This window comes from Empidonax traillii, unplaced genomic scaffold (assembly GCF_003031625.1).
Source record: "Empidonax traillii isolate 1590-97213 ecotype Southwest subspecies unplaced genomic scaffold, ASM303162v1 scaffold298:size702513, whole genome shotgun sequence".
NCBI classification, from domain to species: domain Eukaryota; kingdom Metazoa; phylum Chordata; class Aves; order Passeriformes; family Tyrannidae; genus Empidonax; species Empidonax traillii.
In genome coordinates, this window is record NW_020955491.1 from 114,937 (window position 1) to 224,780 (window position 109,844).

The following is a 109,844-nucleotide window of genomic DNA, read 5'->3' on the forward strand; positions in this document are numbered from 1 at the left end:
ACTTCACTGGACTTCACCTCCACGCTGCCTGTGTAACATTTTGGGGACTTTCTTCCCGAACACAGGACACAAACACTTTAACAAAAATCAGATTAAAATGGCAACCAGAGAAACGCTGGCACTGCAGCGGGTGAAGCGAACTGCTTGTGCCACCCGTGCCCCCGGGAAGCGCAAGGCCAGCAGCGTGTGGGCCCGAGGCGAGCCGGCCCCCGGGCCTCGCAGAGGAGCCAGACGGGGCTGGGCGGCCGGACCCCCGCGGGGCTGCCCGCCGAGGCCAGAGCGATGCCTCCCGGGGCACGGCCAGGCACCGCTAAGCGGCGGCCCCGCTACCCTCGGCTGCCGACCGGGCAGCTGCAGAACAGACGGTCCCCACCACGACCCCATCGCCTCGCCGCACCGGGCCGGGCAGGGCAGGGCGGGGCGAGCAAAGGGCGAGGCCCCACTGCCACCACCTCCCTTTTTTCCGTCCGCCCCGTCAGGCACCGCCTCCTCTTCTCCCTCTCCTCCTCCACCTCCTCCGCTGCCTGACAAGAGGACGGGGGCGGCAGTCGCTGAGAGGCGGCAGCGGGGGGTCGGCGAGGCAGGAGACAGCCTGCGAGGCTCCGCCGGTGCGGGCTGCTTCTCGTCCTCTTTCTCCTGCGTGCGGAGCGCTGAGAACCGGCCATGGTGAAGGTGTCGTTCAACTCCGCGTTAGCGCAGAAGGAGGCGGCGAAGAAGGAGGAAGAGAACAGCCAGGTGCTGATCCTGCCGCCGGACACCAAGGTGAGGGCGGCGGGGGCACCGAGGCGCCGGGGCCGGCCCGGCTGCGGATGGTGCCAGGCGCGCTGCTCCGCTCGGCGGGGCCGCCCGGGGAGGGGAGCGCGGCGGGGACGATGCTGCTCTTTGTGCACCCCTTGCCCGCGGCGGTGAACCGCGGGCGGGCCGGCGGGGAAAGCTGCGCTGCGGTGCGCCCCGCTCGGCTCACGCTTCTAAAATGGCTGACAGGGAACGCGCTTTGCAGCTCCGCTTCTTCCGACTCCGGGGATCTCTGTGGTGGTTCTGGTTTAATTTTTTTTTTTTTTTTTTTGTTAGCTCCGACAGCTCATGGACCGCGGCCAACTCGGCTTTTAGGGCCAGCTGCCGGCCCGCACCCTCAGCCCCCCTCGCTGTGCTCGGGTCGGCGGTGGGAGCTGCTTTGCATGGAGAAGGCGCATCGTGCCTGTTCTTCCTACCGCGTGCGATCCCCCCTGGCCGCACGGCTCAGTCCGGCGGGCTGCGGGCTTGCTCCCAGACCCCAAAGGCTTCGGGGCGAGGGAGAGCTTGGCTAGGGTGAAGTTGGGGGTTTGGCCGTGCTTATGCCGCAGCGTGTTCGCAGAGCCTGGTGGTTGTGCGATACCGAGAACTTCGCCTCGGAACTTGGCGCTGGCTTAAATAAAGGAACAAAGAGCTGCCTCCCCCCCGCCCCAAAACAGCACCCAAACTCCAGGCGCTGCTGTCGCCTCCCCTCTGCAAACAGCAACAAAGCACAAAACAGCAGCGGCTCTTAAAGTTTTTGAAGTGCAAAACTGCTTAGGATATAAAGGGTTTTGGTTGCAATTTTTATGCTCCGGTAATCAAAACTACTCCTTAATTAGGAGTAGGGTACTTTGCTTTAAGCTCTGTGAAAAGTGAATGAAAACTTAAAACATGGCCAGTTGCACATAAACAGCATGTCTCGATGTTTTCATTTGCTTTCACAATTTCTTGTGCATCAGGCCTGTGAATTACCAGATTTGCTCTGCAAAAGCGACAGTGTTTGTTAATTTTCTAAATCTTCATGATGAACTTCTGCCTAGGAAGACAGTTTGTAGCATGAAGTTGTGCCCTCGTGCAGGTTTTGCTGTGACTTTGATGGGGCCAGGTTCTTCGCCTGCAGAATCCGTTGTCGTTTTAGGAACCACCAAGGTGTTTCTGGTGACATCTTCCTGGTACTGCTAGCAAGTGGTTAAATTTCACACTTCAGTTCACAACTGAACATACTGCACTTACAAATAAAACTCTGACCAAAGTATTTAAGTGAGACTTAATAAAACAGCGTGCCACAACAGATGAGACAGTATTGTTACTCAAATTGTCTGCAATTATGGGAAATCCGTTAAGTGCTTCCTATTCATAGCAGGAGTGCCATTCTCTAGCAAGTCATGGCTTCCCTGAGCCCAGATTGAGCTGTAGAGTTCCTGACCCCAGGTTTGGTGGTCAATTTAACACCAAGCATGTAAGGGAGAAACAAGCTACATGTTCCAGAACATGGGGTTTTCATACTATCTGGGAATCCAGACTTGCCCTGGATGATGTTTGTTTCCAGACAGCCTACCATATTGGGCTTGTTTTTCCTACTGCTAAGCAAACAAAATACATCTGGCTAATTGTACACTAGGGAACAAATCCTTCTGACCCTGTCCAGATACTGACGGAAGCATGTCATTTGAATATGATTTCCTTAACGCAGAGCTGTAAATCCTTGCAGCTGAGGATGAGGTACAGGATCTGCCTTAGCTTTGTCCAGGCCTCAGTACTGCTTTCCTTGTCTAGAAATGAGACTTGTAAATGTTGATTAACCAGGTCAAGAGGTGGTCTTGTCTCACAGTAGCTACTTAAAAGTTCTTGCACTGTTGTCAGGGGATGAATGTGCCTTAACAAAGCTTAAACCAGTCCTTAAATAGAATGCTAGGAGCAGATGAAAATTCGAAAAGCAGATGAATGCTCTTAAGGGACATCAAGTCTTTGACATTCTCCTTGACACATTTCTGTCTTTTCTCTGTAGGACTGCAGACCTGCACCTAATAGTTTGCAAAATTCTCTTGACTAGGGTTTGTTTTTTTGATTGCGTGTTTTGGAGCATAAGTAAAAGTATATCTGAGAACAGTAGTGTCATCTGTAGTTCAGTAAAAAATACTGTGCAATCCATGCAGGATTAACAATAGTGAAACAAATTATGTCATGTAGCTCTAGAGGTATGTGGTTCTTCAACGCTGGTAGTTTATTCTCAGATCTTAGGACAAAATAAAGGAACTGAGGGCCCTTGTAAAACTTGATACCTTTGAGGTAAGTGGAAGATATGCTCTTTGAACTTCGCCTTCTCTAAAACAATTGCATTAGAAACAGATCTTGCCCCTCCCGCTCCACAACTTCAGCTGCCTATGCAGTTCTTTGGAGGAAAGGGGAAAAATAAACCACATCTGACAGATGTATTATTCATATCACTTCATTGCTGGAAAAGTGAGGTTTGAAGGCAGTGTGGGAATGTATACTGGAAGAGAGAATTCTGGTAGATTGAAAAAGTCACATATCCAAGCCAGCATATGTTGGACGTTTGTTTTTCCCTCTGCTACATTGTTTCTCTAGGAAAATAGATAGATTTAGATTGCAACTGTAAACAGGAAAAGTATAACAACATTTTATGAAGTGTTCTTTTATGAAGAAAGTCCTGGGAGGCATTCTGGACTGAAGTAAAGGGAAAACCGTAAGAGTGGAAGAGGATCAGGAGAATTGTACATTCAGAGTTTTATTATCAAAAACCTATCAAAGATTTGAGCAAGAAGTATTAGTAAACCAGTTGATATTAGTGAAAACAGACAAGTGCTCTGAAATGTCCAGAAAATAAAAATTAATGGAATGAGTTTTTGAGCGAGTTCTTTGAACAGTCTTGTTCTGCTGCTTTTCCCAGCACTATGTCTTGAAGACTGCAATTCTGCAATCACAGAATTACTCTCAAATACATAATCTTCCAAGGACTTATCAAAGAGTGTTTGCAGACAAAATATGCTGACGATGTAGCATAGAAATACTCTGATCTTGCCAAAATTTGCTCAGTAACCTCTGATGCAGGTACCAATAGGAAATAAATTGGGGAAGGTAAGAGAAGATGCAAGAAGAGTAGGGAACGTGTCATGGGAATAACAGCTTAAAAGCTTTTGCAGAAGGCAATGATCTGGAGTATGTTACTTTAAAAGGAGTTTAAAAATCAAGTGTGCTAATCCTGTCTCTGCATAAATCATCAGTATTACATGGTGTGTTGTGAAAGCATCTCCATACTTACTGTAGGCAGCCATTAAAACTCTCTTACTGACTTCAGAATGGTAGTTCTATGCCACAGTTCTTGGCCAAAATACAGAATATTCTTAGTGAAGGTTCTCAGGCCACATTTAATTCTCCACTTTGCTCATTGTCTTTACAATAGGGTATTTTATGACCCAGTTTCCCAACAAACAAATAATGTGTGGTATTTTAACATTTCTCCCTACAATAGATCTTTGGAGAGCCAAAGATGGTTCTGAGCACAGTTGGAAGTCTTCAGACATTTTGCAGAGGCCATTCAATAGATTAGGCCCTCCCCAAAGATCTTTGAGCCCTCCACAGCTCTCAGGCTGTTGCTGCCTTCTGTCTTTGCAGTAGGTGGCAACATTTTGAAACTGTATTTTTTATCTGGGGGTGCTCAATGCAGTGCATCTTTACCACAGACAGCTTTGGGCAGGGGAGCTGTGGATTCACCCCTATGAATTGTAGCTGACCTTTGGATAACTGTATCTGCAGAGAGTTCGGTGTGAAAGCCTAAATATTAAGAATTTTAAAAGCAGCAACTTTTTGCGTTTATTCCTTCTGAGAACATTATTACTCCGACCTTTAAAATGAATCTCTTTTTTTCACTTTAGCCTAATCTTTCCTAAAGTGTACTAAAATAGGCATTTTTAACATAGAGGGAGGGGATCCACCTGGGAAATATGTTGAGCAACTAATAAGCACTATGTTGCTATGCAGAAACCCCCTTAGACTTTATGTTATTGGTGTTAGATGTTTCTGAAATAAGGATGTTAACAGTTTATATATATGTACTATGTAATATATTTATATGGTACAGATGTTAGTACACACACATAAATAAATAGTCATTTCCTTATTGGTTTGCTGTCAGAAAAGCATGTTTTCCCACTTTATGGGACATGTCTGTAGTTAGATGGTTAAGGGTTGGGGTTTTTTTTTGGGTTTTGTTTCTTTTTTTCTTGGAGGAGCTTCCTTATTCCCTTTATAGGCTTCCTCCAGACAAATTTTCTACAGGCCTTTCACCAGTCGCCACTGGGGAAAGAGCAGTCTTTGTATTTTCTTGTATTTTCTGTGATGCAACTAGGTCATTAAACCAACCAGCTTCTGCTATATGTCAGATCGTTGTGGATTAAGGCATGATTATTTAAAGGACAACCAGAGGTAAAAAATCCTAACAAACTGAATTCTTTCCCCATTCTCCTTCCAGACATTGCTAAGATTTTAATGGAAACCCAGCAAACCAGAGATGAAAAAACCTTCCAGTTTCAGGCACAAGGGTACCCAGGGTTCTGTTACTTCATTTGACTTTGTGCATACCTGCAAACATAAATTAGGATAAATTGAGTTTATTGAACAAAATTTGTGTTGTTAATGAGGAACACTTCATAAGAAAAGAAGCCTTGTGGCTGATGTCATTGCCTGCATCCTTTTACTTGGTGAATCTGTGCTACTGGTTAAGTAGTACAGCTTCCTGATAATAAGGTAACTGTGATCTTGAGACATTTGGCTCCTAAAGCTATTCCTTAGAGGTTGCCAGCTTTTGAGAGATACTAAAATACAAGATCTTTAAAAGTTTGTGGTGCTCCTCTGACAATCTCTTGCTATTTTTAAGTGTGTTGCAGGATTTGGAATTAGAAGCTAGAAAGTTCAAAAAGTGATCTGGAAGAGCTTGTGCCATTCCCATCCCCCCAGCAATGGAAATGAACCTGTGGGACAGAGGAGTTCTGTCAGTGCTCTGTATCTCACTTCCTTTTCTGTTTCTCATAACTTCCTGACCTGAATAACAAATACAAAGCCTTGGTTGGGAAATACAGCCATTTCCCAGTAGAATGATATTTAATGCCAGACCTTTGTGATAACTGCTGTGTCAGTTATTTGTATCATTTGCGCTTTTGGCTGACTGAGCAGGGCCTGATGGCTGTACCTTACAGCTCATGTGAATTCAGTGCAGGGATGACTACAGAGACAATGCAAATACTTTATGCAGTTCTGAATAGTTTCTCTTTCCAGATTAACAAAGTTTAACTTGGCTGAGGCCCATTGCCCTGAAAATGTATTTGGAGAAGTTAACATTGTCATGTGGAAAAGTCTGTAATTAGATGAAGCTTTATATAGTGCGATATTTAGAAAAACTGTCCTGTGCTGTAATCATATAGTGAATGCCATAAGCACTCCTCTTATGTTCATCCTGTTTTTCTGTATTGCAATACTCTTGTCTTTCTGATAAGCTCCAAGAAACTAGTTTGGATATTAACATTGTATAGTAGTGTGAAGAATACCCCTTAAGAGGCTGTTGGAACCCAAGTTCTATTCAGTGGGAAAGCTCAAATTAAATTAGTTAACTTCTGAAGATGTGGGTCAAAATGAAATGCTGAGCTTTACTGTGAAAAACATTTGAAAGAAGATTTTCTTGGCATCAACAGTATTTTCAAGGGAAATGGTTTAGACTCCTTCCATTATAATGAATATTTAATCCAAAATACGAACATCTATTTCAAGAAAGGTTTAATTTCCAAATATAGTGTATATATATTGTTTTCATGTTAAGTGTTTTAATGAAACATTTTCAGTTGCAAGTATAATCTAACAGTTTAGTTTTTATAGACTCAAATTATATTTTTTATTACTTGCATGTTTTTTCCCCCCCTTTTTTTTCTTATCAGCATTTTAGTAAATGTTGATGCTAAAGGTCTTTTGGGGACAGTATAAAAATGGTAAGCATACTTACCTCCAGTAATGTTTTCAGTTAATTCTTCTGCAGTTGCAGTTTTGGAATATTTGTCGGCATTATATGTATTTTCTCTCCAGTAGCCACTAGCTACAGGCACCAAATAGCTTACATACGAAGAAAATAGTCTTCTCTGTGACTCTCAGGAAATATTTTCAGAAGCAAATACTGCATTTTTAAGCCCTAGTAGTTTTAAAAGTTCTTTATTCTGTGCTTCCAAACACATTATGATATATTTAAAACATAACTACAGCTGGGATACGTAATTATGTGTTTTGTTAGCTGTTGCACAGATTCCTTTTTTTTCCCCCCGTTTTTTCTCCCCATCCCCCCCCTTATGCTATAATTGACAAAGGTTAGTGTTATCTGCTTTTACTCTCTTGATCTGCATGAATAATACAACATTATTTTCTTACTATTTATGTACTGCTTTTTATCCTCAGTGGAAATTACTTTGAATCTACAGATGAAAAGCATGCTAATTTATAAAACTCGGATATCTGTCCTAATTTTACAGATGTGGTAAACCAAAGGAATGAGATAATTAATAAGATTAAGCTCTGCAGTGAAGTCAGAAATGGTCTTGTGGCAGACATGACGTGGCCTAAGTAGGGTTTGGATGACAATAGACATACAGAGAAACCTAGGTCCTTTCTGAGGGATCCAAGTGTCATCTACAAGCAAAATTCCCCATCAAAAAATGGCAAAGTAATATTTGCCCAACAGTTACTATAGAGATTGTGAAAAAAAAATTGGTATCTTGTTTGTCCTTTCCATATAATAGTGTCAGTATGTGTATACAAATATTCTTATAAAGTTTATATATTATTAATTATGTAAATATATATATATATACACACACACATAAAAATAAAACCCACAGGCATTTTAAGAGTGGAGTTTCTTGAATGCAAATCCGGGGTAATTTGTGGTTGTCTTCTTCCTAGGGTTCAGCAAACAGTTGCTTTTGATGACAGCTTTCTGCTCCTTTGAGGGTAGAATGAGACAGTGGAATGACTGTGAAAAAAGAATATGCTGGGAAGATCATAACTGGGAGGTGTCCATGATCTCTGAGGTGGATCTCATATAGTTGCTGAATCACCAAGGCCTATTTGTTTATGTATTTATTTATTTTAAAAGATAAAGTCTACATAGAAATAGAAAACCCTTGCACTTAATACATTTGAAAATGCAGTACCCTGTGCAGGGTAGGAGGCCAAACAAAACTTGTAGAGATTGCTTTAGAGGATGATGAGTTGTCTTGCCTGAAATTTGAGTTTCGTGAAGTTCTCTTGGTGAGGTGTTTGAACAGTGGCCAGCGTCTGTGATTGTGCAGGGTGTGATGCAGCCAGGTGTTGGGCGCTGGAGTGTGTGCTCCACCTCAGGCTTTGAATAGTCTAATTGCAGTGAAGCCCTTTAGTTGGTTACAACAGTTTTTCCTAGAAAGAGGGCATAATCAAATATAAGCCTTTCAAGGTCAGCTCTTCTGTGCTGATACTCATAAGTGCTACAATTAAATGCTATTCGGTATTTGCATATAGAATGGTTTTCACTCGGAGAACCCTGCTTGCCGTACAGGTACTATGCACCTTAATTCACTAATATATGTATTAGCAGGGTGTATTTGTTTGAGGACGGGGCTCCCATTCAGAAAAACACCAACAGGGTACACTAATGGGCTCAACAAAATCTCTTGAGTTTCAGAAATAAGAAATGCAAATACAAAGTCCTCTACCTGGAGCAGACTCATTCTCTCCATCAGGACAGGCAGGGGATCACCTGGCTGGGAAGCTGCTCTGCATGAGAAAGACCCAGGGCTTCCGGTGGACCATCAGCTAGGCACAAGTCAGTGGCATCTTTGAGGGGTGAGAGCTTTCTGATCCAAATAAAGACAGTCACAAACTGGTGCAAGTCCAGGAGGGGCCACCATGATGGTCGGAGTCTGGAGCATATGCCCTGTGAGGAGCGGCCAAGGGAATGGGGCTTGTTCAACCTGGAGATGAAACTCTGCAGGGGGGATGTCACAGCAGACTCCCACCACTTGGGCAGGTGACTGAAAAAACAGTGGTCATAAATTGAAAAAGGAGAGCCTCTAATTGGTATAAGCACAATATTTTTCAGTCTGAGGAGAACTGAATGCTTCTGAGGAGGTTACTCAGAGAAGCTTTGAAGTGTCATCCTGATAGGTTTTCAATCTTGACTGGACAAGAGCTCTGAGCAACCTGGACAGCCTTCAGAATCCACCTTCATTTAGAGCAAAAGGCTGGACTACAGACCTCACAAGTCGTTTCAGTGATGCTGGATTCTACTTTTGAGAGAAACTGAGACACAGCATTTGTAACTTGCTTGAGATGACATACCATCTGTGGCTGAACTGGGAATAGAGTTATTAAATTCTGAGGCTCAGTGGCGCATATGTGCATGCTAATGAGATCTCTTGGGTGAAAGAGCCAATGCCGCTTGGGAAAATAGCCTTGAGAGAAATCTAGGTTAAATCCACATGGTGTTCTATCATACTGATGTCTGCGATTCAGGCAGTTGTAGGAAAAAAGCAGAGAAATTTCAGATAAAAGAAGTGAGCAGGATAAGGAAGAGACAGGAACTAGAACAATCAAGGTCAAAGAGATAATTTAGTATTGATCCATTTTAAGTGAAATAGGAGCCTTCTAAGTTCCTGTTTTCAAACATTGATCTAATTCAGGATAAAGATGAGAGAAATACTGCATTAAAGTTATAGATTGATTTAGTGTAGTTTTTATAAGAACAGGAAAATGTAAGTCAGTTGTAAGTCAAAGAATGCAAGTGGGGAAAGAGTTGTTTTTTGCGATGTTTAAAAATGAAGTGTTTCTCAAAATTATACAGTTTAATGAAATGCTGTGTTTGACATGCTGTAACTGTAAAGGGTGTAGCATTTTTGTTTTCTGAAAGCAAAATGTGTTCTGAAAAATGTCCCATATGACCTCTTTGGTTTGAGGATTTTGTTTAAAATAAATAGACATCCCTCAGGCACCTCTTGCCAGATATGTAAACAAGCTTTCACCTGCATGTTTTGGTCTAGGACTTGCAAACTTGCACCAGAACACTTATCTTTTTTTTAAATACTTGAGAAAAATAAGTGTTGAATGCAGAACAAATTTCCAGCACCTTACTTGATGAAAATGTATAGATAAATTCAGCAACATTATTATATCATATAAATAAATGTGACTTCCACCACCTCTTCACTAGCCAAGCTTATGAAAACTCTTTGTATTCAGTACAGGACAGTGGCAATTATGGATTTCTCTGATGGTCGGTGGCACAAGAACTTTTGTGTTCAGCATCCAGACATTTAAAGACAAGACATTTTCCAAATGTAGGTTTTGTTGAAGTTTTCATGTGGGCGATGGGGAAATGGCAGAAGAATGATAAAACCCCAAAGCAAAGAAAATTAAGGATGTGTGGAGCTTTATTGCTTGTCTAGCAGAGACCCAGTCCTGGAGGGTATTTTTTCTGTAACGAAGCCAGTGGTTAGGGTTATTTATTAATCCTTACCCTGTATGGTGTTAGTGTTACTTAAAAACTGTAGATGTGTGTCACAGAATGGCTGGCATTGGAAGAGGCCTCTGGAGGTCACCTGCCTCCCCCCGCCTCACCCCCAGCTCTAGCAGGGCCACCTGGAGCTGGTTCCTTGGGACCATGGGACCATCTTCGGTCACCTTCTGAATAGCTCCAAGGATGAAGACTCCACAACCTCCCTGGGGGAGCTGTGCCAGCATTTGGTAACACTCACAGTAAAAAAAGTGTTTCCTCGTGTTCAGAAGGAGTGTAAGGGGGTATTAAAATCCTGTTGTACTAATCTCTGTACAGAAAGAAAAAAGAGGGCAGTCCTTACCCCTGAGCATTTACAGTAAAGAGGCACAGGAATGCTGGCTGGTGTGGCAGGTCAAAGTACAGAGCACTTCTGTGGCCACAGCCCAGCTCCTCTTCACCAGAGCATAGCACACTGATGTGGTGAAAGGTTTATTTGGTGGCAGTGATGAAAGGAGGAAAGGGAAACAAGGTGTGCCCAGTTAGTCAGCACATGGCAGAGACTGGAGAACTCTGCTTTGGGGTGGCGAAAGATAGAGGGGGGCATAGACACAGGACAAGGAGGAAGTTATAGGAAGACTTGAAACCACTGGGTTTGGTGGCAAGAGAAGGAAGTTAGTGGATCTTGGAACTGGACAGAGAAGAGGAACAATCTGGGGGAACACAGTTTGAAGAAAACAGTAAAATACATTGTGTGTGGTTATTTGTACAGTTGTTGTGGACAGCTTGGTTTGAGGATATAGCCAAAAGTTGTGCATGTGCACAAACAAAGACTTTGCCTGGTCTACAGAGACAGAACTTTGAGGCCATTTAAGCGTGTCTGGGTGTGTCACACACGCTCTGCCTTCCTTCCCCTCCCCCTGCCACTTTCTAGTCTGTGTAAGACCAAAGCTAACAACGACTACTCCTAACGCTACTCCAAAGTTTAACCAAAGCAGCAGTCTAAATAGTTACAGGCCTCTTCCTTCTTTACCCATCCTTTTTAATTGTTGGCTCCCATCGACTTTTGCAGTCTCTTTTCTCAGAAATGAAGGCAGTATTTAGGTAAATCAGGATTACTCATGTCAGTTAGTTACAGGATTACTCTTCAGGACATGTTTTTTGGTTTTCCCTCTATCACATAGCTGTAGGTGAACTGCTGATTCACGTCCTTTACATTCACTTTACAGTTGTAATTTTCCTTTACTTCCTGCAGAGAAATTAAACTTTTCATTTTCTATGATGTTTCTCTCTAGTTTTATTTCCTGCTGCCCTTCTCTTGTCTGCATTCCAATTTTTGTTCTGTCTTCACCTCTGTCTTTCCCAATACATGCACCTGCAGCTCCTTTCCTACCCATCAGCGCTGATTCCCTTTCTAAGATGATTTTGAGCTGGCTGCTTATACTAATGTTTTTATTCTGTTATGATGTTTGAACTATGAAATGAGTCATTTGATAGATACCTCATTTTTCATAAAACTCCCCCATCATTTGATGAAAGGTAGCATTCAAGTAATATGAAAATGACTTTGGATTTTGAACTTGGTAAAGCTCTTAAAATGTATTTTCTTCTCACTTCTGGATTTCCCAATGCTGTTAACAGATTTTGTATTCACAATATTATTTCAAAGACCATATACAGATATTAGAAATACAGAAGGAGGAGTTTAATAATACAAACTGCCCAATAGGTAATTCTGATTAATCTCCTTGTTTTTTCAGGCTACGTGACTACAACAAACAGCAGTAGAACTAGGTTCTGGTTTTCATGCTATTCTTCAGGCAGAGAGCCTTTGGCCAGATGGACAAGTCCCTGTCCATTGTGACAGAAGAGGAACTGGCAGTGCTGCCACAGAAGGGTTGCAGTGTTCAGATATCAACTGCACGTAAACAACCATAGCTTGTTTGTCGGATAAGCGAGAAATCTCTGAACCATCTATTGTATATAGAGTGTTTTTTTCCAAATGGCAAGTTAAAAGATCATTGTACTTAAAATTTAAATTTTATTTTATTAGTAAGCATAAAATTACTGCTTGAGAGGCAGATCAGTACTATGGCCTTCCAGATTTGCAGCATCTGCCAAGTGAGGAGTCTTGCAAAAGCCTTCCCTAATTTCCCATCTGCAACAAGTAATAAATAGAATACCAGGCTTGGAGCAGTCTTCATTCAGGCAGGAATGCCATTGAAGGAATGCAGAGCTCTTCCATAATTTAGTTCATTTTAAATGGACTGTCTTTTCTACAGATGTCAGATTTACAAGTCAGAGCAGGTGAGCCTGACCAACAGAATTCAGTTTATACAGCCATTGGTCAGTATTTTTTTTCAAGACTTTTTAGCCTCTCATTAAAAAACACTTTTAGGAAGAGTCATCATTAACTTCCCTTCTTCCTGTTCCACTAATTAAAGCTGCAGTTGGTCAATATTTGGATTTAGGAATCTCAGTCTGCTCCACTGTATTCTGTCCATCCATGTGAACTAAGTGGCACACAAAGGACCTCAAAAGAAAACTGTTCTGAACAGCTTCCAGCCAGTTTTACCCACATTAACTGTAAGCTCTTATATGTGTGTTTATATATATATATATATACACACACATATATATATATATTAGATGTTATTCTCACCTGCATAATTATGGACATTTTGTGTATTATGCTGTAGACATTTTTAGTAATATTTGTAATACTCAGTAATACTCTGCATCTGGTTTCTCTGTGAATCAAAGACTGTGTGTTTGTTCTCAAAGACATTTCCCCCTCCCAAAATTATTTTTATCTATCATATCTATTTTTAAATTTGGGACATTATCTTTTGAGTAGCTGTTTAGCAGTCATTCAGTATTCTGGACTTCCCACAGCATATTATCCATCATATCTGGTTTAGGTGGATTATTAGCTAACTGATTTATAATTGTTTTTTTTTTTTTTTTATCATATCATTGATGTGTCCTTAATTTCTGCAAAGGCATAAGGTCTGATAATCTCACTCATTTTAATATGAGCTAGACATATGTCTTGTAAGTTTTACTTTACTGCTTTACTTTTATAATGTTAAAGCAATTATATTCCACTATGTACAAAAAGCCACAAGGGGAAAATCTAAGTAATTACCAAGTCTAATTATACATATTTGTGGCTCAGTATTGGAGCTTCTTAGAATAAATTTGTCATACTACCCCAAACATGAATTTGGTCATTCTGAAATTCAGGAATTATTTAAAGGAAAAAAAAAGTAGCATTAAAATTGAACTGAAAAGAGCAAGAGCATATATGGCTAGTAGCCATTAATAACTGCAAATGTTTGCATGTTTAAACGGGTATTAACTTTTTTTCTTTTAACCTACTGCAGAACAGTTAGTGCTAATTATCTTAAAGATGTTCTTGTGAAGAACTCTCTGTAGTTGAGTGGTGCTTTGGTAAATAGTTTGTGGTATCATCTGTCCATCTGCAAAGTGTTTCATGGTTTCAGTAACAAGACAGCAGCTCTGCATTACCTGCTGTGGTCATTGATGAAGGGATCTGTACTGAAAGCTGCAGTAACTTCCCTGTGAGGACTCTAGATATAAATCTTGTGAGTCTCAAATAATACAGAATTTAATGCTTCTGATTTTCTATCTGCAGGAAAATTGTTCCTGCAAGAGCTTGAAGCTACTGAGTTTGGGAAGTTCTGAACTATTTAATTTTAACACTGTAGTATTTAATGTTCAAGTGGCAGAGAGATGCTTCTGTTTCCTCTCTTGTCCATGGGAAATAGGCTAATCAAATGTTTTCCAATTAGAACAATCAGCTCATCAAGGGAAACAAGCGAGTTTTGGGCTTGCATCCAGTTCCTCCTAAGGCGTTTTGCATCGGAAAAGATGAGTTCTGTGGCATCATCTTAAGGCTGAGGATTCACGAGAGAGTTGAAAGTACCCAGGGCAGGGATAAAGCAGAAGAGGGGAAAGAAAAGGACCGTAACAGTAATGATTAATTATTGCTGCTTACAAAAGTAGAGAGGCATATTTTTAGAGGTCAGTCTTCACCTCAAGTACATGAGGCTTCCTTTTCTCAGATACCTCTGTCAGTGGAAAGCTGTCCTAGAGAAAAATTAGTCAGTGAGGCTGCAATCTCACATTGTGCTCTGGCAGTTGTAACCATGTGGGGAGAAGTGCTAATTCAGCAATGTCCCTCCAACTGGGAATCTGCTTTCACTTAATGTGTTTTCCTTTGGAACATGAGTTACCTGGAAGGAGGGTGAGCATCTATTGCACTTTGTTCTCTTGCAGTGCAGAGGGTCAGATTTATATAGCAAGGGACAAATTATTCTTTTGGGTCAATACAGTCCAAACTAAGCTGTCACAGCAACAATACAAAAGCTTAGAGAGCTTAGCCACAGTGCAGCTACTAATATGAGTATAATTTAGCTTCAGTAAGTTATTTATAATATTTTAATTTAAGCTGGTTTTAAACTGCTTGATAATATACTTAGTTTTCAGCTTAGGAAATCAATCCTGTGTTCTCTTTCAGTAGCATAAAATGTTTTCAGTGTTGTCAGTCTCAGGTTTTCTCTGTAATCAGGTGCTGTGCTTTTATGCATTCTCCTAAGCAAGAGCCTAAACTGGGCTTGAACTCTTGCTCTAAATTCCGTGGGCTGTTTTCAGTAGGCTGGAGACAAATCAATGCAATAGGCAAGTACAAATACAAAATAGATTGACGTGCCACCACTAGGGATTCTTTCAGAAATAATAATGATAACATTTAACTGCTGGTAAAGGATAAGAGAGTTGTATTAAACCTGTTGTTTACACCTGTCATCTTACATATCAAAGCAAAATTATTTACGATGGAATAGTAAAAAGCTTGTCCTTAAGGTTTCTTCTAGCTTGGTGAAATGTAAAAGTTACCTTGTTTTGTCTGATTATTCTTTTTGCCTCTGTAAAATTAATCTAGCATTAATCCCCATTTCCAGGTAGGTGCTCACACTGCTTATGCCTTCTGCACCATTTCCCAAATGCATGTTTGTTAGTGTTTCTGAACTTAAAAAATAATGTAAAAATGGAAAATTATTCCACTAGTGGATAATTCTGCTTGGAGATAAAAAAGGTGTGTAGGATAAAAGCAGTACTGAGAAAGAAGAAAGATTCTCTTTATATTAAGTTTTAGGGAATATTTTGACATTGTATCCCAGAGTCAGTTTGCTATCCCATTTTCTGACATTACCTTACAGTGGTTTAAATGACAGCTATTTTAAAAAGTTTCAACAAGGTGTCCTTTAAGCCTTGAAATATCTAGGGAAATAGTTACCTAATGATACAGGGCAACATAAAAATCCTTGGTTTACCTGATTTAGATTTATAATTGAGATGATTTATGGAAGAACCCACAGTGACTCTCAACCTGACCTGAGAGTTAATTAGATTAGCATGGGTATTATGTCCTGTTCTCAGTCTTTGCAAGCAACCAGGTTAAAAATCAGGCAGCTAGAAATCCTGTAATTTTTACACTCAATTCTTTAAGTAATTAGTAATGTAAAAACTATAAAGAGTCCTTACATGTCCTTACATTCTGCTTTTTCAGTCAAGAGCAAATGTTTTCTTACCAATCTCACTTTGTCTTGTAATGTATCCCAGAAATGTTGGTTGGAAGTGGCCTCTGGAAGTCATCGGCTTTGGCCTCCCTTTAGAAACAGGATGGTTGCCAACGCAGGATTAACCATGGCTTTCTATAGTTGAGTCCTGAAAACCTCCAAAGATGGAGATTTCGCAATCTGATTTATTGCAGTAGTTAGCAAGGTAATGTAAAACAAAATCTGAGAAATATCTTCAGTTTGACTCCAGATATTTCTGAATCAGATTTTGGCAGCCATTGCCTGGCAAAGAAGCTGCATTGCCACTTTGGTATGAAAGATAATTGCAGTGTACTGTAAAGGTGGGTTTCACATCACTTAATTTTAGCTGCATATGAATTAGGTACCTAATTTGTTAACCAAGGAATTTCCCTCTATAATCAGTGGAAAGGAAGTAAGTCCCTCCAAAATGCCACTTCTCTCTAAGATGGCTGGGATGAGTCTTTCCAAGGAAGTGCCACTTTCTCCCGTCATTTACAGGAAGGGTCCTCTCTGCATTAGGTGTCCCCAGATAAGGGGAATTACTTTTTAACTGGACAAAGACAGCATGGGGACTACAGCCACAGCTTTGTTCACGTGCAAAATCATTTATGTTTAGCAAATACTGCAAAAAAACCAAAACCATGAAGCACAACACTGACTAACAACCATAGCTATCAAAGCCTTCTCAAGCTCATACTCTTCCTCAGTTTTCTGGTTTGGTGGTTTTTATTCTTTCAGTTTTAATGATTTTGCCCTTGATCATCATTCTGTGCTGTTGTTTTTTTGGTTGCAAAGATGTAATTAATTTCTTTGTATTTATTTGAATTCAGATATTTTCATGGCTTGGAACAGGGTGAATCAAAGTTGGTTTTTTTTTTTTTTTCATTTGGGTGTGAGTTATGCAGACACTTGGAGGAGAAAAGAACATTGTAATGTGGCTGATAGAGGAAAGATTTTGCAAGCAGCAGTGTATTGCTTAGGATGCCTGTGGGGACTGCATGGTTATGCAAACTAGTGCCCCAAAGGGGAAACGTCCTGTCATTCCTTTAGTATTACACAAACAGCAGATAGAGGCATGGCAAATGCTGTCTTAGAGCAGAAAGCTTCCTTAACAACAGCTTACAAAGCATGTTGTTTTTATTCCCATTTTTACCATTCTGACAGCCGAGCTGTGATAAAGCCTCTTTCGACCCGGTGGAACAATCTAGGAAAGGATATATTCTGCTGCTTTCATATTTTGTTCATTCTTGAAGTTAATTTAAATTGTGTATACTGAGGTAAAAAAGAATCTGACCTTTCTGAATTGACTTCCTCACTCTGCTGTTGTTGCGTGGAGGTTGCCTGAGAATGATATTTTTCTGTCTGCAATCTGTGAAGTAGCTCGCTCTCTGTGTGTTATTAGGTATCTCGGGAGATTTTATTACATTTTTATCTTTAGTCTGCTGATTTAGTCGGTGACAATGGCATTAAAAGTGACTGATAGTACAAGTTTTACTAAACCTCAACTTAAATAGACCTGTTCTAAACAATAAATAAATAAACAATAAATAAATAAACAATAAATAAATAAATAAACAATACAATAAATTTCCAAACAATTTTGATAAAGTGCATACAGCCTTTTCTGGTGGATGCAGTGTTTGTACTTACTGGGCCTAAAGTATCTGCTCTCATACCTGTCTTGGGAACAGTGTGTTCAAGGTCACTCTCTGATGCCTTGCAGGACCCTGAGGATGCCGTGCCTGTTGGGCAGAGGAGGGCCTGGTGCTGGTGTATGTGCTTTGGATTGGCCTTTATGCTGGCTGGTGTGATCCTGGGTGGTGCCTATCTGTACAAATATTTTGCATTCCAGGTAAGTCACATACTTGTAATGAGAGGGTTGTGTTAGTGTTTTTATCTGTGGGAAGTGGAGTAACAGACTGTTTTTCTGCATTACATTTAGAAGAGGAGCAGAAACTAAACTAAAGGAACAAAATCTTTTTCTCTTTCCAAAACTTCAGCTTTTCTAAAGGCCAGTGGTAAGGCCTGCTCTGAAGTTACAGATCAGCAGAGGAGGACAGAAGTGAAGCTGACAAATAAAAGGGAGCAGCACTTTGAAAACCTTACTTTGCAGAGAAAAGATTGTTATCTAAATAGAACTTGAGTTTATGAACCCCAGTGGTGTCCCAGATTTTCATCTGCTCTCATTCCTCTTTTGCAGTGCCAAATGCTGGAGGTGGATTAACCCCTTGAAAGCCTCTTTGTTTGATCCCAGGTTTCCTAACACATGTGGTACTGCTAATGCACAGGGAAGGGACTGCTTGTCAAAGCAACACAGTGACTCTTCTCTTTCCTAGCCTCCACAGGGAAAAGAAATATGGGCCCTGCAGGGGACTTGGGAATAGCACAGTCACCGTGGTTTAAACATGCTCTGTCAAGTTGAATCCATGCTGACAAGATTAGATCTCTAACAAAATGTATTTTCAGTCTTTTAACAAATGGCACTGCTGCAAGAGAAGCCCTGTGAAGGCAGTGGTGCCAGGGAAATGGAGCATTTACCTGAAACATGGGAGATCTGATTTAAACATTGTCTCCCTTGCAGGCAGTTGTCACTGGGCAGTGCTGGATGTGCTGGGCTGTTGCCCAAGTGGTGTGAGCACACCCTCCCTGCTTTAGAAACTGCTGGGGTTGCAAGATCACAGAGTCAGAAAGGGAGAGTGTAAGCAAAACATGAATCCCTCTAGGCCACTGGTAGTGCACATAATTATAAGGTAGAAATTCTTGTTCTTGTCCCTGATACCAGGATTGTTGTTTTTTCCCCATTTTAGTAGCTGCTAATGTGGAAGGCAAAGTGATTAAACTTGAGAAATTCTAGCTGACTTTGCAGTTTATAGTCTCTTTGGCTATCACATTAAACAAATTTACAGGGGAGCAGTGGTGCTGCAAATGATGCTTAAACAGAATAGTGTATCTTGGTGGATTAAGAAGCCGAGTAGCTGAAAGCCCGCTGTATTTCTAATGCACTTGGCTGCTCCACCTTTCACACGCCAGTAAAGTGAAATTGAAAGTGCTATTTAATTCAAACCTGTGGTACTTGTCTGTGAGTCAGATCTGGGTTGAAGGAAGCATTCAGGAATTGAGCTAACCTTGCACTGAAGACATGTTTTTAATGCAAAACTTCAAAATGATGGCATGTGCGTATGCATAAGTTGCATATTTCTAAAACTATCTGGCCTATAATTTTGGTATATGACTTCCTCTGACTCAGGACTTTATGATACACTTCACTTAGACAACTTACCATGTGTACTGTGACAGAAGGACACAAACTAGTTGTTTTAATTTCTTTTTATTACTGTTTTGTCTTTTAAAACTGTTAAAAATTATTTTGGAAACTGACTTCCAAAGCTTTTGAAGTCTTGTAAAACTAAGCAATTTCACAGTATAACTGAAGTTAGAAGAAAAGTCTTGAAGTCATCTGGATCAACCCTCTGCTGCAAGCAGGACTAAAGAGTTAGACTTGCTTTTTAAAGGTGATTCGGATGACCAGTTCTAAATTGTAATTTTGACTACAGTTAGATCATAATTTAATAATACACATATAGATATAGGAACTTCACTATCTTTCTAAAAATACATGTAAGACTAGATTTTAAGAATGTGCTTATGGGATCCTGTTTTCCTTGAATTCAAGGGAAGAACTCCCTCTGAGTTGAGTACAATCAAAGTTTTAGCCATGGTCCTGTTGTAGATAGCAACTGGCTCCTACTTTGGTGTACAAATCAAATTAAAGGGAAAAAATTTCACCTACCCTGACAAGTTTTTCTTCTTTGCAGTGCTTTGAGTATATTAGTTTTAATCTTCTAGGTTACTAATGTTTTTGTTGCTGGGTTGTTAACTATTTTTAGCAGGGTGGTGTGTATTTCTGTGGAATAAAGTACATTGAAGATGGTTTAAGTTTACCTGAGGCTGGGGCACAGGCTCAGAGTGCTCGCTACCACACGATTGAGCAAAACATTCAGATCCTGGAGGAAGAAGATGTTGAGTTTATCAGTGTGCCAGTCCCTGAATTTGCCGACAGTGATCCTGCTGATATAGTCCATGACTTCCACCGGGTAAGAAACATTTCTGAAGAAGTTTTAAAGCATTTAAAACTTGAAAAATTTTCCCCCTCAGTCATCCTGATAAGTGTACTCCCTCATTATTGTGGTTGGGGAAAGTGAAGGGTGGAGGAGGCGGCAGAAATGTTTTGATCAGCATCAGGCTGCAAGCAATTATTAACTGGGCATACAAAGTACAGCATTATACAGTCCTTGTGAAGAAGTATGTAAACCATCATTTGTTTTTAGAATGGGAAAAATCTTAGACCTGTTTCCTTTCTTTAGTATGAGGAAGTAAATATACTTCTTGCTTGGCGAAGTTCAAGCACCCCCAGAGGTGCTCTCTTAACGTGGCTCAAACCCCCAAAGCAGCAGCAGAAAGGGAAGGAAATGACAAGTTGACTGACCATGGAAAAGAGCTCATTTTCCAGATGCCATAGGAAGCTTAGCCAAAGTTTAATTTCTTTGTGCACCCCGGGCTACTATGATTTCTAGAGGCACTGAACTAGGGCATGAGAGCACTTCTAGCTGTTTCTTCCTTTTTTGAAGGAATAACCTTGATTGATAGGAATCATGGTAATAAATTTTTGTTAAGGCAGTTGACAGGCCTATGGCTCTTAGTATTAACAGCAGCTGTGAAACAATTAGAAGCCCTCCTTTTCTGTATCCTTGTGATTGGAGCTGATATATGGCAATGAAATGTACACCTGGTTTTCAGGAAGCTAAATTTCTGTGAACATTTGAAGACTTTGCTGAACAGCTTTTTTAGCAAGGCTGAAAAAGAAGAATAGGGAAGTGTCCTATTTTTTTTTTTTTAATGCAAACTTCAGAGTTTAAAGTTTTTCAGGCAAAACAAGTGCTATCTATCAAATATTCATAACCAGATTTAGAGGAAAACATTGCTTGCTCGAGCTATGTAATTTAAAAGTATTTCTGAATACATTTAGGGAGCATCTGTTAAGAGTTAGAACAAAGACTCTAAAGAGGAAAAACTAGAAGATGGAAAAAAAAGTGCAGCATCCAAGAAGTGAGAAAGAACAATATAATACTAGAAATTTACTTTTTGATTCAGTAAGATAAAGGCTTTGCCGTTAGGGTCATTTGCCACAGGTACAACACTTGCTTCCATGTAATGAGATTAGTTGTACTGATGATTGCTGTCCTGTGCTATTTTGACTTTTGGGCTCTTGGTGCTCAGTATTTTATATACATCCCCAGCCTCAGAGCTTTCAGCAGCCAGAAATAATGTCTTCTTCAGCAAGAACAGGTGCAGTGAAACACTGCTCAGTGAACAGAGCTACAGGATTCATCAGGATAATTCCCTCAGCTTTTTATCAAATAATGGGAAATAGTGCAGTTCAGGTACTATATAAAGATAACAGTTGAACTACGAATAATTATTAACTCTTCAAGTCAGAAGTATTTTTGAAAATAAAAGGACTTTTGTTACGTTATCTGCAATGGTATTTCTTTCCTTCTGTGTTTTATTCACACTGTCAGCATTTCCCCTTTAGAGTATAACAAAATATAAAAGCAGAGAGATTAGAGCAAGGCTTTTGCCCTGTTGTTTCAAAATGCAGGCACTAGCAATAAATACTGAACTTATTTCTGTAACAGTTCAGATACACTTTTGTAGTTTCATTGCTGTAGTGCATTTGAGCTACTCATCACCTGCTGTCTTGCCCAAATCCCTGTGGTAGATACGAACTCTCATCAAGGTTGTGTTACTTCTGCATTTACCAACCCTCAGATTGGAGTTGTTGTACAGACTTTACAGTGAACAAAACAATAATTTGAAGAACTGCATAAGGCAATAGCATTTCAGCAAGATCTGTATGTCTCTCTTTCAATGTTCTTGTTGTTTTGATTAAAATAAATATTTTCTCAACAGAGACTCACTGCCTATCTTGACCTTAGCCTGGATAAGTGCTATGTGATTCCTCTGAACACTTCAGTTGTTATGCCACCAAAAAATTTCCTGGAGCTGCTCATCAATATCAAGGTACGATTAAGTAACAAGTAATTTGTTCTTAAGACAGGAAAAAAGCAGATGTTTTCCTTTTTATTTTTTGCTTCTGCAGAACTCTGGCATTTGCACAAGGTGCATGTGTTAGAAAGTTAACTGATCACTAGAGATCCTTGCTAAGAGAAAAAGAGTCTCTAACCTACTTAGTTAATGATCTACAATCATGAAGGAATTATTAATTCAGAGGAAGGCAAACAAATGTGATTTTATTATTTGATGCTGTAAATTTGGCTAACAAAATTGTGTAAATATGGGATACCTGGATTATTTTGTAGTAGTCTGTGTGTTTTTTAATTTACAATCCATTGTGACTAAAATTTCCACAGAGCATGGATGTGCTGGACTAAGCCTGGTTAGATGAGAGGAATGCAGCAGATGACCGGGAAGTCCTTTTAACATGGGCCTTGTTTAAAGAACTGGTCCCTAGGGTTGGTCCCTACTTTGATCCAGTGGCTTGAGGGTGATGTACGTGAGGCATATTGGATCTCTTCTGCGTGCTTAAGGAAATTGGATGTGGCACTTAGGTGTGATGGAAATTCATGATGCTTCCAGCAGCCTTAAGATGGACCTTCCTGTTTGCAGGGAGGTTTTATAGGAGTGATCAGGATGTGAGTTGTATGATTAGCAAGGCCAGTTTAAGCAAGAGGCCAGATTCCTGGTCCTGTGAGCACCAGACGTTGAGAATCAAGATTTGTTGTCCTTAAAAACAAAGACCGTGGAAAAGACTGAGATGCCACAATTGCTGAACAACCAAACATGGGTTTTCAGTGTAATGTTGTGGGAGCTCCTAAATGCTTCCTGGCAGGGTTTGATAATTGAACACTACTGCTGGACTTATTGTGCTGCTGCCGCCTCACTTGTCACCATCAAAGGAACACACCGTTCCGTTAGTCGTGGTAACTGGGTGAAATGCAATGGCCTGTGAAATTAGGGAGGCCAAAGCAGATAATCTAATGGGGTTTCTCACTTACTTAATATGAATCTTTCTTTGTTTTTTAAACTTTGACATATGTATGCTTTTAATGCAAATTTAAATAGTATTTACCTTAGTTTTGAGCATTCTGGTTTCTTCACAGAACAGCAAAACAGTCCAGATGGGGAAGAGAGCTGATTAACTTGTGCCTTAAGATTTGAGGAGAGTGTTTCAAATTTTATTTTACTGGGCTTTTTAAATTAAGAACTGTTACATCATCTCTGGGTTTGCATCTTTCAAAAAAGGCTTTGGAATTAGGACTCCAGAACCATTTTAGCCATTTCTGAGTGGTTTGTATATATAAATAAATTCCGTATGAAAAATTACTTCACAAGTAGGTCCTCCGCTGCTTTTTAGCTGCCTATTTTGAGACTGGTTCTTTAACCACACTTTCATTTCCTGTACGTAAGGAGATGTGGTGTCTGTAAAACTCAGTGACCCTGCATTTTTTTTTAACTTTCTGTTAGTTTCCTAGTTTGTCATTAATACCAAATCAAATATTCTTGGTTTACAAGTAAGAGGATAACCAGGCATTATGCATTTAACTGAAAATCTGCGCAAAGGCAAACTGTTTTGATCAGTGTCCCCAACAATGAGTGCCCTAATTTTATGAGACATCTGTTTAATTTTCATTGTATTAACAAAAAGCTGTGGGCATTTGATGTCACAGAAAATCAGGTTAAATGTTTTGTAACTGAAATTTGGAAAACTATGCTGCCAAGAGAGTAAAAACTGTCCTGCAGTCACACTGGTTGCACCAGGAAAAAATGTATGAAATTGATGTGCTAGTTTCATTAAAATGAGCTGTGACTACATGCAAAGGGCATTTTATGAAAATGAAGGTTGTCTGGGCTGGTTTGTTTTTTAAGAAAAGCTGTAATTTTAGCTTTGAGAGCCACATTTCTATATATTGATACAGTTTGCTTGAATGTGCAGACATGAAAGGCCTCCTTTCTTTCAGAAATGAGACTGAAACCCAGGTATATTTGCTCACCCACCTCGTTCCTGTTGTTGAGCCAACTGGCTAATTTTAACTGCACACGATGCACAGGATGTCTCAAAGATGACGATATTTGCGGCTGTGCTGGATCCCAGTGTTGGATAATTGCTTCTGTGGAAGCTGGGCAGAGGAGATTCCTGCACTGAGCTCCCTCTCCTCCTGGACTGGGATGTGCTTGGGGTAGTCCTGTGATTTGGAGGGCATGAGCCCAGGAGTGTCCCTCCCGGCTGCCCCCCAAGTTCTCAGCACTGCTGCGTACTCTGCCAGTGCCCTGTGCTGCTGCTTTGCTCTGGAGCTCCCTCAGGGCTCTCTCCTGAAATTCAGGAGACCAGGAATTATGATACAGGAATTTACAGTGATTTAATTATTGAAAAATAATGAGTGGGATAATTTGGAAGAATGATGTTTTCTAAGCTCTTCTTTAAAGAAAAAAAATTGCTGTTGTTTTCCTCATAATGTGTGCTGAAGAAAATATTTGTGATTTAGAGCTAATTTTATGCAGTCCTTTATTTACTAAGGAGAATAGCATTTAATCAGCTTCTCAACATGTTGCTGGGGCTGACAAGATAGTCTTGTTTTGCAATGGAAATTTCAAGTTGTTTATTGTCAATAAAACAGTAATACAGCCATCTTTCGCCACAGAAGCTGAATATGTTTTCACAATAAGCAATCATTCTATTTTTAGAAATCAAGGAACACCTTCTCTACTACTCTAAATTAGAACCACTCTAACAGAATTTCTTTAATGAAATAATATTTTTAAATATTGATGATTATTTACCAGTGGTAGTATTAAGAAACTGGTTGGTAGCTAAGTCTCTGCCTCTTCAGCCATGTACAGTGAGGTGTGCACAGAGCAGGATTCCTCCATCATTTCATCTGTGGCAAAATAACACTGAAGGGATTAGAAAAGGCTTGGGAAGCCTTTGCATGTTTTCATGGCTCTTCCCTTTTCTAGTGTATTGCCATGAAACACCTGATGTACCACCATGGCTTTCTAATACCTTTCCATATAAACGATTGTGGGAGTCACCATAATAACTTACCTTGCTAGATGGCCTTGCCTAGGGTTTGTCTTGAGAATTGTGACCCATTCTGTGAATAAGTTCAAGGCTTCCCAACCCCATGGACTGCAGCTGGAGTATACTGCAGCTGGCCTGCTTCATCAGCAAGAGTCTCTCCATGTAGATCACGCTTGTGCCGGCTCCTGCCTGAGAGTCATTCCTACTGAGATCTATTGGGCCGTTACTCATTAAGTGAAAACTTTGAATGATAAGTGCAGGACTGATTTGTGACAATGGGCACACCTGGAAAAAAATCTGCTGAAGGCTGATGTCACTGTGGCAGGAGGGCGGTGGATGTATGCATCAGTGGAAGTTTTGTGACTTTTTTGAATATAATCATTATGTATTTCTGTAGTGTAATGAAGCTTGCACATTTAGAATAAAATCACATGGATAATAGGTCTTTTGAAAGAATTCAAAGAAGATATGTCACAGCCACGTTAAAGAAAAACATTACAAAGTGTGTCTTGTGCACTTAGACCATGAAGAGATGGATTTTGACAGGGCTGTTATATTTTTGTTCAACAGGCTGGAACATACTTGCCCCAGTCCTATTTGATTCATGAGCAGATGATCGTTACTGATCGCATTGAAAATGTGGATCAGCTGGGATTCTTTATTTACCGCCTCTGCCGTGGCAAGGAAACCTATAAACTACAGCGCAAAGAAGCCATGAAAGGTAAGTGTTCCTCCTGCAGTCTTGTGTGTTGGCAAAACGTTCAGTGATGCCTGAGTTCAGTAAGTAGGCTTGACTTTGTTGAAAGGAGTGACTGTAATTAAAGCAAGGGTTGCTTACTGCAGTAGTTGCTCTGTGGGACTAAGTACAGCTGATATTTTCTTGTGTAGGTATGGAAATTAGTCACTTCATTGTGCAAAAGTGCTCAAGGCTCCAGTGAGCCTGGAGTGCCAAAATGTGTGTGTGCACGCACAGGCTTGTTTTCTGGAGTTCAGCCTTTCATTCATGCTCTTCTTTAATCTTGTATCTTGACCCACCCCCACCCAAAATCAAAGAAAGACCTCTAATATGTGAGAAGCTATAGTCTTGTAGTCCAAGTACAGAATGGCAAGTTCTTCCTGTCATTAAAAATTGTTCTATGGTTTCCTGTTTGCATCCGTGAAATGTGAATAAGAGTTGTCTTCACAGGAAAATTGTAGTGGTTGGTACTTCTTAATGGAAAATGTTTGAAAAACGTTATTTGGAAGGGTCTTAACAAGCTATTAAATATTGCCTTAAAAGTAACATTTAAATGTTACTCAGATTTGCTTTTTGGTGTTTTTTTCTGCTATTTGGTTGTTTAGGGTTTTTTTTTGGTTGCTGTTGTTGTTTAGTGCGTATGTGGTGGGCAAGTGTAAACCAAAGCAGTTTGATTGCTTTAGTCATATTGTTGGACCTGACTGCTTCGGAAAACAAGAAGAAGAAATAACATTTTTTGAAAAAATTTAGAAAAAACGTTTGAAAATTAAAAGGTCTTAATAGCAAAACCTCAGTATGTTTATCCTGTAGTAATAAATGATGAGCATAGGTTGACAGCATTGGTGTGTCTAAAATTTAGTTAAATTCTATCTTTGTCCAATTCCAAAATAATGTTTAAATACTACAAGTCCACTCTTTTTTGCTTATAGCTGTTTATTCCATTTCTGTTCCCTCTCTCACATTCTCACAAGCATTTTTACGGACACAAAGAGAGGGAGATTGGGAACTGATCTGAGTTAAAAACTAGCCAGGGTAGGATTCGGGCAGGCTGGGTACTGCACTTTGGTTCACCATACTTTCAGAATCGTTGCCTGCTTATTGATTCTCTACATCTGAATGTGTGCCTGTGTGTGTTTCCTCTGAGGGGTGGGTCGAAAGGGCGTAGTTCTGATTTCTGGTGACATCTTATCGTAGCAAATGTTAAACTATCATGTCTCTGATGTACCTCACCCCCTCTTGTGTTTACCCTCTGTTGTTCTTTACTAATACAACAGGGATTCAGAAGCGTGAAGCCGCCAATTGCCGAAAGATCCGACACTTTGAGAACAGGTTTGCTATGGAAACGCTCATCTGTGAACAGTAATGAGGAATATTACTGTTACAGGAGACTTAAAAATTACAGTATGACCCCACCCTTTGTATTGTGTGCAGTGATTATTTTTTAAAATCTTCTTTTATGTAAGTAGTGGACAGGGCTTTCTTGCTGAACACCTTCCATACTTTTCATCTCATGATACATGTAAAATCAATATGTTTTAGTTTTTTCCTTATTTTCAGGTGTGGTGTTCTTCTTATATTTGAATAGCAATTGTATAAAGACTTAGTTGCTAGTGCATTTCACGTGATGAATCTTGAATACTAGGAAGAAGAGGAAGTCTTTGAAATATCCACCAATTTTTAAATAAGTAAAATTGAAAAGAATTATTAATGTACAAATGGACTGCAAGAGCTACTTCTAACTGTAATATTACCTGCTATATAGTTTGTTACAGCATATAGACAAACCTGTATTTGACTCTCCCTAACCAAGTGCAATTTGTTTTGTTTTTAAAATATTGTCATATTTACCTTTTTAGATTGATTTCTGACTTGATGTTTCAAAATGGCAAGTGTTTGCTGTAACAATCTTTTAGAAAATTAAGAAGTAACTTATGTTACTAACTTGTATATAATCCATGTATGTGCAATGGAAAATAAACCTTATAAACCTGTTTGTCTAAAAGTCTTGTGTTTTTTTTCTGCTAAGACTGGGGTGCTTTTTTAAATGGAGGGACTACAGTTAAAGTTAAAATTAATGCTTTTTACTTGAAGTGCTGTTTGTAAAGACAGAATAGGTAATGGCTGAGAAATTAAATATGAAAAGAGAAGCATGTTTTTCTGTTCCTTTTTCATTTAAAGGTAATATTGTACTGCTTACTTAAATTCTGGGTTGGTATTTCCACAATACATACGATCAGAATGGAGACCCAAAGCTGACTTAGCATTTTGTTAATGGCTGAAATCCCTGTCGTGAGTATTTGTCAAATGACAGGCATCATCCAGAGCGTGCTGTGAGTCAGGCTGACCCGCCTGAGAGCCAAGAGCATTCACTGTATGAAGGACTTTGCCATTCTCTTTGTTCACTTTCCTGGCGTTTCTGCCAGCCTGTGCCACTGTGCTTTGCCAGTTAATCTGGAGCTCACTTAAATGCCACTAATGCTGTTCTGCATTGTGCCATTTACACTTAAAAACTGCTACTCTTAAAGCAAGACTGGTTTTGTTGTTGTTTTTTTTTTTTTTTTAATATGATTGGAATCTTTGTAACAGCAGCTTTTGTAGGGGAGAGTGCAGAATAAGATGTATCATAGTACCTGCTGTTTTGAAGGTGGCTGCAAAACAAAATACCGAACACAAAAAAAGGGAGTAACACTCAAGGCTGGAAAATCTCCCCCAAAGCCACTTATGAGCTTCCATGATATGGGAACTGATCTGTCTTCTGACCAAATTCATCAGGAAAGTAGGAATGTTAAACAGAGGATTTGGGGAAAAAAAAAAAAAAGTTTAAACCGATTTTTAAACAATATGCACCATAGGTGTCCAAATCATTTGTATTAGGTTAATTCAGTTAAGAGGCTTTGTACTAATCTTATTTTTCATCTTTTAAAGAATCTTTTCTTAATATAGTGAGAGGATGCTTTACTGTTTTTGGAACTATTATACAATTATAAACATGCTATCGTCCAGCTTCCTGCTATTGTGAATGTTTGGTTTGAGATAAAATAATTTGTTTTAAAGGAAGCTTCCTAAGTACACAATGCTTTTTTTTCTTCATCTCCATGTGGCTTGATTTACAGTGTAGTCTTAGTGTAAGTGCATTATATATAAAATGAAAAGTATAACTGCTGTTTTCCAAAAGCTAGACTTTTTTAATCCATTCTTGATGGTGCATGGAAGTCATGAGCATCAAATAAAGCCTCATGTATATATAGGTTACGTGTTCATATATAAATTATATTTATAGCTGCACTTAAGTATAGATGCAAGCAAGCTGGAAAGCCTGCTGGGAAGACTTCATATGCAGACATTCAGGATGTTGCAATTGTGAGCTTGCAACAGAGGTCAAATCTATGTCAGGACAAGGTTATTGGTGCATTCTTTGGAGCCCTGTATGATGCAAGATTCTTGCTGAAGTACTTTTAAGGATTTTTCCTACCTTTTCATGAGCCTACTGTTCCTATTTTCCATTAGTTAAACATGAAACTTGTTAATTTTTAAGCAAACTTCACATTGTCTTTAACTTGTTTTCAAAATAAAACTCAACAGCCAAACTTGGTGATCTGTGGTGTGTCCTTAACGGAGACACCAGCAAATGAGGCTACTGAAGGGGTGGTGGAGCAGGGGGAGAAATAGATTTGTTCTTACAGACAGGTGGTTTCTAAGATCATGCCACTTGCCTGTGTCCCTTATAGCTTTTGAGCCTGTTGAATGGTGGAAGGAAATTTACTTTGGTCAGAAGTGTGAAAATAAGCATGGGGAAGGAGAGAGAAACTTGTGAGTACTGAGGGAAAGCTCCCAGCAGGTGCTCATGTCATATTAAATGCCAGGCAGTTTGTATGGGAAGATGACCTAAAACACCCAGAGTGCAGCAAAAGCTCATGCTGAAAGTTCTGCCCTCTAAGACATAAGTCCATGAAGCATGGGACACGATTCCATGGAAAGAACTAGGAGATGCTTGGGTTTTTTTTCTTTTAAATAAATAAATTAGTATAATAAATAGAAGTATATTAATAGTTAAGAGTAATAAACAAGCATAGCTGTGCTGTTCTGAAGAAAACCACATTTCTAGCCCAATGAATTCCAGAAAAGGGTTAGTATAAAAATTACTTCATTGGACAATTATCTTTGCAAATATTTTTAAAACTCCTTATAAGAAAGAAAATTAATTCTAATGCTGAGACACACTTTGTCACTGACGTAGCAAAATCACTAACCTATGCATCCATGTTTATTTGGTGGAGGGGGCTGTGTTTGTCTCTCACAGCCTCATGAAATTCAGCTGGTCTTTGCCTGTGTAGGGCTGTTGTGACCAGTATATGTGTATGGTCTGGGCTTGCAGATCATGATAAAAGCTCCGAATCCTCCCTCCTCTAGCTGAAGTCTTGCAGCTTTAGTCAAGATGCATGGGGCAAGTTTTGGCATGAAAAAAATACTTAAGTCCTGCAAGACAGAAAATGCAAGAGTTCAGTTATCTGACGTCTGGCAAGGTGTGTACATGCTTTTGTTCGTACTGGTTGGGTGGGAGGATGGAAGTCTGACATGTCAGTGTTAGCAGAAGCTTGTGCTTTAGAGAGATTAGAGCTGCATTCTCACTGACATTGCGTGTTCTAGTTGTAGGAGGATATTTTACTGCTATGGAGGAACATAGAGCCTATAGCACTGTTGTCATACTCTGAGCTTTTCTGGAATGCTATACACAAATGTTTTCACCTAATTAGGGTATTCCACTGCCATGGCTTAGTAAAGAATGTCATTATTTTGGGCACACTTGAGAAGTAAAAAACAAGATCAGAGAAATGTCTATGTCTGTTCACTACAGGCTGTGGTTGCTAATTTTCAACTGGGTTTCAGGTTGTTGGTTAAGATTAATTTGATTCCTGAGAGCTACTTCCAGTAGAGTGTATTCTGCTTCTTGTGGGCTTAGGAAATCTTGGAAGCAGTGGCATGGGAAACATCCTCACTGGGGAGACCGCCAGCAGCAGGACAGGGTGTTCCCATGCTGGAGCATGTTGAGAGGAAGCAGAACCTGGAACTGAGCAGGACGGAAAGGGAGGGATCACAATGGGGTCATTAATGTGACAGAATAATTGCAAGCAATAAGGGTCGTGGCTTGTTTGCTGACCTTTATTTCATTACCAGTTGGAAGTAGCAACGAAAATGAACTGCCCTGCAGAGGGGACACAGGATGCCCTGCACCCTCCGGGGGCAGAATGTGTCTGGGCCTACACCAGTAAACCATTTCCAGCTTTCAGGGCAGAGCTGATGCCACTGTAATGTCAAAGCAGAATTACCAGGGGAGGTGATGCTGGGGCGTGGAAAAGGCCTGTTCAAACCATGGCCTGAGTGTCCCTGAGGCACTCCTGAAGCAAGACCAGCATGTAGGTCTGTCTGTTGTGCCAGGTGCTGCTCCAGGGAAGTTCTTCTTAAGGCCTGGGGCCTACAGGGCAGCAGCTGGAGCAAAGTTGGCCCGCCAGGGAGCTGGAGTGCATATGTCGCTCCTGTTAGCACTTGTGCTGGGGCCTTGAGAGGGACAGCTGGGCTCCAGGTGACACTGATGGCAAAGGGCTAGAGGTTGCTGCTCTGAAAAGGCTGACCTGGAGAGGCTATGTCCCCTCCCTGGTTAATTCTGCCTGTTACAGTCAGGGGAATGCATGTGATTCAGGCAGACATCTATAATCTGTGAATTTTACAGCCTATGGGCTTTATTCAAGAAAAAATTCTGCCAATATTTAGTACCTGCACTAATATCCAGAGGCTCCCAACTTGGTGGGTTTAGTGCATACGTTTTTGTCATGCAACTCCAGAAGACTTGATTTTATCATAAGTAACGACTTAACTGATAGAGGTCTGTGATAATCTAGAAATAAACAGCTAGTCTTGGTAGGCCATGGAGTGTACTTAAATCAAGTTTTCCTCTCACAAATATTTCATTTTTGCAAAAACTAAAGGAGTAGCAAGCTTCTAGGCTTGGTTTCATTTGCAGTGAAATCATGGCTTCTATTCCCACCGGCAATTACCATGAAACTATAGCAACAGTTTTAAGTGAAAAAATTAAGATAATAAAATTACCTAAGATTTTGTAGCAGCTGGAAACAATGTGTCAGGACTGCAGTGTTTCACAGACTTCCATCTACCTATGACCTACACTTTAAAGGCAGTCATAGTGAGATGTTTAGAATAAAGATCTTGGCAAGTCAAATGAAAAAAGGATCATTAATACTTTATTTGACCTTGCAGTGTTTCCTTTGCTTCTTTTTTTCTTTTTCCCCACTCATAGCTGATTTTCTTCTTTCCTTTGTCATTTTATTGAAAAGTCTAAAGGTTCCATTTAAAATAAGAAGTTTTAAAATACAGGATTAAAACATTCAAATCGATACCTCTAACAAGGTGGGGAAAAGTGCAGAAGTTTACATATGTTTTTACACAAGCACGTGCCTTTCTTTGGAAGTACATACATACATTTTGTGTCTTCTTACTGCAGTTCAGATGTAGTTTCCACATCTGAGACTCCAGGATGGACAATTAAAGATTATTATTGCTTGATTCTTACGCTGCCTCCCTTTTTCTCCCTCTAGTTGTAATTTTAAGTATTCTGAGATAATATTTTGGTTATACCTGCTTATGGAGGGGAGCCCTAAGAGCCTTGCTTGATGAAAAAGTGCGTAAAGTTTGACTTGAGAAGGTGCTTGGCATACTAACAATTTTAAAAAATTGGTATTTACACTGAGGCTGGTTTGTGAACTCCTTAAAAAGAGCAATGCACAGAGGGCCAAGAGGCAAATTCTTTGCCTATCATTTGGATGATCCAGGGCCTGGCTCTAACAGCATGTTGAAGCAGCTGTGAGGGAACTGACCCAGGAGGGTGTGTTTCCTTCTTGCTGACAGCTGGGATGGTCTCCACTCACTGTGACCAAGTTTTCTGAGATGCTTTGCTCTCCCTTAACATTCTTTTGTCCTCCTAAAGCCAGTTGTGAAGAGAAGACAATGGACTCACCTGTGGTTTAGGGTTTTAGCTTACTTTTCCAAGCTGGTAAATCTGTCTAATTGTCTGTGATTCAACTGTAGATGACAGGCAGTCCTAGACTCCGAACCTTTCAAAGCATCTGGCATCATCTTACTACAAGAAGTATTTAAATGTGCTTAGAAGCAGAAAAAATGTATTGCCACACTTGTATTAGGATCATAACACAGAATGTCTAAATCCCGATGCAGTCTACAACTCAAACATTTAGTTTGGAGTTTATGTACATTGATTTGCCCCAGAAATCCCATTTTTGGTAATTGGTTTAATTCTAATTATATAGCAGAAAACCAGTCTGTTCTCTCATTTTAAGTTAATGAATATAAAGGAAAAGCCTGAAAAAATTAACAAAATGTATGAATCTTAAAAATTCTAGTGAATTTCAACTGTATACCATAGTAATACTCATCTTGGGTTTTGTTCAGTTTTGTTTTTTTTTTTTAAATCCAGAGTTTTGCCAGCAATCTCACTAAAACGAGTTGCTTTACAGGCAATAGGTAAATATGTGCATGTAGTAAGAATCCCTATGTACAAATATGTTTCCTTTTTCTAAGAAGTTGTCATCATACAAATCTGAAAATAAATGTCCTTGTTTACAACAGTGATCTACCCTCTAAACATGGGTATGCAACTGCAGACAACAAAGTAGATTTTTAAGATCTGTGAATCAGGGAACTGGGATTTGAATCCCATTGGCTTAAAATCCAGGGGATGCCCACAGACTGAAAGTCTCCCATTAAGCACAATTTTAACGCACAGCACTAAAGTAACATTTCAGTGAGGACTTGGATGAATGTTAGATTGAGAGATCAGAGAATGATTTAGGTTGGAAAAGACCTCTAAGACCACAGAGTGCAACCTTTGGCTAATCACCACTTTGTCAATGAGACCGTGGCACAAGTGCCACATCCAGTTTTTCCTTAAAACACCTCCAGGGATGGTGACTCCACCACCTCCCTGGGCAGCCCATCCCAATGTTTAACAACCCTTTCTGTGAAGAAATTCTTCCTGATGTCCAACCTGAATCTCCCCTGGCACAGCTTGAGGACCTCCTGTCCTGTTGCTAATTGCTTGGGAGAAGAGGCTGATCCCCACGTGGCTACATCCTCCTTTCAGGTAGTTGTAGAGAGTGATACAGCCACCCCTGAGCCTCCTCTTCTCCAGGCTTAACAACCCCATCTCCCTTTGACACTCCTCACAGAACCTGTGCTTTAGATCCTTCACCAGATCCGTTGCCCTTCTCTGGACTTCCTTGCAGTGAGGGCCCCAGGACTGGACAGAGCACTCAAAAGTGTAACCCCACCAGTGCCGAGTACAGGGGGATAAGCACTTCCCTGGCCCTGCTGGCCACACTATTGCTGATGCAGGCCAGGATGCCACTGACCTTCTTGGCCCCCTGGGCACACTGCTGGCTCATGTTCAGCCACTGTCAACCAGCACGCCCAGGTCCTTTTCCCGAGCAGCTTTCCAGCCACTCTGCTTCCAGCCTGCAGCGCTGCAGGGGGTTGTTGTGGCCAATGAGGCCACTGTGCCTTATTGAACCAACGGTCCTAATGGATATGCAATTCCTGCCCCGCTCTGCATCTGTATAGTTATTTATTTTTATATATAGGTCTGTGGTTCTTCCCATGTCACGGAAAAGATGTACCCATTGCCCCGCCAGCTTGCTGAGCACCTGCCGTATCAGGCACAGCTGGGCTGCCGTCCCTGGGGTGAGCGAAGGGCACGGACAGATCTCCAGCGCCAGCAGCCCCGGTGGTTGCTGTGTAAGGGACTGGCACCGGCGGCCCGGACAGGCCTCCCCTTATCCCTCACGCATTTCCCGGTGTCCCGGGGGCGGGGCGGGGGCGCGGCCCGGAAGTGACGGCGGGCGGTTCGGGCGGGGGCCGAGAGCCGGGAGCGGGAGTCGGGGAGTGGGAGCCGCGGTCCCTTCCGTGGCGGTGCCCGGAGCCGCGATGCCGCCCAAGCCCCCGCGCAGGGCGGGGGCCACCAGGAGCCAGCGCACCAGCCCCGACAGCGGCTCCGCGCCGCCCGCCGCCCCCAGGTAAGCGCTGCCCGGGCCAGGAGCCGCCGCGGCGGAGCGGCTCGGGGGGCGGGCGGGCGGGCGGGCCGCCCCGGGGCTCTCGGCGCCCGGGGGTCCGGGCTGTGCCCCCTCCCGGGCTGTGCCGCCAGGTGGGGCGGCGTCACCCCGAGGCGTCTGCGGCAGCGGGTGGTGTGGGTTCCCCTCGTCGCTCCGGTGTGCGGCCGGTCCGCCGCACCGAGTCCCCGCTGGCGATGTCGGATGCTTTTCCTAGGCTCGAGATCGGCGAGGCTGACTTCATCGTCCTCTGTGATGCCCTGAAAGTGTCGGAGAGCGTGAGGGAGAAAGCATGGAAGACGTATGAGAGCCTATCCGCAGTGGATGGAGCTCTGGTGAGTACCTGCTGCTCGTGGCATTGCTCTGTATTAGTGTCTGTCCCGTGCCCCAGTTCAGATATTGAGCCATTACTTTGCTGCACCGGGCCCCAAGTGTCTTACAACCAAAGCTCGTGCGGTGTGACTTCAGTCTAACTTCACTTGAAAAGTGAAGTTGGATGTTGCCGTATTCATGTCTATATAAACTGGCTTCCACACTTTCCCCTTTTTGCTAATGTTTTGCAGTAAAGGTACGGAGCTAAAGAATTCTTTTAGGTGACTAATAAATGACAGTAGGGAAAAACACCACATAATTAGCTAAGTATTCAAGCTACAATTTATTTCAAATAAGTCTTGGCCAGCTTTATACAGATCGTGTAGTTGTTTCTCTGTATCTTTCCTGCTGCCTCCTTTATGAAGCTGCAGAAAGGGTCTGGAGTGTGGAGAAAGGAATGCTTGCATGTTAAACTGTTTTTTTTTCTACTGCATAATGTTAACCTGTGTGTACCTGCCATTGAGGTATTTCCATTCAAAATTATTCTTTGGGCATTTGTAAACAAATTAATAAAATATTAGGCCTTTTTCTAATTTTTGCTTTTCCTTCTCAGTATTATTGCTGTGTCAACAAGCTGACTCAGAAAACAGCTGTAATACAATTAAATCATGTCAGAAGCTTGTTATACAAACTTGACTTAGATTTGTAGTACCTAGCTGGGGCATTACTCTTGTTGTGTGGACTTGCACTGATATATATGTTGCACGTCTGCTTACTCTTCTGCAACTTGAGCTGACCTGTTGGGACTACCATAGAATAGTTATGGTTGGAAGGGACCTCTGGAGATCATCTAATCCAAGCCCCCTGCCAAGGCAGGGTCACCTAGTGCAGGTTACACAGGAACACGTCCAGCTACGTTTTGCTGCTTGGGCAGCCTGTTCCAGTGCTCTACCATTCTCAATGTAAAGAAGTTTGTCACTACTATTACCTGGTTGTCTGTAGCTTTTAAACTGCAGTGCGGATTTACCAGCTCTCAGTGCTTGTGAGTTTTGCAACCCAGTTTAATAACAGCATGGGAGAGAGACTGTATAGCTCTTTCAGTAACAGATACATTTCTGGCCATAGGTGTTCACAGGAAGCATTACCCAAAAAGGATACTCTAATTCCTGTATATGAATGAAAACAGGAGTAGTCAGTTCTCTTGAGTGAAAAAAAGAAGGCAGGTTTCAGTATAATCGTGCAAATTTCGCTTACAGGCCATGTTTTGTTTTCACCAGTTTTCACCAATTTCTTTTACCTAGCACTGGCCAGATAAGATATGGGATACTCAAAACCTTTCAGCACCTGAAGATGACTTCTTTTGCCTATTCAGAACAGGACAAGGACTGGACTTTCATTATGATTTATAGCTCATATTTGTTGTCATAAGACCAGTTGCTAAAAGCTTTTCAATGTACAGGAAAAAAAAAAAATCTACATTATATTGTATTTCAGTCCAAGTCCTTTTCCTCAGACTTTCAGATGTATCAGCAAGGTGTTGAAATGAGCAAGCTCTCAAGTGTGTGCCTTTGTCGGGACCTGGAAGGCACTGGAGCTGCTGCTTCTAGCTGAGAACAGACTTCACTTGACTATGGAGTCAAACAAAGTAACAGCCTGGCTAATTGCTGCTGCACTTTTCAGGTCAAGCTGTTATGGTGGTGAGCCTGGCTTCTCAGGGTGACACTGGTTCAGGTTGCAGGGATTCGGGAGGAGGCTGTATTTAAATGCCTGCTCCTTTCTCTCTGTTGGTGAAGGTAATATGTTGGAGGGGCTGTCCCAGAGCTTGTCCTGCAAGCACCAGCTGCATGTTTTAATCAACAGGGGTCAGTACTAACCAGTTCTGAACTGGAACAGAAGCTGCTTGTGTAGCAACTTTCTGTTCTCAAGCAAAAGGGGAAACGGCAGGCCACTAGTTGAGACAAATACCTACACTTCTGTTTAACACTGTAATTGGTTTTACTTGAGGAAGCTTAAATCATCAGGCCACTGATGAAAATAGAGGTAACATCTGATGATCCCACTCTCAAGCCATTTACAAAGCACAAAGACTTGAAACCTCACCTTCCCTGGCACACTGGCCTTATTCTTTATGGTTGATCTCAGAATTGTGCCTGCCAAGCCTCTGAAGATGCGGAGGGGACTTGCAGTGCTAACTAGGAAGCAACGTGGCCCAGACATTGGGTACTGCGGTAACTGGCAGAGATTTTGAGTGCACATGTGGGCGTGGACATAGTCTGAACATCTGCTGTATCCTTGCTCAATGAATATTTAGTGACTTAAAGTGAAAACATCTTTCAGTATTGTCCTTTTGGAGTCACTTAGGGTACATGTAACCATGTGCAGAGACTCTGCAACCAGGTACATGCATCTTGAAAATATAAAGCCATAATTTTTGGCAGGGGTACACAAAAGATTGCTATAATGTAGTGATGTATCAGCCTAAATGTTCCTGCACTTTAGTGAGACACTTTGCTTGCCAGGAGACATCAGTCAGGAATGAGAAAGTTTGTTATCCACTGCACCCTGGAATGAATGCCATTGCGCACTGGAGCCACTGGCACCACCAAAGCTGGCTGACTCACTGCTTTTTTCTTCCTTCAGCATGTCACACCTTTCCACACTGATATTTTTTATTTTGAGTATTTGAGCTACTAGTGATGCTAATTCTCTCTGAAATGTCAGCTTTCTTATCTTGCACAGTTGTGCACTGTAGCTTTCTTTGCACTCCTCTCAGTTTAGCTGTTTCCTCAGCATGTGAGTCAAGGATACACAGCTGCACTCTCTTGCACCTGGGCCTTGGGTCCTTGAAATAGCTGAACTCCTGTGAGAGGTGCGAAGGAGGAGAAACGTGATGAGAGAGATGGTAACAGTCTTTCTGGAAAATGTGGCTAACTTGTAATTGTAAAAACTAGATCTGCAGAGGGGGATTGTTCAAATCACTACAGCTACCTGTAGGGTGATGTTTTTCTTTGTAGCGGCAGAACATTAAAGCTTTCCTCTGTGACAGCCAGAGTTTAATGACACTCTTACAATAAAATTGTAACTCAAAATCTCTTAGACAAAACCCCAAATACTGATTCCAGAGATGTCATACTGAGTCAGCACTCTTGGTGTGTGGAGTGAAGGTATCTGATGTGTGATCAGAAAGATCTTTTCTTTTTAAATTCTTTTTATATCTGGTGAACTCCCACACAAGTTTATTGTACACATGGAAGTGTTTATCTGAGTAGGAGCTTTTGCATTAGTGTCATGCAAATACTTCTGTTGCCTCTATCATTTCTCTTCTTTACCAAACCGAGCTACCTAGGGAAACAGAATGCTTTTTACAATTGTGGTTTTTACTGTCTTAATTTCAAAACTCTTACACACCGGCAGTTGTTGGCTTAACAGTTGGCTCTGATACTTGCTTCTCTTGTACTTCTAATTTTTTGTAACTCTCCTGAAATTCGTATTATGAACCAATAGTACTTGTAAATTCTAGAAGGAGTCAATAGATTTAGTGGAATTACTAATGTACTTTGGTGAGCAGCATATGATTGTTGGTGTAAGAAATACTAGAAGAGGTCCAGGAGGCATACTAACACAGCTATAAAAAGCTCAAGGCATTTGTTATGTTCTGATACTGTATGTTTTGGTAGAGAACAATAAAATGAGAATCTGAAGTAGAATACTTCAGATATAAGTGATGATATAAGGGTGATATAAGCAGAAGAAAAGCCTTGAGTGAATTGTTGCTGAATATATTGTGAAGAACTAGTGTGAGGAACAGATGACATGCTGACTAAATTGGAACCAAACTTCTGCAAAGAAAATTGAAGTGGTTTAGGAAATTGATAGAAATTGGAGTCTGTCAAGGACCTTGAGGCATAGGGTCTGGTGTGCTTCAGCCTCATCAGCCCAGTTTGCTCTAATATGTAGTGAGTGGGTAGCAGCTCCATTTTTTGTTTGCTTTTCATAGCTCTGTTTTGGAAATGTGTCTCACTGTTCTCCTGCTGCTGCTCAGCTGTTCAGACTCACAAATTCTAGAGCCATTTTTATCAAGTGTTTGTCTAACCTGCTGTTAAAAAATTCTCATGGTGAAAGATCTGTGGTCTGCATAGTTAGTCCTTCCTAGTTTAACTTTCTTTGTCCATGAATTTTTTTCCCCAAGTACTGTACTACTTTGTTTCTGTGTTATAACTCAAGTCAGTAGTCATTAATGTATTATTGACGCTGTTTTTTTCCCCCAGAAAGCCTTTAGCATCTTGAGATTTTTCAGTTGTCTTTTCTTGTTTCTAATTACTAATCTTACATTCTGCAATTCTCTCCAACCAATGATTTACACTGGTATGCAGGTGCTGCAGAGCACTTGATTCGAACAAGAGTTGAACTGGTTTTAGTGAAGAAAACTTAAAAGGTGAACTTTAGCTTAAGTCGAGGAAAGAAATAATGAATTCTTAAATATAGCAAGGTTGCTCTATATAGACCAAAGAGTTCTTGATCAGCAGGTCAGATGTCCCCAATCCATAAAATTTTGCTTTTCAATTAAATCAATTCCTTTTCATTGTGGTTTCTTATTAAAAAGAGAACATTGTAATTAGGAAGCCTTCTCATCCTCATGTTAAAAGATATAGAGACTTCTTGGTTTTGGCAGAAGCATGAAATACATGTGAGCCAATAAAGTATTTTCTGTTTAGACCTTTGTCTCTTATTTATAGAACTGCAACTAAACTGAATCTGAATCCACTGAAGTACTGGATGGATGAGCAAAATAGCAGATATTTCAGGATCCTCTGTTGTTAAAAAAAAACCAAAGAGCTACTGAAAGTCCCAAAGCAAACATAAATCATCACCATGGCCTCTTGCTGATGATATTCAGTATCCTAGCAACAGATGCATTGCTTATATGTGTTGTGCCCTTGCACTTTAAAAGCCCAGATGACTGGCATACTGTTTCTTTTTTCACTCATCTTCTGCCCATCCTGGGTAAAGATGGATGTCCTCTCCAGTCTTGCTACATGCAGAAGTGTAATGGGAACTTACCATGTCAGAATAACTAATTTCATCAGTTCAATACTTTCCATTGACCTCCATTACTTTTAGATAGTATTAGACTTGAATTTAATCTAAACTGTTGAAAACTGAGTAATCTTATATCCCAGACAATATCCAATAAAAATTTAAAACTGATATTGCTGAAAAATGGAGGATCTAACCATCTTTACAAAGATCTTCTTATATATAGACAATGGGTATAATATTCACTTTCAGAAATCTTTTTCCTGGGATATTTTTCCTGCAGGTTTTAATTCTGATCAGTTTTCTATTGTGACTGCTTCTTGAGTCTTTTCTCCAGTCATCTTCCACCCACTGTTATCATAAACATACAGAATCATAGAATGGTTTGGGTTTGAAGGGGCCTTTAAAGGTCATCTTTCAACGCTCATACCATGGGCAGGGGCAGGGCCATGGACATCCTCCACTAGACCAGGTTACTCAAAGCCCCATCCAACCTGACCTGAAACACTTCCAGGGATTGGGCATCTACAGCTTCCCTGGGCAAGCTGTGCCAGTGTCTCATCACCCTCACAGTAAAGAACTTCTTAATATCTACTATAAACCTGCCCTCTTTCAGTTTGAAGCCATTTCCCCTTGTACTATCACTACATGCCCTGTAAAAAATCCCTCTCCAGCTCTCATGTAGCCCCCTTTAAGCACTGAAAGGCTTCTGTAAGGTATCCCCAGAGCCTTCTCTTCTCCAGGCTGAACATCCCCAACTCTCTCAGCCTGTCTTCATAGGAGAGATGCTCCAGCCCTCTGATCATCTTTGTGGCCTCCTCTGGACTCTATTGAACAACTACCTGTGAATGTTTCTTGTACCATCAGCTAGATCTCTACATCAATTGGGGTGTATTAGCTGAGATTTTAGTAAGCTAAGTTCCCCATCGTTCTCTTCAAAAATCAGGTGCTTGACAGTGAGACATCCTATATCCCATTTGATTCAAATACCCTTCCGTGTTTGCATATTTCTTATGTATGTTTCTCTTGACCTTCAGCATTGTTTGAAGTTTCTATTCCTGGATCACTTTGTAGGCTATCACCAAAATTGTTTCCAGTGTTGGCAGAATAGAAAAACATCTCTAACTGTATACTAGAACTGAGACTTCCTGTCACCATCTCCTCCTTGTGACTTCTTTAACATGGGAGAACTTCTTGAGGTAGAAAACAGAAGTTATTTCTGTTAGTGCCTTTAACACTTACTTTGCAACTACATCTGGAAAGAAGAGAGTCAAGAATCCCATTTCACAGTACTTCAGTTGCATGAGCATTTTAAGCATGTGACTCCTCCAGGTTGTTTTCACTAGATTTAAGCTAAAACCAGATGAAATAATAGTAAGTCCAGAGTGAGAAATGAGTATTTTGAAAGAGTTTGTAAGAGTTGTATATTGATTCAACCGAACTGACCTAACATCTTCTTAAGTTATAGCATTAGTGTCTTAGAATCCTAAATAAAAGGTAATAAAAGAAAAAAAATCTATGTAGACTAATAGGTTTTAAATAAGCCTTGGGCTAGTTATTGGTAGGTTGGTAGGCTTTGCTTTGTGATGAATTGAATTAAGGTCACTGCAAGTCATCCTATTGAAACTGAATGACAGCCAAGGGCAGACGTTGAGCTGTTGCCCTGCCCGTTTTCTGTAGTGGTGCTGTATCAGCAAAGATCTTGAGTCAGACTGAGCAAGAAGAAAACCCTCAGAAATTAATGTGGCTGTGAATTTGCATTGAGTTCATTCCCATACATTCAAGTCCATCTGGGATGAATCGTCTGGCTTTAACTGTAAACAAACTGTTGATTTGTGTCATAGGATTGGCTCCCCTGGAGTTCTGACACTGGCAAAATAGTGAGTGGCTTGTTGAGCCATCAAGAGTTCTGCTCCATGTGGGTGGCTTGTCTCATTGTGCGTTGGCTTCTTTTGATGAGAGATGATTGGTTATAACTTGCACCTTCCAAGTAGCGGAAGACAGACCTTAAATGTAGATGTATGGTAGGAAAATGCCTGTAACCACTTGTTGCTATCATGCTTTGCTAAACAGAGAGATGGATTTGTGGTTCAGCAGGAATAAGTGGTTGAGACACAGCTGTACTCACTTAGGAGTGTTTGTTGCCTGTCATTGTAAAGATTTTATTTACTTTTCTATGACTTGGCTTCTGATTCCTTAACCTTCAGCGCCTTGCTTACTTTAAAAAAAAAAAAAAAAAGATCATGGCTTCTGCTTTGTGTAAGTGTTCCATGGAACCAAAGCCTGTATTTTGGAACTTTGGTAAATTGTATGGGTAAAATTGATCTTGTGCTGTAGGAGTAAGTGTTGAAGTGTTTGGTCTTTCACATACATTGTAATACTTGTAATGGTTTTCCATTATGAAATAACTGGCTATCATAGTCAAATGTTTGAGGATGTTTTGTTTAACCATTTCTAATAATGTTTGGACAAATAAGTGCTTTCCATATATTACCCATTTTTGTTGAATAATGAAAATGGTTTCCTCTCTTCTCTAAAAGGCTTGTAACAAAAAGAAAAAGGAAACATGGGGAGTGTGTATCTTTATTGTAGCAATTGATCTGGATGAAGTGACATTCACTTTCACTGAGCTTCTGAAAAGTATAAGCATAAGGTAAGTGAATTAAAGTATGTAAATTTAGATTTCAGTAATTAACTCATCAACATTTTTATAAAGAAAATGTTTTTAAAGCATTGCGAATTTTTGTGCACATAGGCTAGTTGATTTTACAGTGAAGGTTATGTATGAGAATTCTGAATATTTTGGTAAACGAGAAGTCTTGCTAGCGTATTTTAGTCTGAGGGAGCAGTGATACTTGTTTGATTCAACCGTGGTTAGCTTTGATTGTGTGACTCATTGTATGACTAATTCTTGTTCTTGCTCAACCTAAAGTATTCAGCAGTTTTAATTGGTGTAAGTTGCACTTAAGACATGTCCCTTTCTTCCCCTGTATCAAGATTTTCTATAAAACCTTTGTCCCAGCATTAGGCTTAGTCTAAGTCAAACAGTGGAAAAAAAAATAACTCTTCAGATGGTTTCCAAGCATGCTGCTCCTTTTAAAACATTTTAATGCCAGTCTAAATTTTGTACTTTTGTCCATACTTTCTATAGGGGAGGGTTACTGTTATATTGTATATTGACTAAGTTCATGAATGAGAAATTAAGATTGTAGGGCAATATCTGCTTTTAAGGTAAATTTAGGTGGCAACAGCAATAGGCATAGCTTGTGTTAGATTCATCAAGGTCTTGTTAGCTCTGGGCTTTTTGTCAGCTATAGGGAAAAACTGGCAGAGATTTCTACCAGTCATCGTATCTTCTAGAGCCACACAGATATATTGAAAAGATTTTTTTATTCCATGGTAGAAGAGTTCTTAAATGAGCTTCTGTCTGGTTTTATATTGTTTCTTTAATCTGACAGAGATCAAAAAATCTCTCAGAATGCTATATTCTGATAAAGGATCAAAATGTATTTGATACAGTTGAAATGGTTGAATATGTTTCATAGCTTCCTCCTCTTTGATTTTTAGCAATCTGCCCATTTTGCTTATCAACATAACAACGAAGTGCTCCCTTGATGACCATCATATTACATGGATGAGTAGGGAGAACTTTGGTCCTCTGTACAATAGTGTTTCCAAAGGGTGGGAATGTCCTTGCCCTGGTACCTGTTGCAAGACTTGAAATTCCGTGTAATTGAAGGCATTCATCTCAGTTTTCACTCCTAGGTCTTTATTTAGAATGAATGGAACCAACATTCACATTCTTGGAGTAGTAAGAGTATTTCTAAAGTAGAACAGAAGAGTTGAGATGTGTTTGTTGGATACTTGCGGTTTTACTGGCAGAATAAGAAGAAAGGTGTGTCTAGTTAGGAAATTCCTACTTGGCTTGCACAGATACTATCTTTAGAAGAAAATTTTCCTTCTACAGTAGTGCCCATACTGCGACATACCTCTGTTACCTGGTTGAACAGTATTCCTACATCTGGAAAATGTAAAGGTGGGGCTTGAAGTAAACAAGTAGTGTTTCCCAAGGCAGAGTTCTCTGTCACTGAGAGTAAGAATAATAGTAGTAAAAAGATGCTGGGGTCTAGTGAGATGAGGCAATGAGTTTTGATGGGGTTGTGTTTTAATTTTTTTTAAGAGCTATTTCATGATTCTCATTCTTAGCGTTGTGATATACTGTCATTTTTTTCCTTATTTTTCAGTGTATGCACATTTTTTCAGTTTCTGAAAGAGGTGGATGTTAACATGGATACTGTAAGCACTAAAGTTGATAGCACTGTATCAAGGCTGAAAAAGAAATATGATGTATTAGTTGCACTATACCACAAGTTTGAAAGGTAGAGTACATTTTTTCATTTTGAAATTATGATTTCTTAATGCCTGTCAACAATTAAGTATTTGAATTTTTCAAACTGTGTATTACAGGAGTCCATTTAAATTCTGTGTGCTAATATTTACAGAACAGTGAAATGGAACTGTTAACATACATTGAATAAACACATCTTATGTTTTACTCCATAACTATTACAATGCTTTGTTAAACAATCCCTTTGTTGCAGCACAAACAGTAGTAAGAGTAGCATGACAAGTGATTGCTACTCACTTCAAGCTTTTTACAGATATATAAGCGGATTGGTTTACTATCTAATATTTTCTTTAACATTTTGCCCCTGAAATCACAAAGTATCCCTTAAATGACCCTTGAAAGGCGTAGTAGGTGCCCCTTGGTAGTTTATAAGTTGAAGACATAAATGTGATATAAACTTTATTTGTCTTTTCAAAGTCCAACCAATCCCACTTACTGTTATTCTGGGCAATATGTATATGACAATACTTCTGTAAAGTTTATAGTTGCCTTAAAGCTGTGAAATTCTGTGAAAGTTTTAAATAATTTGTTTTTATTAATTGCAAGTCTTTTCTGGGCCCCATAAGTGTGATTGCAGATGTACACAGGCATGTTCTGGTTTTTTTGTCCCTCCTCTAACTTCACTTTTACTTTTTTTGAACCTTGGATTGCAGTAACGATTTTTTCAAACAAGATTTGTCTAAATTTTTGTTTTCCTAGTTTGTTTTTGAATAAACTGAATTTATTTCTTGAAATGGTGTACCTAGAATAATTGAGAAGCAGCCTTATACCACAAGGCTTGCAGTGACACTGCAGAAATACTAAAGATTTTAAAATGCCCTTTACAGAGTGTTCTGTGCAGCAGTAGCACACTTTGCTGTGTTGTATGAAACACTGAGTAACAATGTATGTACAAATCTTGTCTTTCTGGAAGAAAACAGATTTTATTATATCAAGGTAAAATGGTTTTGCTGTTTAAGCTTTGACATAAGTATGCAAGTGACAACATAATTTCAACTCTGGCAGGGCTGTAGTTGATCTGTTGTTAATTTGTTCTCTGACAACCAGCATTTTTTTTTTTAAAGTTAGAATATGTTTTGTGAACTATTGTATTTTTTTACTGCATTGAAGTCAAAGATACTGCATAGTTCACTTACAGAAAAGTGTTCAAAAACATGAATTTATTTTTATTTTCTAGGACTTGTGGCCTTATTTATCTGGAACAACCTAGTAGTGAGTAAGTTTGATTTTCCTAGATTGTGTTTGTCAAGATAAGATATAAAACATGACGGCATTTTATCTTTTAACCCTTCAAGACTGACTGAAGTTGTAGTGTGTCGTGTTTAATTTAGCCTTGGTGGGGACTTTGAATTTTAATGACATGATGAGAGACTCAGAAATTATATATCTATATATGACTGTGTATATTACATATATATATCTCCTTCATGAAGGATCGCTCATCCAATGGCATATGTCTTGACATGGTGGAAATGAACATTTGGAGAGTGAGCTTCCTAATCACAGCAAGAAATGAGAGTGCTAAAAAATGCCTTAGCAACTCCAAAATGAGCTTGAGCTCTCACGCTGTGGCCGGAGAACAGGGCGTTGGTCAAAGACACAAGAGAAAACAGCTTGTAACAGTTATATGAATTTCCTACGTTTCCTGTCTTTTCCAGGGATGATACTGATATTTCATGATTCTTGAATGGCTTTACAGACTTAATTTTTTCAGATGTGTGGTCATAATTACATAGAGAATGGAATGAGATTTTTAGTAAACTGAAGTACATGGGGAATGTTGCCTGTTGTCTTAAATAATTCCACAGACTGAAGCATGTTTTCAGAAATTACAGTTTAGATTATCACAGAGCTGTCAATGCAAAGTATTTTTGTCTCTCTACAGGATTTCTGCTGAACTCAGTTCTGTATTAGTCCTAAAAAATTACTGGATTACTTTTTTGCTGGCAAAAGGTGAGTTTTGATTAAAAGACAGTTATTTTGATAATTATTGTTGAAGTGAGTTTGTTTTACATGTCCATTATGAAACTAGCATCCTTATTACAAATATGCATCATACAAGCCCAGAATGTTTGAATTTCCTGGCTTTCATAACTACTTAGTAATATTTTTTTAATACAATCTGGCTATTGTTGTCACTGGTATTACTTTCTGTATAGAAATATAAATATTTAAGATTTCTAAGATTTTTTTTTCTTTTACTTTAAAGGTTGATATTCTGTATTTGAGTCTATTCTGAAGTGCTTTATAGTCTGCCAGTATTTTAATAATGGACGATTACCTGAAAAGACTGACAGATTTTTTATATTATATATAAAATTATATATAAAATAAATATATATTATAATGCTGTATGTTTATAACGTATATATATTTATATGTAATATGTGTAAATAAAATATATTTAATAATAAGATATTGTAATCACATCCTTTGAATATGGTGCATCTTTCTTGAAAAGGCATAAGTTAAAGTTGAGTGATAAAACAATTGTAGTAGTCTGTGGAGTCCTGTCTTATTGTACTACTCCTACAGAGGGAATGAATCATATATCTTAATTTTTGCTTACTCAAGGTGTGTGTTACCAGCAAAGTCTACACATCTCTGATATCAAAATTGGTCTTGGGTCACCTGAGTTTCATGGAGCTTTTTCACTAGAATTCTCCAAGCATTAGCATAAAGCAAAACCAAAAAAAGTTTTTCTAGCCTGCCTTTTCTTGAGAACAATGAAAGCTAAAATTTATCAGCAAATAGTTGCAGGAGAACCTGGGTATTGCTTGCTAGTTCTGATAGAAAAATAAATACAAAAATTGGACGTGTAAGTAGAGCACAAGTAGGGGTCTGTAGCTGTTTTGAGTCCTTATTGGCTTTTCAAATTTTTCATGGCAATGCATGCTCTCTTGGAGATCTTCCCTGGCATATGGAATAATGCAGCTTTAAAAGTGGTCTTCATGCTATTGTTTGTGTGACTTAAGTAATTTCATATATATTTGACAGGCTGTTAGCCTGTAAAATGTGTGTTAGAATGTTTAGAATTTCTCTGCCGTATACTAGCAGCTCCTGCTTTCTGAATATTTAGCAGCTTCCACAGAGCTTGCATAAGGGCACAAAAAAGAAAGTAAGGAGGAACTACTCAGAAGTAAGAGGTACATGTAAGTAAAATAGCCTTCACCATTACCACACTGCAGTAAAATGAAAAAGAAATCACGAGGGAGCACTGAAGGCAGGAGTTTTCTGCACAGTAAGTTTGTGTATATGTATCTGTATATGTTGCTGTCTCTAAAGCAACAAACCTCTTTAGAGCCAATAACCTTTAAAGAACGTTGTCGTCGTGTATGATGCTTTCTGAATTCTAATGGTAGTGTTTTATTATATGAACTTTGAAATCTTTGTTTTCCAGAATTACTTCTAAAATTAGGTCATGCATCTCACAAAGGCTTTTTTCACCCTTTTCAATATTTGCAGGTAAAGTGTTGCAAGTGGAGGATGACCTGGTGATTTCCTTCCAGTTGTTGCTGTGTGTCTTAGATTATTTTATCAAACTGTCACCCCCTGCTATGCTCAAGGAACCATACAGTAAGGAGTTTAGTTTTTTTGTTCACTGAAGTAGAAATTAAATTGATTAAATTTCTATTAGTCATGCTAACATTCCTAATTAACATAATAAAACTTTTTAAGCTTATTAAAATGGATTTTTTATGTTTTATTTCAATTTAGATGATAGCGAACTTGAATTCAATTATCTGAATGCGGCAATGTATTTAATTTTTTTTTTCCTGTCATCTGTTTGCTATGTCCTTTACCCATGCAAATTATTTAGGGACTTGTTAAAACAGCAGTTTTAATTTGGTAAAAGAATTCAGGTTCTGGGTAGATTATAACTGAGAACTATTATTTAGGTTTGTTTTGAGTTACAAAAGGAAATGATGGTGCTATTACTCTCTTACTTCACTGATGTATAACAGTATGAGGACAGCAGAAATGCACAAGATACTGGACTATACAGACATTTAAAACAAATATGTGGTGAATAAAAGCTCAAAATAAAACAGTAGAGGTAGCATGTAGATAGCTTTGCTTTTATGACAACTCCTTTGTTATTTGCAAGTGTCAGTTTTTTAACTAAAAATATAATAGGTTTTCACTATAGCAACTCCTGTTCAGCAGTAAGTTTTTGTACATTCAGTACAAAAACTTGAGAAACCTCACTAAAAATGCACAGAAAGTAAACATGTATGGCAAATTTCAAAGGTAGAATTATATTTCGGTTAACTATTTTCTTCAGCAAGCTATGGAATTGATAATGAGTTAATCCTCTGCTGGGTTGGGATGTGAACCTGATATTTTTAGCCTAATTTCTTTGTTTCAAAACCAAACATCTGCCTGGGTTATAATGTCATGGAATAGGTGATGTAGTCAATGCTATATTCTTTAAGTTCCATGTTTTGGTGGATATTTATCTGACCTAGTAATCATTTGTTGCAGGTGAGAACAAATAACCTTGCTTTTATTCTAATGCCAATGTAAAGGGTGGCAAAGAGCAGGCTTGGAACAAGGAAATCACTGCCCTTTTCCAGTGCTGTTTTGAATTTAAATTTGTTCTTTCTAATAGGAGAGACGTGCTACTGCTTATCATATACTATTAAGCAGAGACTTTTCAAAAAACACTGAATTGAAACTACCTGTTTTTGAGCTCTGTGCTCACACTGATTTAGGAGCTCATTGTTAGAAACAATTTGGTTCTGTGAAAAAAAAATGCTGCCACTTGAGACTAAATTGCAGATGTGAGTATCACTGTCATAAATGCATAGCGTTAGATTTCTAATGTGAAACTGTGTATGATATTATAACTATCAAACAGCTCTTCATTCTTTTAGCAAATAACACAATGTATTGTTCAAATCCTCATGACCAAGAAGCTTTGTGTGCTGAGTGATGTCAAGCTTTATGATCTGACTGAGGCTGAGGGGATTAAGATGCGACCATCCCAGCAGTGTAGTTAGCCAGAGTTTCTCAGAACAATTGTCCAATGTAAATGAAGTTACAGATGAGAACAGCATGCTGAGTAGTGTGCCAGGTTTAAACCAACAAAATTTAATTATATTAATGTACATTATTAATACAATTGACATATTTCAAGCTGACGGTATTGAAGCCATCTACTTTGAGCTTAACAAAATGAAGTATTTTTAACTAAAGGTATTCAGGGTTTTTTATATCTCCTTCAAGGTAAACTTGTTTCTTTCTGCTTATTTGTTTGGGCGTATTTGGGGAAAGGAGAAATTTACTGCAGGACCATATTCCAGGTTCCCACTGGCACTTAAGTCCTGAATTGATTTATTAACCTTCAGACATGTAGAGTGAAGTTCATATTTCAGCTTCCTGTTTTACAGTTCTGTAAAAATATAAAAAATAGTTACGCATCTGTGAAAAGATAAGACTTTCCCAGTTTTGCAGAACAGGTGCTTATTCAAAGCTACTTACAAAAAGTGCTGTTACATCTGTGAAGAATAGCTGTTTAAAAACAAAATGTCAAATATGGATACAGGAATTTAAAAATTAACTTTATTTTTGTATGGGTTTTCTGTAATGAAGGTTTCTTATCCAGCTGAAAAAAGGAAAAGGAAAATAAGGAAAACCTGAAAAGCTACATAAAAATGTAATCTTTTTGGTTTAATATTATAAAATTTCTTTTTTCTTAAGATGACTCTAACCTTATGATGGTTCTGACTATCTTTCCAGAGTCTGCTATGACTGCAGCGACTGTTAATGGTTCAGCTCGAACCCCAAGAAGGGGTCAGAACAGGAGTACACGGACTGCAAAGCAACTTGATACCGATACAAAGATTATTGAAATCCTTTGTAAAGAGCATGATTGTAATTTAGATGAGGTAATGCCTGCTTTTTAATGTCTGATAGGTCTTGCTGCTAAACCCCATCTGGAATATGTATTTATTTAAATAGTCTTGTTTTAAATGTCAATACCAATGCCAGCTTAACTATTCTCTCAAGTTCAATAGTGAAGGTATTCTACCATTCTATACATTCTCTAGTAAGTAGCTTAAAAAACAAGAAAACAAAAAAACCCAAAACAAGCTCTTTGGTATGAGTGATAATTTTGCCAGGGAAACTGAACTGTGAAGAGTGCAATATAGAGTTATAGGCTGATCACGGCATGTAATATGTAGGTGCGTGGCTGTTCTGATGGGCTTTCAGAGCTGCATCCCATGATGAAAAAATGTATGTAACAAGCATACTGCATCTCTGGGGGATCTTAAAAAACCCCATTCCCCTTTTCCTTGATTGATGAATCTGTTCCTGTAAAAGTACTGATTTTTGAATACCCACATGGATGATGGAAGTAGAAATATGAGAGGGCTGGGAAGAGTGCAGTTCTTTCCCAGTTTAGTCACTGAAAGTTCAAGCAGTGGAGTGCTTGCTGCAAAACTGTGTTTTGGATATATAAGGAATTTCATTCTTGCTTTACTGAAAACAAAACAGTGCATTACAGAAATGTCTCAGTTTCTTGATTTAAAGGTGTGAAAGCAGTGTGTGCATGGCTAACTGTATACCGCTAATGTTACATTTTTTCTTTTCATTAGGTCAAAAATGTGTATCTCACAAGCTTTGTTCCTTTCTTGAATTCTGCTGGTATTGTAGCTTCAAATGGACTACCAGAGGTAAGTGGAGAAATTTAAGACAGTGATGGTTTGACCCTGGCTGACTGTCAGGTGCCCACCAAAGCCACTCTATCATTCACCTCCACAACTGCACAGGGGAGAGAAAATAGAACAAAAGGTTCATGAACTTAAAAAGGATGGGGGAAAGATCACTCATTGAATACCATCACGAGCAAAACAGACTGAACTTGGAGATATTTGCTGAATTTATTAGCAACAAAATTCCTGTCAGGAAACCTGCTCCAGTAGAGGCTCCTTTCTCCATGGGTCTTCAGGTCCCTGCCTGCTCTAGCGTGGACTGCCCATGGGTTCACAGCCCTCTTTCAGGTACCCACCTGCTCCACTGTGGGTCTCCTCCATGGGCTGCAGGTGGATCTCGGCATCCCTGTGGTCCTCCATGGGCTGCAGGGGCACAGCTGCTTCACCATGGTCTGCACCACAGGCTGCAGGGGAACCTCTGCTCCAGTGCCTGGACCACCTCCTGCCCCTCCTTCTCCACTGACCTTGGTGTCTGCAACGTTGTTCCTCTCACACATTATCGCTCTTGTCTTGTCTGGCTGCAATTACATATGCCCATAACTTTTTTGCCTTCTTAACTATGATACCAGAGAGGTGTTCCCTCCATTCCCAATTGGCTCAGTGGTGGATTTGTTCTGGAGCTCTCTGGCGCTGGCTCTACCTGACATAGGGGAAACTTCTGGCAGCTTCTCACAGAAACCTGCTGCTAGAACCTGGCCACACAAACCCAACACCAACAACAATGCTTTACCTATGATACATTGCTTAAGATTCCCTTTACACACTGATGAAGTTCTAATAGGTTCTTCTAAAATCATCTAGCAAAATGCATTGTTTTTCAGGAATGTGGCTTAGCAGGGATTTCAGAATTCATAAAGTATGTTTAGCTTTTACATTTGAATTTATTAAATGAATCTCCTGAGGCTAAACCAGTCCTTCTGCTCAAAGCAAAACATGACATAAGCATTGTATATCCATGATCTTGGTAAGGCTCTTCATCTAAAACACAAGTATTACAATATTACATTTCTGAAGTCAATCTGTGAATGCAAACAGTCTTAAATTACATACCTAAATTTAAATATAAATGAGACGTGTTACTGTAGTGATGTTGGAAAGGTATCTGAAAGATTAGGCTCAGTTTCACAACTTGGCAGAGTTGGCTTGCTGTGCCCATGCAGAATTACTTTCATCTTGCCGAACTGTAGCCTGAACGCAGCAGGTTACCTCTATGCAGTTGCATCCAAGAGTGCACCTTAGTAGGTAACTTCTTGCAATGTGTTTTCCTTTCATCGTTCTTGAAAGAGTAGGTCTAGCTGCACGTCTCAGATAGATGTGGTAACCTGGAAACAAGCAGCTCTGAAGTTTATCAGACTGATAAGTCTGCAGGGTTCAGCCAGGTGTATCTTCTGTTCAGTTTCATAGTGCGTTGGGTGGGGAACAAAGTACAAGACCTACTAAAGATGTTAATCTCTTCCTAAATTAATTTCAGGGTATCAGTAACCTGTTTAGACTTCTTAATTTATGTGTGTATATATAGTTGGGACAGCCTGTATGAACTTCCAGGCAAAGGTCATTAAACAGCTTATTCTCCAGTGAGAGGGTTTTTATCTAAGGGTGCTCAACTTAAGCATAGTATCAAAAGTACTAAGACTCTGCTGGTAAAAATTTTAAAAAACAATGCATTTGAAGAAAAGTCCAGTCACATTATCCTTGCTCCTGAAACTTGAGCACCTTGAATGCCAAAGCAGAAGATCGCAGCTATATTTCAGAGATAGTTGGTTCATATGTGTAATCCAAATAACCATCAGCCATAGGTGACATCATCAGTACAATAGTTAGTAATGTGGCACGTTTAAATTGACTTGCATTTTCATAACAAAACCACTGAACTTTTGATAAATTTTAATATTACTTCCAAAGCAAGAAAAACCTTTTGATGAATAGATTAATACAGAGCTCTGATTTTTGACTGAAAGTTTCTTTCCAGTTATCCCAGTAAAGCTATTTTGTCTAAGAGCTTCTGTTTTTTTCTAGAAGTTTATGAAATACTAAAATATTTTAGATAAAAAGAATGCATAAACCATTGGGAAAATAATAAAAATAAGGTTAACTTTTTAAATACAAAAAATAGTGCAATGAGAATTGAAATATAATCTTTAGTAGTCCTCATCCTAAAGTTTTAACTGTGAGATCAGTTTGGAGCAAATCCATTTGGTGAAGGTAAAAGGAGGGTAAGGAGTGAAGCTATGTAGGAGATATTTGCAGCTTTCTCTCTCTTGGAACTGAGAGGAGACTAATTTGGTTCATATGCACTGTTGTCTGTTTTTCTAACAAGAATTTGCCAGCATCATTTAATATGTTTAAGGGCTCAGGGAACAGATAATTGAGGTGACTGCCTACTTCTGCAGGAGCACAGCAGCAGGTTTGAAGTGGAGGCCTAAATAAAAAAAAAAAACAGACTTCAAGTTAATGCTAGTCACTTAAAAAATTAAAAATAATAATTAAAAACAAACAAAATACAAAAAAAAACCCCAAACCCCAAAAAACCCCCCAAAACCCCAACAAACCAATAAACCACACCATCGAAAAAATCCAACAAACTTTTCTGTGCAATATGAAGCCGTATCAGTCTGGGATCTAATCAACTAAGAAACTTTTAACAGTTATTTAAAGAACAACAAAGTGGATTTGAAATGCCTGTGTTTTTGCAGAAATAGGCACATCTCTTAAGAACTACACCAGTACAAAGGTATTAATATGAAATGGGGAAAATCTTAGAACAAGAATATTTGAGTTTGAGCATTGGCCTCCATCTCCAAACCATCAGAAACGGACCAAACTGATTGTCCAACAACTGTTCTAAGAACAAGCATTTTATATTTCCTGCTCCTGGAGACACCACTCTTTACTGGAAGGAAAGATTTCCAGATCTGCTTCCCATTATAGCTATTTTTAGCTCTTCTACCCTGTCAAGACCTACATTTCTTCGAAAAGATCTTGGATTGTTTTCTCTTATAAACATTTTCCTGTGGGTGTGTTTCAGCTGTTGTATTTATGAGGTAGGACTAACTTATATTTTTCAGTAAATTGTCGGACTTGTTCCTATAAAACAAATTTGGTTTTTTTCCAATTTTTTTTGAGGTTGAAGTTATCTTGAAACAGTATGACGAGCTCTATCTCAAAAACAAAGATATAGATGCAAGATTATTTCTGAATCACGATGAAACTCTACAGCCTGATGTCGTTGCATGGTAATATTTCCTTTTACTGCTTTCACTTTACAGTAGAAAATTTGAACTTGGGTTGCTTTCTGCCCCCTTGTGTTATAAATGGAGATCTCTGTATCCTGTTGACCTTCTAGGTTTGTCGTTCAGATAAGGTATTTCTGGCATAACCAGCCTTGCTTTACATTATCACTTAAAAATCACATCTGACTGTGACTCTATCATAAAATAATTTGGAAGCTCTGCTCTAACTCTTACTCTGAAAGCTGAGGGATTGTAAGGAGGAGGCAGAAGCCATGTCATGCTAGTTGATTAGATGTGGCTGAGACAGTGTAATGGCCCTGGAACCAGCTGGCATGAAATGGCTTGGGACCTCACTGTCCCAGCATTTCTCCTTTCTGGAAATGGATAGTGGCATTTGGAAGCTGCCTGCTGCAAGTGGTCTTGAGCCCGTTTTGACTTCTGACCTGTACCCACAAATTGGGAAGTGGTAGTTTGCGTGGGACAGTTGATTGAGCAGAATAAACAGCGTATGCCCAGGCACACTCCCTGGAGCTGCTGGGGTGAGCTCAGAGGAGGGCCCTGAAAATGATCAGAGAGCTAGAGCACCACTCCTTATATGGAGGATGGCTGAGAGTTGGGGTTTTCCAACCTGGAGAAAAGGAGGCTTCAGGGAGACCTTAGAGCAGAATTCCAGTACCTAAAGGGGGCTTACAATAAAGATGGGGACAGACTTCTTTTAGCAGAGTCTAGTAGTTGTAATAGGGCAAGAGGTGATAGTTTTAAACTGAAAGAGGGTAGGTTTAGACTAGATAGAAGGAAAAAGTGTTTTATTATGGGAGTGGTAAAACACTGGCACAGGTTGCATAGAGAGGTAGTGGATGCCCCATCCCTGGAAACATTCAAGGTGAGGTTAAGTAACCTGATTTAGTTGAAGATATCCCTGCTCGTTGCAGGGGATTGAACTAGATGACCTTTAAAGGTCCCTTCCAACCTGAAGTATTCTATGATTCTATTTGTTTGAGTTCTTTTTTAGTTATACACCTAAATTCCAGTAATTCTTGGCAATTCAAAATTTCCATAATTTGATATTGAGCTCACCGTGTGAGCCTGAATATATACTAGAAAAATACTGTGATTTAAAATTGAATTAAAAAGGAAGTAATATAATCTCTCTCTATAAATTAAGCTGTTTATAAATAGAATTTAGAAAAGGAAAAAGAAGAAAACTTTGGAGGTCATCTAGTCTAGCTAACATTCTGCTCAAAGCAAATCTACTTGAAAATTTAAATTCCATTGTTTTACCAACTGGAGTGGTTGGACATCTAGATCTTCTAAAAATATGTTCCACAGTTGTCTCTTTGGATTAATAACTCAATATAGAAAACATTGTTTTTTGAATTACATTAGTTTTGCATAAGTTTGTTTTCCATTTCTGTAGCTCACAGTTGGAGAGGACACCAGTGAAAAACAGTCCAGAGGAAGAAATTAGTCTTATACTTCCACAGACTCCTGTTCGGTATGAGTTTTTCTTTCAAGGTGTTTTATCATAGCTGTCTATTTTCTGGCTTCCTTTTGTGATACCAAACCGCATATGCACACACATTTCTTCTTTGATCTTTGGCTTCTTAATATTGTTTTTTCTGTATGGGAAGATTTGCATTTCAGAGTACTTACTTTTGGTATTTTTCCTGTATTGTGAATATGAACATTTCAGAGTGCCAACATACTTTGTTCAATTGGGAAAATGGACAGATGTGTTGGAAATGTAGTATTAATTGGCGGTCATTTGATCTGTAATCAGATGCAGAAAAACTGCAAGCTTGAATTCAGTTAACCAGAGGAAAGGAGATTTGCATGCACAATTTTTCCCTTGTGCCATGTAATTTTTTGATAAAATCAGTGTGGTTTTGCCTGATTGTGCTTAGAAATTCCTGGACGCTCAAGAACCAATCAGATGTGTGACTGCAATGCCATGTGCTACGTAGGGAGAGAAGTATCTTCACGGACAGTAATTCTTAAGGTTTAAGGAAATCAAACAGTGAATTTTTGTTCTATGTTTAATGTATAAATTCCTTTAATTTTAACATGGTATGGAGAAGTTAAAATATTGTACCCTTTATTATTACTTCAGTTTTTTCAAATGAGTAAAATAATTTTTGTTTTTATTAATAATACTTCTGCAGTGGAAGTTGCTTGGGGAAGAATGAATTGGGCTCAGGGCTTCTGCATCCACTATAAATCTGCTCAATTCCATTTCCAGAAACTGTTTTCTTGCCAAAAGAGCAGCAAGGTTCTGAAAAGCTCCTTCATAAAAATAATAAAAGGAGACACACAGCTGAGATATTGATCAGTACATAAAAGAACTTTTAATTGCCTCAGACTGCGAAAGGCTTTATTTGATTGCCTTGTGGTCCCTTTCAGTCTTATGCTTCAAATCTTTAACTGCCAGTGAAGGTTTTTAGCCACAAAGGAATCAGTTTATTTTTTGGTTCCCAGACTGAATGTGCAATGCCAGGAACTAGACCACCTATAACATCCAGCATATTTAACAAGAAGGTCATTGACAACAACAAATCCCATTTTTAACAATTATAGATAGATGTTGACATTTTTCAAATATAGTACAGTTAAAGCCCTCTAATACTGTGAAAGATGCATAATTAAAGTTCTTAAAATGGAAGGAAGTTCTTGACATAAAGAAAGTCCAGGGTATGAAGTTTCTGCACTGCTAAGAATTTGAAATGTACTAAACTGACTTTGATCTCGAGAGGAGGTCTAGTGAGATATTTAGATTCTCCCCATCCACACTTGGGCTTTGCTCTGAGTTTTCCAAAACTGTTGCCATTTAAGGCAATTCACGTGAAGGCCTATTCACCAGCACTGATTTTGAGCTGTGGTAACTGTTTTTCATAAAGCCACTGAAGTGTCAGTAGATGGCAGCAAATACTTGATCACCAGCATAAAGTGGATAGTGTATCACTGACTTTCCCTGAGTTAAACAGAACCCTGATAGGATATCCTGAAAGCTCCGTACTTATTGACTCTTCTCACAATGTCATATTTCTGAACTTAGACACTTAGGATCTGCTTTAAAGCCCCCTGAGACTGGAGAGAATCTAATAGTTTTTATCAGTGGATTTGTATCAGGTCATTTATATAGAAAGTAACAGAAAAGAATTAGTGTAAGTACTAGTTCAAAGCACAATGAGAATCAGGTGTGTGTTTTCATTATATTTTTTTCCACTGTCTCTATGCTGTTTCTTATCATTAATAGATTTCTGACAGAAGTTATTTTACCAAAACCTTCTAAAAACAGATTAAGGAAAATTGCATCTTTACACTGATACAATAGTAATGATTGAACACTTTTTTTTTCCTTTTGCACTTATTTGTGTGGTGATAGGAGCCAAATTGAAGTTAAATGACACAGAAAGTTAAAACAGGCAAACACACAACTCCACCAAAAAGCAGAATGAAAAGTTCAGAAAGTAACAGTACTGTAGAAGAATCAAACTGTTTCTTAGGTGTTAGGAGAGAAATTAGTACACTAATTATTTTGGTTCTTAAAATTATTGCAATCCATAAGTAAACAATTAGATTATTGGGTAAACAACATTATTAGAATTCACAATAGTTAACACAGTGCAATGGTTTTCCCTAGCAGGTTGTTTGATAAGTAGAGTGAGAAGTAAAATTTTTTTTCCTTTTTTTTTTTTTATATATATATATATTTTTTTTTTTTATTATTTGTTTTTTTGGTAGTATCACTGTTCAGTTTATGGAAACTGTCATGCCAACCCTCATGCTTAGTATGCATTTTATTGTATTTTTCCAGAGCGGCGATGACTAACATTCAACAACTGATTATGATTTTAAACTCAGCACCTGATAAACCATCAGATACTCTCATCACATATTTCAACGTAAGTTACTACAAGGAAGCTTTGTTTTAAAGATTCTTGGAATTACCACTCAACTAAAATATACACCTATACATATATACATCTATAAATAGATCTTATTCACATGTTTTGAAAGCTCCTTTATTAATAACCAGTTTTTGAAGAAATATGTTTTAATTGGGATGGTTTAAATGTAGTTACCTGTTTTAGAAAGCACTTCTATCTAACTAATATGTACTGGAACCTTATAAGTGCTTTTTTATTTTTGTTACTGCGCTAAATATTAAAATTCATTTATGTCCATACTGGATATAAGAAGAACGGGGTATAAAAGGAGAGAAGATGATGTACTCTACTCTTTTAAATACTCCATTTTTATTTATGCTGGTGAGCTGATTGAGAGATGTTACAAAGTAAAGCAGGATTAAAGCATTAAACTGACGTTTAAGTAAAATGTCCTTTTCTTTGCCTTTCCTTCCCCTGCTTTGCTTCATGTACTTTATTAGCATTGCACAGTGAACCCTCACGATAGTATCCTGAAAAGAGTAGAAAGTCTTCACCACATCTTCAAAAAGAAATTTGCTGAAGCATTTGGACAGGGATGGGCTGAAATTGGCTCACAGGTAAGTAGCATTTGCACTGAGGGTTACTCATTTGAACCACTGTTAGTACTACCTAATGTGAGACCTAAATTACTGGCTGGGATCAGTGCAGATCACTAATGATAAAAAGTAACAGTATTCTTTTCAAATTGATGAGTATTTTTTTTAAGCACTGTAAAGATAATATTTAAATTCCTCTTAATATATAACGAGCAATATGAACCAGGTGGAAATATGTTGGAAATCTTTTACTGAAGAATGCGAAAATTGCTGGGCAAAATGCATTTAGTGAAACATCTATTGGCATTCATTAAGGTAACTTGGCCTAAGACTGCAAAAGGTGACTCACTTCCTTATAAAATCAGTAGGGCAGCTGTGTTTTGAACAAGGATTTTGGAAAATAAATCCAACCAAGTTTGTATTTGACAGTCTCCTTCCTGTCTGTCAGCCCTGCTTTTTATCCTGTTAGCAGTGAATCAACGTGGACGCAGTTTATGCTGTTACACTTGGTTAGGTTTTCATGTGGTTGGGGTAGCCACACGCCTTAGTACTTTGAGGCATCTCCAGTCTTATTGGCAAATGGAACTGGGGACAATAACTTCTTTATGGTGGCTCTGTCAAAAACTGGACATGTCCTGGATTGTTAAAACACAAGAGTCTACCTGTTGTAGTCTGTTAAAACTTCTTGTAATACCCTTGAATTTCTTCTTCTAACAGAGATACAGGCTTGGAGTACGTCTCTATTACAGAGTAATGGAGTCTATGCTGAAGTCGGTAAGTTTAGCGCTGGTAGCTTAGTACTCTGTGCATTTAGAAATACTAAGAATATTCACCAGTTTGGTCTGATTTATATATTTCAGGAGGAAGAGCGCCTCTCAGTGCAGAATTTCAGGTACTTGCCCTTAACTTGTTATTGAAGTGTGCTATTTTAACCTTAGGACAAGTACTAATAACTTCCTTTCTCTTTAGCACACTTCTGAATGATAACATCTTCCACACATCTCTTTTGGCGTGTGCTGTTGAGGTTGTCATGGCTACATATGGCAGTAAGTTAAATCTAAGGTCTTAAATAGCATTGTTATTTATTGATAATTATTGTTATTGTTCTAATATATAAAATAAAGAGCAAAAAAACCCGAAAAAAACAACTCACAGAAATGTCTGAACTAGCAATGGTTCAATAAATACAAAAAGGAAAAAAAATCAAAAGTGAAAGAATGTAATACTTATGATAATTTTAGTCCATTTTCCCTTCAGGAAATGCTTCACAAAGTGATGGTACCAGTGCTGAAACAGACTTGTCTTTCCCATGGATTCTCAATGTATTTGGTTTAAAAGCTTTTGACTTCTACAAGGTGATCGAAAGCTTTATTAGAGCAGAGCCAAGCCTAACACGGGAAATGATAAAGCATCTGGAACGTTGTGAACATCAAATCATGGAATCTCTTGCTTGGCAATCTGTAAGTAATACTTTAAAATAGTATTTGCCCTTGTATAACACGCTTACCTGGAAAAAAGAAATCACACCCAACTCTAAAAAATTAAAGTTGTGGTCTTGCTGAGATTTATTTCTAGAAAAATAAATTACAAGAGCAAAACAGGATCAGTTTTGCCATGTCTTCAGGTTTTGGAATAAAAGGAGGAAAGAGTCAGAGGAAGGAGTCAACATAACTCTGCTGATTTATTTGACTATAAGCCAAATTCATTTTACTGGTTTGGCATGAATTATAAGGCCAAATAACCTTAAACAGTGTTTTCGTACCAAAGTCAAGGCAATAATTTCTATGCTTTTATATATGAAAGATAATTTTTATCTAGTTGCTGTTCCTACTTGGCAAAAGGACCTTAGTTCTGGGCATCTGATATGTTTGTTAATAGTGCTTAAAATATGTTGTCTTCTGTGCTTCAGTCACTTTGGTATTTTTGGATGCTGTTACTATAAAATGCTGGAGGGCTGGGGTTTTTTTGACTGGATTTCAGTAAATCAAATACTGTTCTTCTTATTATTTGTCACTTATAAATCAGAAATATGCTATTTATGCCACAAAACATGACAATATAGAGACTGGTAATTTTGACCAGAGAGACATAACAGAACCATTTAAGAACCCATCCCATATCTTTTAGTTCTGTAGAGTTTAAAAAATATGGTATGTCGTAGCTAATGGAATAGTTTAATCATGAAGTGAGTTTTCTTTTCAGGGTAATCTGTGTTTGGTTTGTGTATGACTTGAGAGTGTAAAGTTAACAGTTTTCTAGTGTGGGTGATACTTTACCAGGCACTGGGTTTATACTCCCAGATTCAAGGATTGTTGTTGGCCTGAGCAGTGAGAGCCCCATCTAGCCCAGGAGAAGCATGCTGACCTCAGGGTAGTATGGAGGTAATTGCCTTGATTCAGAGTGAATCTAGTGGGCCACCTTGTGCCTACCAGCCCCTGCTACTTGATTTTCCTTGCTGACCTTTTCACTGGGGAAGCCAAGACTTGTGTATCCAGCTCCATGCTCATCACCACAACACTGTATGCACCCCAGGGTTTCCAATGCAGTGCTACAGCTGCTGTACCAGAGTGTAAATTTTTCCCCTGTAACATTTTTGTATGTTTGATGTCTTGGGAAATGCACATTGCCTCTGCATTGCTGTGTAAATTTCTTAGTGGTTTTTGCTATTTTTTGAAGAAGATGGCCTGAAAGCCCTTGAATTCTTTTTGTCAGAGCTGCAGAAACGGAGAACGAGACAGTATTTTAAGAGGCAGACAGTATTTTAAAAAACTTGCAGTGCTGTGCTTGAATGTGTTTTAATGTATTGAATCTCTCTTCCTGAGCTTTTAGGGGCATGTATTTGATACTGTTTTGGGGTGGCTTATATAGCTGATTTGAGTGTTAGTAGCATGGAATAGTTCAGTTGGAAGGGACCTACAGTGATCACCTAGAAACAGCAAAATATGTTGAGTGGAGCCTAGTGGAGGGGATAAAAAGGAATGTGCAAGACATGCACCCAAGGGCCCTGCTGCTTCATTGACCTACATGTCATGTCTCATCTGGGTCTCCCCAAGCTCAGGACAGAGTCTCCTATTGTTGGAGGCTTAGCACTGGAGACCATGGCGGGTTTTCCTCAAAAGCTGAGGGCAGCTGTGGCAGCCAGGACAGGCACCTCAAGATTCAGTGCTGGCCTCCATTGCCTTCTCTGCCTACCCATGAGGAAAGGGCTGTGAATTGTGAACAGCAGAGTGTTTAGTGGTGGCTCAGGAGAGCAGTAGTAGTGAAACATTATTTATGCTAAAATGTCTTGCTGAGTCTCTACATCACTGCAGCAAAGGAGCTGAGGCCCCACATAGAAATGGAGAGCTCTGAGTCCTCTAGTGTGGAAAATCCACCCCTTCCTCACATCTAAATATTGGCTGATTTTGTCTGGAAACACTTAATGTATTAGAAACAGGAGAAAATGTTGCTGTGGTTGACTTAGGAGGCTGTTGAGATGTCCTGGAAAGGCTCAGCTAGTGAACAAAGGAATTATTGTATTCTTTTGCAGTTCTTTACCTGGATATTGTTTCCATCTAATGGTATACAAGGTTTACAAGTGTCTGTTTAATTAACAGTTCCCTCAAGAATGAGTAGGAAATTAGAGAAGTGTAGTTCAGATCAGTAAATACATCTTAACCTCCAAACACTTGATAAAGGAGGAGAGAAAAGTCAGATGCCTTCTTACTTACAAAGAATGTCTCACCATAACTGATTGCTTTGGGTTAATTTTAAACAAAGTACCTGATAGTCTGAGGAAGATGGAATCTCGCAAAGGTTCAAGTTTGCTCATGTGGTTAGAGAACGTATTTTTTAAGTGCTAAAATGAAGAACAAAAGCATGGAATGAGTAAAGCTTATGCAAAAAAAAAAAAAAATTGGCTTGATAAATAAGAATAGAAACTATTGAAAAATATTTATTTACAAGTATTTACATAATGCAACTCTGATTCCCCTACTTGTTTAGCATGCGTTTTTGTTTAGTTCTTGCCTCCCCCACCCCTCCCAGGTAGTGCATTTCATTACAAAGCTTGTCTGCTTTTTGGAGAATCAGGTCTGGTTTTATCCAGTCTTTCCTCATTCTCCTGACTGCTTTAGGAAGCAGGACTTCAATAGGAGATTTGAAAGGACTGAGCATTTTAATACAGAAGAGCTTGAATTTATTGTAGTTTTACTTGTCACAGAGCTTTTGTGAGGAAAAATGTCTTGCATAATTTCCCTGAAGAAAAGTCTTAAGTGATCTGACCTTTAGCTATCTTTGAAAGCTGTATCAAATCAGTGTGAGATTTCTTACTGGTATCTGAAGATAATATATTACTCCTTAGCTAGTCATTATGAATATGTTTATTGCTTTTGCATAGCTAGCTGACTTAGTCGTTTGTGCTTTAGGAAGGAAATGAAACTTTTCTAGGTCATGCTTTCTTTTAACTAAAAAACAAAAAAAAAAGAAAGAAAAAAGAAAGGCATGGCCAGACAAAATAAAGAATGGAAAACAGCTGGAGGTTCTTCTCAATAATTCTTGATTTTAAAAAGCAGCAAATACATACTTACAAAATCACATGTAAAGTACTTTCTTTTCCTTAAATTTTTATTGAACCCTGAAAGGAGAAGCCCCATTTATCTACTCATGTATTTACCAGTGAGGTTTTGATGCTTCCAGAGGCACATTATGTGGAGATCAGTTAAGAATATGTTAATAATGCTGCATAACTTTTAGCTGCAAAATAGAAATCTACTGTACAGTAGTCTTTCTTTACTGTAGAACATTTGTGCTCACAGTAGGCACTATTTTGATTTCATAACTTTAAATATAGGGAAATGAAATTACTTTAGACTCAAAGATGACGATAGCCTTTGCTTCATTTTTATCGTATTTATATAAATATGATTTAAACACTGCCATAGTTGAAATGTGTTCCCCGTGAAAGGCATAGCTCATTACCTGCCAACCTGGAAGTTCATGCTCAGCCTTTTCCATAATTCTGTCAAATTGATCTCTCTTGCGGCCGGCCAAAAAAGTAATTGTTTTGAATATCTCAAACGAACATTGTGTGAATAAATTCCAGAATACCTGAATTTCCCTTAGAGAAATCCCTGTCAACTGCAGTGTCACATCTTTGACCGAAGTGTCACTGTTTGCTGCACTGTGTTAGGAATAAACAAGGAAGAGCAGGTTTTCAGTGCAAGCAAATCAAACACAAAGTCTATCAGTTTTCAGTCTGTTTTGAGTGATATGTCTATATATCTGAAATGCATTTGTTTCAGTGTAACTTAAGTTTGGGTTTGGTGGGTTTTTTTGGTTTTTTTGCTGTGTCCTTCAAGAAAGTAAACACCTATGATCTTTGTTATCTGTATCTGCAAAGCAATCTAGCTGTATTTCCCTGTCTCTCAGCTTCCATTCTGCTCACAAGCTCTGAGTGGGAGGAACAAGCAAGGTACTACATTTTTCATGCTGCTGCTTAGAGAATGTTCTTCCCGCAAATGCCCTTTCACATGCACAGTAAGTGGAGAGTGTGGAGCATACACATATTCTAAATCATCTCATTTGGGATACTTAAATAATTTGGGCTATGCTACAGAATACTTTCTCTGCAAGCCAGCTTTTGGAGGGCCCAACACAAGATGTGCAAAGCCATTCTGCTCTGACAGGGTTCACCTTCCTGGTACTGGGGTAGTGAAAGGGTCTTGTTCTTCTGCATTGGAGTTGCAGGAAAACTGCAGCCTTGTCTAAAGATAAGGTAATTTATGCCAACACGGTAAGGGGGGTTAGAGAAGGAAGCACTCCACACTTTTCTTATTAGACTATACAGTTGGTAGAGTGTTCTGTTGTTAACTTGTTAAATCATCTGCAGGAGCACTAGGAGTCAAGGGGTATTCCACATAGGACTGCAGTTTTAAAAGATTATGTGGTAGCTTTTGCTTTTAACAGGGATGAGGTCAGCTGCACCACCTTCTGCAACCCCACAACAGCCCAGAACAGAACAAAAAGGTTCACTGTGGCGGGCAAAAGGCATTTCACTCGCAGCCTGATTTGGTCTGCTATCTTCAACTGCGGTTTTGATGTTTGTTTTTGTGTGAGTAACAAACAGTTGTTGAACTAAGTCAGTGCACTGCACTGCAGCTGTTCATACTGTAGCCTTCCTTGGCTGTATTGGTCTGTCCTAATTAGTGTTCGTATTTTTCAAAGGAAGGACGAACACCAGTATTGGCATACGTTGCAATTTAGAGTTGTAGTGTGTTTTAGAGTTTTACTGACTGATGCAAGATGAAGATGGCTCTATGAAGTTACTTCTCTTAATGGTTGAAGTATGATCAGCGGTAGACAAGTGTGCTTTGCTTTATTTATAACTTCTTCCATGTAGCATTGCCTAACCTATGCTCCATAATGCTTCTCCTTTATTATCTGCTTCTTTGTGATTTCTGCTTTCAGTTCAACATTTGCCATGAAATCTACAGTACTGTTTTATCACGTATATTTGATTTAATATAACTCAATGTTTGCATAAGTATTTGTTAACTATGTAGGTAATGTTTATACCTCATCCCACACCAAAGACTTCTGTCAATTTTAAATGATGCAGCTCATTGTGGCAGAAATGCCTTCCTGATGAAAACCTTGTATTCCTAAAGAATACATTATTGCATTAATATGACAAACTCACTGAGCTGGAATAACAGGACTGACTTTGATCATGCAGTAAGGAGAAAAATATTAAGTGGGTATGTTTAAGATTTGTGTAAAAAGTGTTAAACAAATCCAGGTCAGGGTAAAGCTGTGAGCAATTACAGGTCAGCAAGTACTCCTTAGTACTTTAGTATAGCACAGTCAGCTTCCTAGTCTTTGGTTGTACAAGGACACAGTTATTGTGGAGCTCAGTGTACTCGAGTGCTTCGTGCCTGTTTCCCTGGATGCAGTGCACCAATTTCAAGTTAGGTTTCTGTGCAACTTGTTAGGAGGAATTGAGTATCTCAGAAGGGGAGTTAGTGGTGTGTATCCTTTTCAGTAGTGATTTCTATAAGGTTTTTCTCAAGTCCTACAGGTCTTGTAGAGATAGATGTCTACATGCACTTTGAAGACCTCTTTGATTTCAACATCTTACATAATTCCTTTTAAAATAGGAAGAAATAGGAATGGTCATACTGTCAATGGTTTATACATTAGGTTATTGAATAAATCGTTTACTGTTGTGTTAAAATAATGAGTCTAAAATCTTGTTGAGAGGCAGCCAAGTAAGGTCAGGTGGCAAAGACTGGGTCTTTGGGGCTAAGTCTAGTAAGTCTCTTTAAAGTCAGTGCTACTGACTTTAAAGACACAGTAGTTTGGGCTTGAGTATTGCCCCACATTAGTGATTACCGTGTCATCAGCAGTTTGTTGGTATTGGGTTCCCTGGCCTGTTTTGGCATTTGTCAGCTCTCCTCTGGACAATGCCTAGGCAAGATTTGGGGCATAATGCAACTCAGAGACTTTTTTCAGCTGCTGGTATGGATTAGCAGTGGAGAACGTTTAGTGGTGGTACATGTGGGTGCAAGCTGTGCTTTGCCACTTGCCCTTGAGGCCCTAGGACATGCTGTGGCTCGTTGTGCTACCAACCATAGATGTAGCCATGGGTTCAACCACAGGAGTGACTGCAGTGCTGGCAAATGAGTCACAGGTTCCTGCACTGTCTTTCCTCTAGGCTCCAGGACTCGTACGTGTTTCTGCACAGCAGCTGTCTTCTCTGGGAAAAGCTAGTCTGTTCCTTTTGTGCCTACTAAATTTTGCCTTTCCTCAGATATAGAAATACCTGATTTGTGAGTGAGGGACAGCCTTAAGCACAAAAAGAGTGCTCGGCATATCCAGAATGACAACATTTGCAAGCACGCTCGTTGTCAGGGTGCAAACTAATTAGGGAGCTTCACTGATGTAAAGGCAGGCACCTCAGGAATTGCAGACAGCAGATTGCCCTTGCAGACATCACTCAGTTCCAGTGGTCTTCTGGATTTTAGGCACTTAGTGTCTTGTCTGAGCTTGGAAGTTGCAAGGGATGATGATTTATAATATTTTCTAGGGTTTTTTTTGCAAGGGATGAAACATGCTAAGGGCCACCAAATGATGGCTTTTCATGTGCTCACCATGCTTCTATCAACAAAGTTACATTAGAAGAGTGCAGCTTTAACCTTCAAAAAGGAACTGAGAACATATTTGAGGTTTTCTGTCTGTACATACATACTAAATATATTTCTGCTTACATCATGAATGTGTTTCAGAAGCATGTGGGATGAGAGGGAGGTCACTACCACCACTGCTGCTCTGCGTGATAGTGCTAAAGGAGCATACTGGTTCTGCTGCATGTGCTTTTTGAATTTTTTTTTAAGGTTATGACATTTCAGTTACCACAGCTGTGGCTGGAAAACCTTCTATGATTTTACCTTTAACATATAAGGCACATTCTTAGAAGTCTGAAGAAGATGATTGGGTTTTGGGTATTTGTGAATATACTAAGTAGTGTAATATAAATATATATATTTATGTTTATATGGGTTTTTATTTTGAGCGTATATATATATACATACTCTTTAACAAATACTTAAATATGTAAGAGTGTTTCTCTCATGCCTTTCTAGTACTCCTGAAATGTTTCCTTTTATAGAAATCATGCTGTACTTTTGAGGCTTGAAACTTTTATCTACCTGAACAGCTGAAGGCAAATTGAAAAACCAGGAAGAGTAACGAACTATAGCCTTCACTGTCTGTACCATCACTTTGAAAATCTTCCCTGCCACTCCTGTTTATCGTGAAGATGACTCAAGCTGTTATTCATGCTTGGGTGTTACCATCTGAGCAAATCCTCTAGTTTAGTGGAAGAGAAACCAGAACACTTAAAACTGAGTCCTGTGTTTCCTGCTTTTGTCTCTGTTGACAGCGTGTTCACTTCTCAGTAGACACTAAGTGTACACAACACTCTCCAGGACTGTAAGAGATTGGTTACATTAGCACAGTGTTAGTGGGCTTATCTGCTGCAGGTATACCAAATCAACCCAACCCTTAAGGTGCTCTTTTGACTCAAGTACGAACATGACCAAAGAGATTACCTAAGACACAGCAACTATGTGGAGTTTTCATTCTGTGAAATTTAGATGCCTTTTTTGATTAAAAACTTAAGTTTTTCCCTACTTCATTTACTGCTTTAGAGTTTCTCTTATTTAAGGGAATATGAGTCCTACTTCAATAGCTTAGATATTTAGGCTTCCTCTGTGCTTGAGACGGAGCTGCACTTCCAGAAAGCAATTAATTCTGTTTATTTTAAACAGATATTTTACAGTGGGATTATTCATTTTCCCTAACTGTAGAGAGCATCTGTCTCAATGACAAACCTAAACTAGATCTATAATGTTTGCCTGTTAAGGTTAGTAGAAGTGAGTCACATGCTTAATTCTAGTTGTCATAACTGCATTTCCCCCTTCCTTTCAACATGAAGGGGACATTAGCAAGGCAGTTGTGTAATTATGCCTAGCTTTGCTTTAGGTGGCTACTTGTGCTGTATATCTTGCCTATAGTCACTGTTGTGTTTGCTGTTCACACAGAGGTCATGTATAGTTACAAGTGTAAGTACAGAAGCAGAGTCTGTGTTAGGATCTCTCTGGTTATAGATTTACAGCTGTAACAGGGAACTGGGGTTGATAGGCTGTGCTCAGTGGAAGCTGCCAGCTCTTGGTGGTGCAGTAGAAAGATATCTTACCTGTCTCTACACCAGTCCCAAGTACAGAGTTAGTCACAGAAATAAGTCTGTGTTAACATGATAGACTATTTTTTATCTTAAGGTTGCCCTGATTATGAGTAACACTTTAACAAGAAATAGTGAAATAGTTTTCTGGGAATACTTGTTTTCCGAGTTGGTCGTTTTTTTATATTGTCCAATGTGGTCATACCATAGTCATTTTAGTCCTGCTATGTTTCTGGGTAGATAAAACTTCAGCATTTCATCCTGCAACATTGTGATATCTGCATTGTAAATACTTTGTAGGAACATTTCAAGGTTGCCCATGAGGGAAGAATATATTAGAATTCAGAGAAGTATATTTGCAGTCCTTTCATTTTTGTAAAATTTTGCTGGATTGTGGCAAATTTGATGTGTCTACCTTCTTAAATACAAAAATAAACCGTGCTTGGTTTAAAATCTGCGGTCATATTGCTGCTACTTCTTCCTTGTGTGGGATTATGCTCTCCAACTTTGTAGTTTTATAAATCTCTGTAGTGAAACAAAACTGGTGAAACGAATAGAACGAAGTTTTGTTTTGCTTGGGTTTTTGTGTTTTTTTTGGGGGGGTTTGTTTATTTTATCTGAGCCACAATCCTGAATAACTGTCATAAGTTTTTATTGCTCTTTCTATCCTTATTGCTGTGTCATTTGAGCCATTTCCTTGCCAACCTTTCTATGGAAGATAAAATTAGCTTCTGTTAAGAAGCTAAGTAGGTTCCAAAAAAACATTCTAATGTGAAAGTTTGGGTTTTTTCCCAGCTATATGCTCAATTTTCAAGCTCTTAAGGGGATAACAGTATCATGTCAAATTCAAACTGTCAAATTATATGCTATTGGAAGGGAGGTTTTGTCTCTCTGCTTCTTGCACTTCGAGTTACTATGCGTAAATGCGTTGGATTTGGCTTGATTTGTTGTTTTCGTAGGCTGAAAAAGTTCCTTTGTGCCTGCTTTTATACAGTATGAGTACATAGTATTTCAGTTACATGTTTGTATCACTTGAGTATGTGTCTTACAGTAACTTTCCTGTAATAAAACCTCCTTGTCAGGGCTGTGGATCCCCCTATTCACAGCTGTTGAGTAGGCGTAGTGTTCACCATCCTCCAGAAAGGTAATCCCTCAGGGTTTTATTGAAGCTTTTCATTTGGGTTGGAATTGCATGTCAGAATTGGTTAGGCACAGGCTGATAAGTGCCTGTGGTACAGCTGAGTATGGAGATCTGCTAATCTCTGGACCTGTGTACCAGGTGTTCTCCTGAACTCCTGAGCAGAGACTTGAGGTTCATACAATTAGACTCTGCCTAGTCTAAACTTAGCTTGGGTAAGCACTTGGGCTGTCAGCACCCTGTTCTTTCCTTTCGGTGAGTTAGATTGCCCAGACCAGAGTCTGTGCTTGGCATGCTCCATCTGTGCCTCTTGCACCTTCCAGCAGCTTGGAGGAACTCACAGATCTTATCTGGACAGCAGAAGGTGCTGATTTTACCACCTGTGGGAGCATGTGAAATACAATGTGAGCATGCACTATATGTGGTAAACTTTGTTTCACACCTAAAAAGTGTGAAAACATTCAAGCAAACAAGTAGACCAGCAGTTTTCAGATTTGATTCCATTAACGAAACATGTTTTTTCTTAGGGCTGAAAATACAAATATTTTGGTACTTGCTTCACTATCTGTATTCTCATTTTTTCCCATGCTTTGCTATATACTTAACAAATGTCTCCATTAAGAAATATCTGCAATGTCGTGGGTACTTTTTTCATTACTTTATAAGAGCATCAAAGTTCTTTTATAGGTAGTTTCAACTTTAGTCAAGTGTAACTCTTGATGCTGCAATGAATGGTAAATTTTTTGTAATCCACTATCACTCCTTAGTGACCAGGAATGTCTTCAGTTTTTATTACTTAAACAATTGCTTTAAAAAAGTGCTTGCCAGGATAAACTTCCAAAAATTATTAAATCTAATAATGTTGCATGATTTTACAGAAGAGTAAAGACTTGCAACTGATATGTCCAACTGACTTCCTTTTATAAAGCAGCAGTATTTGCAGAATTCAGCTGAAAAGCAGAGGACTTAAGATAGGCACAGTTGTTTTCATTTAAAATAGACTTAATATTATTTCCAGGATAATGCCATTAATTTTGGGTGCCTCCTGTTGCTAGCATTGGTATTTATGAATTTTGTTATTTATGGGAGGAACTCACTGATTCAAAAAAGGTAGAGTTAGGGCAAATCTTAAAGCTGTGTATGTGGAAAAATATTCTTTTTATCTCATCATAAAAGGATAAGAACTTGCTGTAGGACTTCCTTTGTTATTGCTTGTGGTTTGATTGTCACGTTTAAACTGTAGAGAAGTTACCCATTCTTAGTGTAGGACAGCTTTTAGTTTTGCTAGAACTAGAGTGGGAGACTGTTTCTTAAATAGAAAAAAAGAGTTATTTAAAATCTAAATTCTCAGCTCTGGAATTTTTAGTTTTCTAACAAAGTGGTAGGTTTTATAAAGTCCAGAAGATGTGTGAAGAGTACTTTTTGTTTGGTTGAATTTTGTGGTAAGTTCAGTTTTCTTACGGGAAAAACTGGGCTTACTTTGTGAACAGCTGTATAACAGGAACTGGATGGGAGGGAGGCAATAAATGCAAAAGGCTTCAGTGTCAAAGCAGAATTAGACAACTAGAACAAACTTCTCCATCCAACTTCTTGCAGAAGTATTAGACTGTGCAAGCTTGGCTTTCTGAATCTACATTAATCTTAAATGAGTTCTATTGAGTACATTATGTAAACGTACTAATGCAGTGGCAGTTGTGTTTATACAATATTTTCGACATTCTGGTAGTTGGATAACCCATGCAGCCCAGACATTTAAATCTAGATTTAAAATAATTCTGATTTACATTTTGCTTTAGCTTTTGAAATGTATCCTCTTTCATTTTGTCAATGGTACTCAAATGCCAGAAACTCAGAAGTCTAAATTATAATAGTCTGGCAAAAAAGGGAACTTGTCAGGATTTACAGGTCTGCCTAGGTGCAAGAACCTTATAATATTACATTTACTGCTGGAAAAGTATGAACAAATTGCTCTTCATTGATAAAACTACTAGAAAGTAACTTGAAAGAATAAATAAGGCTAGAGGATGCTGTGCTTGGGTGGGAATTTCAAACTACTAGTCTCAAGGTAAACCTCATGGGGTTCTCTGTAATTTTAGCTGAGTTCTTCATGTATTTCTGAAAGTCTCATCTTTGGTGAAGATGCTGCTTGAAATTACAAGTGCAAATCACTATCTCATTTGAGAGAGATGACGGAAGACCAACCAATCAAAAGTGGTATGGAAAGACTGAATGACAATCTAGTGCTCCCTGCCTCTTTCAAAAGAAGTGAGGGGGCAGTAATGAAACTAGTGGATTTGAAACAAAAAAGTGTTTTATTCCCCCTCCACACATATGCAATGTGAACTTTTACTACTGTGAATGTTAAAAACTTTACACACATTTGAAGGAAGACAGGAGAAGCTCACAGAAGAGAAATTTTTAATGTTGCTGAACACACAAATACATCTGACCCCAAAAGTCCTGAGATATGACCGGTGAAGTGGGACAGCACTTGAGAAAGTCTTGTGTGCCTCTCCTGGTGTTATCTTCTTCCCCAGGCATCCAGCCTTGGCTGCTGTTGGAGGCAGGATTGTAGATTAGCTGAATGTCTGGAGTCTGATCCAGTACAGCCATTCTTATCTTCTACCTGGTCTCAAAAGGTCTTTCTCAATCTTTGCATTTCTGTGTCTGAGGTTACCTCCTTAAGAAATGAAAGCTTGGAGGTTGATTCCAGTTAAGAATTCCTTATCTGTCTGAAGTATCTTCTGTGGGGTTTTTTGCACACTTTTGGATAAAAAGTATGAAAATGTGTTTGACTTGGTATTGGTATTTCTTTAAATATCCAAGACATGTATACCAAGGGGGGAACCCTACTTGCATTCTGTTCCTGGAAAAGCCAGAAATTAAAATTTCAAGCTGAGTATAGAAAGGATACAATGGGACATCTTTTGATTTTTGAAGCAATGATATGTTGAGGTAAATCTGAGGCGGTAATCATAAGTTTGTTTCTTTTTCCTTGTCTTTTGAAACTGCTGGTAATTTCCTAGTTATCAATGTCTGCCTGCCTTGATTTAGATCAAAAACATCCTTGGAATCAACTAAATTCCTCTGCTTTTATTTTTATAGTAAGTGTGCATTTTCTGCACTCTGTAGATAAAGAAACCAGACTTCAAAGAACATTTTTTTAAGTTTTGATCCTAAGACTGGACTCCTAATGCCCCCTGTGTGGGCATATGAGTTAAAATAATTCACTTTCAGGAAGTACTGGTTGCAACACATTCAGATCCTCAGGAGCTCTGATAATATAAACCTTTTTTATTTGAGATCTCTCGACATGAATTAGGAGCATAACTCCTCATCTAGATTTTAAATTTAAATTTTGCGTAAGACCTTGCCAGAGAGACACAGGAGCTGGTATCAAAGGCAGGAGCAGAGGGAGTGAGTGCATGTGTTCAGGAGTGTACCACTGAAAACATTGCTCCATCCACAAGTCTTCAGGATAATCTTGTTGCAGAACCAGAAAAGGTGGAGAAAACCTCATCCAGTCCTGAATAGCTGGTACCTTGGCTTTATAACAGCTTGTTGTGGGAGGTACAAGTTCACTCCTCTTCTAAATCAGTCAGATCAGGAATTTTTCAAGTAATGGTCTGATTCTCAAAATTACAGATGATAGGTTTTTGACTGTGTTGTTTTTTTGTTAGAGTATTTGGTTGTCCCCCACACACCTCTGTGGAACAGTGAAGTAAGCTTAATTATAAAAAATACAAACTTTCCTCAAATGGTTTTGGGACATCGAGCTATTAACTGGTTGGAAAGCTGCTGTATTGTGTGGCGCTGTGCTGTTGCAAAAAGCAGAAGCTTCTGCCCTGGTTAGTGAGTGCAAACCAGAAAGACCTCCTGTTTGTGCTTCTCCAGTCTACTCCAGATAATACACCAAGGAAGTCTGGTTTAAAGGGGAGTACTCATGCATGTGACTTTATCTGCTTGTAAGTCAGTGATTTTTTTTTTCTTTATTTCCCTCCTTCCCCCCTGGCCCCGCAGTTGTGTAATCTCAGACTGAGTAGCTTCTCTTTACCAGGGTGAGGCTCCAGGGTGCTCACTGCTGTAGTGCAGAGGTGTTGCTGAACAAGTTGTCACTCAACTGAGTAACAGCTTTGACAAGCTCAGTGAGAGTAGTAGTCTAGAAACATAGCCCAGCTTGTAATTAAGGGTTTTTGTCTCACAGTCTTTAAAAAGGAACCTAGTATTAAACAGACTCTTTAGAGAGGGATTCACTGAGATGTTAGAGATGCATATCTGATTTTGAACTTTGGATTTGTCAGTGGCATATGGAAAATGTACAGGATTTCTACTCTATGCTGGGGGTTTCATGCATTTTTCTGAAGTCAGATGTAAATCTTAGAAGATTTTAGGATTCCCAATGAAGGTGGATGCTTATTTTCAGATATTATGCAGATGTTTTTATCTGTGATATGTTTGTAGCTTAAGCTCATACTATTTGACTTTTCCTTGTGTAAGTTGTACGGATAAAGATTGAAAATGCTGTTAAATTTAAAATTCAATCAACATTACTTTCTAGCAGCCTTTCAGTAACTCAGTTTCCCAGAAGTAGGAAGGAGGCAGTGCACAGTTGAGTTGTTAAGAATTAACAAAAGCTTTGCAAAGGAAAGTAAACTCAGCCAGATAACGTAGGATATTCTCTGACAGCTCAATATGCATTTTCTCCAACATTGATTCATGCTTCTGTATACAACCCTGAAGTAAAAATGCCTCAGTGCTGTATTCGTGTTGCAGCTGACTGTCCTAAAGTGCAAATTCATTTAAACTCAGTTCTTATTCTTGACTCCGTTGTTTTTGGGGAGGAAAAAACAACACTTTCTTTTACCTTTTAAATTTTATTTTATTTTACAGTGATGTTAAATTAATTTTAAGGAAAATTTACACAGTGTTCTAATAGCTGAGAAACAGATATAGCAGGATGTTTCAAAGCACTTTTGTCTATGTATTCTTGTTTGTAACAGTAATATATGTAGATTCCTCCTTTTACATAGCATTGACTTCTCAAAATGTCTTGGTTAATTTTGCCAGCATGTAGCCACAAGTACTGATTTTTACTACTTTTTAAAGTTTGAAAGAAAATAGCATTTGAAATTTCAAATACTCATGTTAAAATTATTTCTAGGACATGAAAATTGAGAGGAAGTTGCACTCAAAATCAGTGTCTTGAAATTCTGTAGGGGACACTGAATAATTTCCTGGAAGAAATATCTGAGTTTATGCACATTATCATTTCTAGTTGGCAAAAGTCATGTTTTTCTAAGAAATTACTAGTTTGAATCGAATCAACTTATTTGGAGGATGTTATTTTCCTCAAAAGTCATGTTGTGTTGGAGAACTCATGAAAGAAATACAGTGTTGCTGTACCTGAAGCTCAGTCTTCAGTCATCAGAAATTACTTTGTTTTAATTACACAGGCATCTGAGACAGAGGTGAGAAGAAAAACCAGTCTGTCTAAGCCATTTCCAAATCCTCCAAACTACCAGAAGACTTAATTACTTCATGGGGGCCAGACTTGTGGAGATAGCATATATTTTAATCAGATAAACCTAGGAGAAACAAAGTTCTTATAAACCATGGATTGAAGCCTCCTATGAGCATAACGCTCCCTAAGAAGAAAGGTGCAGGGGAAAAAGGAGGGGGAGGAGTAAGAGGGACAGAGAGAGAGAGAGAGAGAGAGAGAGAGAAGAGGAAACTTTGGAGCAGGCACAGTAGCTGAAGTGATATGACAATATGGGGCAATTTTCCTGAGTAACTGGATCCTATAGCATAAAGTAGGTAGCTTCACCCCCATCCTCAGTAGCTTGGAAACTGATATCATTATTAAAAATGAACAATTGTTTTAACTTCAGGAAAGAAAAACAATCTATTTTTTATTTGTGTTTGACTTGACCAGAAGTCTTTGGACTTTGGTTAACCTAATCCAAACCCAGTCTGTCAGAACAGACCTTTGACATAAATTCTTAAAATACTTTTTCAGTGTGCTATTACGCTTAATGCTTTTACAGTCTTGTAATAAACTTTTCAGATGTGAAGGAAGCATTACATTTACATATGAGAACATATGTCCACAGCTGAAGAAATGTGCAGGCTTCTAATTCCAGTTTAGTCCCAGTAGTCTTTTAATATAGTTTATATTGTAGAGTCACTGTCAAATATTTTCATTTTTATGGTCTGAAGGCTGTGTTGAATGAAGTTTTCTGAAACTGGCCTTTCGGAGAATCTGATGTCCCGTGTTCTTGTGGACCGGTTCTTTTTTATCGAATTTTGGATTGTATCTGATGTGAAGTAGTAGACTATAGGGTCAAAACAGCAGTTTGAAACGGCGATACACAGAGTGATGGGGTACATAGTCCTGACTGCAGTTACCACTGAGCAATTAATCCAGGTCTGTGTTCTCATAAGGGAGTAAAGTATTAAGGTAACATTATAAGGCACAAAGCAGAAGCAGAATATCACTAAATGGACAAAAATCATCTTGAGTACCTTTTTCTTGCTTAGTTTATTCCGGCTTAATGTAAGCGGCTTATTCAAAGTCCGTAGGACCATAGTGGAGCAGGTAACATTCAAGATGAGTGGAATAAAAAACCCAACTGTTTCAATGAAGATAACAATCCGGGATAGGTAGGTTTTCCACGTGTCCTCTGAAAAGTTTTCAAAGCATGTCCTTTGTGCAGAATTGTTATGGCAGTTTGTAGACTGGAAAAAGCTTGCTGGTGTGCTGCCTGCTAACACAATTATCCACACTGCGACACAGACAATTTTTGCATTCCTCTTGGTTCGGAGGGTCTTAGATCGGAAGGGGTGTACGATAGCTAAAAAGCGATCTACACTTATGCAAGTCAGAAATAAAATGCTCCCATACATATTTGTATAAAAAAGGGTGACAGAAATCTTGCAAAGAATGTCTCCAAATGGCCAGTTTCTGGTTACAAAGTAATAAATCCTGAAGGGTAATGTAAACACGAAAAGCAGATCCGATATGGCTAAATTAAGCATGTAAGTTGTAGTTTCATTTTGCACTTTTAAGGTGCAAGTGAAAATGTAGATCGCCACACAGTTTGCTATGAGGCCGAGAACAAACACCATGCTAAAGATACACCCATACAAAGTATATTTAAAGGAGTCCTCAGTGGAACAATTAGAGCTTACCATTATAATGGTATGTTTAAAATTCCTGTGATTTGGAGGTTTCTCTGGTATTTTTATTGCAACTCTTTTGAAATTCCAGAAGAACTCGCAGATCAGATGTATTTTGAATGGTGTGCTTTGGCAAATTTGTTGTGCTGTGAATCTTCAGGGAAGAAAGGCGAGCTCTGTAGCAGGGGAGTACATCTCCAGCAGAAATCACCAGAAGGTCACACTTTTCTTCTGAGTGCTATTTGTAATCACATAGCCAGTTGGCAAAAGTCAGAAAAGACATTGTCTGTGGCAGATGAGATCCCTTCAAAGCTTGCTTAGTTCCATTTCCCACCTCGATTCAATGAAACCATTGTAGGGCTTTCTGCCTTACTCCTGGCTGCAGATCGTGATGGCAAAGCCTTGTCCATCCAAATGTCCTGGGAGCATGTGCTTTACGAAGCGATCTCCTGGGTGCCACAAAGTGTGGGCACTTGCATTTCTCCCTCAGCCTTCTTTCTGTACAACAAGTTTTTCGGCTCGCTGGCTGGCCCCATGGGGCAGGAAGCAGAAGCAGAAGGGAGCTGCTTGCCAGGGCAGAAACCGAATTCCAGAGCGTGTTTGTTCCTGCAGCCCACAGCCCTCGGCAGCTCTCACCAACTCCTTCTGGGAGGAGAGCAGAGCGCTCAGGCAATTTGTAGCATGACATCACAGGAAGAAGAGGCCGGGCCTGAAGAATGGTTTGTTTGGTTTGTTTGCCTTCCCTTAATCTGATAATGTCTCTGCTGTACCTTGCAGACTGTAGCTTGCAGGCATTCGAATAGTCACCAGCAGAGAGCTCCAGCTGCCTCTTAACTCTTTCCATGCTTCCTGAAAGGTCCTTTGTCAATGTTGCCAGGGCCTGAGAAATCTTTTTCTTCAGTCGTGAGAAGACTTTGCAGTGCCAGAATAACCCTCGTGCCTTAAAGTTCCTGTTTTTCTTTGGAGATAATAGTAATTGTGGGATTTTATATAGGATTGAATTAGAATTATGGTTTTTGTTAGATATCTTTCCTTGTAATAGAGAACATATTAATCACCAGGAGTCAGCTGAGTAGTTCTGTCTAAATTCCCTCAATACCAATCTCAGGAGGGACAAAATAACATTGTTAGGTAATTAAATAATTTCACCAAATAATAACTGAGAGAGGATTGCTCTTGGATATTCCCAGGACTGGGATGTGTTGCAGTGGGAGGAGAAATTTTTAACATGTTCCATGTTAGAAAGCACACTCCAAGCTTTATTGCTAATCAGAAAGGTGGTTCTTTAAAAAAAAAAAGAAATACACTTCAGGGGTTTTTTTTTGAAATATTGTGATGCAGAAAGCATTTTCTTCAATATGTAAGCACAGAATTAATACAGCAAAATGCATACTGTACTGTGCAGTTGTTTCTGGTGATTTAAAGGGACCAGTTATCGCATATGCACAAAACAGTCCCATTAGTCACTGAATAATGAAACGAAAACATGTTATAACTAATTATATTGTTAAGTAAATATAAAAAAACTCCAACTCTTATTGCCTTTAGGGGCAGATATGAGGTAAATCTCAGTTTAGACAGACTCATTTATTTAACAACAGCTTGGATAGACTCACTTCTGGCATCAAAACCAGTCTATTTCTAAGTCTTAGAATAACAAACCTCTTCATATCTGGCTGGGTGGCATGGTTCTTTTGAACTAGATTTTAATCAGTTGTACCTAAGCAAGGCTCTGGGCAAAACCTTTATAGTCTGCTGTGAAGGAGAGTAAATAATAGTGCTTCACAGGATTTTGGCATGATTTCTTGATGTAAGCTATGTCAGACAAAATTCAGAAACATGAAAAAGTGGTTCTTGCTTATTTTATTTCAAGTTTTCTTTGTAGTTTTTTGTTAAACATTTTCACCTTGATTTTGAGTTGAAATCAAGCAGTTTAAGTTCAATAGGCTATAATACCGCAAGAAACCTTCTTGACTATTTTTGAAATTCATGCTTAATCATAAAGCATAGTGCATTTTGCACTTCTAAGTGCAAAATTTTCAGCCAGAAAGGAAAATGTGAGCTTGGCAGAGTCTCTCGTGTCAAATTTAACTTGTACTTTAGCATAAAGTTGTCTTAGCTGACTTTACTCACAAAAGCACATTTTGTTTCAGTTCCTGGCAACCTTGCATGGTAAGAGAGGGGTTTTCCTGCAAAAGTTCTGCGTCAGGACATGGGAGCTCTGATCTCAGTTCTACTGCTCTGACTTTGTACAGGAAAACTATGCAGGGCAGGTTCAGTTACTGGAATGAAAATCCATGAAGGACAGAAATTTGATGTCACATGGCAAAGCCTCAAGTAATAATTCACTTTTAGAGAGAGAAGCTAGGCCTCAAGAACCCCATGCAGCGCTACAGTCTGGGCACAGAGTGGCTGGAGAGCATCCAGGCAGAAAGGTATCTGGGGGTGCTGATTGACAGGAACCTAAACATGAGCCAGCAGTGTGCCCAGGTGGCCAAGAAGGCCAGTGGCATCCTGGCCTGCATCAAGAACAGTGTGGCCAGCAGGAGCAGGGCAGTGATCCTTCTCCTGTACTCTGCGTTGGTGAGGCCACACCTTGAGTATTGTGTTCAGCTCTGGGCCCCTCAGTTCAGGAAGGACATTGAGGTGCTGGAGCGGGTCCAGAGAAGAGCAACGAGGCTGGTGAAGGGACTTGAGCACGAGTCCTATGAGGAGAGGCTGAGGGAGCTGGGGTTGTTTAGTCTGGAGAAGAGGAGACTCAGTGGTGACCTCATCACTCTCTACAGACTATCTGAGAGGAGGTTGTAGCCAGGTGGGGGTTGGTCTCTTCTCCCAGACTATCAGCAACGGGACAAGAGGGCATGGGGCTTAAGCTTTGCCAGGGGAGGTTTAGGTTGGATATTAGAAAGAAGTTCTTTCCAGAGAGAGTGATCAGGCATTGGAATGGCCTGCCCAGAGGGGTGGTGGATTCACCATCCCTGGAGGTTTTTAAGATGAGGCTGGATGTGGCACTGAGTGCCATGATCTATTAATCACAGTGGGGTTGGACCAAGGGTTGGACTTAATGATCTCAGAGGTCTCTTCCAACCCAGTTAATTCTATGATTCTCTGGTTCTATGATTCTTTGAAATGAGTATGTCTCTCATCGATCAATACTTGATTTGGCATTTGGGCGAAGGTGTGGGTGCACAGAGGCAGGGTGAGATGTCTGATCAGAGGCACTGTCCATTTTACCACAGTAAATGTGCTTTAAGGCAGTTGTGAAGGGGCATCCTCAGCCTTTGCTTCACCCATTGGAGCCCCTGCCTTGCTGTGGTCTGTGTTGTTGCTCCTGTTACATATGTGGACACTACTTATATCTCTGTTTTAGGGTATTGTGTGTATGCTTATGTTGTCTTTGTGACTGTGGCCCCTGTACCCTTTTGGTGCAGCACAGTACATGCGCTTTTTGTTAACTGAAGACCTAAGTCATATTTGTGTATGTCCAGAAATACCATTCAGATGCAGAGTCTCTCCACCTGTGGATGAAAATTTGAAAACCCCAAGTTGACAGGTTTTTCATTCCTCTCATGTTTCAGCAAGGAAGGGTTATGACTTAGCATGCCGGCTGAGTTATTTTAGTGTAAAAGTGTGAATGGCAAAGGCAAATTGTGTACCCTTTCTCTTCATTTGGATATAGCTGATTGTTACCAAGCAGTGTTTAAATTTATGTGAGCTTCTCCAAGCTGAAAAGCCTGTACTAGTGCACTGGGAGCAGCTGGGATTCAGGATTTGCCTCCCGTCTGGCCATGCTCCAATGCAAGCAGGGGCAAAACTTCATTGCACGCTCCCTGTGTGCTGGATCGTGTTCTAAGATGTTGGGCTTTGTGCTGACAGGTTCAGAAAAGAGTTTAGTAGACCCCAGTGCTTTAAAAACTTTTAAAGAAGAGAAAGAATTGGCATGGTAATGACCTTGCTTATGCTCCTTCACCAAAGGCAATTTTCCTTTGGGATGGGGAGGGGAGGCAGGCAGGAGGAAGCAGCTGCAGGGAGAGCCCTGCACGCTGAGGGAAGTTTTTTCTGCAAAGGAAACAATGCTGTTGCTGCAGGGAAATGCATATGTAAGTCTGTCTACCTTTCTGCGTCAGGCAGGAATGAGTTAGGACCTGTCATTTGCTGCTAGATGAGCAGGGCCTGCATTTCCATTAACAGGCTTCCTGTGGCTCTTGAAGAGGCACCAAAGGCAGAGTGAGCACGGGCTCCTTAAAGGCAAAAGCTAATAAGATTCTTAAAACCTCTCACTTCAGCAGCGAAAGATTTCATGCACTCCTTCAGCCAGTTACCACTTAACTCTGCTTAAATGAGCTTAGATACCTGAGTTTAGGTATCCAGGACTATTTACACCTTTAAGCAATCTTGGATTTGTGTGGCAAACCTATTCCAGCATTGAACAGGGCGTCAGAAGGAAAAGCCCTTATAACCCTAGCTGTGTGCTAGTAGAGTGGCTGTAGGACACTGCTCCTTTGTTGTACCCCTAGATGCCACAGAGTTGGATACTTGCTTTCATTTAGGATACAGGGGCAGGGTCCCTTAAATTCAGAAGCCCCAGCTGAATGGTACAGAAATATTTCACTGAAATAAAACAAATATTGGAAGGCTTTCTAAGCCCTTGGAGTTGTGCTGACCAGTGTTGGGTATTCCTCTGGTGGTGTGTTCCTCACCTTCAGTTCTGGTGGGTGCTTCTGAAACAGAATTTATAGGCAAAGGTGAAAGAAATTTTTAACTTGTCTTATGTACTGTAATTAGTCTCTGCTGATGCTACTACTAAAAGCTCCTTAGAGAAAAAAACCCAACGTCAACATTAATAGTGTTGTAATAAATTTCTACAGTGTTTCCAAGACCAGAGTATGCACTGTTAAACGATGCACAAAATGCTCTATGTAACTCCATTATTCAGTAACTAATGTTACTGCTTTTAGAGGCACATCTGTGTCATGGTGCAGGTATTTGTTCCCACTTTGCTTAAGCAAGCTTGTGCAGAAGAACTTATGCTGTCTGTTGCAATAAAGACAAACCCTGGCAGGACAGTATTTTCTTGGCTCTAAGTTGTTGTTATTTATCCAATCATTTTTATGGGTTTAGGCATTTCTTGTCTGTTTACTGGAGTTTCTCTTTGAGCATGTGTATGTACAGAAAGGAATTTATTACGATTGAGAAGTAGAGCTGGGAGCCAGGAAGTCTCTTTCTGGCTGTGCCACAGATTTTCTGTTCCAATCCTGGCAAAGTTTTCTGTGACTTTGTGCTTTAGCTTCCCTCCGTGTAAGAGCTCATTCACTTCCACACTGGGTAATTGCTAAGTATAGTTTGAAGTCCTTGGATGGAGAACCCTTTATTAAATAGGATCTTAAGGTAGTAAATGTGATGAACCTGTAGAAAGATTAAAGTTTTGTCCTTTTAGATTAGCTTCCAGCCAAGCAAAAGAATCAATTAAGAGGCACATACAAACTACATGTAAAAGTTGAAAGAGAACTGTAAACCTTTTTTTTTCAGTGAAAGTTTAACCTTCGAGAACCAGTTTTCTCAATTAGTTTTTCTTTTACTAACCATGTTCTAATACATAGTAGCCAAAAATCTTCAAAGTATTAAAAAAAAGTGAAGTGAAAGTATTTGGGCTGTAGTCTGTTAGGTTGCATAATTGCTTAAAAAGGGAAAATGAACCTCAGAATAAAACTCTAGAGTTCTTTATTCTCGCCTGTTGGAAATGCTTCTTTTTTCTCTTCAAAATTGTTTCAATTTCCTTTATGGGAGATGATACAACTGCTCCTCTCCTGCTTGTAGAACGAGGAAACAATTTCTCTCCCTTTGTATGAGTTTTCATTTGCTAGAGTCCTTTCTTTTCCCCTCTACTCTTGAGTTGATGGAGGGATTTTAAAACCCAAACATACGTACAGCAAAGGTGTTCTGAACTTGAGAAAAATCGTTTGCCTTGGTTCTTTGTTCTTAAAAATATGTGCAATGAATATGACAATCATACTCTAAGAAATGCCACGTTTAGTCAAATTCTAGTTCTGAAATACTTCTTCACAATATTTATTGTATATCTGTGTGTAAGCAAGCGGTTTCTTTGAACCACTTCAGTTAGTTATATGTAGTCCCTTCCCGGCTGTTTCCTATACTGTCCTTGATGTACCTAGTGATATAAAGAGAAGTGGATTAGAGAGAACATGTTTTGACTTAAGGAATAATATGTAAAAACTGATACAGGCAAAAAGGAAAACCATCGTGTTGATTGATAATATTTAGGCAACTAAGAGGCAACTAAGAATATTCTGTTGCTTCTGAGGTGAAACCTTCTCCTTTGAAACAGAATTTCAGACTTGAAGTGCTGCTGTTGGGATTGTGTTTAGTCATTGCAGTATCCCTTAACATAATAGAATCCTTCAGAATATTCTCAAGTCTGCTAGAGGCTTTCTAAATACTCTAACTTATGGGGGAACAACTTAAGAGAATGAGATAATAAGAGAACCTTTAAAAATACTATTAATTTTACATTCTTGTTTTCTTTTGATTTTGCATAAAGGCTTTTTGGAGAAGAGTTTTGGAAAAAGCTTTCTGTGCACAGTATGGAGAAAAGTACAGAACTGTGTGCTGGAGTTTGTCATAGAAGTTCTGAAGATATTTTTAGGATATTTCAGAAAATATATGTACTCTTTGCTTACATTTTAAAGCTTGCTCTTGTCATTATTTGGTTTGTTGACCACAAGAGTTGAGACACTGAAAATAGGGGATTAATTTTTTAAAGTATAATAATGCAATTTTGAAAATAATAACTGTGATAGCACTAATAGAAAAATACTATGTCTAATGGCAAAAGAAGCTTTTTTACAAGAAGCTCAAAGGTCCAGTTAATGCTGATGAACACATTAGGGTTACCTAGAATTATGTAAACGTTATCATGGAATATGTAGATTGGTTGTTTGCACTGTAAATACACAGGAGCAGTTACAGCGGTGCTTTAGGCCGCTGACGTGACTGATAAATTCTTGAATGAAGCTTCTGGATTTGCATTTTTTGTGTAACTCATGAAAAGTCCCAGCAGCAGTTTTTGCTTAGATTCTCAAATATTTTGATGTGCAAAGCAAATTTTTCTGAGAATGCAGTTATAAAGATATCCAGAGGAAACAGTAATTGGATAAGGTATTATCAATGTGTCCATTTGTTATCTGATATATTGAAAAGGATGGCCCCCGCCTGCCTCTAATACATGCAGCAAGAGGATGTAAGAAATGGCACACCTGTTTACCACCCCTGCACCTCAGCTTTAAATTTTTCATTTTCTGTAGCTATGAACAGTGTGTGCTGTGCAGGTGTGTGTTTGATTTAAACCTCTGACCCTTTTTGTGGTCTCGTTTTAAGGGAAAATTTGCTTTGCAGGATGAACAAAATCATCATTTCCATTGCATCTTAATAAGCCCACTTGGCGAGATTGGAAACTCCTGAGAGATGATTGAAAATGGTTCTGCTGCTGCGTAACACAGAGGCCCTACAGTATATGTAATAGGCATCGTACAGAGATTTGCTAGGGACAGTGACCTGGAGAGTTTATAACAGGTATCCAGACACATCCTGAAGTGATGTTCAGAGTTACACTTTGTAGTGCATAACTTCTTTATGTATACTGCAGTGTATTACCTGGAGAAGAGGGAGCACGGCGTCATACCTTAGAAATGTGTGTTAGACATCAGGTGATCGTGACATATAAATAAGTTGTTGATCTTACAGTGGGCTAATAGAGGTTAGATAACAAGAAATCTTTTTGAGCTTTAATCTGTGGTTGACTACAAATTTTTACTCAAAATACCTTTCAAGTATAAAACATGACTCTTTTAAGAAAAAATAAAATAAATTTAAAAATCAGTTGATATATTAAGCAAATACTAGGAATGATAGGAAGGAAGAAGCCTCATTAATGATTTTGGAAACCATTCCAAAAGATACAGGGTGAAATGATCAGGATAACAGAACTTGTAAGAAAGACATTTACAATTTATGGAGTTCTAAGGCACTAACATGTTATTTTTCAGATCTTTAGCCTAAGTTTTTGCCCAACATGCATTCTGTGGCCCTGATTAAGGTAGTCAGGATTACTGGTGTTACTTTACATAGTTCTTGAGAGGATATTTTACTTTCATGCCAAATTACTTGCAACCACTGCACATCCAGTGCTTGCAACTTCTTTCAGTTTTGGCCAGATGGAGGCCTCTGAATTTGTACAGAGGATTTTAACCTCCACTTGCTAGAGGCGGCACAAAGACCACAGTCACATTCCTATTCTTTTTTTTTGTAAAAGATAACATTATGAAACCATTGAAAGAATTTGCCATAGTCATTCAGTAAGATTTATGAGTTCATGTTGTTTAAAAAAACCGAAAACCTATGGTATTAATTTGGTTTCCTTCAAAAAAGCAGAATGTAAGAAGTTAAGGGGGGGAAAAAAATGTTTCATAAGAATTGTTCAAGCTGGTAAACTAATTAGTTTAGATAAATACTGACATGAAAATGCTTGTCAGGGGAGAACTGCTGCCAAAAAGCAGAACTTAGGTTTGATTAATGTGAAGAACTATTACTTTCTAAATCTGTAAGTCAGCAAATAACCTCTTTAAATTCTGCATGATAAGATCACTTAAATGATTACCTAGCATATAATTAGTACTGGTAAACAGCATTTAAAAATGCTTCAGCTGACTTTCCCCTACAGCTGCTCTTTCCTTCCAGCCCGTATCCTGAAATTTTATGAAACCAATTTAGTAATTTATGAACTATTTTATTACATTGTTGATCACATTTAGCAGTTGTGTTTTCGGTGTGGCCATCAGCTAATACCTAGAGGGTAAGAAAGGAAATGTCAATGGACGATGGACAAAGGACTTGCTTCTCATGTGATAATCACATGCACTTCTTATGTGTTAATTTAAAATTTTCTGCTGCAGTGTTGGAGGAATTGAGTGATGCTTTCAAATGCAAAACATTTGTCATAAATGATATATTTTCCCTTGAATCTGTGTTAATGATCTTCCTGGAAGTGGAAAGTTTCCTCTCTAGGAGACACTGGTTTGACCCTGGCAGGAGAGGGAAGGCTGGAACCCACATCACATGCCCTGAGCAAGTGCCCTTGTTATGAGGGATTCTCATCTTCTGCTATAAGAGAATGAGTCCTCTGAAACAAGGTACTCCATCCCTGAAAGTATTCAAGCCCCAGGTGGGATGGGGCTTTGAGCCACCTGGTCTAGTCAAATGTGTCCCTTCCTCTAGTGAGGGGGTTAGACCAAGCTGATCTTTAAGATCCCTTCCAACTCAAACCATTCTGTGATTCTGTGATTATTTAGCCTCAGAAGAAGGTACTGCATGAAAAACATCAGCTTTATGCTGGAGTTCCCAGTGAGATATCATTCAGTAATATCTGGCTCCTCCAGGGTACTTCCAGTGGTGGTGGCAGAGGAAGATCCAGGTAGTGTCGAGCAGCATACACTGTCCTGCACACCCGTTACTTGAGTCTCTGGGTTTTGTCAAACTTTCTCGGCTGTTATCTATGGTGGTTTAGTGGTTCAGTGGTATAGATGCAAAAAGATAATTTTTGGCTATGCAAGTCTTTAAAATCTGAGGTTGAAGCAGTAGTATTGAAAGTCATTAGGTCTAAGTTTCAGTTGTTATCACTTACATCATCTTTGAAAGTAAAAAAGAAAATGTTCAATAAGGGAGCAAGGGATAAGAGTGAGTGGATCAGGTACCAATTGGTGTGGAAAGATCACAAAGGTCTTACTTCTGCTTACAAATATTACCTTAAATTTCTTTGTATTTCTTTAATTAATTCAGTTCTGATGCAGTTTTTGTGGTTGACTTAAACAGTTTGAATGTGGGCTGTTGCTTGAAGTAATCCTACTGCTGTCCTTTTAAGCCTCCGTGCTTCTTCCCTTGTGCTGCGTGTATATACGCATATATATGAATGAGAAAAACTGTTTAGTTTAAAACTAATCCTAAAAAATACATAATGTGCAGTCATAGCTGTGCTAATGCTGAAGCAAAGGGTTGAAACGGAAAGTGCAGATGTGTGACTTAGAGAAGCATCAGTGCACTTTGTCTGATTTAAGCCACAATAAAACAATGCTGGAAGTGTTGTAGCAATGTTCAACTTTGAGGCTTTAAAATCTGTATTGTTTTGACTCTTGGCCAGACATTAACTTAGTGTTTGGCTGTGTGGGGTTTAAAAGCCTCAGCTAAGCTCAAGAATGAGATCTCTGCTTCTGGTGTACTACCCTATAATTTATTTTCATGTAAGTTGTTTGCAATAGTGATATTTATAATGTAATAAAAGAGAGCAATGTACACCTAATTGATTTTTCCACAAAGAAGGATAAAAATGAGTGGTAATACAGACATAGTATGCATAGTCATGCTTTCCTATTTAAGATTAATAGAGGTGATAAAGGATGTCAGCTTTGTAAGGCAAATATCCAGTCCAGAGTAAATTGAAGATGTTGTTAGTTTTCTTACTGACTTCAGGATCTTGGATGCTTTGGGCCCACTGTCTTCACTCCTGATAGCATGACAAGGAAAATGCAAACCAGTATCAGTAGTGAAGACAAAATAGAGAGTCAGGTAGCAGGGAGATAGATTCAGGTTGAGATGGTCATTTGATGGTCTAACCTCAGAAATGCTTTAATTAGCAGCCTCTTACTTCATTGGAAGTGAATGGTAAAACCTGTTTAGTTTTTGCTTGGTTGTTGGTTTATATGTTTTAGAGTAGCTGTAGAAAATGTCTGCTGAATGATTAATGAGGAACTTGTTAGATACTTAAGTTAAAAAGCAAAATAGAGAAGTCTACATAGCAGAACTTCTACTGGATTGTTGTATCTTAGCTGAGGTGCCTTGTACGAGCTTTTCTTAAACAGTGACATATAAACATATGTATATATGCAAGGCTTCTGGCTGCTGTTTGGTTGTGCTTGTGGGCACACTTTGGGTTTTGTTTGATATCAGTACATTTATGGTGAAGTCAGTGGAGCTGCCCGTAACAGAATCCCACAATAACTAAAAGCAGAAATGTGTGTTTACAGTAAAAGGGAAGACAGCAGAGCAAAAGTGCATCTAAATTAAAGTAACTGCTTTAAATTTGACAACTATTTCCATGTGTTCTTTGTCTATCTTCCTCTGAGGTATCAAAAGTGTATAGGTACCCAGAACAACTTAATATATATACCTAAGTCAGTGTGAAAACAGTTTGTTCTCTTATGAGAAGCAATGTGGTGAAATTTCAAGATCAGCTTCTGTTTTTAAGTCTTCTTTTTATTCTTTATATTTTCTGAGGCAGGCAGATTTTCTTTATTAAAATGCAACATGAATCTATGAGAGCTATGACTTTTTAATCTCATATGAGTTTTACTTCTTTTGAGATAACCATTTTGGAGCTCCCCTCTAGAGTAGAGATGATTAAAAAAAAAAAAAAAAAATGGTCAATTTTAAGTGAGGTTTGTATTTCTGTTCCCCAACCTTTCTAAAAAATTATTTTCAGTTTATTGAAAATGATGGGAGGAAGGCAGGTTTCAGAGAGCTGTATTTGGGATTGGAAAATGTTTATTTAATCTACCTGACCATGCAGTGCATCTGCAGTGTTATTCCTGCACAGACCGGTCAATCAGAGTGCACTTTGAGTTACTTTAGCCAAAGCTGGGCTCCGGATGTAGGTATAGCTGGAGTCCTCATGCCTGCAAGAGGTAGGTTTGACTCCATGTCCTTACAGTTCAAGCAGGCTAAGCTTCAGTATTGCTCTGTAGGCTGATGGCAGGAAATATTCAACTTGAAAGTATGTGAAAGGCAAGTTTAGCAGAAATGGCTGAGCTGCTGTTCAGGTTTGTGTTTTCCAGAGCAGATAGGAGAAGCTGTAAAATTCAATAGAACTTCAAATTGCATCATACTCTACGTAATGTGTGACCTTTACACACAGTTTGGAATTTAAGAGCTAAAGGGAAACATTTTGGGGGGTTTCTGTAAGCCTGGCAGTTCAAAATTCTGTGGCTTATAAGCCATCCCAACCTATCCTGCATTTGCTTAAACCATAGGAAATAAACATTAACAACTTAATGTGGTTGTATGCAACTTCAGTGGAACAGAGATCAGGTATTTCAATTAAATCATGCACAATGACAGTTCATGTTATGATCAAGTTTTAAAATGAGCATGAGGCTTTTTAAAACACTGATCAGCGACTTTGTGTTTTGAAATTGCTAAAAGAGATACCACAACCAGATTTGTGGTACTAGCAGAAGGAATTTGAAATACTTTTTTTGGAAAATATGCTGACAAAATGTAGAGTTTCTGTGGGAATATGTTTCAATGAAATTTCTTCCAAAAAGGCCAAGTGAAGTAAAAGAAAAGTCTCTATAACCTAAATAAGTTTTCCTTAACTTTCTGCAAGAAAAACTAGAATCAAAAGACTTGACTTTTTACAAAATAGGATGTAAAGCATAGTGATTTTCCCAGAAAAATTTAACTTGGAGTTTGCATTGTTTTCAAGTGACTGAGAGTTTCTCACAATAAAAATGCAAAGCTTTAATAGAAAAGCACATTGTTACTGAAAGATTTTGCATTTCTCATTTGTTTTTTCCAGCAGGGTATTTGTAATTTAATGAATCGGGGAAACATAATCAAACATTTGGATCATTTAGTAATTGAATGCACCTTGTCAGCTAAGTCTGTTTTACTGCTTTGCTGATAGGTGCTCTTCATGTATTGCCTAATGTCACCGAGTTGTTACTTCAGGGACAGTCTCAAACATTCTCTTTTTACATGTTGCAGTTTTTAATTATATGCCAATGGAAGTACAACCAAAAGATAAGTTGTCAAGGAGCAAAGTGTTGCACAGAGGAAGGAGAGAGCAGAGGCCATGCAAATTTCTTGATTTCCGTACACACAACCACTCCCTACACACAGTAGTATATGAACACCAAAAAAAAAAGAAAAAAAAAGCATCAAAAGCATTCTCAAAACTTTGTCATTCTTTTAGGATATGTTACTTTTGAAATTTTTTCATTTTAAAGGGAGGCTTGGCTTCCTCATTATCTTTATGAAGGCCCAAGACCCACATGCCTGTGCTACAACTGGGCAAGCTTTTGCTTTTTAGTCCCCAGCTGGGTGTGTGCTTCTTGGCCAGCATGGCCTGTGTTAATAGCCTGCAAACCAAGTTCTGGTTTCAGGTTCCAGAATGGGTGGGCAAAGGACTGGAGATGGGAGGCTGAGCATAGATCCTTTGCTGCATAGATGTGTAGCACGAGGGCTTCCTAAAGGGAGGGAAGTTTTTGCATCAGTCCTATTCAGATGTGAAGTGGGGGATCTGGTATGTGGCATTTCAGAAAACAAACTCAAACGTGATCTCTGTCCTTTTATAGCTCTTGATTTTAAAACTTGAAGATGGGTATTGTTGCCTTCCTAGATCCCTCTGAAATCATCCAAATGGAAACACGCTGAGTTTTAAACACTGTGCTTGCGCAGGGGGGTTGGACCAGGTGCTCCACTTTCCAACCTTAATCATTCTGTTCTGTGATCTCCTACATCATTATGCTCCAAATATCTAAGAGGGAAGTGTTATGCCTTCCAGTGTTGTTTTTCCAGAGCCTGAGCTAGCCATTGCTGATCAGTCTTCCAAAAAGATTCTTATGTGTGTCCATGAGAAAAGGCACTGAATATCACATCTTACATTATGTTCTGAAAAATAGTAATGGTCTAATTAGTGGAAACATGAGCTCAAGCTTCATGCAGACGTTGCTGTGGTCCAAGTTTACCACATACACACACTCAGATAAATTGTTTAGATTTTTTTGCCCCTTTTTATTGTTTTTGCCCTTCTTTGCTAGTTCAGCTACATTTTTGGTGTTATAAAATTTTAAAGCAGATATATTGCATTGTTTTAAGTTTTCTTCAGTCTTTTTTAAGTATCTTAGAACAACTCCGTGGATACATCACATGTTCTGGTATAAGTATCTTCTGACTCCCATAATTTACTAAGGGAGACTCTTCATGTTTGATAATATTAATTACATTTTTTTTCTGCTTCAGATCTATGCGAAGTTAATGCTGACATACTAATTCTTTAATTGTTATGGTTATACAAATTTACAGTTTGTAGTTATGGAAGCCAGCTAATGCTGTAGACTGGTGAAATTGCCCTTGAGAGGAGTGGTGGGAAGTGGAGAAGGGCACTTTTTAGTAGAAAGCACGGTTAATACCTTTTACACTTTTTTATGAGGGCATGCAGTGACAGGACAAGAGGGAGCAGCCTTAAGCAGAGGACACATTTAGATTAGATGTTAGGAAGAAATTTTTCACTGTGAGACTGGTAGGACACTGGCGCCCAGAGAAGCTGTGGATGTCCCATACCTAGAAATGTTGAAGGCCAGGTTGGATAAGACTTTGAGCAACCTGGTGTATTGGAAGGTGTCTGTGCCTCTGGCAGGGGTCCAACTAGATGATCTTTAAGATCCGTTTCATCCAAACTCCTTCTGTGATCTGCCTCAGAATTAGTTGTAACACTTTGAGAGAAAACAGTTGGAAAAATAGTTTGTAATTGTTGAAATACTAGACTTATAAAATTACTAAAAAGTAAGTATGAAATAGGCATGACATCAAAAAATATAGGTGTCAGTGTTTTACAAGTTTTTGTTTCAGGTCTGTTCAGACAAGTTACTGAAAAGTTTGGGGTGTTTTGAGTGGTTTTTTTACTATTCTGTTTCACACTTTGAAAATTCCATTATTTCTTTTCCATTTGGGAAGAATGTTTTTTTAATGAACTCTAAATAATAGCCCAAGACCTTTTTTAACCTTCTCTCGTTAATTTGATTTCCAGTGCAGTCTTCCTTACCTCTATTATACTGCATTTGACTGATTGTCAAATAACTGCTTGTAAGGCAGAAATGTTTAAATGAAGGCATCTTAAATTCTGCCAGCTGAGCACTCAGAAGGTCTGCATATGCTTCTGCTTTGAAAGCCAAGCACAGCAGGATGACTGCCAGGTCATGTTTGCCATGAGTTAATACAAGGTATAGACTAACTGAGCTTGAGATATTCCGTAATGGTAGCCAGAGAAGTACTGGCTCAAATTAAGACCAAAACTCTTCTCAAAGGATGTCCCAAAATGTTGTGACTCTGATTTTTTGTTACAACTTCAGTTTTTTCCTTCTTCTTTGTCATGTGTAATTGCAGTGTTTTCTAGAAGTAGTTGATAAATCCATCACATAAAATGGTTTTCATACTTGTGTTGCCATGCTTTGGTTTGGGATAACCTACTGGCATGTTGGTTTGCATGGCATATTGGTTTTGCAACTCTAATTTCTTTGTGCTGTTTTTCTCTTTTAGATAACATGGAGCATGTTGCAAGATATTTATGGTCATTTTTGCTTTTAAATAATAATAGAGCAGTCTGCTCTTAATGGTTTCAGGACAGATGCCATCCCCTAGCTAATACTACTTTTTCTAGGGAATTGGTCTTTCTGTACATGTTGCTTATTCACATCCTCTGCAGATTATCTGTTACATCCTTTTTTGTTCAGTTCCTGATTCGGTGACTCCTTGATTATGTTGGTGAAAGATATTGTCCTGCTCTTTCAAAAACTGGAAAGTTTCCTAGCACACTTACCACATTTAGGTTAGTAAAAGAATTGTTTGAGGTGCTTTGTACCTAAATTTGTCCAGTTAATGAGAAACTGGAAAGAATACAAGACTTGAAACTGAATTACTGGCTTTAAACAAAAGTCTCAGAGACACCTCATTGTCATGTTTCCACTTGTAGTTGTAAAAATATTTCCCAGAACCTGTCTTAATTGTTCTGGGAACTGGGTCTGTGTAAGTCAGTTAGAAATGAAACCGATGGAAAACGTGATGTGGTATTATAATAGCTTGTTTGATTGTTGCAATAGTAATTACCTAAATAAATTCTTTTTACTGAGATAGGCATTTTGTGACCCAAAAGTTCCTCTGAAGAAAATAAGTGCTTGAGTGTTGTTTTGCTCCCAAGTGTAATAATTTTTCATATATAAAAATAACTATAGAAAAGACCTTTGTAATACTTTGTGATGTCAGTTAACATAACAGTCCCTTAAAGCATCTCTTCTCTATTTCCTGTGCCGAAAATATTGCACTGTAGTGTTTTCACCGTTGTTGCTATAGTTCTCAACCTCAAGATCTTTGACAGAGTGTGTTGCTACTGACTGATATATTGTCATTCCCAACAGTCAAATGGTTCAGATCAGGTGCATTTTAGTTTAGCGTACACAGTTTCTATCCAGAAAGTGGGGGGAAACTGGTATCCGTTGAGTTGTCTTCAAAACCTTTGGCTTTAGCCTAAAAAACTTGAAAAGTAAGATTTGTCTAAGAATGAGTCATATTGAAGCCTGATTGCCCTGGGGGGATAGGTAATACAGTTGCTAATTACTTCAGATACAGATTATTTCTGCAGCAGCACTGCCATTGCAGACCACAGATTAATCTGGAAGACACTCATAGCAATTGCTTTGGGGAGAAAATATGTCTTAGATAAGCCTAAAATGATATTTTCTTGGATAATGCTTAGCAAAAAATACATACCAAGGGTTATTGTATTCTGTATTGCTTTGTGTATCTGCATGCGCAGTTGTGTGAGTTGAGCAGAAAAAACCTGTTGAAGGAAGTGGTGACTGCTGACTGCAGCCTGCTCAGGGTCATCCTGAGTAGTTAAAAAAACCCAGTTGTATAGAGTTGTAGTTCTGCTTGTAGACTGTCTTTCAAAACTCCTTTTCAAACTGATTTTTAAAAAGTTAATCTCACAGGCTTGGCAAACAGGAGCATTCCTGATGACCAGGGTTCATTTCTCCGTTCAACTAGTAATTGGTTGCAGAGCTGTAAAGCAATAACTGTGTCAGAAGTTTCCATGTTTGCTGAGCGTTATCATTGGTCTGAGTAATATTTTTCAAGATAACCAATAGTATCAGTCACTATGTTAACACAGAAGGCCTATGCTTGGAAGGATATTTTAATGATGCTCTTTTACTGCTCTTGTGCAGTGAGCTTGGTCTCATGGACCTTTGCTAAGAGACCCTGTAAAACATAAAAAATTGGCTAATTGGTCTTAATTTGGTAAAGTGTAATTTTGGGAGTGGAGAGGTTGAAAACTGTAGTATTTATTTTCTGAAATAATGTCTGATTTCTAACAAAATTTGCCAGGTCTCTCCAGAGACTTTTGAGAAAGAGTAGGTTATCCCAAAACTGTGAGGAGAGTGGATTTGCAGCATCATTTAAAGCAACAAAACTTTAAGATTCATACCCAGACTGTGGCGGCCCGGCTTTCCTTCTCTGACTGGAGAGATTTAACTCCTTTATCACTAGATAAAAGAAGATCCTCACAAAACTTGATGACCCTATTACTTTATCTTAAATGCTGGATATGAGTAAGATTGGAATAGGATTTGTATTAAACATACACACGCTGTAAGGAGTATCTGTATTCTTACATGAATTAAACCATTAACACTGCAGTTGTTAATGTTTTTCTTTATAAATTTTGTAAGTAGAAGCTCTAATAGGAACATAATTTATGTAACACAACTTATATGTGTGAAATTAGGGCACAATCCTTAATATTACTCTTTTTTTCATGGTCAGTATTATTTCAGTTTAGACTGTGAGGTGCACTTTGCTTTGCCAGGCCTAAATTATTTCAGAATTCTGATAACTAATTATCATGTGAAGCTTCTGAAATGGCAACTTTCAAAACTTGCAAGCAAAAATCAACTTTCTGGGCATGCAATTCTCTTGTGAGGAAGAGGGTTGGAAATACCTTATGCTGATCCAGTCCTTGCACTTCCATTCCAAAGCTGTCAGTTCTAAACTGGCATTGTTTTGCCTTGTAAATCACAGCCATCTTTTAGCACATTATGAGGAAGAAAATTGTTTAACATTATGTAGTGTATTGACTTGAAACAATAATTTGAAAACCAAAATACCCCCCCCAAACCAAAAAAATAAATTAAAAAAAAAACAGCCAAGGGACCTTGGCATTGAGATATATGCATAGGTAAGTGCTAAACACTGCATTAAAATTTATTGTGAACAGATAACCAAAACCTGGGAATATATTAGGAAATTATTATAAAGAATAAAAACATAAAGCTTATAGAAAACAAAGACAAAAGCAGTTTTTAAAATCCTGTGAGCTGCTAATAGCACTAAAGCTGCTCAGGGTCTTTCCCTATGGTAAGTGGAGTACACCTAAACCCCAGGGTAGCTCTTCTCCATGTTTAAGGATGTAGGTATTTTGTTTAATCTTTTCATGGAAACCAAAGTCTAGTTAAACATGTTGTTGGGATAAAGCCAACATAAGGATTGGGAAGGTTGGAAGCACCTGTGTGTCCCGTAGTTTCACTGTAGCCAAATAAAGATTAGCCAACAAGAAATTCTTCCTGTTTTGTCCATGACAGGAGCTTTCAGATGGGGGAAAAATCACTGCAGATGCCTGTGATGGAGGTGTTGCTGCAGGGAAGCATCCTACAGAGCTTCGCTTAACAAAGCCCCAGTTAATTCACAGATTTAATGTTGGAGATTTAGTTAGCCCTGGGTAGTGTGAGAGGGGACTGAGTCAAATTTCAATCTTATTCTTCATTCTGATGCCAGTGGCCTTTTGACCCTGAGAAAATTTAAGCCTTCATTGCTTTCTTCATTTTTTACACTAATAAAATGGGGTTTCTTTAGCCATCACAGGGGAAGCCTCAAGTGAAAAGCAGCATTTTGCTTAATTAGTGAAATTTATTCTGTAGCTGCATCTAGTAACATTAATCACTTACTGAATATTAAATTAAAGTAAAAACTGCAAATCAGCTTTCATGTGAAGGGAATGCATTGGAGGTGACCTATTCACTTTAGTGCTGCTTAAAAGCTTTAAAAAGCAATATAAAATTTGTAAAAGGTAGTGTGAATAACATCACTTCAGAAACAAGTTCCCAGTAAACATTCCTGTTCAATTAAGCTGGACCTGGGGGTTAAAGTTCTTTGTGACTGTTACTTAGAAGACTAGTAATTGCCTGGTTAATAAAGTTATACTTTGCTCATTTGAGTGTTGAATATCAAATAGGGGGTCTAAAGCTGAAGTTTGTCCTGATGAGCTTGAAAACTCCCTGCAAGCTGCACAGCATGCTTTGAATTCACTAAACAGAATTATTTGTCATGAGTAGATATAAAGAGAGGAGACAAGGCTGTAATTAAACCCATCAGTTTCTCAGGGTGGAGGGTAGTTGCATTTGAGAATACTTGTCCCTATGTAATTCTACATTATGGCACACACTTTTTTTGTAAGGCACCAGTCTTGTCAGTGTAGCACCTATTTCTCCAACTATGTGACCATGCATTTGGAAAGGTACCATCAAGAGTGGTGGGGCTCCCTGGGGAAAGAGCACAGAGGGCTGCATCTAAAGTCTGAAAGGAAGGTGGAAGTGAAACAAAAATTTCACCAGGTCTGAATACTAAATGCCCTCTTCCTGCTTATGCAGCCACAGGGCTAACAAAGCCTGTACAGTCAGCGTAGGTGACAGAGCTGTGGTTTCCCCAAGGGCATGTGTTGAATCAGGCTGTCTCACATCCTGCCATCACCGATGCTGGCAGCTCTGTGCTGCTGGGGCCGGCTGAGTTGCAACACCCCTTTTATCTTGCCATGTTTTAAACTATAGGGTCAATTAGTATTTGTGGGAGCCAAAAAATATTGGACTCACTTCACTGCGTCTTTATTCGGTCTCTACAAGTAGATGTTTCTGCAGAAAGAATATCCTGTTGCTGACTGTGGCTCATCTAACTGATGGAAAGCAGCAGTAGGTTTTGTATATTCCTGTCAGATAAATTTCACTTGCCAAATCAGTTTATGAAACAGGTTGTTGTCAGTTAATGAGGGACATCTTGTACTTTGTTTTCTTTTTTTTTCTGCTTTGCTCACAATGTTGCTACGTTGTCTGTTCTCACTGATTATTCTGGCTCTGCTTGTGATTCTCTGCGGAGTGGACCTAAATCTGGGTTTTCTCTCTCTATTAACTTTTGCTGGCTTAGTGCATCAGCTCCACTTAAATGGAGGTCAACTGATTGTCAAGGCTGGCAGGTAGAAGAGGAGGAGTGGAAATTATGAAAAAGTAAGCAGATCTCTTCCATGGGTAGCAAGCTGCTGTGTCCCCTCACTTCATGTAATGAAATCACACTTGGAATAGTGAAAATTAGAGCAGAGATGAGAGAGGACCTGGAACTGCTGGTCTCAAGTGCTAACTCAAAAATAGTAATTTTTGCTTCTGTTCCTAGACCTCTCGTTCCCCTTTATCAACCCTTTTTCCTCCCACTGATGTTTCATTAAGAGCAATACTTTCCCAGTCATAAATAGCTAAAATGTGAAATGAATGAAGCAGGGCTCACTCTTAGTCAAGATATCTCAGCAATAAATTAGTGATTGTGTTGGGAAAGAAACTTGGATTCTTCGGAGCGTAGTGAATGGCAGGAATAATAAAAAAGGAGAGGCCAGAAGAATGAGAAATGGAGAAGGTAATGTGTCTGTGCTTGCAGCAAGTGCAATGCTGAGAGAAAAAAGTGAAAAGTGTGCGCACTACTAAATGCAGGGGAAAATTATGCAAACCAGCCCAAGAGCTGAACTGGTTGAGAAACAATGGAGGAACAACTATGTGGTTATGAATCAGTAACTGATGTTTTTATGTTAGGGATGAAACTGCTAGTATTGCCAAAATCATAATTTAAAAATTGCACGGTGTGAAAAACTGTAAATCTCAGCACTCTCGTCTTGTTGCTCTTTTTTATTTGATGCACTTCAAAAGAAAAGTGTTTTTTGGTTTGTTTTGGGTTTTTTTTAGAAATAAGTCTAAATGAGGAATGTCTTAATGCTAGTTTTAATTCTCATAAATCTAATCTAGTTTTACTGGGCCATTTCTTACTGTCTTAGCCAGGTGATGCTTCATACTTTACATGTGTGCTGTGCTCTTGTTTGTAGCTACAGATTTGTCATCTATGCCATCACATTTTAGGATTAATAATGTGCATTTGTAGGTTCAAGTAGACCATAGACCATCTGATAATGTATTGTGTACAAACAATGAGCTGACTGATTTTACTGCTGTCTTTTGCGGAGATAATTTCAGGAAAATGGTGAATCCTTGTTTTTGCCCACTTCATCCTCAGTTGCTACTATGGACACTGCTTCCCCCCGCAAGAAGGCAGATATTTGCTAATCAGATGTTCCTCTCTTGCTTCAGGAGTTCTGATGCTGCACTTTTGAGAGGCAACATTGTGCTCAAGGATGAGTCTTCTGTCTAAAGAAAACAAAAAAACCTAGAGGCCAGCAAGCCTCTGTTTTCAAAATTAATTATAAATATGGTCCCAAAATATTTTCCCACGCAATCTTGTTGTCTCAGCATAATTTTACTCTGTGCATGACACACAAGCAGCCTGAGATTTTGTTTCTGCAAGACTGACATTTGTTACTAACATCAGCAGAAGTGCTGATGTTGTTTCACCCAGAACCTTCTCCATTCCACTTACATTCTCTCTGCATCACTTTCTACTTCAAGCTCTTAGTTTCCAATGTATTCCAACTGCCTTGCCTAAAGTATTGATAACTAACCTCAAATCTGAATGGTTTTTGGTTTTGGCCAAGAGGGCAGAGACTTAATGTCTCCAGAGTCACTTTAACTCTTGCCAGAGGTGGCTCTGGAACATGATACAGCAGAGACCAAAGTCTCCAGTGCAGTTAAATGAGTTATGACCATGGTTTGTATATTATCATATGCAAAATATTGGGTAGATGTTGTAGCAGAAATAGAATGACAATAGGTACAGCAGTAACTTCCAGCCACCAATGAGTTGAGGTTTCCTTTGATTGTTTTTTGTTTGTTTTTGTTGATTGCTGGGGGTTTGTTTGTTTGTTTGTGGGATTTTGGTGTTGGGGGCTTTTTGTTATTTTTTGAAATGTGACATTTTATGTATTTTCTTCTATTGTTTGCTCTTCTTTTCAGGAATGGCTATTTAATAGGAAGTAGTAAGGGACTCTAGAATACAACTGTGTCTCAAATCTTCAGTTATCCTGTATCTGATGGATTGCTGATGAAATAAGAAAAAATATGCTTGGTGTATTTAATAGTTCAGATTTATCTGGCAAAATATGAGTGTTCTGAAGTACTTCAAAGCTTTAATCTTCTGTTGAGGATCAAATTTTGGTGAATTGTTTTATAGAAGAGGGAACAAAATCCACTTAGAGAGGTTGTCTATTCTTAGTATAATGTAGTATTCCTGTAATTTTTCTAGGGGTCGCCTCTGTTTGATCTTATCAAGCAGTCAAAAGAACGAGAAGGCCAAACTGATCAGCCTGAGACCACTTCTCCCAGTACACCTTCCCAACATAATCACACTGCTGCAGACCTGTGAGTGACATGCATGCCTGAGATCTAGGAAAATGTGAAGTTAATATCACCCTTAAAATTTAAATCCATCTTTATTCTGTTTTCCTTTTTGTTAGGCTCGGTACTTAGGGTTTGTTAAATTGTTCTACTTACAGATATTAATTACTCGTATAAATTTAAATCAAATGCTGAAATCTCTTTTTCGAAGACCCATCAAACCTGCAACTGCAAACTGCTCCCTCATTTACCTAGGAATAAATAAGTCCCTCTATCAGGTATTGAGGATAACAGGTTGCAATGGCAATTAATTTCTTAAGACTTCCTGCAAGTATTACTCATATAAAATTGTTCTTTTATCCTGTGTTGTTAAGTGCTATATGTTATATGTTGAATCTCCAGCTATCTTTCTCCTTTGAAATCTCCTAAGAAGAAAGCATCTGGACCTCCTCCAAGTGCTAATTCCACTCCAGATGCTCAATCTGGTGCAACCCCCCAAACACAGAAACCACAAAAATCTACCTCTCTCTCTCTGTTCTACAAAAAAGGTTTGTTGCTTCTGTTATGTGCTGAATTTGCAAAGTTATCTTATGTTATTTATCCGTTTTGGTGCTCAACATTTCTTAAAAGATTATTGTAGAATCTCTAGTGAACAGTGTGGAGACTCTCCGAAGGAAACGGTAAAATGGTGCCAGCAGGTTAATGGGTGTGCTCTGCACACTGGAAGTTCCAACCAAAAACTTACCTACTGACTGTAAGAATGTCCATATGGGCTCAGATGGAGGGTGTTTCTTTTCCCAGCAGTGACCACAAATAGGTGTCAGGGGAAGCTGAAGAACTGGGCAAGCTTGGATAGTGTTTCCCCTCAATGCTTTCCCAAGCTTTGACTTCAACAAGATCGGGTTTTTTTTCTGAGCCTTTTGAACTGTGTCTGCTTAGTAACTCTCAGCAGATTCACGTTCTAAATGCTTGTTCAGGCTCTTTTTGAATTGACATAGACATGCATGTGCAGCATTGTTTGGTGTGGCCTTCCATGTGTCCACTATCTCTTGTATGAATCTTTTCCATTTATTTTAAAGCTGGCTTTTACTACCTTCATTTGATGTCTCGTAGTTTTTGTAGTTGGAGACAGCAAACGTTCAGTTGCTGTCCATCCTCCATTGCATTATTATTTTGTATCTTCCTATTATTACAATTCCAGTTTATTTTTCCTCTCTGTTTCTGAAGTGTGTCTTCTGGCCTATCGTCGGCTACATACCCTGTTCCTTCAGCTTCTCTCTGAACATCCTGACCTGGAACCCTTGATCTGGACCCTCTTCCAGTACACACTGCAAAATGAGTATGAGCTAATGAGAGACAGGCACTTGGACCAGGTAACATGAACAAAAAAAGTTTCAAAAAGCTTAAAAAGACTCTCCTGAACAAAATGTTTCTTAGACATTCTTTAGCCATTAGAAATTGTACTCTGAGTTTTTATTTTTCTGTTGATCACTGAGAGGAGAACCCAATTTACACTGAAGTTTCTCATCTCAGTGTTTTAAGCACTGGCAGTTACTCATTATGACATCATCAGATACCATTTTCATCTATTTTCAAAATAATGAAGACACACCACAATTTCCAGTGGTTTGCATAAGAAAATAATGATTTTCTTTGGGAAGACAACATGGGTGGCTGATAAATGTTTTGTTACTCTACTCTAAAATTGCAGCATGTGAAATGAGTTTTAGAAGATACTATCAGCTCCAGTTAGTTGACTGTCATACAGAAATAGAGGTAACAGTAATTGACTTACATTCTGGGAGTTCTTATGAAGTTGAATTGCATGCTAGTTTACAGAACACTAATAGTAACAGAAAGCTTATTTCTTAACTTGAAATGAAGAAGCTGATTTCTTTTTCTACATTTTCAGTTGTCTTGTCTTGTTTCTTTAATAGATCATGATGTGTTCCATGTATGGCATATGCAAAGTAAAGAATGTAGATCTTCGATTTAAAAGAATAGTTTCAGCATACAAGGAGCTTTGCAACACAAATCAAGAGGTATGGAAGTTCTTAAATGTTACTCCTCCATAAAAATACTAAAAACTAATTCTTTTTCTCTGAAATCAAAATAAACTACACTTGAACATACAAAAGAAACTTCTTCACGACATCTCCATTTTGTGGAGGAGAAACCAGACTCTAATACTAAATATCTTTTTTAAACATACTGCATAAATTAAACTTCACTCCATTTTTTTAAAAATACTAAATAATGGTTTATGCTTTTATTTGGAGAGTAGATGAAAGATTTATGTGTAGAGCTAATAGGATTTTCAAAAATAACACAAGTTCCTTTAGGAGTTATCTAACTTCCCATGGAGCATTAAGGGAAGAGAAGCAGATAACTTTCTGCAGAAGCTTTCAATAGAAATATAGTTTGATATGAAACAGAGATGTATGGTTATATATCAAACAGCTGAGTATGAATTAAAGTTGCAAGCTTAATTCTAACATTAAGAAGTTTCTTCATAGGAGCTTTAATTGTAATGACATTTTTGCACAACACAGTAATTAAATCAGTAGAAAAATCCTCACCAGTTAAAGGAACTGTAGGCATCCTTTGAGTAGCAGAATTTCTCATAGTGTGTTTGTGGATCTTGGCTAAACTCCAGACTTTGTTTCCAAGCCTATAGAACTATTTTATCCACATCAGGTCAGTAATGAGTATTTTTAGCCTTCCAAGGCATGCACAGCAGTCTAGACGGTTTGACACGTGTGTGTGTGAAAGTAAATGGAGCTTAAATTTGGAAAACGTTAGTTAGAACTGTGTTCACACTAAGGGGCTGTGCCAGTTAATGAAATAGGTGCTTCTACTGGTGTTCATACATGTTTGGGAAAAAACCCGAACAGTTTAGAACAGTTCTAAATAGTAGTTACAGTGGCTTGCACACAGTCCATGTGCCATCCTAGCTATTATTTAATACAGGCTTTATGAATGGTTTTAAAAGTTTGTCAAATGTAAAATTTTCATTCCTTTTTTTATTTTTAACTTTTGTATGATTTTCTCACCCTATGTAGACTTTCAAACGTGTTCTTATCCGGGAAGAACAATATGACTCCATTATAGTCTTCTACAACTTAGTGTTTATGCAGAAGCTGAAAACAAACATTTTGCAGTATGCTTCCAACAGGGTAAGCCATTAGCTCTGTTCATTTTTCAGTGGACTAGAAATATGTAGACAACAAAACCTTATGATTATTTTATTATTCTTATAGCCTCCTACTCTGTCACCCATCCCACACATTCCTCCCAGCCCTCATCAGTTTTCCAACTCTCCTCGGCTTGTCCCTGCTGGCAGTAACATCTACATCTCACCTTTGAGGAGCCCACACAAATTCTCTGATGGGTTTCAATCACCCACAAAGATGACTCCAAGGTCGAGGTAGGTTGTTGACAAGTGTTTCTTTGACTGAATTGAAGGTACTTGGGGGATTTTAGTGGAAGCAAATTAGAAAACTGCAGTCTAGTTTGTCAGTAGTCTGTGGCTGTTACATCTTTTCTGTTAAAAGTTTGTCCTCTATTTGAAACCTTTATTCATTTTTGAGTGCTTTCCTGTTGTGCTCAAGGAGGTTTTTGTTGGTTGTTTTTCCTTTTTTTTTTACGCCCCCAGAGAGGAATTTCCTGACCTAGTTGCTTAAATGTTGTTGGCTTTGACTCTGGATCACACTCCTGAAAAACAGATGAGCTTTGTAAGCTTGTTCAAAGGAAAAATACTTTTTCGGAACAAAATGTTTATTTAGTTGGCTGAACAGAATATTTCAAAGTGTTGGTCACTAGTTCTTAGTGGACGAGGATGACAGCAAATGTGCCAGTTTCCAGTGGCTTTTCAAACTAGGATCAAGTGAGTGCCAGTGCATCTGGCCCACTGTGTACCAAAGTTTAAATGTTACTGTGTGTTTCAGGTTGATGTCTTGCATGGTTTTGATCAGCAAACACTTAAAGGGAAAGATGAAAGGATGACTGTATGAGCACCCAGCACACAAGGGTCTTCCTGGTGTGTTCTCTGGTTCTTTTAAGCCACGATTTCATTTCTGTCTGTGTGATACAGTTGATTTGGTGATTCAGCATTCACTGGCCCAAAGAGAAATATCTCACTGCAGTAAAGCACAGTATGAGTTTGCAATGTTAATGCAGAGAGAGGAAGGGACCTTGTTAATGCCTCATGCTAAGCTCTGCATATTAGTGGATGCTTCTGTCATTGTTAAATGCAGCATAATCTTAAACAATTCTCTTCTTCATTTGGCAGAATTTTGGTGTCAATTGGAGAATCATTTGGGGTGAGTTTTAACATGTTTAATGTCTGCTCTTAAATGCACGTAAGTTTTGGAGGAATGAGATAACCTGCTCACATCTCTGGAACTTGCCAGTGAGTGTGTCTAATTAAATGTAGTAATTACAGAAGAGTTCTTTTAACTCCTTCCAAATATCCAGATTCACTTCTAAAATGTGTTGCAGTTTGTTTTAAAGTTGCTTTGGCAGAAGACAAAGTTCTTAAAACTCCAGAGTTTTTAGAACTCCTAATTTTTTTAGTGGGTAATCTGGAAAGTTGGAATTGTTTCAGGATTCATTGGCAGTTCTTTCTCTATTTTCTTGTCACTTCAGACTTCTGAAAAGTTTCAAAAGATAAACCAGATGTTGTGCAACAGTGACAGCCAGCTGAAGCGCAGTGCAGAAGTAAGTGCTGCTCCGAAACCACTGAAGAGGCTGCGCTTTGATATAGAGGGGCAAGACGAAGCAGATGGAAGGTGAGGTTGTCCTTGGCTCTCCAGTAATCTTACGTGTATTTAGGTGTTGGGGCCTTCCATCCTGACTTCTTCCTGATATCGGTAACTCTATTAAATGAGAGATGGTAGCATCATGCTTCTCAATTAGATGCTTTGATGTCAGAAGTGAAGGATTTATTCAGCACCTGTAAGAGAAACCGATAACAGTGAAATGAACTAACCTCAATTTGAAGTTTAGGTTACAAGGATAAAGAGGTATTTTTATTGACTTAATCATATGGTTTCTGTCTGCAGCAAACACCTACCCCAGGAGTCCAAGTTCCAACAAAAGCTTGCAGAAATGAGTGAGTATTATTTTCCTCATAAACTGCACAGCAGTGAGTGCTTTGGATAGAACAGTTTGGGCCTACTCAGATGAAAATGTTGCTCAACACTGATGTCATTTGGGATAACTTGCTCGGTTTTTGTAAAAATGCAGATTACAAAATGGAAATTTACATACACAGGAAAATCATTCATGTAGTTTTGTTTGTTGCTTTGCTGTCTTTTGTACTAAAATGTCTGACTGCTTTTTCTTCTACTGTGGATCAGCATTTCCTTCAGATTTTATGGGATCAGTTTTCCTTTTTTTCAAATGAAACTCAGATCTAGCTCAGGAAAAGCAAATCGGCCTCACCCCCCTCCATGTGAGTTGTATTATCTGCTCCCGAGAAGGAGCACACTTTGTCTGGCCAGGCATTCTCACTGTCTGGTGGAATCTGAGCTATGTAGCTGAGCAGATTTGCCCATTAAAAACTCTTACCTCACTCATCAAGATAGGTATGAATGTGGGTCCGGGCACCTCTCCTTTATTTTAAGGTAGGGGAAATACTTCAGTGTTTACTTATATCGGAGGTTAAGAAGGAGAGTTCTATGTCATGTCCGGTGGTGTTAGTGTGTGTCACTGAGGGGAAAAGGCATTTCCTGGCCAGCTGGCTCTGGCATCTGGGCACTGCTCGGCCCACAGCATCTGCCTGGCATCAAGGCAAGATTCCCTGTGTGATACAGACCATCTGCCCACCTCGAGGATGAAAACAAGCACAGTGAGGGTACAGAAACAATGAGAACTTGAGTGAACAGGTGGAAGAAATTTTCTAGGATGTGTAAGATTTAACAAGAATTGCTGAAGCAATGCAGAATTAGGTGTTTATTTTATAATGAGGGATTTGGTTTATTTAGAATTCAGAATAGTGTACTTCTATTCCTTGTGTCACTACAAATTTTTACAATTATCAATCCAAAATAATTCTGAAGAAAATTATTTCATTTCATTCTTTTTTGTTTTGTTTTGTTTTGTTTTTTTGTAGCATCTACTCGAACAAGAATGCAAAAGCAGAAGCTGAATGATGGAAATGATACCTTAACCAGTGAAGAAAAGTGAGATTCTTCTCAGGACCAGGGGCTGCACTGCTGGCCCTCTTAGATTGTTTTTGTTTTACAGCCTTCATTAATAGAGTTGCATTTTTAGTTGCTTTTTATTCCAAACTGCTAGTTTGAAAGCATTTGTACTTCTTATATTGTTAAATGTCTTTCATGATACCTTTACCTTATGATGTAGCATATATACAATATAAGCTACTGAATTTAATTTATATATATTTTTGAGGACTAAAAACAGAGAGTTGCAAGGTTTCTGAATTTCCTGTTGCAGCATTACTGATATAAGCCGACTCAGTCTCCTTGGATTGAATTCTTTCTGCCTAAAGATGAAACATTAGCTAGCATGATATGAAATGCACTAATTTTGTTTCTTAGGTTTGATTTTCAGATTTTCATTACTTGCAAATTTTTAAAATGAGGGGCCAGATACTGCAAAGATTTCTGTCTCTGTACATAATTAAACAGGACAGCAGTCGAGGGCCTTGCAGAGTGTGGGCCTTGCTTCACAAGTACAGCCTGAATTCAAAGTGAAATCGTTACGTAGCCGAACTACTGAAACCAGTACTTGGCATTTTGCAGTTTTCAAGTGTAATTTCAGAGGGCAGTTAGACTGTCCATCAGTTTGAGTTTCATGAAATGTGATTCCCACAGAGATTCATGCCAGAATCTTCCCAGAAGCTGAAGCCTCTTCCCATATGCAGAGTAATTGATGTGCACTTTCGTATCTTGGAAAATCTCAAAAGAAAAACAAACACACAAACCTAAAGCTCACCTGGTACACATAAGAATTCAAAATTCTAATGATGTAGAATTTTCTTGATTTCCTCAAATTTTTACCTAACTGTATCCAAGCCAAACAGCTTGAGAAGCAGCTGAAGGCTCAGTGACTTCAGCTGGGTTCCAGGTGAGAGTAGCCTGAACTCTTAAAAAGCACAGGACATCTGTTGGCCTTACTGCAGCATCTGCACAAAAGCTGAACGTGGTGAACCCACGTTGGGAAAATCAATCTGCCTTATTTTACTGAAAAGGCAGTTAATTGGGCAATTTGTGAATGGTTGCAACTAGCAAAAAAACTCAAAACTCAACTTTTTGTCATATTTTGTAAGTTTCTGATTCAGATACTGGAATTTTTCCTTCAGTGAAAAAGCTTTGTAAAATACACTAAACAAAAGCACATTTTTTACTTCTAGTAGATTAAATATAAGCAAATGTCTTGCTTTAAAATGACCCATTTTTATGAAATTTAGCTTTCACAGCTACTTAAATTAAGAACAGTTACGGTAGAAAAGCATGATGTTCATGGCATAAACATTCTAAACCAGTATTTTCTCCAAGTAGCTTATATATAGGTTGTTTAGCTGACCCTAGAGTACTTACAATAGGATTTTTTTAAAAGATCCATTCTAAGCTAATCCTAGAGCTACTAAAAATTCTACGAGCAGCACACTGATGTGTAAATGAGTATTAAAATAATATCGAGGGGTTTTTTAGACTCAGTACAGCTTCAACTTTCTTCCTGAAAAATGTACAGAAGTTTTAAGAGTACCTTATGTTTATTTTCTCACTTTTTGCAGAGTTTTACAGAAAGAATGTATGTTAGCATTGGGGTGCACTGACTTAAGGTCTGTTACAGTAGTCAGGGTTCTTCCTTTGGCAAGGGGAAGAATACGGAGTCCAGTACCTAAACAGATTCATTATTTCTTTACTGTGACAATGTATTTTTTTGTTCAAACAGACTGAAGGCTTTACATGAAATTTATGATAATATTTTATACAACTAATCAGTTTCTCTCCTTTCAAGGTAAATAAAATAGCTTTTAAAAGATTTATAGTCAGTAGTTTTCTTTTACTAGATGGGAAGGTGACTTTGTATGGTAATGATGTCCTCCTGTAACACACTTCCACCATGACTCTGCAGCTGGTACAAGCAGAGGTCGCTCCATCTCCAGTGATTCTGTTTGGGTGCAGAGGTCCAAAGAGTTGCACGTTTGGGCTTGTGGTTACCTTCAGAGGCTTCCATGGGATGTTCTGGAAATATTCTCACCAGACCTCGTAGCAGGGTCATTGGCAGGTTGGTAATGCTGGCAGATGCAGGCTGGTAGCATGGTCTGGGTCATCGTCATGGTCTGTGCATGGTCCTTCAGGAGGTTGATGTCTGCATCTGGAAGCGTTCCCATCATGAGTTGGGGAAGGTTTAGGTTGGATAGCAGGAAAAAGTTCTTCACCCAGAAAGTGGTTGGGCACCCAGGGAAGTGGTCATGGCATCAAGCCTGACAGAGTTCAAGAAGCATTCAGATAACACTTCCTGGCATATGGTGTGACTCTTGGGGTGTCCTGTGCAGTGCTTGGAGTTGGACTCGATGATCCTGATGGGTCCCCTCCCACTCAGCATATTCTATGATTTTGCCACCCTGCTTTTCATAAGCAATTCCTTTCTCTCAGAACTGCTGGAAATAGCCAGGATATCAAGCTCCAGTGTCAGCCACCATGGCTTTGGTGTCTGGCTGTGGGCGCATCAGCCTCACAGGCTCCCTGTCCCTGCCTTTTTAGAGTCCAGAGGTGCCTGTGACTCATGCTACTGCTGAGCATGCAGGGCTGTTTATAGCATCAGTGCTCAGGACAATGCTTAGGGCACAAAGTTCACTGGCGGGCTTGCCAGTTCCTGCCCCCTCAAAAAAAGGCATTTTCAGAGTCTGATTTTTAAACAGATATATATGCAAATAAGCATATGTTGAAACTAATGGCTTTTCATCAGATATATGGAAATCTTACTGTATGACAGCACTTTTCTGAGAGCAAGACCTCGTACTAAAAATGGCGTAGAATATTGAAACTGTGTTCTGGGAAAAAAGAAAATTAGGATTCACAGCAGAAGAGCTGGACAAAAAAATGTGATGGGCATTTTAGGTGCCCAGTGGGCAAGTGTTGCACCATTGGTTGAATGATAATTGCTGTGAAGAAACATAAATTTCTGGAGAAAATCTGTCTCTGCCTAAAACTTACAAGTAAGATGAGTGAACTGGATCTCAGAAAGGCTTGTTTCTGTCCATTGATGCTTAGGGGAATTTAATCTATTGGCTTGGCTGTGTAGCCATCTGAAGACTGAACAGCTGATTCTCATCCTCTTTATTTGCTGTTCTATAGTTTCATCTCTTCCTGTTGTCCACTGTTTCCAAATGAATGCTCTTTCTTCTTACATGTCACAGGAACTTATTTCTTCCTCACTGCATTTGACTTGCAAGTGAAGAATTTTGTGCTTAGGCAGTGCTAGTTGAGGAGGGCTGTAGTAAAGAGCAAGTTACTCACAAGTGCTGGAACAGCCATGGGAATGTGTAAAACTGCACATCTAAGTACAGGAGTGGGTGAAGAAAGACAGCTGTGTTGAATATGAAACTGCTGGAGAAGGTGATGGCTCTGTGATACCACCACAAAGTACCAGCTGTAATTGTTTAAATTGTTAACAAGCTGGTCATAATGTGCGTTTGTTTAAGAAACAATGATTGGTGTTCTGAGGACCATTTTATTAATCATTATGTCACTAATTTCTTAAGGCATTAATTTCTTTAAAAAGGTGGAATACACTTGCATAAATTCTCCAGCTTACAAACGTGTTATCTGGTGATAATGATTTCCTGAAGAACACAAATAGCCTTTAAGGTACCTCTGTGAAATATTATCTGGTTTATTAACTACATAGTCAACTCAGTCTACAAGCATCAGGCTTTCTTCATTTTTACTGAAAGGAAAAAATCCCACTCATAATCTTTTAAATATTATGGCATTTTTATTAATGATCTATTAAACCAGGTAAGTTTATAAAAAAAAAAAATTCAAAACATATATTTATGTTCAGGCTGTAAACTTTTTACATCATTACAGAATCACAGAATATGCTGAGTTGGAAGAGACCCAAAGGATCATTGAGTCCAACTCCTGGCCCTGCACTGGACCATCTCCAAGAGTCATACCATGTGCTCAAGAGTATTGTCCAAATGCATCTTGAAATCTGTCAGGCTTGGTGCTGTGACCACTGCCCTGGGGAGCCTGTTCCAGTGCCCACCCACCCTCTGGGTGAAGAACCTTTCTCTAATATCCAACCTAAACCTCC

General features: G+C 38.9%; 3 protein-coding genes and 1 long non-coding RNA gene across 4 annotated transcripts; 3 read left to right on the plus strand and 1 right to left on the minus strand.

Annotated features, from left to right (window-relative positions):
* The first annotated feature begins 487 nt into the window (after nt 1–487).
* On the plus strand, nt 488–27,759 carry ITM2B (integral membrane protein 2B). Its single transcript, XM_027890800.1, has 6 exons — nt 488–762; nt 17,645–17,773; nt 19,809–20,015; nt 21,892–22,002; nt 25,592–25,742; nt 27,032–27,759. Exons 1-6 carry the CDS (start codon nt 664–666, stop codon nt 27,118–27,120), a joined length of 786 nt encoding a protein of 261 aa, XP_027746601.1. The 5' UTR covers nt 488–663; the 3' UTR covers nt 27,121–27,759.
* Nucleotides 27,760–34,735: 6,976 nt separating this feature from the next.
* On the plus strand, nt 34,736–107,559 carry RB1 (RB transcriptional corepressor 1). The gene is made up of 27 exons (XM_027890812.1): nt 34,736–34,858; nt 35,109–35,226; nt 42,781–42,893; nt 44,485–44,619; nt 45,826–45,864; nt 46,534–46,601; nt 48,114–48,224; nt 50,391–50,539; nt 51,251–51,328; nt 54,491–54,600; nt 56,015–56,092; nt 58,412–58,499; nt 58,985–59,101; nt 59,798–59,854; nt 59,941–59,972; nt 60,050–60,126; nt 60,338–60,540; nt 99,457–99,572; nt 99,951–100,096; nt 100,776–100,921; nt 101,486–101,590; nt 102,611–102,724; nt 102,809–102,975; nt 103,840–103,870; nt 104,196–104,338; nt 104,612–104,661; nt 105,664–107,559. The coding sequence occupies exons 1-27, from the start codon at nt 34,770–34,772 to the stop codon at nt 105,735–105,737; spliced, it is 2,754 nt and encodes a 917-aa protein (XP_027746613.1). The 5' UTR covers nt 34,736–34,769; the 3' UTR covers nt 105,738–107,559.
* Nucleotides 62,457–77,821, minus strand: LPAR6 (lysophosphatidic acid receptor 6). Its single transcript, XM_027890817.1, is given in 3 exon segments — nt 62,457–62,467; nt 75,905–76,251; nt 76,254–77,821. Coding segments are annotated over 2 exon segments (1,002 nt in total). The 5' UTR covers nt 77,131–77,821; the 3' UTR covers nt 62,457–62,467; nt 75,905–76,126.
* LOC114060931 lies at nt 66,747–79,604 on the plus strand. The gene is made up of 3 exons (XR_003572006.1): nt 66,747–66,760; nt 68,971–68,973; nt 79,484–79,604. It is a non-coding gene; the product is annotated as an uncharacterized LOC114060931 (long non-coding RNA).
* Nucleotides 107,560–109,844: the final 2,285 nt, after the last annotated feature.

What these genes read in the sequence shown, in the direction of transcription:
- ITM2B (XM_027890800.1), top strand. Translation starts at nt 664, where the DNA reads ATGGTGAAGGTGTCGTTCAACTCCGCGTTAGCGCAGAAGGAGGCGGCG. An exon ending in TAGTCCATGACTTCCACCGG is followed by an intron (nt 20,016 to 21,891) that starts GTAAGAAACATT and finishes TTTTCTCAACAG; the next exon opens with AGACTCACTGCCTATCTTGA. An exon ending in AGCTGCTCATCAATATCAAG is followed by an intron (nt 22,003 to 25,591) that starts GTACGATTAAGT and finishes TTTGTTCAACAG; the next exon opens with GCTGGAACATACTTGCCCCA.
- RB1 (XM_027890812.1), top strand. Translation starts at nt 34,770, where the DNA reads ATGCCGCCCAAGCCCCCGCGCAGGGCGGGGGCCACCAGGAGCCAGCGC. An exon ending in GGGCTGAAATTGGCTCACAG is followed by an intron (nt 59,102 to 59,797) that starts GTAAGTAGCATT and finishes TTCTTCTAACAG; the next exon opens with AGATACAGGCTTGGAGTACG. An exon ending in TGCAGTATGCTTCCAACAGG is followed by an intron (nt 102,725 to 102,808) that starts GTAAGCCATTAG and finishes TTATTCTTATAG; the next exon opens with CCTCCTACTCTGTCACCCAT.